General features: G+C 40.8%; 5 protein-coding genes, 3 long non-coding RNA genes and 1 pseudogene across 19 annotated transcripts; 3 read left to right on the top strand and 6 right to left on the bottom strand.

The window, feature by feature from the left end:
- Positions 1 to 25,515: 25,515 nt before the first annotated feature.
- Positions 25,516 to 26,519, bottom strand: LOC146273436 (zinc finger MYM-type protein 1-like; annotated as a pseudogene).
- A 22,652-nt stretch (positions 26,520 to 49,171) lies between these two features.
- On the bottom strand, positions 49,172 to 54,251 carry LOC146273435 (uncharacterized). Of its 3 annotated transcripts, XR_014766635.1 has the most exons (7): positions 51,974 to 54,251; positions 51,727 to 51,889; positions 50,510 to 50,631; positions 50,015 to 50,107; positions 49,634 to 49,684; positions 49,483 to 49,526; positions 49,172 to 49,326 (listed from the first exon to the last, which is right to left on the bottom strand). It is a non-coding gene; the product is annotated as an uncharacterized LOC146273435 (long non-coding RNA). The 3 variants fall into 3 exon arrangements; XR_014766634.1 differs by having other exon boundaries at positions 49,483 to 50,107; XR_014766633.1 differs by having other exon boundaries at positions 49,483 to 50,631.
- A 1,677-nt stretch (positions 54,252 to 55,928) lies between these two features.
- LOC146273434 (uncharacterized) lies at positions 55,929 to 58,928 on the bottom strand. The gene is made up of 3 exons (XR_014766674.1): positions 56,311 to 58,928; positions 56,121 to 56,203; positions 55,929 to 56,043 (listed from the first exon to the last, which is right to left on the bottom strand). It is a non-coding gene; the product is annotated as an uncharacterized LOC146273434 (long non-coding RNA).
- Positions 58,929 to 70,965: 12,037 nt separating this feature from the next.
- Positions 70,966 to 88,188, top strand: LOC146273432 (uncharacterized). Its single transcript, XR_014766578.1, has 3 exons — positions 70,966 to 71,174; positions 76,162 to 76,351; positions 88,083 to 88,188. It is a non-coding gene; the product is annotated as an uncharacterized LOC146273432 (long non-coding RNA).
- On the bottom strand, positions 72,940 to 87,568 carry LOC146273433 (rac GTPase-activating protein 1-like). 2 transcript variants are annotated; one of them, XM_084704990.1, is made up of 17 exons: positions 87,407 to 87,565; positions 86,940 to 87,024; positions 86,380 to 86,582; positions 86,140 to 86,294; positions 85,797 to 85,866; positions 85,652 to 85,705; positions 84,902 to 84,979; positions 84,620 to 84,725; positions 84,356 to 84,495; positions 84,023 to 84,187; positions 77,280 to 77,375; positions 76,859 to 77,057; positions 76,584 to 76,689; positions 76,212 to 76,344; positions 75,925 to 76,039; positions 74,746 to 74,851; positions 74,443 to 74,599 (listed from the first exon to the last, which is right to left on the bottom strand). In XM_084704990.1, exons 2-17 carry the CDS (start codon positions 87,019 to 87,021, stop codon positions 74,524 to 74,526), a joined length of 1,884 nt encoding a protein of 627 aa, XP_084561116.1. In that variant the 5' UTR covers positions 87,022 to 87,024; positions 87,407 to 87,565; the 3' UTR covers positions 74,443 to 74,523. The 2 variants fall into 2 exon arrangements, with proteins under 2 accessions (XP_084561117.1, XP_084561116.1); XM_084704991.1 differs by lacking the exons at positions 74,443 to 74,599; positions 74,746 to 74,851 and adding an exon at positions 72,940 to 73,699 and having other exon boundaries at positions 87,407 to 87,568.
- A 139-nt stretch (positions 88,189 to 88,327) lies between the features above and the next one.
- Positions 88,328 to 93,810, bottom strand: LOC146273431 (major intrinsically disordered Notch2-binding receptor 1-like). Its single transcript, XM_084704989.1, has 3 exons — positions 91,789 to 93,810; positions 91,237 to 91,428; positions 88,328 to 90,440 (listed from the first exon to the last, which is right to left on the bottom strand). The coding sequence occupies exons 1-3, from the start codon at positions 93,808 to 93,810 to the stop codon at positions 90,246 to 90,248; spliced, it is 2,409 nt and encodes an 802-aa protein (XP_084561115.1). The 3' UTR covers positions 88,328 to 90,245.
- A 1,674-nt stretch (positions 93,811 to 95,484) lies between these two features.
- Positions 95,485 to 109,917, bottom strand: evc (EvC ciliary complex subunit 1). Its single transcript, XM_084704761.1, has 20 exons — positions 109,553 to 109,917; positions 108,899 to 109,012; positions 108,608 to 108,694; positions 108,073 to 108,287; positions 107,808 to 107,892; positions 107,416 to 107,514; positions 107,132 to 107,272; positions 106,729 to 106,890; positions 106,191 to 106,407; positions 105,489 to 105,637; positions 105,189 to 105,287; positions 104,588 to 104,800; positions 104,340 to 104,449; positions 103,225 to 103,435; positions 102,847 to 103,071; positions 102,452 to 102,587; positions 102,274 to 102,376; positions 101,854 to 101,965; positions 95,996 to 96,086; positions 95,485 to 95,839 (listed from the first exon to the last, which is right to left on the bottom strand). The coding sequence occupies exons 1-20, from the start codon at positions 109,730 to 109,732 to the stop codon at positions 95,766 to 95,768; spliced, it is 2,823 nt and encodes a 940-aa protein (XP_084560887.1). The 5' UTR covers positions 109,733 to 109,917; the 3' UTR covers positions 95,485 to 95,765.
- Positions 109,918 to 110,006: 89 nt separating this feature from the next.
- On the top strand, positions 110,007 to 137,928 carry LOC146273429 (limbin-like). Of its 9 annotated transcripts, none has more exons than XM_084704754.1 (23): positions 110,010 to 110,301; positions 110,616 to 110,639; positions 110,831 to 111,015; positions 111,151 to 111,207; positions 111,333 to 111,519; positions 112,348 to 112,448; positions 112,618 to 112,683; positions 112,775 to 112,909; positions 114,048 to 114,187; positions 114,450 to 114,774; positions 114,938 to 115,177; positions 115,391 to 115,566; positions 118,714 to 118,873; positions 119,188 to 119,364; positions 119,881 to 120,170; positions 120,300 to 120,489; positions 120,587 to 120,730; positions 120,916 to 121,143; positions 130,343 to 130,572; positions 132,914 to 133,001; positions 134,366 to 134,541; positions 136,649 to 136,747; positions 136,990 to 137,928. In XM_084704754.1, exons 3-23 carry the CDS (start codon positions 110,842 to 110,844, stop codon positions 137,408 to 137,410), a joined length of 3,804 nt encoding a protein of 1,267 aa, XP_084560880.1. In that variant the 5' UTR covers positions 110,010 to 110,301; positions 110,616 to 110,639; positions 110,831 to 110,841; the 3' UTR covers positions 137,411 to 137,928. The 9 variants fall into 9 exon arrangements, 8 of the variants coding, with proteins under 8 accessions (XP_084560883.1, XP_084560886.1, XP_084560884.1 ...); XM_084704753.1 differs by having other exon boundaries at positions 110,550 to 110,639; XM_084704755.1 differs by having other exon boundaries at positions 110,009 to 110,639; positions 112,351 to 112,448.
- Positions 137,929 to 141,690: 3,762 nt separating this feature from the next.
- On the top strand, positions 141,691 to 143,616 carry LOC146273428 (cytokine-like protein 1). Its single transcript, XM_084705527.1, has 4 exons — positions 141,691 to 142,038; positions 142,137 to 142,181; positions 142,340 to 142,486; positions 142,579 to 143,616. The coding sequence occupies exons 1-4, from the start codon at positions 141,892 to 141,894 to the stop codon at positions 142,675 to 142,677; spliced, it is 438 nt and encodes a 145-aa protein (XP_084561653.1). The 5' UTR covers positions 141,691 to 141,891; the 3' UTR covers positions 142,678 to 143,616.
- Positions 143,617 to 144,179: the final 563 nt, after the last annotated feature.

The raw sequence follows: 144,179 nt of genomic DNA, 5'->3' as shown, positions 1-144,179 counted from the left end.
GTAAGAGTGCTCTTGGGTGTGCGTAAATTCTGTTCTTACCAAAGAACAGATCCCAAATAAGAAAACATTGGTGAATGCCAGAATCTTCGTGAAAACTGCGTAAGTGGGGTTTGAGAACAAATTTGTTTGTAAGAACATTTGGTGAATGAGGCCCATTGTCTGCTCCTCCTGCGTGAAATATTGTTTCGTCCATGTTTGCGATTGGACATACGGTGCAAACACCTCCCATTTATATGAACGCGCATGTTTCTAGGTTGGAAAGATCTGGGTTGAGTTTATTGATAACTGCTTATCGTGATTGCGATTGTTACAGAGCGTGTCCACTGCAGCGACGCGATGCGAGCGATAACATGTTTTCCATTCATTTTCTATGGAGCCAGGCGAATCGCTTGCGTGGTGTATTGTGGGTAGCGACGCGATTCAAGCGATTCAAGTTGACATTTTCTCAACTTTATGCTAATGAGGAGCGATTTTCGCTAGCGATGGCCAATCGGAGTGTTTTCTTGTTTCTCGTAACGTAGCAACCATGGTAAACATTTCTAGGTTTCAAGCTGGAGGAGAAATTTTTTTCGTGTGGCTGCTTACCCAGTCCTGTACGATACATATCTGTATTCGTACAGAGATGTTAATACAAAAAAACGATGCATGGCGCAAGGTTTGCCGAAGTTGTGGGTGCTTGTACTTTCAAATTCAGTTTAGTCACATTAGTAACTTTGTTCTGTCCTAACTAGCTAGCTAGCCGGGCTGGAACTCCAATCGTATCGGCAGATTAGCAGAGATTGAGGAATATAGGAAAACGTTTTTTTACACATGTCAACTTGTATGTCTATTGGGAGTCAGGTGGCTGAACGGTGAGGGAGTCGGGCTAGTAATCAGAAGTTCGCCAGTTCGATTCCCGGCTGTGCCACATGATGTTGTGTCCTTGGGCAAGGCACTTCACCCTACTTGCCTTACACTTCACCCTACTTGGGGAATGTCCCTGTACTTTCTGCTAAATGACTAAATGTGAATGTGTCTATTAAACAGTTTTATATTTTGTAAACAAGTTGTATTTTGATCGTAAACCCAAGTCTGCACACTTGGCCATGACAACTACAACAGTGACTTTAGAGAACTACATTCTACATTAATCTGTTTGAAACTTACAGTGCGTGTCCACTGCAGCGACGCGAATCGCTTGCCATCGCTTGCCTTCCCACAGTTCACCACGCTCGGGGGCGTTTCAAACAGATTAATGTAGAATGTAGTTCTCTAAAGTCACTGTTGTAGTTGTCATGGCCAAGTGTGCAGACTTGGGTTTACGTAGTTGCAACATCGATCAAAATACAACTTGTTTACAAAATATAAAACTGTTTAATACTGTAGACATACACGTTGACATATGTAAAAAAACGTTTTACTCTATATTCCTCAATCTCTGCTAATCTGCCGATACGATAGGGAGTTTCAGCCCGGCTAGCTAACTAGTTAGGACAGAACGAAGTTACGTAATGTGACTAAACTGAATTTGAAAGTACAAGCACCCACAACTTCGGCAAACCTTGCGCCATGCATCGTTTTTTTGTATTAACATCTCTGTACGAATACAGATATGTATCGTACAGGACTGGGTAAGCAGCCACACAAACAATTAGTTTCTCCTCCAGTTTGAAACCTAGAAAGCTAGAAATGTTTACCATGGTTTCTACGTTACGAGAAACAAGAAAACACTCCGATTGGCCATCGCTAGCGAAAATCGCTCCTCATTAGCATAAAGTTGAGAAAATCTCAACTCGAATCGCTTGAATCGCGTCGCGTCGCTACCCACAATGCACCACGCAAGCGATTCGCCTGACTCCATAGAAAATGAATGGAAAACTTGTTGTCGCTCGCATCGCGTCGCTGCAGTGGACACGCACTGTAAGGCTTCGCGTAGCCGGGTAACAAAGTAATCCAGAGCATGTTGACCTTGCTTCGTAGTACAGGCCCCTGGTAAGTTACCGACCATTGTCGTCAACACACCCGCTCGCTTGTCTGCCAGTGCAAGCAAGTAAAGTAGCCTCAGCCTGTGCTTGCTTTGACACTCTCCTGTGCGTGTAAGGTGTCAGATAACTCTCCCCCTTCGGGTTTTCAGATCAAATTACAGTGTTTCTTGTACTGTCGGGTCCTGGCCGTTGGAATCGATCCAAATTGCAGCACAAAGGAGTTCGCAAAAATATTGGTGGGGACAATTTTGTCATCTTAAAATATTGGTGGGGACTAGTACCTAGTGTCCCCCCCTAAACCTACGCCCATGACGGTGATAGTATATGTTACACAGGATATTGTTACAGCTAAACCGAGCTTCTGTAATCTTTCAACAAGGTTAGGACAGGAGTTGCTATCATGACATGCTAAGTTACCAAGTCACTGAATGTTAATCAGCCTACCTTAAGTTAGAATCTTGCAGTTACAATAAACAGTGGATCTGAGACATTTTTCGTTTCTATAATCTGTTCATGCAGTAGTGTATTTCTGAGTGTAGCCTACACAATGCAGATAAATAAAAAGGGAAACCACCGGATTCAAAGTTTAATGAAGGACCGTCATTGCATTGCTAGACACGTGCTGGAAAAACACTGTTAACACTGTTAGTTATTCAAATATATTAAATCATTATTTGATTAATTATATCCAAATAACACTGTATACAATATGGTAGGAGAGGGTGTTCAACTTGCTAGCCATAGGATAGGCTACAAAATGGATGAACCATTTTGTATGCAGGAAAGACAGCATCAAACCACAGATCTGGAGCAGGCTGAAAAACAGCATCAGGTCTTCAGGTGAGGTTCTAATTAATGTCAAATTGTCAATTAATTTTGAGTCATCAGCATTGCTGTTTTGTTTTACGATGCTCAACCTATCATCATAATTATTCAAGCATGGATGAATTTATTATTTATAGAAAACTCAGAAACCCAGTAAAGATGCTGTTAGGTTTAACTAGTTTAACTTTAGAGTACTATAAATGCAAGAGGCTATTGTCTAAACTAAACGCAAAAAGAATCACAATCTTCTAGTTAAGTAAGTAAAAGTAAAAGTTCTCAGCCTTGGGGTGGTGGGGGGGGGGGATGTCCCCACCAAATCTGACACCAAACCTATGCCGTTGTTCAAATCTAATCTAATTAATTTATTAAGCAAGTTGTTTAACTCAAACAACCATAACACAGTACATATGGTATACAGAAGCTCCAGTCTGATTTGGAGAAATTGTTAGCTTGGATGTTATCTTGCCATATACATGGGGTCTTGATGATGATGCGCACGCAGCTTCAAGGCAGAAAGACGTGTTCCATTTCAGGAGACTCCGAGACCTTAGCGCGTCACTAGCATCTCGTCATATCACGCAGTCAGAGCACAGCTAGATCATCAGCATCAGCGCTCTTGGGTACCCAGCATGCAGTGTGGCATGTAAAAACACGGCAAAACTTGTGGAAAATAGTTTGGTTACAACAGCTATGCAAGGGTTTTCAGTTGTTGCGTTCGTTCAGTTAGATGTTTTTTTAATATTGTTGTTTGTTAGTTAAAATAATCTTGTTGGTCACCCTGAGAATGCATGTTGTGTGGTTTAATCGGAAGTGAGAGTCGGCTATTGTACATCAATGTTCGCAAGAAGTTGATCATGGGCTTTGCCATAAACCTTTTGCCAATGAAGCTATTCTTGATCGTAAGTTGACTGTGGTTCTGGAAAGTGGTCTTCAAGCCATCTTTGAGAAATTCTGGAAACAGTGTTGTGAGCAATGTGTTTTGACTGTGAGAGGCAATTTGTAGTCGTCATCTAAACCTCATGCGTCCGCTACAGCATTTCTGCTTTGGCGTGACTTGCGCTGGGAGGGAGGTAAACGGCATGGATTGAGAAAGTGTAGGTGTATTTTTATATAGGGTGAAATGGAATGAGAAATGTAATACAAAATGTCTGAAATGGGTGTATTTATGTAAATGTCCACATTGCCTCAATATATTTGTGTCAATAAATCAAATATCATTTTTACTGATGGTTTTCAAACCTTATTGGGTTCAAGATGACATCACTCTGAAGTACCATCAACAATTTCACCTTGGTATGTCAAAATATGATTGAATTTGAGTAGTTTAAACTTTGGCTGAATCTAACAACTCTTACCACAGAAGAAACAGCGTACTTTTTTATACAGTAACTGAACATGACAATATTAAACACTGAGAATAGCTCGATGGACTGGGACAGTGACCTGCAAAGTATAAGGTTGCAGGTTTGAATCCAGCCGCAGTCTTTTAGCCTGTCTTAAATTTGAATATCTGTTTAGTTAAACAGGATGACATCATTATGAAATACCATGCGCAATTTCATGCAATTCCACTTTGAAATGTCAACCGCTTCTTAACCTTTGTCCCAAAGCTGACCAAAGCTAATTCTCTGCCCTTTCTACTCTTACATTTCTCAACAGTTGGTGTGTAGTAGAGGGGATAGAGAGGCTGCCTTGTAACCTATTTTCTTTGCTGTCAAAAGTAAAAACACTGAATGGTTTATATCAGTAAACACCAGCAGACTATGGGCAAATTGGGCAGCCACAAGCACACCCTCACAATATCCCCTGAAATTGTATGCTCTCTAGTTTTTTATATTTGCAAAAATTAAGAACGAAAATATTTCATGTACATAAGTATTCACAGCCTTTACTCAAAACTTTGTTGAAGCACATTTGGCAACAATTACAGCATCAAGTCTTTTTGAGTATAATGCTACAAGCTTGGCACACCTATTTTTGGGCAGTTTCTCCCAGTCTTCTTTGCAGGACCTCTCAAGGTCCATCAGGTTGAATGGGATGAATGGCATTTTTAGATCTCCAGAGTTGTCCCGAAGCCACTCCTTTTCTTATCTTGGCTGTGCTTCGGGGTTGTGGTCCTGTTGGAAGATAAACCCTCACCCCAGTCTGAGGTCCAGAGCACTCAAGAGCAGGTTGTCATCAAGGATGTGTCTGTACATTGCTGCATTCATCTTTCCTTGATCCCGACTTGTCTCCCAGTTCCTGCTGCTGAAAAACATCCTCACAGCATAATGCTGCCACCACCATGCCTCACTGTAGGGAAGGTATTGGCCAGGTGATGAGCGGTGCCTGGTTTCCTCCAGACATGACACTTGGTATTCAGGCCAAAGAGTTTAATCTCTGTTTCATCAGACCAAATACATTTGTTTCTCCTGGTCTGAGAGTCCTTCATGTGCCTTTTGGCAAATTACAGACGGGCTGTTATGAGCCTTTTACTGAGGATTGGCTGTAGACATGGTTGTCCTTCTGGAAGGTTCTCCTCTCTTCACAGAGCAACGCTGGAGCTCGGTCAGAGTGACCTTTGGGTCCTTGGTCACCTCCCTGACTAAGGCTTTTCTCCCCCAATCGCTCAGTTCGCTCAGTCAACTCTAGGAAGATTCCTGGTGGTTCCAAACTTCTTCCACTTATCGATGATGGAGGCCAGGGGCGGACTGGCCACGGGGGATAGCGGGGGAATCCCCGGTGGGCGGACAGGGTTGGGATGGACCAAAATACTGTCCCACTTCCATCACCAACTGGCCCCTCCCTCTGACATCGCCGGCACCTCCAACTATTTTCAATTTGACACAGCTTGAACACATATAATTTGCTCTAAGACCGTCTAAAATCACTGACTGACTTTTACACTGCTCCTCGCAATCTGTATGCACACTCATGGTGCCTATTTTTCAAAACATTTCTGAAGTGTCTTCTGAAATGTGTTCTGACGGACTTCGGACGTTCAACGTTATATCAATGTATATATATGATGTAATTTCTTTGTAATCATCCAAAATGAGTGGGCCGGTCTGACAGTAACTCCCAGGCCACTTTTTTCCCCAGTCCGCCCCTGATGGAGACCACTGTGCTCATTGGGACCTTCAATGCTGCAGACATTTTTCCGTACCCTTCCCCAGATCTGTGCCTCGATACAATCCTGTCTTGTAGGTCTAGAGACAATTCCTTGAGTCCAATCAAGTTGTAGAAACATCTCAAGGATGATCAGTGTTAACAGTGTAAGGCTAGGTGTCAACCTGCCCCCACTTCTCATATGCAAAATTTTGAGTTGGAGTTCCTGGACGGTCTCAACTTGATGGCTCTCACACCCCATTCAAGATTTGGTCTGATTGGTTGTCCTTGTGTATAAAGGGAATTGTAATGCATTGTTCAGGGGATTCTTTATCTCCTGAGACCTTCTCCTCAGTTCTCCCTTGTCCTTCTGTCCTACTCTTGCTTTCTCTCTGATTTACAATGATCATGGTAGAGTAGGTAAGATGTAAAGCTTTCTTATTGTAAGATGTTTGCCTTGTAATTGATTTCATTCATTTGCAAAGTTATTAAATGCGTATTTCATTTAACCGTACTTTGACCATTCTTGCTCCGATTTAACCCATAGAGTCAAATACCTGGAATTATATTGGTATTGGCATTATTTGGTTAATGTTAATACACTGTTCAGTTTCCCATCTTCCTTTAAACCCTAGGGGAATTAGTTTTGGTTGTTTCGCTAATATTTAACGCCCTATAACAGGATGGGTCTGAGCTCAATTTTGAGTGTCATGGCAAAGGCTGTGAATAGTTATGTGATGTGCCTTAAATGTGATTTTATTTTTTATAGATTTGCGCGTCAAGAAAGCAGGATCCTGTAATTTGATTGAGTGCGCAGATATATATATATTCTCTTCACTGCGGTGAAATGACCGGTGCTCAGTGCTTTTAAGGATTAACACAAAAACAATCACACCGTCTGAAGGCGTGAAAATGTCTAGAATCTTTCAAGGTGGATGCTCGGCTAGAGCATTCCAGGTTCACCAACATTCAAATATGCGTATTTTATCAGAGAATTTTCAAATTGGAATGTATGACACATCATTTAACAATCTGCACTTTCACAATCTGTAAAAAACAAAGAAATTACTTTGGCCGATAACGGCCCCTTTTCACCAGAATGTGTCAAATATTTTGAAAAATATTCCATGTTCCCCCTTTAACTACCACTGCGTCGACACACCCATTGAATTGACCCATGGCTAATGAATAATTTGTCACAGCATGTGCATGGGGGCTAGCCCAGTGGACACATAAGCTATCTCTTTGTTATATGGGCTAGCAGGCTAGCTGTTAGTGCATCCGAGGGCACAGTGCCGTTTCCAGTGCTGGGAGGGTAACTTTTAAAATGTATTCCACCAAAGATTACAATACATCCCCTAAAATGTAATTTGTAACCAATTCTAATAGATCAGTCTATGTGAGTAAAATATTCAAAATACTTCATTATTATTGATTATTTCAACATTGTTTTACATTTTATAAGTGGTGGATGTAACAATTTCATGTGCAATGGAATTAAGCAGTAGAGATTATGGGTGATTGAGGCTTTGTGTTCCAGTTACTTGTTCGATATAGTGATAGAGAGAATTGCTATCATTTCCCCGGCCTAGGCCAGACCGGGGTTTAGTCTGTTTCTTCCAGGTCCAGTCAACCATTCCATTTCTTCACTCCCTCCCGGTAACTCACCTCACCTGCGGCTCATTCCCTTATCAACACCACAGCTCTTAAACCCCGGATTGTCACCCACTACTCGCCAGTTTGTCGAATCACCGACCCCATGTCTGTATTCCTGGCTTTCCGTGTTCTGGACCAGTCTATGCCTGTTTTTGTGCTGACCTTTGTTCTTGTTCTACCACCAGATCACCGCTTCCAGTCCTCCAGTCCTACCGGTACCCCGCTCCACCATCCACCAGTTACCCTCAACCGTCCTCCCCATCTTTCTCTCAATAAAAGTCTGCGAACATCCAGAACCTTGTGTGTTGTGCGTTTGGGTCCTCAGTACAGCCGTGAAAATTGTCATGTATACATGCAACTGAGTGTGTTAAGGTGTTTGTGTGTGATGAAAGATTTACTGTCTTCATCGGTCTGCAGTAAGTGTGGATGCTCTTACCGGAGCAAAGGACATATCTCAGCAGTGGTAAGTGTGATTATCAGTCAGAAGGCCACTTAATTAAGTAGTAAAATAAGATATTGAGCCATCCATTCTTTAATTAACTACTCAGTCAACCAGACAGGAAGTCGGTCACTTGGTTGGACAGTGTTTCATTGAATCTAATAGAAAGCCTCTTGTGATAGGAAATTGGTGAAAAAGGAGGTTGGAAGATTGGAGGGCAACATATTTTAAAGGAGGAAACCTACATCCTGAAAAGCTAGCCGGCTTTTCGGAAAAGGATAGCCGGCATCCTGAGAAGGTACTGCACCACACAGTCCCTGTTTAAACCTTTCTCTCTCTGTCTCTCTCCCCAGGGTTTCCAGCAGCACTTTGCAGTTAAGGTGGCCTAAGCAACACACGCCTGCCGCCTTAACTACGTTGTCAAACTTTTTAATGAGCGATATCCGCCTTGTTATTCTGTCCTGTTTTCTCCCTTTCATTCCAAACCGTGACCAACGCCAGTCTCCCTTCTCTGCAGAACGCGTTTTTTGAGGAAACCCCCCCACACACACACCTGGTCCACCGGCAAACCCCACCTTACCACCTTAACTAACACATTTTCTGCGGGAAACTATGCTCCCCTATCCAAGGTGCCAAGGAGTAACAGAGCAAAGAGACAAGGATCCACACCCCGCTATACTAGTACAGTCCCTGTTGGAGACTAGTGCAAGATCCATGGCTCCATCAATTAGTGCATTTTATCATGACGGCGAACAAGTTGATATATTTATAGGCCCATGTAATTTTCGCAAAAGCAAAATGCTCATCCAAACAACTTCACTTCTGGGTCCTGACCAATACACTTGCCACATTTCAACTTCATACAATCCCAGGTTCATCAATCAAGCCACAGGCACACATACAGATTTCTGCCTTCGTAGTTAGATACAACTGAAAGTAATTTTGTTTTGGAGTGGAGTCACTAAATAGTATATGATATATAGCCAAAGCATTGAATAAAATCATTGAGCTTGTAGGAAAGTGTGTTATGTAACTGCTTTCTAATTTCAAATGTAAAAGTTGTTTTCATTTAGAAACAATATTTGTCTCCTGTCTAGTCTGGTAAAAATCACGAAAGCCCATTACAAGCTATATACCTATGTAGGTCTCCATTACTATTTCAATTGTAACACCTTCATAAACCTACAGTGATGAACCATGACTCCTGAAATGCCATTACCTATAGGAGGCAGAGAATGAACAATACTGTACATGAGTATGGCCTTCACACACACACATACTCATACAAGATATCTATCGGTGTGCATTTAAGTGTGAATGTGTGCAATTTCCTTGTGTGTATGTTGGCTTAAATGTATTCAGCTCTGCACCTTGGCCTGTGCTAGGCTGAATCGAAAATGCCTTATCAGATAAGTGGTGGCAGACAGGCTTGAATTCACAGAAGAGCTTCAAGTCAGCTCTTATTGATATTCATATAGACTGGCCTGGGAATGAACACACATTCTCTCTATCCCTCCTATTTCTATTCTTTCTATTCTCCATTTTCCCTCCTTACCATCTATTTCACCACTCTAACATCGGACTTGCTGATTTCTTTATCTTCTTTCTTTCCTCTCTTCTCTCTTTCTTTGCATCTTTCTCCAATGGCAGACTGCACAGGCAAGCCTTTCTCCCTGCCTCTCATCATTTTTTAAATTATATTGACAGTCTCTCACTTTTTATTTTTCACCGTTCTTATAATTGACAGTTTATAGGATGCTTTATCCCTTTTTCCCCACTTCCGTTATTCTCTCCTCTCCCATTAGACAGGTTTAAGGTTAAGCTTATTTTGACTACAGAGTCATAGCCTTGCTCACCTGGGTAATAGCCAATTGAATTTGCGCATCAGTCCTATTCTGTGGATAGGTGGAAGAAGGTTTCAATAGGGATGCTTTAGTTTGCAATGGTTTTCTTTTATAAAGCAATGCACCTAAGGTAGATTGGGGTGAATTAATTGCCATTTCAAATGTATTTTAATCTTGTTGTGTATTGTATTGAATGTAAGTTTAAATGGTTAGCTGGCATTCATTAAATATCTGCTTTGGTAGGAATAGGAACAGAGGAAAAAATGTCAGACTGTCTTTCTGCAAAATTGCTGAAATGTATGCATGCACGATTGTTCTCACACACACACACACAGACGATGTAATGTGACAAACAATTTTTCAAGTTTTCAGTGATGCGGTTCAATACTACTCATGCTGTTGCACCTAACGGTAACAAGATTGAGTGACCAAGGAGATAAAGTAAGGAAAACACAGATTCTTGCAACACTAACCCATAACAAAGTATAACTACATATCCATTTATTTGTAACTACAGTTTTGTTACCTTAGTATTGCTATACAGTTGCATGGTCATTTTTGTAACCTTAACATAAAGTTTCCTATGTGCTGTCCTTAACAAACTGCATTTGTGGTAATAGGTAAAAGGTCAAGATTTAGATTTTGGTTTAGAAACAAAGCTGGCAGAACAGGCAATGCTGACAAACCATTTTCTTTGCTATGTTTTGTCAATCTTCCGGCCAAACTGTGTTGTTTCTCACTCCTCTCTAAGATCAGAGAGAGCATTTCAGAGACAGGTTCTTCAGGTTCTCTTAAATGAGTGCCCCGGTAGCTCACCGGATAAGAGCGCATGTAGGGCAGGGTTCCCCAATTAGATTTCCAAAAGGGCCAAATTTGGTCAGGCATGCCAAGCCAAGGGCCAATGTTTTTTTGTTTGGCGACAGTTTTATGCGCTGATGTTACCTCTATTATGATTTTATAATTATTAGTGGTGGTGTTGGGAGTCACACGAGAACAATTTACTCTTGAAACAAAATTAGTCCAAAACCGACTATTTAATTATGAAATGCCCCTGGAGCATATTCTGTGCAAACAGTCAGCAAACAAAAAGTCAAGCAAACACAACAGACAGCTGTTCCATGTCGGTTCGGTCACAGGACGAGTCTATTGCTAGTGAGAATGCTTTTCCTCAAATCGGTGAGTAGACTGGAAAAACACTCCTCCGCTAAAACTTAGGCAGCCATGTCAAATGCACATTGTTTAATTAACTCGGCATCGGCAAATGGCTTCTTAGCACTTGCAAGCTTCCAAAAATCGAGGCAGCTGTTGCGCTCTCTTGTGCCGATGTTGTTTTGCACATAGTTAAAACCGAGTGCTTGTATGATGTTAACATGCTTGTAATTTGTTCAGATATTTCTGGGTAGTTTGCATAAAACTAGCAGCATGAATAGAGTTAAAGCTGTCAGCGAGGGCCAGACATTTGACTTTTGCGGGCCGGATCTGGCCCGCGGGCCGCTAATTGGGGTTGGTTGATGTAGGGTGAGGACTTACCGCAGTGACCTGATTTAGAAGCTGCCTCAAAATCCAGCCTTGGCCCCTTGCTGCATGTCTTCCCTCTCTCTCTCTCCCTGCCTTTCCTGTCACACTTCACTCAAAGACTGTCCAATATAGCATGCCAAAAATACATATCTTAAAATGATCCTTGTCATACACACACACACAAATGCTTAAGGCCTGTTCCAGAGCTGCATAACAGCATTACTCCCACTCCACTCTCACCAAATCCAACAGAAAATGAGTGGCACTTTGTCACGAAAAACCAGTGCCTTCCCAAGGTAGAAACACTCACGTTGGGTGAAAGGAGTTAGAGGTTGGGAAGGTTAAGTGCCTGAAATAAACTGGTAAGTGTTGCAGAGAGACTGTCACCTGCAGCTGATGGAGTTTTAAATGTCTCTGTGCATTTATCTTTCTTGCTCGGCACTGTTTAGCCTGAAGTAGTTTGAGAGCTGAGGAATTAAGTCATGTTTCTTAAATATGACTTTGGAGGTGGCTTAGAGAGGAGGTTGATTCATTTTGTAGTGCAGAAGTCCTCATATCAAGAGGAACATATCAGCTCTATTATGACAAGGTCCAACAACCCAATCCTCCAGCAAAGAAATCACCTACAATGAAGAGGGGAGGGACGCCAAACCTACTCTGCATGTTATGGCACAACAAACAACCAAATGGTTCGAAGTTCATCTGGCCTCCTCCACACCTACTATATTTTTGGTAGAGCTCCATAAAAAGGGAAAATAGGCTTAGTGAATTAGACAGCCGAAACCATAGTATACCCTATACAAGACTATTTAAGAGTATAACAATGATGGAGCTGTATATGTGATTATGTTTATTTGCTTTTTATGTTTTGTTTGTTTCATCTTCCTGCAAGCTAACCAACTCATTCTTGGTCATTCTAGAAATGGCTTGAATAACCCTTTAACTAGATTTGGGGAATTAACTAATCTTTTAACAACATGGACATTTTAATAACAATACCATTATATTGATGACATGTCAGTGAGAGACTAGAGAAAGTAGACCCCACCAGATACCCTTTTATTGGCCATTAGCCTTTGACCACTGACCAAGATTGCTCCCATATTCTGAATCTCATTAAATCAGACGAGGAGCTCACCTTGGAGTCCAATTCAACTAAGAAATGTTACCGCACATGCTGTCAGAATGGAATCCAAAATACAATTTCAAATACTAAAATTGACCTGTTGAGGATGCTTCATCATGTTATACTCTGATCTACGTTTAGTAAATAATTCATTGTTTTAGACTATTGTATTTTTACTTTAATATTAGTATTTCCCTTAACTGTCAAGACTCATAACAGGACTCAAAAGGGTGCTAAAGGGACTCAGGCAGAGGTTCAAGGGGCAGGCAAACAGAGGATCAAAACACAGCAGGGTCGATATCCAGGCTCTTTGACAAGGATTTCAAAAGGTTGGGACGAACTAGCAAACGGCATAGAACAGACTGGCATCAGAATGGCTTCCGAGAAGCCTTTCCATTCACTAAATCACAGTCCATTGTGGGTGTCAGATTTTCATGCTTTATTCATGTTTTATTAATGTTGTGTGCATGTTTCAGTTGAGTGTTGTGGTTCCATTTATGAGGTTTGTTAATTGATGTGTATGGGACACAGGCCATGAAGGCACTCTTCTCTGGCGTCTTGTCTATTAGTGTACATATTTTGTTAATTATTCATAGGTTCAGTTAGTTAGCTACATTGCTAAATTGGTGTCAGAAGTGGGATGGTGTACCCACATGGGATGGGTAAAGAGATTGCAGACCTTGAAGAAGACATTGAGCCGACTCGGTTACACCTAGAGAAACGGAGGCAGTGGCAATGGAGCATTCCGGCAGAAGACCGTTGTTTCACACTGACGGGTCCAGCATGCCATGGCTTCGTCACCCCCAAGAGGTTGGGAGTGGAACCACAGACCACACTGCCACAGCTTTAAGCATCCAACCAGAACTGTCTGGGGCATCTCCAAAGGCGAGTGTTAGGGCCAACCTGCCCTGTTCCACCACCATGCCTAGAACACCAGTGGAGGTACCCAAGTACAACGGAGACATTCCAGGAGCCATATCTCTACTAGTTCCAGCTGGAAGTGTGGTATGGTGGTTGGGGCAGCAAGAAAGCTGCCACTCATCTGGCCCTGGCGCTGCAGGGGAAGGCGCTGCAGATGCTCCTGGACTGACCCCTGCAGAACAGTAGAACCTCGAGACATTGACCGGGGCCCTGGAGAGACGGTCAGCTAGTCAGCTGTCGCCACCGGGAGGGAGAGAGTCTGGGTGCTTTCGCCCCGGACATCCAGCTTAACACCCGCCAAGGCTATCTGTCGTTCAACGCCGCCGCATGAGAGGAGCTGGCCCTCCATGCATTCCTGAAGGGGCTTATCCCAGAGCAACTATGCCACCATGCCCAGATCCCTTGATGGAGCTCTTCAAGAAGTTGTAGTGCAGAGGCATTGCTCTGCACTCAGGTCGCTCCACGGCAAGTCCCTTCCACATGTCTGGGTCGTTTACTCTGATGAGGAAGGTGAAGAGGCCAAGACAGCCTGTCAGGTGGAGTTTCAGCAATGGCCAGCCTCAGCTGGGCACCATCAACCTCGACCCACTAGCCGGTGCTATCGCTGCGACGATCCTGGTCACATTGCCTTTGACTACGTAGCACCAATCGCTAGAGGACCTCAGTAGACAGGAAAAAACGATGGGGTGGGGCGGAGAGGGGCCCACCATCCAATCGTTGCCCCCTCCCTTGAGCCAAGTCCCGGTGATTGGTTGATGCGCAGTGCGCATACTTGAGAACTATGCAGGCATCTTTGCAGCAAAGGATGAGGACTGTAGGCGGACAGGGTTGGTTCAGCATGCCATTGAGAACAGTACTACCCAACCCGTCTGCCTGCGGCCTCATCGGCCGGCCCTCATGAAACCTTGTGACAGGCCGCAGAGGACACTATTAGAGAGATGGCTGCTGCCGGGGTAATTGAGTCCTCTGTCAGCCATCCTGGTTTGGAAAAAGGATGACAGCTAGCAGTTCTGCGTAGACTATCGGCATCTCAATGCTGTGACTAAAAAAGACTCTTACCCACTGCCTCGTATAGATGATGCCCTTGACCACATTGCAGGCATTAGTTCCCTCGACCTCGATCTGCTCAGTGGCTATTGGTAAGGGGAGTTGGCCCCCAACGCAAGACCAAAGACTGCTATTACCATCGGACAGGGGCGGTGGCAGTTTTGTGTCATGCCGTTAGGACTTTGTAACGCACCGGTGATGTTTGAACGGCTGGTGCATACCAGCAACTTTGACCGGGCCCAGGGTAGCCTGCAAAAGGTATTCGAAGCCATTCGTTGGGCTCAGTTGAGGTTAAACCGTTAAACCATGAGGGAACACAGCTCCTGGCCCATGTCAGCGTCTGTGAACTGCGGAGCTTCTTGGGCCTGGCTTTCTACTACCTCCGTTTTGTCCAGGACTTCGCCACAATTGCCAAACCCCTCCATCAGTTGCCCGACAAGGGACAGCCTTTTGACTGGGACAATGTGTGTGCCGCAGCCTTCACCCAACTCAAGGCTGACCTCAGAGGCTTCCACCTGGGCCTACCCGGATGCTCAACAGCCCTTCATTGTGAACAGCAACGTAGGGGTTTGTGCTGTACTGTCCCAGAGTGTTGGGGCAGCAGTAGTCTACTTTAGCCGCACCCCGAGCGCCAATTCCAGCCGTATCTGCAAGGTAGCCATTTTGTTGTGTGAATGATCATGCTTCTCTTGCCTAACTGTTGAACTTTAAGAACCCTGAGGGCCAGCTAGCTCGCTGGCTGTAGGCCCTACAGGAATACGACTTTGAGATCCAGCATTGAGCAGGGCGGTTGCATGGTAATGCTGACGCACTCTCCAGCTGGCCCTGTGCAGCCTTGGACTGCCGGTATTGCCAACGACAGGAGGAGCGAGACCAGCCACCGAAGGTTGCAGCCATCCAGACCACTGGCAGCGAGGGGTGTTTCCCGTGGACCTCAAGTCAGCTGCAACAACTCCAGGAGGCCGATGCAACTCTGGCAGTGGTAAGAGTCTGGCTGGAGACAGGGTGACGTCCTGAATGGGCAGAATATATTCTTGTTCTTGTTTTATAATTATCCATTGTAAATAAGAGTTTGAACATAAGTTCTGACCTTGCCCACATAGGAGTTTGAGTTAGAGTTGATCCTGGATTGGATTCGACATTTGATGGCGAGCTACAACCCAACGGAGAAGAACTACAGAGAATTGCATGCAGAAGATTGAGAGACTTTGTACAACACACACACACCAGTCCATTCTGCAGTGTGGTAGGGTGTGCATACCGGTCCTAGGTATGCACTAGGTAACGTTAAGATTTGTGTGTTGACTACATTGTTATTTAGACCATTGACATTTTTTTTCTTTGGTTACCCGGGTAACATTTAAAAGGGATTCATTTAAAAGGTAATGTTTGAAAAGGTAACATTGCATAGGTATTATCCGAAAGAATAATACAACTGAATAAATACGTTGCGTTAATAGATAAATTAAATAAGAAAGTAATAGATAATAAATAGCCGTTAATACATAATATAATTAAGCAATAGTTAGATAATTAAATAGTAACAAATAATAATAGTAATAAATAGTAAATGGATAATAACAAATGGCTTAATAATTAATACATGAATTACATGCATGAATTGCATTACAAAAAAACCCAATTGCGATTCAAATGTAAATCGACTTTTCCCCCCACCCCTAGTTAATATACTGAAAATGTCAAATCGAGATGGTGCTGCTGTCTGTCCCATTGACATACCATTCAAACAGGTTGATAGCTGTGGGTTTTTTGGAACTATAGCGAGCGCTACGTGAACAAAGTGATCGCGTGTCGGCGAGATCAGTGTCGTAACTCTTTTTCTATGGCTCTGGTGTTGGCTAGCACTGAAGTGACAAAAACGTTGTATTCTCTTAAACCGTGCAAAAGAACGTAAATTCCAATACAAGTAACGTACTTGTGACCAAGACAAATATTTTGACACCGACTTTGAATATGTAGTGCAATACAGTATAGAGTTTTAGGGGTGGGAAAATAATTAATATATAAATATATGAGATAATAGTGTGCCTTACTGACACAAGCACACCCAATAAATATGTGAAATTACAATAGGTTGTGTTCAAGCACACCTAATTACACAACACAATTGCACACATCAATTACATTCCAAGAAGCAAAAGACAAGAGTGTTATCAGAGATGTGGAAAGAGGGGTTAAGGAGTTATCTTTCTATTCTGTTATAATGATCTAACATGTACACTCATACTCATTAACACACTATTCATTCACACATCCTTTTCACAGAACCCAATCTCAATATCCAGAATCACTTATTTGAACAGTTAAAAGGTGAAAGAAAAAATGAATGTAAAAATCCATAATTGGGGGGGGGGGGGGGGTTCTTTTCTTTTGTCTGGAAGTGTATTTGTTGTTCATGTTCAAATTGTTTGATTACTTATTATAATTTGATTGACCATCGATAAAATTATCACTTTGTAGAAATATTACCTGTTTGCTTATGTTATGTTGGCTAGCATCATAACAGTAAAAAGTGTGAAATAGTAGTGTGAAAAACTTCCAATCAAAATTTTCCCAAACACATTGCACAGTTGGCAACGTCAAAATAAGCCCTTCAAAAATGCCCATTAATTTGTCCATTTGACGAAAGTCAGAAAGTAGATAACTTGTTTCAGAAGTTTATAGATTCTGTAGAAATTGTTTTCATGAAGCAAGCATTGTCATTATTTTGTTAAGGATATGCCTTTGAGCTTTGGACAATAGTCAAGTATTCTTCTGTTCACCCAATAAATTTTACTCAGGCGCTGGGCTTTTATTTTTAGTGAAGCAGTACATATTACAGGCAAACATTAAACCAAATCTACCATTCCACAGTTGACCATGCACACACTAACGCTGACCACAGCAAAGCTACTAAACACACACCCTCTCACAGATCCACAAACATGTTTGATAGCCTCTTGGCAGTGAATACAAGGGGACAGACCTAAACAGTGGAGGGTCTGGACTCTGTTCTCTCGGTAGCACTATAGCACCTGCCTGCAAGTAAGGACAGGTAGACACCGTGGGCCTGGAGAGAGAGAGCTGCATAGGATAGAAATTACTAAAATAAGTTTTCAGTGGAAAAGGTTTTAGTCTTGGCTAGCACATCACTTCTCCCCATCTGGGTTTTGTATTGCTTTGCCTTTATGAAGTTTGACATTATTTTGTGAATAATCTTTGCAAAATCTATCAAGGTCTTGTGCAGTCTTTTTGAGGACTGTGTTTTAGTAGAAAAAGACAAAAACGTTAAACACAATTAAAAGGGTATCATTGTAATTGTTTAGGTAACTGCAATTGGACACAATATCAGGTTACTCTGAAAGCCATAGAGACAAATGTGCATTGACAAAGAAGCTTACTACTGAAGATTGGAACTGAATTTCAAATTCTGTCCTTTATCTCTTTCAAACACACACAGACACATACTGTACACAAAGACATGAACACACACACACACACAGGTATGGTAATCCTACATAAGGGTAATCCTTGAGTGCTCTGTTGCTTGCTATAATTTGCTGTTGTGACAAAACTCACTAGTGCTTTCCCAGGAGGGGAACATAGACACACACAAAAAATGCAAATTTTGTACCATATTACTATAGAGTTCCAAATTACTAATGTGTCAGACAAACACACAAACTTGGATACTCTATAGCACATAAGGATACACGGTGTCAGTACGTTTCCATGATGGTATCAATTTGAATCTAGCTTTATTCGGATAATGCTCATTTTTGGGGCAACTGCTATTATCCTAATATGGCAGTGAATAAACCGAATCATTGGCCAAAAGCATGTCATATCCCAGTACTCCTATACTCCTATTCGCAGTACTCCTATTGTCATCATACACGAAATGTAGAGGGATGTAGCTTCACCTTGCTCTCCGTTCACCGTCTTTCTCTAAATGTTGATGTTGTTGTTGGTAGTGGTGAAGAGGTAAAGCGGAAAGGGCTGTATCACCACTAGTTGTAATGAAAACAGCGCCACGTATCGTACTGGGATATGACATGCTTTCGGCCAATGATTTGGTTTATTCACTGCCATATATATTTGGATAATAGCAGTTGCTCCAAAAATTCGCATTATCCAAATGAAGCTAGATTTGAATTTATCCCACCATGTAAATGCAGTGACTAGTGCTGTGCTAAGAATATTCATGATCAGGAAAGTGACTAAAACCACGAGAGAGAAAGGGGCAAAAACCAAGGAGAAAAGAGTGAAGGAACAACAGTGATGTATGGAACGATGACAAATAACCCTTGCAGCCCACCATGGACAAACAGTAACCCTGGCAACTGTTCATCAAAGTTTTTTTTCCTCCCTACATTGCCTATGTACCATGTGACACCCTTTTTTGAAGCACATGTAGACAAGATGTTAATATTAGCGCTGTGTGATGCTTGGCAAAACAGCTTACAGGCTGGGATACAGACCATTGCAGCACATTATGAGTACCCTACCCCACATTTCCCTCCCTAAATTATACATCGTTATTGATGGACTCTTAATGGACCTTAGATTGGGAATAAATGGGAGTACTCAGCGAAAGCTACCCATGTTATATTAGGGGCCCGTGTGTCATTCTATTCAACATTCTTATGTTTAAGTGGTAACTGCACAGCACATGCTCTTATGTGTTAATTTGAGTCTTTAAAAATTTTATTGTGTACAGGGCGTCCAGATTTGAGGACGGTTGAATTGCTATTATTCTGTATCTAGTCACAATTTGCAGGAGCAGTTGTTAATGATATGATGAATGCTTTGTGCAGTGAACAAAGGAGCATCAAGAATATTTGTTGTTTGTGGTTTATAGGATAATAAGGCACTCTCTGGAAGGAGAAATACATTTTTCTTTTCAATATTTTATTTCTATAGGTTCATGTTATCGACAGGTATCATCTTTTTACCTGTCATATACAGTTATGAACGCAATGATCATGTTATGTCCTACTTATGAAGTCTTACATAATGGCATTCTAAAGTTGACATTATGTGGCAGATTAGAAACTCATAACTGTAAATTAAATACTTTCTTTGCAAACTCACAACTGACCGCATCTTTACAACCAAAAACTGTGAACTTAGGTGGTGTTTGTGTGGGGTTGAGGATTGTTGCAAAAGAGATATAGTCAGTTTGACTAATATACACAGAATTCTTTAGAAATTATTCAACAAGCATTTACCAATTGTGATTGAGAGAGGAACATTTGACAAGCGCCACATTTTATTGAAACAGGTGACATTGCGGTTCCAGGGTATGCCATTTGTCATAAAATGATGACTTCAAAAGACGCAATCTGCTGCTCTTTGGAGCCAGGCAGCTGTTGTGTCAGTGACTTTTGACAGACTTTCGCTACGACAATTTTCATTTTATATTCCAGAGGGGAGGGACATATCATCCCCTCTGAGGGGATATACCACCCTCTCTGCGTTACAAGGAGCCCCGCACTTTTCAGCGGTTGATGGGCCAAGTGCTCCTGCCCCACAGTGAGTATGCTGCTACATTTCTTAAAGTCTTTGTCATTAATTTTGAGTGTTGGGACTCTCATCTCTGCAGACTGCAGGCCTTCCTGGATGCACTGAAGGAAGTGAGCCTCACTGCCAACCCAAGGAAGTTCAGGCTGGGCTACAAGGAAGTGGAGTACCTCAGGTACCAGATCGGTCATGGTCCTGTGAAACCCCAGGAGAAGAATTTTGCCACTTTATCAGACTGGCCGCGGCTCTCATCCAAGAATTAGGTGAACTACTTTTTGGCTAGGCCAGCTATTACCAGCATTTCATTCCTAACTTTGATCCTATGGCAGCTGCCCTGACTAATCTGACCCGGGCCAAAATAAACACTGCTTTCACCCTGTCTTGGTCACACCAGACTTAACCATGGATAGGGTGGTTCATACAATATCATACTTGGGTAAGGTCCAGTCCTCTCCCTGGTGATGTATGGAGACGAACATTCCATTCTCTTCATTAGCAGGAAGTTTTTGGAAGTTACACTCAACCATTTTTCTGAATGGAAATGGGTATCATTGATGCTTTGGACTTCCTCATATCCACAACCAGCTCCCTTGTTGAGCTGCAGATGGTTCTGCTCACACCATATGACAACGTTACCCACTACAGCCTTGTACTCAGTCTCATCACCCTTGTTGATACTTCCAACTACAGCAGTCATCAGAAAACGTCTGAAGATGGCAGGACTCGGTGTGGTAGTTGAAGTATGTGGTGTAGATTGCGAAAAGGAAAAGAGAAAGGACAGTACCCTGCGGGCCCACAATATTACTGACCAGAATGTCCGACACAGTGTTGAGGACGCACATACTGTGGTCTCAGGAAGCCAACAATCCAGGACACAAGGGCGGCATCCACCTGTATCAACTGAAATGAAATGGTGGTGTCCTGAATAGTGGAGGCTGGTAGGTTAACAGGAGGGGTCCAAGAGAGGACTGACAATGGGCCGTAGCTGTTTCAGCAACAGTCTATCAAGGGTCTTCATTATGTAGGGAGGTCAATACCACCGGTCTGGAGTCCATGAAGTCACAGGGACGTGTCGTCTTTGGCACAGGAACAAGGCAAGATGTCTTCCACAGAATGGGAACCCTTTGAAGACTCAAGTTGACAACATGGTGGATTACTCCACATAGCTGGGGGGCCAGGAGACTTGTTAGAGTGAAGTCTCATCAGCTGTATTCCTATCTGGTCAACTGTAGGGGTGCAACAATTGAACCACGGTTTGTTTTTCATTGTGGTTTATGGGTCACAGTTTTGGTTTGTTTAGCACATCCTCTGCCAGGAACCTTGGGGTTACCATGGATGATGAGCTCTCCCTCACGGCCCACATTGCTGCGGTCTCCCAATCATGCAGATTCACCCTCTACAACATCCGGAAGATCAGGAGATACCTGTCTGAGCACTCCACCGAGCTGCTTGTCCAAGCACACGTCCTCTCCAAGGACTCGCTGCAACTCGCTGCTCGCCGGTCTCCCAGCATGCGCAACCCGCCCTCTTCAGAGGATTCAGAACGCAGCAGCCCGCCTGGTCTACAATCTACCCAGACGCTACCACGCTCCTCATCTCCCTCCACTGGCTACCCATCACGGCCCGTATCAGATTCAAGACCCTGGTACTGACCTTACGAGCAGTGAACGGGACTGCACCCGACTATATCAAGTCTCTCCAGCAGCCTTACACCCCCACCCGCCACCTACGGTCTTCTTCAGACAACCGCCTGGTGGTCCCACCGTTCAGGACCGCCCGGTCCCAACACAAGCTCTTCTTCTGCCTGGCCCCCCAGTGGTGGAATCAACTCCCCAACTTCATTAGAGACACTGACTGTCTCTCCACCTTCAAAAGAAGGCTCAAGACGCACTTGTTCCGGGAGTACAATGGTACAAGTTGCTAGTTTCCTCAAGGATGACAATGACTCTTGCTTAGAGACTTGTTGCTGTTGTTGGTTAGTGGTAACTGATTTTAACAGTTGTACTCGCTGCAAATTTTATTTTTTTACTGTTGCTTGCTTTTCTACAGGTATACTTGCACTTAGAGATTCATGTTGTTTTATTGTAACTTGCTTAACTACATGCTCTTATGGTTCTTTGGCACTTATTTTTTGGTTGTTCACAATATGTGCTTCATGTTTTGGCTACCCGCAATCCTTTGGGGCTATCTTGTTATTATTATCAGTGACCCATGCACTTTGTAAAGCTCTCTCTTGGAAGTCGCTTAGGATAAAAGAGTCTGCTAAATGAATAAATGTAAATGTAATGTAAATGCATTAGGGGGGAAGAAAAAACACACAACCATTTCAGTGTTTTTCAGTGTCTCTGTATTTTCTCTGTGTGAATAACAGAGGGTTTTCACCGATGTCACATTCTGGGCAGTAAGCCGGATGTGCGGCCATTGTGGAGGCACTCGGTTTAAATAACTGGACGGAGTTCAATGGAGTATTATGCGCTTTGGATACTTTAAGTGAATGTTGCCATGTCCAAACAACCGAAAAGCTCATCAAAATACGTCCAAGATGCAAAGGCATATAGGGAAGGACTTGGACCACAAGAAAATTTGCGATATTTCGAGAAATTACGATTTATTGGCGGTGTAGATCCCTATGAGTTAGCTCCCTTTTGGATCCTTGACGACCCGGTGATTCTTCCTTCAATTGCATATCCCAATATAGTCAACTACCTGGCGTACCTAACGTCTTTAACCAACCTAACCTTGACTGTATGATATCATTGCGAAACTCAAGGTGTAGCCAAGTGACTCTCAATCCAGTTTTTTCCCTGGTAGATCTTGGTTGAGCATTGCCAACCACAAGCGCTTCCTTTACATTGATAATCTCTGACATTCCTCTACCTGGTTTTTAATAACTTTTGGAAGTTGATAATATTGCATATGTTTTTCTCGATCTGTCCTATTCTGCCGTGCAAAGGCAAAAGACCGTAACTTCAATTTTGTCGAAAATTATATTTTTTCATTTTCGGAACAGTTAAGGTCTGCTTTATCATGTGGCCAAATATCTTAAATTAACTTGTCTGTTTTTCAGAGAAAATAGGTTTTTGTTTTAACCGTAACTTCCAAAAGCCTACTTTGGCATTAGAAAGCCAATGCAGAATGCCGTAACATCAGATAAGGTTCTTTGCCTTTGTTTTGCGGCACTCAAAAACGTTCAAATGGAGTTACGCGTTTCACTTTAACTAATACGTAACCTAGCAACAACAAACACATCTAGCATTACCCTAGCCTACTCGCTGGCATTCAACACATAACATCACAAACATGAGTTGTTTGTAAGTATCCTACCCTGGCAGTTCAATCAAAAACACTCTTGTCTTGTGACAGGTATCCACGTGTATGTTAAATTGGTTATAATATACAGAGTTTATATCGTGATAAGCAACTAAGTGAGCAAAGAAACGGAAGTTACTGTATTTTGCCTTGGCATGACCACTTACTATAGACTATAGTATACGACTGTAACTTAAAAATAGGGGTCAAAAGTGCAGTTTAAGATCAACATAAAAAAAAAAAATCTAATTTAGATGATGTGTAATCACTAAAACATCCCACTGCTAGATTTCCAGTGTCCCACCTAAAATACATTTGGCACGACAACTACTTGAAAGTGCAAAAACTTTGAAGTCGTTTTTCTCAGCTCTACTCTTCGGCGAGTTACGGTCTTTTGCCTTTGTAGGGCAGTATTGGTACAATCTGAAACACGGCAATAATTAACCATTTTCCTTGACGACATTCGGTATATACTTCAGTCCCTGTGCTTTGTTGTGATGCGGAGTGCCTCCAATATGGCGACTTCCGGTCTGATGACGCACCGTGAAAACCCTCTATTGTCTTACATCCAGAGATTTGATAACATATGAAATAAACTTTATTTCTAAAGCAAATCTTTCTCAGGCTATTTATGGCAAACATAAAAATTCTTCAATATCTGTTTTTCCATCCATTAAGGAGTAGCATTGCACATATGCAGTGGCGGTTCTAGACATATTTTACTGGGGGGGCCAAGGCGGGGCCAGTGTTTAATCACAGGTGCACAAGAAACGGAAACAAATGATATTTAAACATCAAATACTTTAAATTTGCTTTATTTCAACAAAACTCCACATCAGCTATTGTAGCTATCAGAGCCAATGCTGAAATGTGTAACATAAGTAACATTTGAAATAAAGTAAAATCACATATTTAAAAAAAACAGTATTTTGACCAAATAAAAGGGTACAACAATGTGTCATTTCTATTTATGGAAGCCAGTGCAGTGGTACTGTGAACAGTTGAGAGTGATTACTTTAGTATTTGAATAGGCGGAATTCTGGATCAATTACATTTTTATCAAATATAGATGCATAGATTGCTGTCATGCATAGATTGCTGTCATTTTTATCATAAATATTGCCATAGTGATATTTGATTTACTACTATTAAGATCGAGGGCCTTGGCCCTTCTGGACTCTATACTCAGGACACCAAGATCACTGAGTCTCTCATCAGTAGTGGTGGAGCGCAGGAAGGTTTTTATTAGTTTCAAAGTGGAGAAACTGCGTTCGCAAGAGGCAGAACTTACTGGAAGTGTAACGGCAATCTTGCACAGTCTAAAGAGTTCAAAGAAAACTTCTCTGTATGGCTCAATGAAACATATCAGCTCAACTGTGGCTTCTGGATTTCACCTCTCTGTATTTTTCGATCCAAAATGCTCTTAAATTGATGGAGCTGATGCCCTAAATCCTCAATGTTTGCATTATACAAACGGCCAAATGAAAATACAGCGCTGTCCTTTAGAAAGGCATCACTCTGGGGCCTGAGACACTGTATGCTTCTCATGAGCTCACAGTTGGTATTGGAGAAACGCCTATTCAACTCATTAAGCATGCTGTCAATGACGGGATAGAAAAATGAAGTGCGAAACATATCTTTATCACGTTCCAGCTCTCTCTGACCAACAGTGCTTAGTGTGCAGTAGCCACTGAGTCTAGAGCTCAGCTTTTTTGACGTTTTGCCACTGACTGTGTTGCAGCATCACATTGCTCACAGATATTCAGTGCTTCATCCATAGCTTCACCATATCAAAGAAAGACTCCTGCCTGTAGTCTTTCAAAGTCTGGACTAAAGCATTTATCAAGTCAACAGCATTTGACAGATCAACAGTTGGTAACTGTAACATGTCAAACAGCAGCTTTGTCTCCACAAACAACTTACGCAGCGTAACAAGATGCACAACACATTCAAAGTCAATCTGAGCCCGGGCCTCAACACTTCGCTCATCATGATGTTCTTTAGCCATCTCTTGAAGTAATCGTTTAAGGGCAGGTAGAGTGTCTGTAATATTACGTAGAGCTAGAAATCGGCATGCCAATCGTGTGCCGCTTAAAAGTTGGAGCTCTCTTGTACGGCTATACATTTCTCTTTGCAGAGACAGACATTTTGGGTGCACATATGAGCCAGATATAAAAATATAGAGCCTTGTAACAAACAAAAAAAATCCTCTGTTTCTGGGACATCTTTGACTACATCGACTAACACTAAGTTGAGTCAGTGTGCACTGCAATGGATGTAGAAGGCAAATTTAGCCTGTTCTTTGATCCTTGCCTGAACCCCTGAATGCTTACCACTCATAACAGCAGCACCATCATACGCTTGGCCTACAAAGTTATTTTTGTAGTCTAAACCTAGCGCTCGAGCTCCAGTGAGTGCACTATTTTTCCAGTAAGGCCTGCTGCATCTAGCCTCTCTGCAGATTCAAAATGGAGAAAACTCTCCTTGATAGCCCCATTGTAATAGCACCTGAGAATGAAAGAAATCTGTTCTTTTTTTTAAACATCCTTCGTTTCATCTGCCATGATGCTGAATACCACACTGTTTTTCACTTTGTCTATGATTTCAGACCGAACCATTTCTGCCAAACAACCCAAAACCTCAGTCTGGATGATGTTGCTTGTGTATTTTCCATTGTGTATGGAGGTTAATCTTTTCTTAACAACTGGGTTATGGTTAGCAACTGTGCTAACAATTTCCCTGAAGTTCCCTTTGTTATTGGACTTCTCAGATTCATCATGTCCTCTTTGCTCAAGTTTTGTGTAGCTGTAAGTAACAGCACTTCCCCAATTGTTTTAATGTATGCACGATTTTCTTTTACTTGTTTAGTGTGTTATTTGTTAAGGATATCTGCCAGTGTTGCATCAGTTGTAACAGACCTTTGATAATCCCTCCATGCTATCATTGCATACTTTTTCATGTACTGAAAAACCTGCATCTCATCTTTAAAACAGGCTGATACTGTTGATTACTTTACTGAGTTTGCTAAAATATTTAAACAAAGCAAGACCAGACATTTACATACTAGATTTTCTTATCGGAGTGAGGAACAACAGTAACACAGTTACGTGCAATAAAATCACTTTACGAGATGAAATCGTTTTGCTTACCTTAGTCTCTTGCAACAAGACATTAAGTAGCGTTAGGTGCTCTGTTGACTTGTTACTGCCGTTCTCATTCTCATCTCGCATGTGATGAGGCAAGGCAGTTTTTGGATGCATCGCCCTAATTAATCCGTGAAGAATGCTGAGTCATATTAGTTCCACTAGCGCATAAAATCGTAATAACTTTTTCAATTTTTTTCTTTTTCATTTTCAGTCAGCTCAGGGGGGGCCGGGACATTTCTACAGGGGCCCTGGCCCCTGTCGGCCCCCGTGTAAAACCGCCCCTGCACATATGTGATTGTTCGAATGCGGGTCTCACAGCATAACGTTGCATTTATGCAATTTCGAACATTCCAATTTAATGTTTTCCAATAGACAAAAACTACGTGACAAACGCCTTTGTATGGCTTCAAAATGTACTACTGAGAAGGCTAACAAGTAACACTAGCATTGTAGTAGCATTCCTATGAGTATTATGATAGGTAATTTATTCCGGAAGCTAACTAAAGCTAGCTAGCTAGACTACCGTTTCAGGTAAATTACTTGCACTGTGGGGACCGTCAGAAATATTTTGAACTCACCCATCTAAAGATGAGTTGCAAATTAACTTTCAAACATTAACAATAAAATAACATTATATAACAGATAATCTTTCTAAATACTTAACTTTCTTAGTATTCTCCGGGAAAGGGTACGGGAAACGACAAAGGGTGTTAGGTTGTGTTTTGTCATAGATCCGAAAAAACGCGGCTTACATGAAAAAACTAGGGCTGTCCCCCACTAAGATCTTGGACGACCAAGACTCGACAAAACACTTCTGAAAATCTACAAATCCAAATTCGAAACTTTTTTTTTCTTCTATAAATGTCACAATGTTTTTCATCAAACCATTTTGTGTGATGTTTTACCTCACTGTTTCACAAGATATAATCTGAAAGAAATACTTGGAGATTGATAACTAGACAAACATAAATGGACAAACATTTTCCCAATCTGATTCAATGTAGCTGCTGGACATTCCAGATTTAAGTCGCTATCAAATTTGATATTAGGCTACTAAGCCCAGGGGCCGTGCGTCCCATCTCAGGGGGGTCTCGCCATATTTGCAATGTATTATTTTTTATAATTAAAATAAATCACTTGTCATTGGAAACGAATGACAATTCAAATTAAGCATGAAAACAATTCTTTACAGCTAAATTTGATCTTAAATCCATCATGGAACATATGATTCAGTCATAACATTTCTGTCAGGAGAGTGTGGTGGACTGTGTATGATCACGGAAACAAGAAACAATTTCAAAGTAGCAGTGAAAAAAGAAATAAGAAAAGGAAGGAGAAGTTAAGGGAGAAATTACATAAGATAACGCAGTTTTTCCAATTAAAGAATGCGTCAGTGGAAGACGTTTCGGATAATATTTCAACTACCGTTTTTTACGGAAAATAAGCTGCGGCTTGTACTGGGGCTTTTTTACAGTTTTCTTGCGCAGCTTATATTTCGAAGTGGCTTATAGTCTGGTTTTAGAACAAAAAAGTGGCTTATTCACCGTCTCAAGATCTCTACAGACCGTACAGCTAATTTTTTAATCAACACTTGAACGGGGGCTTATTACATTTTTTTTTTGGTCAAGGTTTCTTTATTAGCATTTTTTCAAATTAAACATCAAACAACATCAACAGAATATATTGAACAAACCCCCCCAACCCGTGCCAGACAAATAACATAAATAGTACATATTATAAAAGCCAGACCATCATAGATAAAAAGACAGCAAAAAAAAAAAAATCAAATACAACAGTAATCAATGATCACATAACAATCCTGTCATCATCCATGTCTCTAACAAAGAACAGAAAAGGTTGCCAGATCCTGTAAAATTTCCCAGTTGCTCCCCTGACGGTGTATCTAATCTTTTCCAATTTAAGATGACACATGACTTCCCTAACCCAATGACTATACACCGGTGGAGCAGGATCCTTCCATCTAAATAGTATTAATCTTCTGGCCAGGAGAGTGCTGAAGGATATCATGCTGATCTCATACCATCTCAAATGAGTACTCTCCGGGGTCACCCCAAATATCGCAATAAGAGGGGACGGTTGTACTACCTTCCCCAATATCGTGGTGAAAGTTCCAAACACAGACTGCCAGAAGGGGAACAGCCAGAACATATGCAACAGCGTGGCCGGAGCCTGTCTGCATCGATCACATGTGGGGTCTACGTCGGAATTAATCTTCGAGAGTCTAGCTTTGGACCTATGCAAACGGTGAACAACTTTAAAATGGATAACTGCATGCCTGAGACACATGGAGGAGGAAAAAATCCCTGGATGACTTTGCACCAATCATTATCATAAATTGATTTGTCTAAATCCATCTCCCATTTATTCCAAAGGAGATCCAGGGACAAAAAATCATGCATGCCGAGTTGATCATAAATGACCCTTATTGTCTGCTTCCTGGTCAGTGTACGTTCAAAAATGGCATCCAACAGCGAAGTAGACGGGTACAATGGGAAGGTGTCCGAGTTTTAGGCCACAAAGCTTCTAAGCTGCAAATATCTGAAGAAATGCGATCTGGGAATGTCATATGTTTGCATTAGCTGCTTGAATGAGACAAAAACACCATCGACATGGAGATCAGACAAGATCTAACAAAAGCGTTGTCCAACAAAGATGGAATAAACAGATGATTATTTGCAGTTGGCCCCGTGAGTAATAGGTTCCCAAGAGAGAACGATCTCCTAAACTGATTGCAGATTTTAAGTGAGTGTAGAACAATCGTATTAGAGGCAAAGCTAGACAGAGGTTGTGTGCATGGCAATTTGGCACACAGTAGGGCCGCCGGGGAGGTGGACACAATGGTTGCCCCTTCCATAATTGTCCATTCAGCTGCCCAGTAATAGTACATTAAGTTCGGGAGTGCCCTCCCTCCTCGAGGTCTCTGTAGTACCTGCCTTTTTATCCTTGGTGGCTTTTTGCTCCAGATAAAAACTGATATCTGATCAGCACATTCATCTTTATAGTATTAATTCTGCCCCCCAGGGAGAGAGGCAGGGGGTGCCACCGCTCAATGTCTCGCTTCAGATTAGATAACAGGGGCTCATAATTAGCTAGGTGTAGATCCTTAAAACTACATGTAACCCACACTCCGAGGTACTTGAATTTCCTTGAGGGAAGGCAGATTGCAGCCGATCACCTTCTCAGCAGTGCGGATGATACGCTGTAGTCTGCTCTTGTCCTTGGCAGTGGCAGCAGCGTAGCAGATGGTGATAGAAGAAGTGAGGATGGACTTAATGATGGCTGTGTAGAAGTGCACCATCATTGTCTTTAGCAGGTTGAATTTCTTCAGCTGCTGTAGGAAGTACATCATCTGTTGTGCTTTATTGGTGAGGGAGCTGATGTTCAGTTCCCACTTGAGGTTCTGGGAGAGGATGGTGCCCAGGAAGCGGAAGGACTCCACAGTGCTGACTGGGGAGTCACTCAGGGTGATGGGGGTGAGTGGGGCTGTGTTCTTCCTGAAGTCCACACTGTCTTAAGAGCATTGAGCTCTAAGTTGTTCTGGCTACACCAGGTCACCAGGTTGTCAGCTTCCCACCTGTAGTCAGACTCGTCCCCATCAGAGATGAGCCCAATGAGGGTGGTGTCGTCCGCAAACTTCAAAAGTTTGACAGACGGATGACTCAAGGTGCAGCTGTTGGTGTACAGGGAGAAGAGCAGAGGAGAAAGGACGCAGCCCTGAGGAGATCCGGTGCTGATGGACCGGGAGTCAGAGACTTGTGTTCCCAGCTTAACACACTGCTTCCTGTCAGACAGGAAGTCTGTGATCCACCTGCAGGTGGAGTCGGGCACATTCAGCTGGGAGAGCTTGTCCTGTAGCAGGGCGGGGATGATGGTGTTGAAGGCAGAGCTGAAGTCCACAAACAGGATCCTGGCGTAGGATGCTGGGGAGTCCAGATACTGTAGGGTGAAGTGGAGGGCCATGTTAACGGCATCATCCACAGACCTGTTGGCTCTGTAGGCAAACTACAGTGGGTCCAGGAAGGGGTCTGTGATGGATTTGAGGTGTGCCAGCACAAGGCGCTCAAAATACTTCATTACCACAGAGGTCAGGGCAACGGGTCAGGAGTCATTAAGTCCTTTTGGCCTTGGCTTTTTGGGCACAGGGATGATGGTGGAGGACTTGAGACAGGTTGGCACATGGCATGGCTCCAGGGAGGTGTTGAAGATGTTTGTGGAGACAGCTGGTCAGCGCAGTGCTTGAGGGTGGCAGGGGAGACAGGGTCCGGCCCAGCTGCTTTGCGGGGGTTCTGCCTGTTGAAAAGTCTGTTAACTTCACCCTCCTAAATGGAGAGAGTCGTCACTGTAGAGGGGGGGAGGCCACATGGATGTGAAGGGGTAGTTCAGGATTGTCCAATTGTCTTTCAAATCTGCAGTAGAACTTGTTCAGGTTGTTGGCCAGGCGGAAGTCGTTGGTGGAGTGGGGGGCTCTGGGCTTGTAGTTGGTGATTTGCCTGAGCCCTCTCCAGACAGAAGCAGAGTTGTTAGCAGAGAACTGGCGCTTCAGCCTCTCTGAGTACAGTCGTTTAGCCTCTCTCACCGCCTTGCTAAACCTGTTCTTCGACTCCTTGAATCTGTCTCTATCCCCACTCCTAAAAGCTTCCTCCTTCTCTGACCTCAACCTTCTCAGCTCAGCTGAGAACCAGGGCTTGTTGTTGTTGAAGCTCACCCTGGTGTGTGTTGGTATACAGCAGTCCTCACAGAAGCTGATGTATGATGTCACAGCCTCAGTGAGTTCATCCAGACTATTGGTAGCAGTCGTGAACATATCCTCTTTTGGATCCTGTTAAATGTTCCCAAAAACACCTAAACAGCATACCCAAAGTAAATTGACTGCTGTTCTTGAACCATTTGGAGTACATGCATGTAAATGTACTGTAGGGGGGTAAATATTGTCCAAACAACCAAAACTAATTCCCCTATGGTTTAAAGGAAGATGGGAAACTGAACAGTGTATTAGCATGAACCAAATAATGCCAATACCAATAGAATTCCAGGTATTTGACTCTATGGGTTAAATCAGAGCAAGAATGGTCAAAGTACGGTTAAATGAAATACGCATTTAATAACTTTGCAAATGAATAAAATCAATTACAAGGCAAACATGTTACAATATGAAAGCTTTCAATCTTACCTACTCTACCATGATCATTGTAAATCAGAGAGAAAGCAAGAGGTGAGCAAGGAGTAGGACAGTAGGACAAGGGAGAACTGAGGAGAAGGTCTCAGGAGACAAAGAATCCAAAGAACAATGCATTACAATTCCCTTTATACACAAGAACAACCAATCAGACCACATCTTGAATGGGGTGTGAGAGCCATCAAGTTGAGACCGTCCAGAAACTCCAGACTTTAGCATATGAGAGGTGGGGGCAGGTTTGACACCCAGCCTTACAGTACTCTTTTGAAAGCTGACACTCTGAAGTTATGTTTCCTGTGTCAGGACCCCTGTCAGTCCTACTGGTGTTGAGTAATAGAGGCTTGAACACAAGGAAAGTGAAAGTTTCTATTTCCACCTAGATTTTGTGTTGAAAACAGAGGCCTGAAGAGGCCTAGAGGTGGTAGGTATTAGCTGGAAGACAGCATTGGACCACAGGTTGAAGCCTTACCCAATTCAAATCAAAAGTCAAACATAATACCACAATATATTCAGATTTGACAACTGTTTTTATAAGAGTACATCCAGGACGCACAGACCGAGTTGGCTCAAGCCCCCACCCCTCGACTCTCGGCTTGAGGCAACAGCCACGGTGGATGTAGTTGGTATTGCATTTCCAATTTTCTACCCGACTCATCCGGTCGTTTTTATTCTATTAACTCCAGTCAACATATCGAAAACTATCTCCCCCAATAATTTTTGTTAGATTCTCGAACCTGGCTCATACTACTAGCTTTTTCATAGAAGAATTTTTCCTGATTTTTGCAAAGATTGAAACCAATCCGAAATGGGTAAACTAGCAGCCCATTTATTTGCTTACGTCAAGAAAAGTTGCCTGGAAACGTGCTCGCAGACAAACAATGAACGAGCACAAGAGGGAGCATCAGCAAATTGCTGATTTACCTGAGCTGAATGAGAACAAAGAGAAAGGATTTGATAATCTACAGACAGCTGCCTGCCTTTTTTGAAGTTTTACAAATGGTTGCACATACATGACGGTTGTTTGTAGAGTTAATTTAAGTTATTTTAGCAGATTTAACCATTTTGTAATGAACGCTATTATGCACATGGCATGACAAACGTAATTATAGCCTAATCTAATTAGTTATAATATCGTGGCATGTTACGGCTTCATTATATATTGTTGATTTTCTATACGCAAATCTGCTCGCGACACCCGCGAAACCTGCCAAAATTAACGCGCTTCTCCACCCCAAGTGAAAAAAGCTGCCGAATGGCTCCTCCACTTCCGCTACATAGCCAAGATGGCGCCCGTTTAGGGCGAGTAGTGTCCATCGTTGTACACTGTTTTTTTGGACCGTTTGCAGTGCGCCATCCGGTTACTTTCAGTGCACTGAATTCTGCTGGTTTTGTGAGTGAAGCGCCCTAAGCACTGAAAGTCAGTGCTTGAAGTGCACAAGTTTGCGGTAGTAGACACAGCCACGGTCTCTTTTCATAACTTGTATTTTACCACTGCTCTTCTTGACATTGCCATTCGAACAGCCCTCACTGATTTCACGCAATGCTTTCAGCCATAGACATAATAAAGAGTAGACGCCGCATCGACCCCCTTTGCTTACTGGCGCTGACAAGCCATGGGGCTGCCATCTTGGAATGGGCAACCGCTCCACTCAGTGTTATCTCCTTGGCTGGGGCAATGAGCTGTCAGCGGTATTAATCATACCGGACTGAATACCAAACAAATTTTCACGCAGTTTGCTTTGCTGCAAAGGTCATACATGTAGCTATGATACAGGACATGGTTATTCTTTTCACAAAATACAACCAATAGTATGGTAATGTTAAATCTTACTTGTGAAAAGTAATCCCCTGAGCCCTGTTTGCGATTGTTCGCCGATTTGAGCAGGAATATGCTACACAGTGCTGGCACCTTGTTTATTCTGATGCTACGCAACTAGGAATCCTGTCCAAGATGGCAGCTGCATTTTTGCGCCCAGCAGCCAATGCGGCGTTTACTCTTTACTATGTCTATGGCTGTGTCTACTACCGCGCACTTTATGAAGTACACTGCAATACAGTGCACTGCAAAACAGTGCACTTACATATTTAGTGCACTCCGTCGCTGATAAGTGCTGTCTCAAATGGAACACTTACGTTAAACACTTGGTGGGAAGTGACGGACGCAAATTTGATTGTGACACCTGTGAAACTAAACCTGCTTGTGTTTCTGTATTGTCACTAATTTGCATGAACCTGCCTAAATGAACGCGTTTCTCGCCATGTTATTGTCCCTCGTCAACCCCTTTCTCCTCCCCATTTGGAAACTGCTACACCTCCACAATCGTGGCAGGAACCTCCGGCTTCTGGCTGCACTTGAGATGGTATGACTTGTGATTTTGCCTTACCCTCACTGCCTAGCCTCATGTAGGCTAGTAATTGCAATTACATTCTCAATTATCTTTGTCAGAAGTAGCCTACTTCTTTGCAGTCCACATACACACCATAAGGAAATAAAACATGCCAAATCTGTACATGTGTGTCCCTAGATTTCAATTAGTAATCATAAGCATCATCTGCTTGAATTCACACAGTAATAGGCCTACCTTGACTGACTGTACTTTTACACATCTCTGTTGTAGTCAAGTTTACCCTGATACAAGAATCAATTGGCAATGGAACACACAGGCATATTAATTATTGTTACAAACATTCATCAATTCTAATAAATCAGAAAAGGCAATAAAAGACTACTAAACCTCAATGACAAAATGTTATTGATTAAATGACTTGCATATTAATATATTAATGTAATCTTCCCTTCCCCTCTCCACACTCTACAGCAGCCACCCAGCCCCAGGCGGCGCTGCCAGATTAATGCCACTGCTGGCATTGTATTTTGATGGCCACAGTGACCTGAGGGTGGACTTCAGGCTCTCCAGGGAGTTCTTCAATGCCCTCATGGCTGTGCTGGGCACTGACTATGACCACGGTTAGGGCCCCCGAGATCTCCTGCCTAGTTTTTCTTTTCTGGCTTGCCAGCGCCACCTCCTATCGGGTGGTGGCCAGTGCCTTCGACATGCCCCGGGCCTCCGTTCACCAGGTGGTGCACAGGGTGAGTGCGCAGATCGCTGCGCTCTTGTCCACAGTTGTCCGGCATCCTACTGCAGAGGAACTCCCACGCTTAGGTGCCCGCTTTGCCCGTCTCGCTGGGTAAGCAGCCTTCAGCAGAGTGGTGGGGGCTATTGATGGCTGCCACGTCAAGGTGAAGCCCCCAGCGGAGGATGCTGCCTGTTATTTCAACAGAAAGCTGTTCCACTCCATCCAGCTGCAGGCCATCTGTGATGACCATTGCAAATTCATCAACGTTTTTGTGGGCTACACAGGGTCAGTGCACGATGCCAGGATCCTGAGAAACAGCCCCATCTACATTAAGCAGTCCTACGCTCCACCAGGTTACTGTATCCTCGGGGACGGTGGCTACCCCTGCCTGTCCCAACCCATCTGCCTCATGACCCCCTTCAGGCAGCCTGTCCGCAACCACCTCCAAGCACGCTACAACTGCTGCCTACCAGCACCAGCACCTCCAGGAAACGTCTCTGGGGCAGAGAACAGAAACACAATAGCCATGCAGTGCTACGCTCCAGACCACGATTACATTTACATGACCACATTAAATGCTTATAGGGGGTTCTGAACACCGGAATTCCCCTATAATTGGCAAACAATCTATGAGTTTGTAATAATTCTTAAACAATTGTTTTTGTCTTTTCAAAGTTTTTGGCCTAAAGACCACCCACAAAAACCTTGAACCCTTTACCTTTCAAATGTATGCAGTTTGACACTAAAATATAAATACGCATTGTATAAGAATAGAACTAACCCCTTGCACATTTCAGTCTTTGACTGAGGTTTGAGCTCCTAACAGCCCGCCCATTAGCAAATGACAGCTACTCATATGATAAGGGTATGGTAATTCAGTGATGGCAATCATTATTGACTTCCTAGAAAAGTCAAACAGGCCTCAGTCCCCTAAGGGTTAAGTGTTAATAAATAACTCTACACTCTGAAGTGACCAGGCTTTATTATTTTTTCTAAGCGGCAAACTTCTCCAAAAGGGCAAGGAGGCGCTCCTCTCTGGCGGCTGCCTCCCTCTCTCTCCGCTTCTCTCTGGCGGCTGCCTCTCTCTCTCAGGTGGCTGCCTCCCTCTCTCTCCTCTCCTCACTCTCTCTCAGCAGATTGAACCTCCTCTCTTTCCACCGTCTCTCTGTGGCGACTCTCTTCCCTCTCCAGGGCCTCTCTATAGCGCCTCTCCTTTTTGATAGTCGCCTCCCTTGCCTCTCTCTCCCTGGCCTCCTCTATCAGCCTCTGCTGCTCCTCGATCCCCTTCCATGCCTCAGAGAAGCTCCTGTCACTGCTTTTTATGAGCTCCACAACCTCCACAGTGTCTACCCCTCCGTCTTTTCAGGGTTGACACTGTGGAGGAAGCTTCACTCGATGTTGTGACCACGGGGGGGGGGGGGGGTCCCTGCCACTTCCCGGCTGGATGAGGCAAAGAGGACAGGCGGGGTCACAGACGGCCTGGCCCCTAGTGCCTCATCCATCAGGGAATACCATTTCCAGGAAGTGGCAGTGGCCCCACCCCCCTCTGTACTGACACCCGTCCGCGGTTCTTGAGCTCCTGCGGATCCACAACATCACCTTAATCATAATATATTGTATGCATGTAAATACTCACTAGCCATGCCATCTCTACATTGTGCAAGTGTGTTACTCTACAGGGGCAAAATTATGATAAAGAAAGATTTGTTGGACACCAGGCTTAAACCGAACTTGTATTTGTGGACAAGGCTTTCCCACCTCTTTTTAACAAGCTAGGGTCCAAACCCCAAAGCCCTTTGTCCTTTACGAAGACCCTGCTGAAAACATATGCTGCTTAACATCTCGCCTCAACCACATCCCTGACACAGTAATAACCACATTGATCATTGTAAGGTTAGCAACTAATGCAACCATTTTCAGTAAAGCCCTCATATCCCATCACGGAGGCGTTCCTCTTCCCCGTGAAGAGGGATTTGTTAGAGGAACGCCAAGGGATTAGCGCCCTTGTATCCTCGTCTGTCCCTAAACATGTGAAATGTTTAAAAAAAATACAACGAAGATTGAAAACTACATTTATTTCTAGAATGACAAATGGCGGATCCTAGCTTAGATAGCTATTGTAATGGTATTATTTATTGGACAGCGTGTGTTACTGGCAAATGTTTTGCGTTGTTATGTTAAACCATTATTTAACTGACATAGCTAGAAGTACGTTTGGTGGAGTGAATGATTTATACCGACAGTTAGCATTCACGTAAATATTAGCCAACTAGCTTAGCAGAACTGCCATGTACTGTAGCTCCAATGGCATCTAATGCTACCTAGCTAGGTATGCTAACTGTCGGTATACATCGTTAACTCCACCAAATACTCATGTCGCTGGCTTTAATATGAGAATGGCATGTTAGTAGAGCTAGTACATTAAATATCAGTACAGTTAATTACCGCTGATACTTACATTTACGGTCTGTTACCTCCACAGGTACTACTACTGCCACCGGCTCTGTCATTTTGCACACCATTATTTTTTTAATGAAATGAAAAGCTGCCGAAAGGGCTCCTCCTCTTCCGCTACGTAGCCAAGATGGCGCCCGTTTAGGGCGAGTAGTGTCCATCGTTCACTGCTTTTTTGGACTGTTTGCAGTGCGCCATCCGGGTACTTTCAGTGCACTGAATTCTGCTGGTTTTGTGAGTGAAGCGCCCTAAGGCACTGAAAGTGTGTGCTCGAAGTACACAAGTGCGCGGTAGTAGACACAGCCTATGCTTTCAGCATCAAGCCTACGGCAAATCGCGAGGGACAAAAGACCCATGTCCGTTTACATTTACATTTATTCATTTAGCAGACGCTTTTATCCAAAGCTACTTCCAAGAGAGAGCTTTACAAAAGTGCATAGGTCACTGATCATAACACTGAGATATCTCCAAACATTGCGGGTAGCCAAACATGAAGCATACATTGTGAAAAAAACAATAAGAGCCAAAGGGAAGAACTATAAGAGCATGTAGTTAAATAAGTTACAATTAAACAACATGAACCTCATAAAATTGCAAGAGTGTACCTGTAGCAATGCAAGCAACGGTGGGACCACCAGACAGTTGTCAGAAGAAGACCGTAGGTGGCGGGTGGGGGTGTGAGGCTGGAGGAGAGATTTGATGTAGTCGGGTGCAGTCCCGTTCACCGCTTGGAAGGTCAGTAGCAGGGTCTTGAATCTGGTACGGGCCGTGATGGGTAGCCAGTGAAGGGAGAACGGGGAGCGGGGTAACCTGGGAGCGTCTGGGTAGGTTGTTTGCTTAAAAGTGCGGCTTCTACTCCGATTTACAAAGAAAGTGCTTATTCTGGGGGGGTGCGGCTTATGGGGGGCCTCAAAATAGTTATTTGCCCAGGGCCTCCAATTAGCTAAAACCGCCCCTGACTAAGCCTTGTGTCACTAGTCCTGTTGTTAACGAATGCCAATATAATTAAAATAGCAGATTGGTTATTATTTATCTCTTACAATGTACTATACATTTAAAATATTGTTTAACATGCAAATCATCCAGTACTGTAAAGGAAACACATGAGGCTCCCTTGCAGAATAACCCTGATAGCCCCCCCCCCCGAACAGGACCCTGACACCATCAACTGAACTTTTTGGAATATTCTGAATAGCCGTATAATAAATACAAGATATCGAAACTCAAGCTTTTCTTTTGAGGGAAATGTATTCTATCAGAAAAAAACTGCTCAAACAGAGAACAAATGTATTCCAACAGAAAACATAGGCTAGGGCCTATCAAACAGCTCAAACAGAACATATGTTACAACAACATAACAGTATGCCTACATATAGTTGATACACAGGTAGGCTACTTTCTACAGGTTTGCAGGTGAATACACATGTGCGCGTCTTTTAGCAAATCTGTGTGCAAAGTCTTTAACCACGCTTTTTACATATAAGCTGCGCACACGTTTATTCTCTATGCTAAGGATGGCCAGACCACAGCCTCTCGTGACATGGAGCTTCTGAGATGTTTTGATCAGTTTTAGCTTGGAAAATGACCATGACGGACCAACAATAACACCAGTCCGCTTAGCAGGATCCAAGCTACACTACAGTTTGCTACCTATTTGCTGCTGGCTCGCTGGTCTGTGTGACCATCTGACCTATTTCGTCACGTGCCTTGCCTTGCTAACAAAGAAAGCACAATTAAATTTACTTTTCTTAATTTGTATATCAACTCTGGAAACACAGACAAGACAATAAGACCATAGTGTGCATCCCATGTAATTCAAATTGGATAAAAAAAATACAAAAACGCGAGGCCTCGCGTCCCTGCGAGGCCCCCTCCATGGTACGGGGGCTGCTGGGGTAATCTCTACGGGCCTGAAATCATCAGAGAGCGCTGATTACTGCCTGAAAAAGTGCAGCATGCAAACTTGCGTAGAAGCCGATCGGGGAATGGTGCAACAGACAAAGACTTTTGTTGTCTTGGCTGGAGAAGATAATGTCATTCGATTTGGATGTGATAAATTTAACCTAGATTATTCAAATTGTAAACTTCAATTTAGGGAAGAAACTTGCAATCTTGCTTCATGTCTTTGATTATACACACATAGGGGAGAGTGGGGTAAGTTGTGCCAGTGGGGAAGTTGTGCCACCCCCTGTTTCTAGGGAACCATAGAAGAAATTGGTCATGGGACCACACATTTTTGAGGAGTCTGTCATTTTACTCATCCTGCAAAGAAGAGAGCCTCATTGCATGAGAGGTAAACACATTTAAATTCAAAAAACTAAATTCATGTTTTTTGCCTTCCAAAGTAACATTTCTACGATCAAGGTTTTTTGATTGTTGTGTCTGCCCTTACGGAAGGAAAATATACTACTGTATATTGGAAAATATAATATGATATATTAGGCAATACATTTCCATATATGGGATTTAATATTTATATTTTACAATACATTGCAACATATTCAACATGAATATATAATGTGTTTATATATCCATCCAATATATGCAATTCTATGTTTATAAATACCACCATAATGTATTACGATTTATATGGGAAAATGTATTGATAATATATGTAAAGATACAGTGTCACATGTATGTTTAATATATGGTAGGATATATTTTAAATGTATGTAAAAAAAATATATAGCTGCAAGCAGCAATGGCGGATTCCTCCTTCAAAATGGCAAAATATTGTAAAATTGACATAATATATAGTTACACCGGGATTACCCAGAAGACTAGAAACTGTTTTGTAAAAAAATAATAATAATGCCTGTCTGGAGTTTAACCTGCAACCCTTCGTTTACCAGAACAATCTTATATATTCTATGTATAACATTATATGGAAAAATATTGGAAATATATACTGACAATGATCGCTTCCAGCAAAATTCGTTTGAATTAGCCAATTCCCCCAAAATAAATGTCAATCTTATTGAAGTTTTTGGGGGCACATTTTCAGTTAGCAGATCGTACTGTTTGAATCGGGATTCCATGATTGCTTTCTAGATGGCTGAGTGGTCAGGGAATAAGACCATTAATCAGAAAGTTGCTGGTTTGATTCCCGGCAGCGCAAAAATGAAGCTGTGTCCTTGGGCAAGGCAATTCACCCTACTTGCCTCGGGGTATGTCCCTGTACTTACTGTAAGTTGCAATGGATGAGATTGTCTGCTAAATGACTAAATATCACCATATATGTCTGTACATTGTATGGGCAGACTCTCATATATGTGCATTGCACAATATATATATGTACATATATTTCATGTATATCTTTACATATAATTTTACATATATTTAAAATATATTCTACCATATATGAAGCATATATGTGACACTATATCTTTACATATTACCCATTAATTTTCCCCTATACAGCGTTATGGTGGTAATTTATCAATCCATAATTGCATATATTTTTGGATAAATAACCACATTTATTATATATTCATGTTCCATATATTGAGTCAGGTGGCCGAGCAGTTAGGGAATCGGGCCAGTAATCTGAAGGTCGCTTGTTCGATTCCCGGCTGAGCCAAATGACGTTGTATCCTTGGGCAAGGCACTTCACCCTACTTGCCTTGGGGGAATGTCCCTGTACTTACTGTAAGTCGTTCTAGATAAGAGCGTCTGCTAAATGACTAAATGTAAATGTAATGTAATATTGCAGTATATGGATAAAAGGCAATCATATGTATATTATAGTGTATAATATATTTATCATCAATATATTATCCCATGAATTTCCATATATAATAAATTGGAATATGTAATAGGAAGTAATATATACAATATATTTCAAGTCATATATTGGTGAATATATTTTCTTTCCGTAAGGGTTGACTCCAGTCAACATATCCAAAACTATCTCCCCCAATAATTTTTGTTTGATTCTCGAACCTGGCTCATACTACTAGATTTTTCATAGAATAATTTTCCCTTTTTTTTTTTTTTGAATCCGAAATGGGTAAACTAGCACCCCATTTATTTGCATACGGGGCTAAAGCCCGAGAAGAAACAATATCTGTGAACCAATTTAGATAACACCCAAGCCAAGGACCTGACCAATTAACTGTTTTACCTGCCTCAAGACACTTCCTCTTTATTCAGAGTATAAATAATCACTCGCTGAGTCCCTTTGAACCACAAGTCCAGAAAACAGATAAGCATTCAAGAAGGATCTCACCAAGCTCCTGAGCAACATTTTCTGTATGTTTCTGCAAAAGTAACAAAAATATAATTGTGACGCTGAGAACTAAACTCAATGCGGATTGAAAGGAATACTTTCCCCGGTGAACATAAATGCAACTAGCTATATTTCTTACTTGTAACATTGGCAGGAAGTAATTGATATTGTGTGTGTTTTGATTAGACTACACGTAAAACTAACTCCTGTTAACTTACCACTAGACATTCCCGTTAATAGACAAAGGCCTTGATTCTTTCTCCTCCCCCTTCCCGCTCTTTCCATCTGACCCATTGTTTGTTTTGTTTTATTTGAGTTGAACTGTGGTCATCTACTCCCGTACTTTGGCTATGGAAGACTCCAGAAGAGGATTCCTTTATGTGGCACAAGTCATCTTTTCTCCCAGTCAAAATTAAACTCAACTCATACACATCTTATCATACCTCTATAGGTTAGGCTACTTACCGTAGGTGACTTAGCCTTAGTTGCTGCCTTGTCATACAGTACCACCATCTTGTAGTTCTCCAGATTTGGAAAGTAAGAGATAATAGAAATAGAAAGATAAGGGAGGTTTAGTGAGAACGAAGTGAAAAGTGGATCAAAACAATCGATGCATTTAACCAACCTAGGTGATGTGCTTGAGAATGTCAGCTAACTATTGTCATCTAAGTGCAACCTAATGCACTAATGCAAACTAATAATGTTTCTGTAAAATCTGTAAAAAAAAAAAATATAAAAAAAAACTTTGGGGTCACAGTTATCAATTTTCCGATCATTTAAACCAATTTTAACTATGGATGTCTTGCAAATCTAAGCAATACACCAGTAACATGTAAACCAATGTGTCTAATCACCATCTGAATAGACACATTCATTCAATCATCAACCTTTAAACCAAACTGTCATTAACAAACTGACAGTGGTCAGTGATCTCTGATGGTGTCCTGGTGGCGTTCCATAAAGTTTTATTCAGAGTGAAATAAAAATTCAGTTTAGGAGACAGTTCAGTTTAATGCCATATCAAAATGAAAGTAGTATTCTTAGTGTTAACGACAGAGTTTTCAAAGAGCCTAAGTATAACACTGGTTCGGAATGCAGTTCAAAATGAATCCTTGGTCTGGATGCTTTCAATGTTTTGTGACCTCTTTGAATAAGGGTTCTGTGCAGCCATGTCTGTTTAATTTATCTGCTTGTGATATTGTACTTCAAATTCCAAATCAAAATGCTGTTTTTTGTTGGGTTTTTTTAGCTCAAGACCGCAGCTTGCTAATCTTGTTTTATTTGAGTAGTAAATGGAGATGGGAAGAATCCATAGATTAATATAATTTGTTTACTGTGCATTTTCTGTTTTTATGACTTGTTTTAATCCGTTTCTCCAAAGACACGTATGCACATATGCACAGACATACACTCACTCCATGTAGTCATCATTATTTTAAACTAATAACCATGTCGCTAATAATCCTTATTATCAATCATATATTCCACTGGATATAGAGATAGCAAAGAGGCTAAATGAAGGAAAAGAGATGGGTTTGAACATGAACATTTTTCAGAAACCCACCTCTCTTATTTGTTTGGCACAGCTATTTTCATACATCTATATTTCACACCGATCCAAATGTCATATTCAGACAAAAATCATGCCCATCTTTGAAGCAATCCTACCTTAAGACAAGACATAAAGATATAATGCGTCTATCCCTCTGAGGAGATAAACTATTCTCCATCTATAGGTAAATGTAGTGCAAGCAAATAGTCTTCACAAAAATGCTAATGCCCATTTTCTACTGTAAACTTTTAATCAGAATCTCCATTAGACACAATTTATTTTATCACAAGTCAGGGTTACATTTTGTCCAGTGTCATATCTTAACCTTCACAGCACTGAAATACCACATGTCCCAGGGTTCTACATCCTTGCCAGGTTGGGGATTGTATTGTATTGTATTAATCAGTGAAGGATTAGGCCAGTGTTGTTGCGAAATCTCCCCACTGATGGTGCATCTGGACTGTGCTCAAATGTCACTCCTCCTGGGGGGCAAAGCCTTTGCACCCCTAAGGGGAAAAGAGGGAGTTATGATTACGTTTTTGTTTGTTTTATGGTTTCCATGATGGAGTTAGTGTGGTGCTGGCATTGTCAAACCATTGGAGGTTTTATTAAGGTGCTCCGCTGAAGTTTCTTAATAGATATAATATAATCTTGCAAACTTCCTATGGACATTATAATTGGAGTTAGCAAATGCTAACAAGTGGAAACTCAAATGAATTGTCTTGATGGACAAATGTAATTGGTGAAAAATGTTTGCCTTTGCTGTCAGGAACCTTTGCTTCAAACCTTCACTGGTATTCTCATCAAGAGATACAAAGGCAAATGAAAAAATAAGAATGACTAGATCCAGAAAAAGTGAGAGTTAGCCTCATGCTAATGCCGCCTCTGAGGGGATGAGCTAAGGCTTTGGTTGAAGCATGGCGCTAGCGACTTAACCTTTGCTGAACGCCAGGAGCTCAACCAATAGACTAAGTGGCGGGCATGAAAGGTAGTGGGAACCTTGTGGGATGACTGGTGAACGAGGCTACATGAAAGAAGACTCAGATCGGTTAATGCCGTAGGTCCCTTGGATTATAAGGCCCAGAGTCGGTACAGAAGAGACAAAAAAGGGGCAGCAGCTGGTTTAAAGGTGAACTGGACTTCCCAGTGGTTATGGTTGTCTGTCTGCCAAAGGTCTGCCCTTAAGGAAAGTTTGATGGAAGAGCTAGTGAATATGTGTTGGCATCGACGGAAAGGCAAAAGGGTTTACTGGAAGTCTGCTAATCTCACATCTGGCTAGCTAGTTCAACACATGGGCACCTCCACATACACAAATACAAAGGCCTCAACTCAATCTATTGGGATGGAAAGGTTTGAAAAGTAGAAATGTACAGTGTATATCGTTTTTACACCTATTTCTGTCTTATTATACACACAGTTTTGTCACCCCATTAGAGGGAATGGAAAGATTAAGAATGGAGATGTCAGAGGGGGTAGATGATACTGTTTGGTTTGGTGGTAATGCTGGTGTGTGTGTGTGTGAGTGTGTACACATGAATGAGGTAAGGAATTAGGCTACACATGACTGCTTCCTTAGTGAGCAACCCCTACAGAGTTACTCCAGGCTCCAAAGATGGCAGCGCTATTTTACACACACGCCAAGCTCTTCTCAACCATTCGCAACTGCGGTGACAAAAGAGAAACAGGCAGAGGGAAGAAGCATACCTATAACCCTCAATGGGAGAAAAGGGAGTAAAGGGGTTTACTCAAGGGATTCAAAATGGTTTGCTTGTGGTAGTGTGTGCGTATGGGGAATGGGATTCATGTGGCTTATGTCTCTACATGTGTGTGTGTGTGTCCCTTCCAACACATGGACTGAGATGGGTCGATGTCAAGACTCTATTCTATCATTATATCACAATTAGCTATTTCTGAAGTGAGAAAGCAGGTAAACAGACCTGTCAGCACACATATCAACACATTACATCTGCTTCCTTATGCTTGCTTATGTACGAGCACACACACACCCCAAACTCACAAGCATTGGGAAACAATTAGGGCTGAGCTATAAAAAATGTCATCCACGATAATGATAAGTTTATGTGATGTGTTTTTGCTCGTTATTTTTTAATCAGTTTTCTACCTACAACAACACTACATAAACAACCAATTATGTAGCAGAGAAACAAATGCATGTGCTTCATGCATGTTTCCATCCTCTCCCACTTACTATCAAATGCACATCACACACTAGCTAGTAAACACCCTTTACCTGACCACACACAGCTGGCTCAAGACACAATTATTATTAATTATTATTATTTTATTTTTTTACATCTTAAAACTAGCATCATAGCCTCTCGGGATCCGAGGGGGCGTAGGTGGGGATATTTCAGATTGCTTACAATTAAAAATTAAGGAATTTATTTTGTTTTTTGTGCCTCCCTCATTTAAAGATGGGACCCTCCCAAAAGATATGCCAAAGCACCTGCACTTCTTGAGTCGACAGGACTGGGCATTGCGTGAACACAGTTATTGTTGCAGCAGTGGCAAGCTAGATAGCAAGCTGGAAGTAGCCTACATATTTTTACACAAACACTATCATTTTTCATAAACAGCAACAGAACCTTTAACAAAACAATTAATGCAATCGGTAACAAGACACATATTTTGACACCTTTAATGTCTACCTGCCTGGGCTACTGCAAAAACGGTGGGAGGAGTAGTGATGGCTATAATAGTAGGCTTATACAATATATGTGAGATAAAGGTTGTGTACCTGGTAGCAAGCAGACTAATGATCCTTCTGGCTTCTTCAAAGTTCTGTCCTAAGGAAAATACTCTTAAAACTGTAAATTAAGCATTATCATAATACGCCCTATCCTGAGAATGATCTACATCAATCAATATAAAAACACATATTGTGATGACATATCGTCCATCCTTAGAAACAATAACACATTTGTGCTTAAATTGTGTCTGTTTTAATAGAAAAAGCATCAAACAGAAACCCCTTTTGTGGGTTGTCCAGCATCGTCGCTGTACCTTTCAGCTACAGCCACAAATAAAACACTGGATAAAAACAAAGCATGACACACCCACACACAAACTGTATACACAACATCTAAAGGCAGGGGTCTCCACAAACAGGACCTGGAGCCTTTGTGCAAACACACAGGCTCCTCTATCCCCTTTCATCCCTTTGGCAAACTGGACCAAAGTGTGTGTATGTCCACATCTGATGGGAGTAACCGAGTATGCACACAGTCAATCAAATGAACACACACACACTCCCAGACAACATATCACACTATCAGAAAGCCCAGATGTTAATCCAGAGTTAAATGTGGATTCAGGAAAATCACACAGCAATTAGCAGTAGATTCTCCCTCTAATCTGTGTGTGGTTCAGTTCTATTCTCTCAGCCTAAGTCAATCAAGATGTCAACGTCTGTTTGGGGCTGTTTGCACAGTCCAACTCTTTTATTTTATGAGCTCTCTAGTAGAGAATCAAGACTATCCAGTAGAGAAAAAACTGCCCAAGCTACAGTCTATGGAAAATGAGAGAAGAACCAGGGGCTGGGGTTTATTCTGAGATGCAGTTCAATACTAGTTTAAATCTTGTTTAGTTCCAGAATTCTAAATGCTAAATTGGAATTCAAACTCATTTGTGTGGTTGGTTTGAGATAATTATGGTGACATTTAAAATTAAACGAGCACTGTACACTGTGATAAGTGAGAATCATTTAGAAATGTTACAGCATATTAATCTATTATATATTATGGTCAAAAACAGATCAAAACACGACACATACAAGGTGCACTTATTTGAATAGTTTGGAATTATGTAAATTCTGACTTGGAAATGTACCCTAACTCTGAAATTCAATAATAAAAAATATATATTTGGCGAGTGTGTTTTAGCAGTGTGGACTGCAGTTTACAACTCTCAGAGGAGGGAACCAAGAAAGGTGCTAAGAAAAAAGTAACTTGGACACCGTTTGGTGGGACTGTTGGACAAGATCAAAAGATTAATGGAAGAACTAATAGAAAAGAGGTGACCAGTTGTAGTAGAAAATTAGATTGCCTCCCCTAATGCCATTTATACAGTAAATGGACACTCTCGCACACTCTCTTTTTCACCTCTCCTCTCTTCAGACATTTTCCTCATCCGCATGCAGGTCAGTTCTAAGAGAAGAAATGGGGGAGGGATAGCGACTGCAGCAAATGTGTAGAGAAGATAAAGCATCCTCCTCTCCCCTCCCAATCACTCTCTTCCGTCAAGCATGGCGGTGCGCAGTGCTTGACGTCCTGGGCTCCATTTAGCTTGGCTATGTAAAATGTTTTACTCAGACGCTTAAGGAAGCCGAGTGGTGGCTCCGATAAGAGCGCTAGCGCTTGATTGTCCCCCTGCCAATGCGGGGGGAGAGAGGGCGGGGAGGAAAGTAGCAACGAGTGTATTGAAACTGCAGTGTATTTGTGAGTTTACCGGTTTCCAATATTTCTGGACTATTTCTGGACTCCAGACGGGGTGCATGGCATGGATTCCACTAACAAGTCACCACACATTAGTATCTCTGTATTGAAAAGCAGCAATGTATTCACTTCTATTTGAATCTGTACGGAATGCATCTTTACTACCCCTATGACATTTGTCCCTTCAACAGTTTTTAATATCTTTACTCTCACCGATTTCTTGAAGTCCCTGTCTTCATTGCTTCCCTCAAAAGTACTTGTTTCACATTTAATTTCATGAAAAGTCCACAAGGTTATCAGCAAAGAGAGAGAGAGAAAGAAAGCAAAAGACAAAGAAACAGTAAATAATAAACAAGGAAAGTAACTGGAAATGTAGAATTCCCATGCAGCCAGTGTGTCACTGTACAGTTAGGGTTGCCAGCTTCAATACTGAAAAATAAGGGACGCCTGCCGCCGCGGGGGACACACCCCTCGGGGCCACGATGACCACAGGCTCGATGACCACAGCGGTGGTACATCACAACTAAAATCATGTTTTCATAAAAATATAAAAATTGATACATGGACATTATAAAGATATATGTGCTATTGAAATCAGTGTGAACAGATGCCCTCAGTCTCTATCTATCACAACTCAAGTGGTCGTATAGACAGCCGGCCTGGCAGACTTGAAGCAGTGAATGCCATTGGCTGGTCCGCACCGCTGGCGCTGCATGAAGTCGAACATTCCTTTTGTGTAGGCTAGGCCTACTTATATCATGGTGTATGGCAAAAGTTGGCATGGTGTGTAATTTAGCATAATTATACACATGTTATTAGAAACTATACGATTACTTCGTTTAACGATTGTTTGGAATCTCGTTTGTTTTAAAGAGCGACAGTTAGCCATCATTAGCTTTCAGCTAACTCAGGGTTCCGTTGGGATAAGCTACACAAATATTAGGTGACATTTCGGGTGAAGCGCCACCTTGTGGTTCGGTTTTTCGTGACATAGTATACGAAATCGAGGGACACAGAAAGAAGTACACTATGTTACCTATAGGCGTAACGATAAGCTACACACATTTTAGGTGATATTTCGGGTGAAGCGACACCTTGTGGTTCGGTTTTTCGTAACATAGTATACGAAATCGAGGGACACAGAAAGACGTACACTATGTTACAAATAGAGTGTGAGGTGCCAAATCACACGCAGAACTTCATCAACGCTCATCATTTTACGTCATCCTCCAAACTTGGATTTTACGGAGGTCACTAATAGATATAAACGTGTGTGTTAATTATTGAGATAGTTGTCTGGAGTTATATAGCGTTAAATCAGAATTTTTTCAAAAGAAATCTGTATAATTCAAGATAGCTACCAGACCGCCCTTCCAGAGCTGGCAAGAACCGGGCCTGTATATACAGCCTATATATTTGGCGTATATATGGCACGCAAAATAGATGTGTAAACCTGTGTCATAGATACGCAGAAGTATGGGAGACTGGGTTGGGGGGACAGAAATACGTCCACTATGTTGCGAATGGACTGTGAGGTCAGAGATCCTCGTCATATCAGACAGAGCCATGACCTTCAAAACAACAGCATTGACAGCGACACATACAGGTAGTCCGGACTAATAACATTCAGAACATATCACTCTCCTGTCCATCCTCGGTGAGAACTTGGACTGGGCTCCCGGCCGCCCTTATGTGTTGATCACTGCCTTTGTTTCTTCCTAAATGTTTCATCTTCCGTTAATGTAAATACAAGTCATATCAATTTTAAACACTGTTTAATGTTCACAGCTGTACTTCATTGTTTACATACTTTTAATGAACATGATTGTCAAATTACTGAAATACTGTCAACACAAAACCAAACCACGCACGCACATTAAAAAAAGCACATTTAATCTTTATTAATCACTTTTGGAAAATTGGCTGAAGGCTCCCAGGTGTCATCCCATTTTTCGCCGCTGTAAAACATATAAAAACATTTGAATAACTGTGAATTACGGCGGGTTAATGTCCCCTACTCAGATATGCCGGCATACTGTACAGATAAAATACAGTATACCGATAAACACACACAGCTGTTTAGACAGTTTACATACTTTACAGGAATTACTTACCAACCATAACAAGGTTGCCACCGCACGAGAACTTCTTCCCTGTCCTAAACATTTAACATAAAGAAATCACATGGAAGAAAGGTTTTGATCTGTTAAATGTATGAACATCCATTTATGTTTGAAGTATTTAAGACACCCCAAAACATTTTACCTACAACTTCTTGAAAGAGAAACACCTTATTCTTTGCATGTACACGGCAAACTGCAAAAAAAGGTAAACAAAATAAAATAAAGACTTGTCTTTGGTGGTGTTCTATTTTGTATTATGACACAATTGGGTAAATAATGTACATTTTGGTGATGATTATAGAGTAACGTGTCTTTAATTACTCCCTATCCCTAAACATGGCCTCTTGTCTAACACTAACTCTGAAATCTAAACAATGTCAGTCTGTCCACTGTGGGAGGTGGTGTCTTATTAGGTTCCAATTAGAGTACAAATCTACTTCAAATAATGCCTTCTGGTATCTTTGGGAGACAAAAAAATCAGTATAACCAAAAACATGTCTGCTTTTTGAAAAGCATGGTCAACCTTTCTTTTTGGGGGGGATGGTTGAACCACGTTTTATAGGCCGGCTTCTCTTCCCTGGATTGCATGTTTAAAATGAGCCGGAACAGTGGGCCCCTAAAGAGGAAGTATAAAGCCAAATGCATCCATTACAACAACAGTACTTCCTGTATTACAATGGTGTGTCTAGTGGATTTAGTCCACCTAACCAGCAGCAAGCTTCGCAATCAGCTGTTGTGTCATAAATCTTTAACAACTAAACTTTGCAGTGACTAGCATTTATACATGTCTCATGCAATGAACGTGGTCACTGTACAAACTGTAGATATTATATTATACTGAAGTGAGTGAGACCAACATATTTGAAATATGTGTATCTATGGGTAAATTCCTGCCAGCCAAAGTAAATTCCTTGTCTGTGCAAACTTTCATGGCGATTATAACCCCTTCTGATTCTATCTTGTACAGTGTCATATCTTTTTCTGTATTTCTCTGGAGAGAAGCATCTCTTATACATACAGGAGTGCGGGGGCTGATGTCCTCAGCTTCTGCAGGAGGGTGGGGACTGATGTCCTCAGCTTCTGCAGGAAGGTGGGGGCAAATGTCCCCAGCTTCTGCGATATCATTGTTTCCATAGAAAACTACAAAGAAAAATACATATAAATCCAAATGAGTATATGATAATTATGAGTTATGTACCTTGTTGTTTTAAGTGTCCACTTCCTAAGAACAAAATTCTAGTTTGTGTACACTGATCAGCCATAACATTATGACCACTGACAAGTGAAGTGAAAAACACAGATGATCTCATTATCATGACACCTGTCAATGGGTGGGATAGAGCCTGTTAGGCATGAAAGTGAAAGTTTTATGTTGTCAAAAAGTTTCATGTCTTCAAATTCCACAGATCTCAATACAATCGAGCATAAGTGGCATGTGCTGGACAAACAAGTCCGATCCATGGACTCGCAACTTACAGAACTTAAAGGATCTGCTGCTAATGTCTTGGTGCCAGATACCACACACACTTGTTCCGGGAGTACAATGGTACTTAGGAATGGTTTGCTGGACCCAATGTTAGTTTCCTCAAGGATCACAATGACTCTTGCTTAGAGACTTGTTGCTCTTGTTGGTTAGTGGCCACTGATTTAAATAGTTATACTCGCAGTGAAATATTTTCTTACTGTTGCTTGCTTTTCTCCAGGTACACTTGCACTTATAGCGATTCATGTTGTTTATTTGTAACTCGTTTAACTGCATGCTCTTATGGTTCTTCTTTTTGGCACTTCTTTTTGGTTGTTCACAATATGTGCCTCATGTTTTGGCAACCTGCATTGTTTTTGGGGCTATCTTGTTGTTATTATCAGTGACCTATGCACTTTGTAAAGCTCTCTCTTGGAAGTTGGTTTGGATAAAAGCGTCTGCTAAATTAATAAATGTAAATGTAGCACATATTCAGAGGTTTGTGGAGTCAAAGGGTCAGGGCTGTTCTGACAAGGAGGAGAAAAAGGGGGTCCTACATAATATTAGACAGGTGGTCATAATGTTATGGCTTTAGGGACTCTACAATTGATCTTATCCTGAACCTGATAAATTTATGAGGGGAAATTACAATTATTACATTGCCGACCCGAAGTATGCCTAACACATCTGTCTACATGTTTACATGACCATGCTCAACACATCTGTCTACAATATGTCGACACACATATATCAACACTGGGTCTGTCACCTACTTGTCAAAGCACTGTCAAAAATGTCCTTTATGGTTTTTATGGCTGTCCCATTCACATCCATAAATTCCTGAGGACACACCACCTCAGACCAGCCACAGGACATTTTGGACTTGCGTCCCAGGAAAAGCAAGGGGACGAACCCAAGCTTATCTAATTTGTGTACCTGAAACAATGAAAGGACAAAATGTATTGCCGTTCACTTAGTTCTTGGTGAAGAGACAGGGACTGAAGATTGTTGTTATCCTACCATTAAATTGGCAGAGTTAAGGACTTTGGGGATGTTATTTCCCTTAAAAGTCGTTGCTGCCCACTGGGTGTCTTAACGTTTCTTCTGTGACTCCAATTTACTTTTCATGGGCTGGACTGCTCCACACAAGGGACACTTTTTGCATGCAACCCTGATGTGGCCTTTGCAGGAGGTGCAGCTCTTTTTGGTAGAACCGGCCTTCCGAAAAGAAAGTTCATTTTACTTTTGTTATGCAGATGTGGTTTTGATTTTCATTTCCATCAGTTTATCTTTCCCCTTACAGGGGAAGGACAAGGGAGACATAAATAGATATTATTAGTATTTCATTTAAATTAAATAACTGCATGCCTCCATGAATGCTCCATAGAGTTAATATAACTAGAGTAAGTTACGTTTGTCTTCCAAGATGGGGTCCCCATTCATTTCTATGAAAAGTGCTCAGTGGCGCAGTGAGGCAAGCGAGAGCGCAAGACTGGACGCGGCCATCTTTCCACTTCCGTGTCTTCCGGTCTAGCTTTAAACAGTTGCTCTTTTTTTCCCTTGCTCCGAGACTTTGTGCACGCTTGCAACTAGCTGTACACGTCATACTTTGCGACAACCAGTTGCAAGCATAGATTTATATGGTTACGAGCGTGTGAGCTAAGGCATTGCAGTTGCAGAATCTATGGGCAGAATGGGGTACAAGTCCAATAAGAATCAGACACATGATGCAAACTTAACGGAAATGTATTCTGTCACTGTATAGTATTCCTTTCACATGTTTTTAGAAATAGGCTATAGGGCTAAATATAGGGCTATTCTACATGGAACTCATCACATGTTCCTTTTTTGTCTTTGTGATATGAATATGATTTTCAACGCATTGTATCGGATGAAATAAACTGTTAACATGAACAGCTCCGTCGTTGTTCTCGGCTGGCAAAGAAAGCTTAATAGTTATTTTGGTAACCAAAATCTCCCATAATGCAGACTTGCCATAGCTTACTGTCAACTTCATATTCAAAAGAAATGCCACAAAATTCACACTGCCTTTCATTTCACATCAGTGTCAAAATGTGACCTGTGTTTTATATGTTCAACCTAGAAAACAAACGTCTATTAATGGATATAACGTGATCTAACAAGACGTGTTAATAATGTAATAAATAAAAGCTTGAGAAGTGTGTCTAATATATATTTATTGAACATATATATGTTATTGAAAATATATTTTATTGAACATTTGCCTTTTAGCATATTAACATAACTATATACAAGACATAAGTGGGGATGAAAGTGTCACTCAGAATGGACCTTCATTCTCCCACAAAAGCAGTCTGGCTTAATGATACCATTTCAAAAAAGAAACAATAATGTGTGTGTTTGTAGCCTACATACATCAACAAAAGCTTCTGAGTGTTGTTCTGGTGATGTTCTGGTGATACCCAACCTAATGTAGCATAACTACAAAAATATTATTGTTATCAGTTAAAGTATTAATCTTCGTCTTTGCTGCAGATAGACATGTCAACGATCTATGCTCACGCTTAACAAATATAATATTTGCCATCATGTCATGAACGTAAAAAATCTGTTTATCTGTTTAAATAACGGGAATAAACTATATTAACCATATTTAATGTAATTGTGACAATCATTTGCTAAACTTGCTAGAACAGGGCAGGCAACTCAAGCCATTTCTCCCTGTGCTCATTCAATATAAGTCTATGGCTCATTCAGCTCCATGTAAATCGGCTATTGGCCAATGTGAACTTTTGTGCTCGTGCCCTGTTAGTATCTGCAAGCACATTTGCAGGAAACTTTTGACGTAAGAAAATAAATGGGGTGCTAATTTAAACATTTCGGATTGGTTTCAAACTTTGCAAAAATTGGGAGAAATTATTCTATGAAAAAGCTAGTAGTATAAGCCAGGTTCGAGAATAGAACAAAAAAAATTGGGGGAGATAGTTTTATGTTGACTGGAGTTAATAGAATAAAAACGTCCGGAAGAGTCGGAAACCAAACTGTAAATGCAATACCACCTCCATCCACCATTGCCATTGCTTCAAGCTGAGGGGCGAGGGGTGGGGGCTTGGAATGCTCAGACCAAGCTAGCTTACTAACGTTGCTCATGGCTAACATGCATTTATTACCATGCACTTTCACAAAATTAAGCTACAACTCCACTTTGGAGCATCCCTATGGTAACCTTGAGTTTACTTGCTTAACTATTACATAATTATCACACATTTTCTGCCTAAAAAGCAACATTTACAATTTTTTTCCAAAAATCTGAACATCTTTAGGTAGGTACTTACCACCAACTTCTAAAACAATGGACGTCACTTGTCCGCGCCGTAACCAACAATGTCACATTTTGATTGACAGGCGATTGATGAAGGTCAGGGCGTAATTCCATACTGAAAATACTGAAGATCTGTCCCGTTAAAATGCCACAAACGGGTGCCCGCAAAGCACCTCAGAATTGAACTTTAAAGCAGAGAGCAATATGTAAATATTGTACAGTAATATATAATTTATATTTGTATAATTGTTATTGTGGATATGAATGCAGTATTTGAGTATTAATTTACGATAAGCTACACACATTTTAGGTGAAGCGCCACCTTGTGGTTCGGTTTTTCGTAACACAGTATACGAAATCGAGGGACACAGAAAGACGTACACTATGTTACGAAATACTAATAAACTGAGGTCAGGTTGAAAGAGGAAGAAATAATACACAAATAAAACTGTTAAACATCACAAATAAATACAAATTATTGCAAGTATAATAAGTGTGTAAGCTATATGAAAATACACTTTTTTATTAATATCAAGATTTTTTGTTATTGCTGTGTATTGAGAGTGGAAATCAGAGAAGCGGCTAAAAAAGACGCGGCAAATTCAAACGGCTAGTTCTAGCAAAGAGTATAGAAGCACTGAAACAACTAGAAGTGCTATACTCTTTTGTTCTAATGCAAAGCTCAAGACAACATAGTGACTATAGTAAAACAAACAATTATGGCAAAGCGCCAGGGAGAAGAGAAAGATGTAGGCATATGCGCAACAACAAAAAACTAGGATTTATTTGTAGAGTTATCTTGAATTTGGTTTTATTGAAGCCATGGATAAAGTGAAAATCGAGTGTGTCACGTGTGGTGAGAAGCTAGCGAATGAAAGCATGAAGCCCTGCAAACTGAAGAGGCACCAGAGCACCAAACACCCACAGACAATCGGTAAACCCAGGGAATTTTTCCTTAGAAAAAAAAGAACTGGTTACATTAAACAGGACCCAGAACAACAAAGATGTTTTTACTAAAGCTGGAAATGAAAAGAAACAGGCAACTGTTGCGTCTTTTGAGTAAGCTCTCCTACTTGCCAAAACCAAAAAGCCGCGCACCATCGGGGAAACTCTGATTAAACCCGCTTGTGTAAAGATGGTAGAAATAATGTGCAGCGCACAGGTGGCTTCCAAACTTAAAACTGTACCTTTATGAAATAATACAATAAAAGAGAGAATCAACAGAATGGCAGATGATGTTGAGAAGACGTTAGTTGAAAAGTTAAAGACGTACCCATTTTCTATCCAACTTGATGAAACCTCTACTGTGGCAGATGAAGCGGTACTCATTGCATATGTACAGTACATTGAAGACGCAGAAATAAAACAGGACATTCTTCTGTCTACTAATTTGTCAACAACGACACGGGGAGAAGATATTTTCAATGCGATCGCCTACTTTAACAAGCAAAACATTCCCTATAATAATTTTGTTGCGTGCTGCACAGATGGAGCTGCTTCAATGTTGGGGAAAAATAAGGGCTTTAATGCACGAGTAAAGGAAAAGGCTCCTCACTGTCTTGTGTTTCACTGTATGATACACTGTCAAGCCCTGGCCAGCAAACACCTCTCTGTTGAACTGAATGAAGCACCCAATACCGTTGTTAAAATAGTCAACTTTATTGAAGCCCGTCCACTGAACAAACTAATCTTTGCAGAACTGTGTGAAGATGAGGCCCATCAGACACTCCTTCATACCGAAGTGCGGTGGCTATCAAGGGACCAAGTGTTGGTTTGTTTCATTCAACTGAAAGAAAAAATAAAGGAATTCCTGAAAACGAACAACCAGAAAATGTATGACCAAATGATCTGTGAATTTCTTACCTGGCTCAACGTCATACCTGGCTGATATATTCAGCCTATACAATGAAACAAACAAGCGCATGCAGGGCTCAGATGCAAACATCCTGGAATGCAAGGAAATCCATGATGCGTTCGTGCAAAAAGTGGAATTAAGAAAGAATAAACTGCTGAAACATGACCTACAACACTTTCCATCACTTCTCAAACATACTAATGGAAAGTTGCCGGAGTTCAGACGTCACATGGAACTGCTACAAGAGGAGATGAAGGCACGATTCTCAGATGTCAATGAACATGTCGCCAAGTGCGCATGGGTAATGGAACCATTCACCGCGGAAGAGGAGGACGTGGAGTATCTTGAAGCGGAGGATGAGCTTGTGGATGTCAAGACAATTTCTACAAACGGTTCTGGCTCGTGAAAGGACCCGACTTTGCGCCGAAGCTTGTACACCATGCCACCACCACAACGTATCTGTCGGAGACTGCTTTCAGCTCTTTGGTAACCATCAAAACGAAGGCACGCAACAAGTTAGAAGTGCACAATTACTTTAGTTTGGCTGTAACGAACATCGCACCTGACATCCAGGGGCGGACTTACCCATTAGGCAAAGTAGGCAACCGCCTGGGGCCCCCAGCTGCCAGGAGGCCCCTTGAAAAACTCCATAAAAATACCATATGATCAATAAGGACTATAATAATAATACAAATTGATTAAAAATCCTCAAAAGTATCAACAAAGCGTTTATTCGATTTGTGTCAACGCAGGTTTCCCCTCCCACCCGATACTACTGTGGACTATTCCATCAATTGCAGAAACTGCGCAGCAAAGCACGTCATATCAGTTGGTTAATATGAGACAGTAGAAAGTGAAGTGAATGCTAAAAACAATTTGCGAAATGAAATGCAACTCCCCGAGCGGAGCACAAAAGAGAAAGATAAAAGAGGAGAGTAATCTAACTGTAACTACAGAAGGAAACTTTTCTCTCCAATGATGCGGCAGCTAGCACAAGTGCTGCTCAGTGAAGTTTGGCTATCAACAGTAGCTATGCTAGCTTGCTTGTAGCACAATTTACCGGGGTCAGCTTCTCCACGCAGGGCTCTAGACTGAGACCAAATTTGGAATTGTTATTGACAATGATTGTATCCAGCAAACTTTTATATGCGATATGGTGCGATATGCACCTGTCTCTACCAGAATTGACCGTCGGACTGTCTCTCGCTCACTCTAAATACAAAATCCAAGATTTCCGGAAGATTGTATAGCATTTGCGGGCGTCAGGGAGCCGCTAATGAAATGTGGGAGACTCTAGCAACTTCCGGGAGACTTGGGATGTCTGAGATGGTACTGTTTGAATCTAGCCTGGCTGCCAGCCCAACTTCGCCCCGCCCACAAAAAAATTTGCTCGGGAAGTTGGGTCTGGAGGGTCTCGTATTGGGAACAACTATATAAAACCAGGATCTGGGCGGACCAATGAAATTGCCAGGGCGAGCTTGATACGATGATGGACAGATGATCAACAGTAACGTAATCAACAACGTCACGAAAGAGCCCTTGGGTTGAATTCGTTTTCAACAAACAACATATTACGTTGCTTTGATTGGTTGTAGGTCTATCCAATTGAGCGAAGAGGCATTTGTTTTACAAGTTCGGTTGAAACACGCCCATAGTAACAGCCCAACGGAGAGTTTTCAGACTCATATTCTGACTAGAATTATGAGTATGACAACGTCAGGCTAGTTTGAATCGCGATTCCATCTGAAATAGACTACTGCCGGTGACAAGTTGTTACAATAGCTTGTTTCAAAGGGGGTTCTTAATGAATTAATGCAATATGAGTAGGCTAAATGCTTGAAAATATCACTAGAAGCGATTAATTTAAGGTGACAGAGTCATTGAGGTTAGGACCGTTTTACACAGATTGGCCAATATCTTCGTTTGATCCAACTTTTTAACTGAGGCTGCTGTAGCTTATCAATATTCCCTCTTGCAAGGGAAATGAGAAGACAACCCTTTCATTCAACACTTCACTTTTTGTATTTTGAATTGTAAATTTTAAATCTATGCAATCTTCATAAATAGTAAGTACACGTTTTTATATAAAATATACAGAAATACCAGTTATAAATTATAGTTAATAAGCGAAACCCATCAGCAACCAGCGCTAGCAAGCACACCCTACAATTGTACCCTCTCCAGTTATTATTTTAATGATAATTATTATTATATGTATTGAAAAGAGTGAGAATAAGAGTTCAGGGGGCTCCATGCCTGTCTTCGCCTGGGGCCCCCAAATCACTAAATCCGCCACTGCTGACATTCAATCTCTAGCTCAAGAAATGCAGACCCAGAGCTCACATTAAATAGCCTTATTACACTTTTAAAGTAATTAAAGGAAAGGATAGGCTACAAGGAATTAAAGGAAAAAAATACAAGACATGACTAAATACTTTTTTTATAAATAGGCCTATGGATGAAAATTAAATTGCTATATTTGTTTTATAAGTGATTTATCTGATTAACTGAACATGAGTAGATTATGATTTGCTATTATTATTTTATCATTATGATTATTATGAGTGGAGTGGAGCCTGATGCTGCAAGAAAAAATATATAATTCTGAATTGTTGCGTCTTGTGTTCATTATGCTGCTGTTGTTGCATTTATTAAAAACTTGAGAACAGATGATGTAACTGTCTGATTAACTAATGGTAAAGGCACGGGTGGGGGGTTGTTGAGGATTTTGAATGTTAAATTAGGGGTCACCCGGGAAAATGTTTGGGAACCCCTGTCTTAAGTGATTAAGCCAGTTCAAGTTATACACTTCTGACCTGAATCCAATGATTAGTCATCTGAATAAAAACCACTCAAGAGTAGTACAGCTTCTTGGATGATTTGTGCTCCACTTCAGTTCATCTCACACATTTGCCTTTGTTTCCATGGGATTCATGGAATTGCTAGTTAAAAAATCTGATTCTGATTTAGAAAAAAATTGATTTGATTGGAACTCTCTTTTTTATACATTTATAATTGGATTTGACATTTAATTCATTAAGCAAGTTGTTTAACTCAAACAACCATAACACAGTACTTATGGTATCCAAAGCTGCAGTCAGATTTGGCAAAATTGTTAGCTTGGATGTTATCTTGACATATACATGGGTTCTTAATAGTGCTGTCAGTTTAACGGCGTCAATTATTTTATCGCGCGATTAACGCTCTTTTTGGCCTAGCAAACTTTGTAGTTTTTTTCACATGCTGTTGCAACAACTACCGACGTTAGAAAAACTACAACACCACACCGGATCTAGTCAGACCAGAAACAAAACAACAGGCACGCCAAACACTCGTTTGGCTTGCGAGCTGGCTAAAGAGTAGTAGCAGAGCCCGTTTACGGATATTAGACATTCTCTGGTAGTAGGCTATCGTTACGTTTTGAGTGGATGACGAGCGCGAGATGCCGAAATGGATGCCAATAAGATTCTGAATGGAAAGTTTGCTTTTAAAAAGTTGCCAAATGGTTCTATTGACAAGACCAGTGATCTGTGTGTTTTGTCGTTGTAAACTGAGCTATCATCGCAGCACGTCCAGTCTGAAATACCACTTGATGGCCAAGCACACAGCTGATGCGAATTCTCTGCCCCCTCGTCAAAGCCAGGCGATTGCAATGTTGTTTTCAATAAAAAAAATATTTGCACAAAGCAATCCGAACCACTTTTCTATGTTGATAAGAGCATTAAAATTAGAAAAAAGATTGGGACAAAAAGAAATCAGGGACATTTAGAATAGATAAAAATGTGCGATTAATTGTGATTAATCGCGAGTTAACTATGACATTAATGCGATTAATTGCGATTAAATGTTTTAATCGTTTGACAGCACTAGTTCTTAATGATGATGCGCACGCAACTTCAAGGCAGAAAGACGCGTTCCATTTCACTTTTACTGTACCCTACACTTTTACTGTTCCCGCTATCCCCCCCTTTCTGAATAATGTTCAACTGATGTGATTTGTTGATTTCTGTTGCTATGAAAACCAGGATAGCCAAGCTAATTAATATTGTTTTTAGCTAGCTTGCATTACCATTCAATCGCTAACGAAACATTAGTAAAAATAGCTTGCTAATCGCGCAGAACTTGTTAATGCAGGAGACCTTAGCGCATCACTAGCATCTTGTCATATCAGGCAGTCGGAGCCCAGCTGAGTAGGGGGTACCTGCAGAGCCGGAGACCCCGGAGAGCCGGAGAGCTGCAGTTTCAGGACCACGGTTTCAGGACCGCTGTTCTAGGACCCCTCGTTTTATCTGACAGCGCCATGTAGCGAATGGGATAAACATGGACCGGAACAAGATAATATTTTCCGGCAGAAGTGAATATTGTAGGATTACGGCTCAGAACAAGATGGACTAGAGTCAGAGTGTAAGTAGCTAATGTGAATCGCGTATGGTTATGTATAAAACAATTCTGGTGTCTTGAATTGGACAACGTTAGCTAGCCAACTTCAATTTTGCTGTAAAAATCATTTCAAGACACTGGAGTGGTTTTCAACATCAAACAAACTACTTGATTAGCTAGAGCTAACATTCAGTAGTTATAGCACTAGCTAGCTAGCTCTACACACATAGCTTCCTTAAAAACGAACTGTAAATTGTTACTCTGTCTATTTGTTTGATGAAACAGTAGCGCGACGTAGCCTATGTAAATCAAGTATTGTTCAACATATTTAAGTTAGCTAGTTAAATGTTCAAAACAATTCTGGTACAATTATCTGTTCACTTATGATAATTTCATGAAATACGAACTTTTAGATTATTTGTTTTGTTTTATTGAAACCATTTTGGCAAGCCCAACTACTGTAGGTGTCTTATGATAAAGCCAGCACATTAAAAAAAAACTGATAGGTTAAAAGCAAGTGGATTCGATCTGTCAGCTAAACGAAATCTGCAGCCTACTGTCTTAAAAATTAACCATATAACTTTTGTAGGCCATCATATCATATAGGCTACGGCCTGAGTATGCTGACGAATCTGTCCCTGCAGAAAAAGGTATTCATCTCTGGACCAGTTTATCATCGGAGGTAAGTAGGGAATGTACATTTTTTGCACAATGCCATAGAACTTTATAATCTACTATTAATACCTTTATTATCAACCACTTAGGTAATGCTAATTAATGTACACTACTTTGTTAGGGTAACTGATATTTATGATCACCTAGAAGTAATGTTGTCTGTACTATTTCAGTGAAGTGGAGGAGTTTGATAAGAGGATATCTAAACAATTGCGCACTGAAGGGGGACAATTCAACTAGTAAGTAGTGCTGTTACAGACTTCACAACGGTTTGAATATTGAAAGGTCAGGAAAAGTCAAATATCCATAATGTTTTTTTATATTTTTTCTTCTTGCTTCTATCTCTCATTGAAGTTGTATGGAGGTCGATATGGAGGTCTAGGTGGAGTGATATGGAGGGGAAGGAGTGATATGGAGGGGTGATTGTCATTGTTTGACAATTATTCAAAATAAACAATGTATATCTTGAATCTGCCCTGAGAGTCAACCTTGTGTCTTGCCTCTCTAACATTACACATTTGTGGTTGAGATTGAGTGACTGCAAAAGCCATAGCAAATAGAATAGAATATAACTTCACTTTTCCAGAACTTTGTGGTGTCAGACACATACAAAATGTAGCATGCACAGGCATGTGCAGTATTTACAGGTATATGAAAGATGATCTGATCCACTGATGTGGTCAATGTTTTGAGTCATGTCCGTCCAATACAAAACATCATCTAGCATGCCCATCCACACCAAAGGAAGCATTTTTTTTTGATGATATTAAATAAATTAAAGTATAACAGATTAGAGTTAAACTTGTATTTCCTCAGATAACTTTGATATTTATGTATAATAGAGCATAGGATAAAATAATAAAACGAATCACAGAATACGTACATTGCATAGTATTTTGACAGAACCCTGTGTGTGTCAGGGATGCAAACAGCGTGCTTTTAGGCGCCTCCCGCAGCCATGTTGCGGTACAGAATAAGTCAGAGGTACCTTAAGTTTTCTTCCTTACTTTGTTTGCTAAGGTATTTCGTGCAACGCTCCTTAAGGGATTCCTTAAGTATAAGACGAAGTTAAGGAGAAAACCTTAAATACTTAAGGTAACATTTAAGGAAACCTTAAGAAAAATACTTAAGGGTGCTTTGTGCAACCGATTATATTTTAAGGAAACCTTAACTCTGTCTTTAAGGAAAATCTTAACTTAAGGTGTTTTGTGCAACCGGCCAGGGGTCTCATTTATAAAACAGTGCTAGGATTCTTACTAAAAGTGTACGTACGCCCAAAAGCCTAAAATGGCGTACGCACACAAAAATTCAGATTTATAAAACCAACGCAATGTTCCCTTTATAAATCACTGATTACCCACAGGTGTGCGTACGTGAATCAGCATTGTACCCCGCCCTGAACACGCCCATTTTTAACCATAAATAGTCAATGCAAAGCACCTCATGAATGCTAATCTACTATCTCATCATGACCCTGGCATACGATTGTTCTTTACGGTGAATCATAGCGCATCACAACTTCTCAGACACTGTTAGCCTATTGGTGGAGCCCGAAAACTCAGAAAATGTGGTGGCCGGTAGATCACCAATAAAAAAAAACTGTGCGAGTGGCGTCAACTGTGGCAGTGATACTGCGAGTCGAGATACAATTTGAAAACAAAAGCGTTTTGTTATGAACAGTAATCTATTAAAGTCTGGACTGATATTATAACGAGGACGTAGAGTGTAGCGATTGCACGGGAGCTTGACGACTGTAGGCTATTTCCAGTTTTTGACATATGAGGATATTTGCACAGTATTAAATCAATATATTTAGTTATACACTGTGTTCTGCAGTTATCTAAAGGTAGGATATGTGATGTTATCCTGTATTCCATGCAGTCGGGGAATCTCCCCCTCCTTAACTCCCGTAGTGGACAATCTGATGGTGAGGAAGCGCTGAATTTTTTTTCAAAATTTGAGTTGGATTGTACAAGGTGTTTATGGAACAAGAATCACTCAGTACAAGCACAAATAACACTGCTGGATGTAATCTTCATGATAAACATGAAATTGAATGAAAAAAACGTGTGTGAGGAAAACAAAATATATAAATATTACGAGTAATGTTCTTCCCACATTCAATTTCTGCAGTCTGACTACAGTACGGTCATCTGCGTCGCCAATTCCAACGTCGTCGTCGTCATCTGCCGCTTGTCCGGGGATCGAGTCGCGGGGGCAACGACCGAAGCAGGGAGGCCCAGGCTTCCCTCTCCCCGGCCACTTCCACCACCTCTTCCTGGGGGACCCCGAGGCGTTCCCAGGCCAGCCGAGTGACATAGTCCCTCCAGCGTGTCCTGGGTCTTCCCCGGGGCCTCTTCCCAGTGGGACGTGCCCGGAACACCTCACCAGGGAGGCGTCCAGGAGGCATCCTAATCAGATGCCCGAGCCACCTCAGCTGGCTCCTCTCGACGCGGAGGAGCAGCGGTTCTACTCTGAGCCCCTCCCGGATGACCGAGCTTCTCACCCTATCTCTAAGGGAGAGCCCGGACACCCTGCGGATAAAGCTCATTTCGGCCGCTTGTATTCGCGATCTCGTTCTTTCGGTCACTACCCATAGTTCGTGACCATAGGTGAGGGTAGGAACGTAGATCGACTGGTAAATAGAGAGCTTCGCCTTTCGACTCAGCTCCTTCTTCACCACGACGGACCGATGCAGAGCCCGCATCACTGCGGACGCCGCACCGATCCGCCTGTCGACCTCGCGCTCCATTCTTCCCTCACTCGTGAACAAGACCCCGAGATACTTGAACTCCTCCACTTGGTTCAGGATCTCCTCCCCGACCCGGAGATGGCACTCCACCCTTTTCCGGTCGATAACCATGGCCTCAGATTTGGAGGTGCTGATTCGCATCCCAGCCGCTTCACATTCGGTTGGGAACCGCTCCAGTGAGAGCTGAAGGTCACGGCCCGATGAGGCCAACAGGACCACATCATCTGCAAAAAGCAGCGACCCGATCCTGAGGTCACCAAACCGGACCCCCTCAACACCCTGGCTGCGCCTAGAAATCCTGTCCATATAGGTAATGAACAGAATCGGTGACATAGGGAAGCCCTGGCGGAGTCCAACCCTCACCGGAAACAAGTTCGACTTACTACCGGCAATGCGGACCAAACTCTGGCACCGGTCGTACAGGGACCGGACAGCCCCGATCAGGGAATCCGGTACCCCGTACTCTCGGAGCACCCCCCACATGAGCCCCCGAGGGACACGGTCGAACGCCTTTTCCAAATCCACAAAACATGTGTAGACTGGTTGGGCGAACTCCCATGTACCCTCCAGGACTCCGCGGAGGGTATAGAGCTGGTCCACTGTTCCACGGCCAGGACGAAAACCACATTGCTCCTCCTGAATCTGAGGTTCGACAATCCGGCGGACCCTCCTCTCCAGGACCTCTCTGGCGTACGCACATTTATCTGCAAAGGTATGCAAATTGTATGTGATTTCAATTGCTTTAATTATCCAATATTTATTATTCGAACATGTTTTGAAATATTATACATTTCTATATTATTAGAAAATATTTTCAAATATTATACCTTTCTACATAATTGTATCATCAAACATCATCATATATGCCGGAGTTTTCCTTGTTTCTTGCCTCGCAAACCATTCAAATATATTCTTCCTATCTACTGACACTGCCTTTCAATTCGCTAGGTGGCGCTGCCAGGGTCCTGAAACTGCGGTCCTGAAACTGCAGCTCTCCGGTTCTCCGGCTCTGCAGGTTCATACTATTGGCCCAGCTAGATAATCAGTGTCAGCGCTCCTGGGTATCCAGCATGCAGTGCGGCATGTCAAAAAAACGCAAAGACTTGTGGAAAATAGTTCGGTTACAACAGCCATGCGAGGGGTTTCAGTTGTTGTTTTTGTTCAGTTAGATGTTTGCAATGTTATTGTTTATTAGTTAATATAATCTTGTGGGTCACCCTGATTGTGCATGTTGTGTAGTTCAATAGGGGAGTGAGTCGGCTCCTGTATAGGTAATGAACATCATTGAACATCATTTCCGCCCTAGCCCAATGACACACATGACTACTGTGAAGTGTGCATTGACTGACATTCCGGAAAGATATCAACTCAAGAAGAGTTTAAATGTCCACGGTATTCAAGCTGTTTTCAGGATCTCTGTGTCAATAAATCAAATATAATTTTGACAGATGGTTGTTCAAACTTATTGGCTTCAAGATGACATCATTCTGAAGTATCATGTGCAATTTTACCTTGAAATGTCAAACGTTTCTTAACCTTTGTCCCAAAGCTGACTAAAGCTAATACTCTGCCCTTTCTATTCATAAAATCCCAACAGTTGGTGTGTAGCAGAGAGGATAAAGAGACTGACTTGTACCTTATGCTCATGAGTTCAAATCCCCATTCAGCCTATTGTTGTTGGCCAAACATTAAGTAGTTTTGCTCTCTTGCAGTCTGTGGATCCCTACTGCTTTCAAAACATGAAACAAACTCCAATACTGTCATCTAGTGGTTCAAAGCTGAAAATTCACCTTTCATCCACAGTCATCTTCCCTTTTTTAACCCTGAAAAATCTTTATTGATAGCCTTCTGCAGAAATGTTATGTCATACGTGAATGAGTATATTATAGACTACTCACAACTACTGAAGCACCTGAGACACTTCTGTTTACTGTCTTAATTTCTTCCTGAAAAATACAAAAGTGTGTTTCTTTGTACTGCATACCTTGCTTTGTACAATAAACTCAAGGTAATAATGGTGGTATTTTGTACCATTGTACATAAAAAGCAAGCACCAGGTATCTACTCGCTGTTACTCGTAAAAACCTTTTCTTTTACAGGTACAGTCCTGCACTTTTGTGGTTCATGTTGTTTTATTTGTAACTTGTATAACTACATGCTCTTATGGGTCTTCCCTTTTGGCACTTGTTTAGCTTTTTCACAATGTATGCTTCATGTTTTGGCTGCTTGCAATGTTTGGGACTATCTCGTTGTTATGTTCAGTGACCTATGCTCTTTTGTAAAGCTCTCTCTTGGAAGTCGCTTTGGATAAAAGCGTCTGCTAAATGAATAAATGTAAATGTAAAAACCAATGTTTTGTAAAAGCCTTTATTGAAGTCATTCTCTACTAAGCCTACCTACATAGACTGCAGTCTACTACCCTCCTTTCTACTATTATAATCTACTCTCCTTTCTATTACTTTCTACAAAGGATGGTAGGCTGCTCTTATGTGTTCATTGACATCCTTAAGAGCTGTTAAAGTGTTATTTTATATATATATATATATTATTGATGTATTTTTGTTTTTTAAGAATGACAATTAAATCTATCTAGATAAACTATGCTGGGCCTGCTGAACCTATACTTCTTCCACAGATAGGCTACTGGTCAGGGAAGCATTACTTCTGTCTATGAAGACCCTTGGGGTTGGTGGGATAAACGCTTTTTGTATAATCTGAGCACCTTCATCAACCACAGGATTGTCAAAGAACGGATACGCAATAATTGATTGTAACCTGTCATGTATGGAGGACCAAACTTGCCATATTTACAAATGAATGAATGAATAAATAAATGTCCACATCCATGCATTTAGACAGAAATAAACGAATATATATATTAATTAATGCACAATTGTCAATCAATAGTTACATATATTTTACATTTATGTATTTAATTATTTTGTATTCATTTATGTATTGATTTATTGATGTATTCATTCATTCATTTATATATTCATTTATTTATTCATTTATTTATTCATTCATTCATTCATTCATTCATTCATTCATTCATTGTTCCCAATATGATAATGAGAGGAGGCCAGTAGGCGTGGAAACTGATGTTCAGACATTGCAATCAATCCAGAGCCATAGATTCAATCTAGCTAACGCCTGGGACACACTGGCTGCGAAGCGCCCTGGAGCGCCACAATATACTACGAATGGCGCGATGCTGTTCACACTAGACGCGCATTTCTCCACGCCGGTCACCAAGCCTTTCACCTTCTCTGAGATTTTCTTTTCTACATGTAAAGCTGACATGTACATAAACATGGCATAGGCTACAGGCTATTTAGGCAACTTGTTGCTCCAACAATAACCGTCGCAACGGCATCCCATTCCCAATATAACGTGGCAACGTTTGGCTTTTGTTGCCGTAGTCTTTGTAAAATATGTGCTATGAGGCATACAACTCCATTTAGGACCAAGCTACTTTTCATCTTCGATGATTAACTTGGTGTCGTCAATCTTCACAAATTTCTCTTCTGCTTGATTGGGGGCTATATGCCAGATTGTCTATCTCGCTCTTACACACAGGACAAATATGTTGGTTTGACAATCAACAATCAGGATTTGTTATTTTAAAATGTTTACGTTTTTATCGGGGTAAACACATGGTTGGCCGGTCAGCGTAGTGAAGTTGGGTGTTAAGTGATAGCCCACAACTAACGTATTAAAATCTTTATAACATGTTTGTTTATCCAAATATCATATATGGTGAATTAAATCTTTGTTTTCAACAAGGTCGGCCAGCCTGTCCATGTAGGCTATGTTGTCCATGACAGCAAGGATGGATGTAAGGCTACATAATCGAATACAAAGCGTGGAAAACGATTAGCCAATGGTGTGTCAAATACCGCCTACCTATTTTGATTGACACATCTCATTAACATATTGAGAAGAAGAAATACAGGAATGAATGAATGAATAAATGAATGAATAAATAAACACATGAATTAATAAATGAATGAATACATGAATGAATAAATAAATGAATAGAGAAATGAAAACACAAATAAATACATAAATACATGTAAATTATAAGGTAATATTGATTGACAATTGTGCATTAATTAGTACATGTATTCATTTATTTATGTCTAAATGCATGGATGTGGACATTTATTTATTCATTCATTCATTTTTAAATATGGCAGGTTTGGTCCTCCATAGTCATGACACTCTGCTTCGTTTCCAAGCAGAGCATGACATCGGCACCCGCCCACCCGCCAAATGCGGGTAGAATTCGGCTGTGGCGGGTAAAGCAGCCACTATTACTAGGCATGTTGAATGCTACATATATCTCTCGCTATACGATTTTTTATTGAAGTCTTCTCAAAACAAAATAATAAAGTAATTGCAGGTTTCTCAAGCCTCACGCATTGGCCGTGAGACACGCATTTCAACCAGCACGTATCGTTTGCCCGTGTTAAACAGTCTCGGCCACTGTACGTTCGTTGCTAAGCAACATAGACGCGCGAACACACGCGAAAGCTAGTCACGTGGGGCTTTTGATCAAACTTGAGGACCCTGCTCAGTGCAAGGCAAGGATGTGGCGGTAGGCTACATAACAAGTGTAGGAAAACCCGGAGGGCAGACAATAAAAGAGAAAAACTGGCGATGAAAGTGAAACCGAAAATAAAGAGTCAAAAATAATTGTGTTGTTTATAAATAAATAATGTATAATATAAAGATGTATTGAAAATATATTTTCAATATATCTTTACACCCCGTTATGCAATGAACTACTCTTTTTGTCTTTGTGTCTTTGTCTTAATCAGTTGTCTATTGTCTTTACACACCTATAAGAGCTGAAGATTTGGCGACACATTTACATTTATGCATTTAGCAGACGCTTTTATCCAAAGCGACTTCCAAGAGAGAGCTTTACAAAAGAGCATAGGTCACATAACAACGAGGTAGTCCCAAACATTGCAAGCAGCCAAAACATGAAGCATACATTGTGAAAAACAAGTGCCAAAGGGAAGACCCAAGTTACAAATTAAAACAACATGAACCACAAAAAATGCAAAATTGTACCTGTAGAAGAACAACCAACAGTAAAATATTTCACAGCGAGTAGACTACAAGACACATATTTTATGTTGTCTTGATTTGGGGTGTTTACCATGGTCATTTACATTTGTAAGGATTGTAAATCTAGTCTGGCTTTTGAAAACAGATAAAGTGACATTATTCCTTAACTTGTTAATTTAAATCAATATATGTTTTGGAGATGAAGTAGGCCTAAACAAGCGAATCATTCATGTCTGCACTTCAAAAAGTCTGAATTTACGTTTCCGAGCACTAAAGTGCTTTGCGCGCAGGAATTTACTCGACAGAACTGTCTTTTGAGATTCTGTTTCGCTGTTTGAAACTATTTGCAACACATCTTAGTTTAGCTTGACTTTTAGCCTGACACGGATCAGGCTAGTTCCGAACCTTGGTTACGTAGCTAGAACTAGAATAATCCACCTTAATGGAACGGAACTCTTGCTAAAGTAAGTGAGACTTGGCGAAATAAGTCTCGCTTTGCCTTAATCGACATTGATGGAACACCCCCCTGGTTTCTGCTATTGGCCATAAACTGCAAATGTATGAGTGACAATTACACAAATTGTGCTGTAATAATAAAAAGTAACAACTTTTTCATTGAGGGTCTTTGGTACAAGCTTTATGCAACGTGTTAAAAAGTACATGATTTATAGTGTGTGCACTAGTAATCTTCCCTCCTAATGACAATTAGAAAGACGCATCTATTAAATAATTTTATTGCGTTGTTTCAAAAACTTTACATTACATTTAGATGCACTGCAGCAGTTGTTTTGCTCACAGCCATGCCCATACATTTGGTTATAATCTTGTATCTACTAATATCATGAATTGAGAACACTAAAACATACTGTAATATAGCTAGTTTATCTCTTATTATGTTTAATTCAGCAACTTCAGCCAGGGACGCTGATCCTCAACTTTGGACCTCTTCTTTCCATGGTCAAAACAATGATAATACAGGGTCTGATTCCGTTTTCTGCAGCTGTTATGGCACCCACGAACTACAGAGTTAACGCTGGGCATCTCTAGACCCTTTTGGATCCTGTTAAATGTGCCCAAAAACGCCTAAATAGCATACCCAAAGTATATTGACTGCTGTTCTTGAACCATTTGGAGTACATGCATGTAAATGGACTCTTTTGAAAGCTGACTTTCTGAAGTTATTTTCCTTGTTGTCAGGACCCCTGTCAGTCCTACTGGTGTTGAGTAATAGAAGCTTGAACACAAGGAAAGTGAAAGTTTATATTTCCGCTTAGATTTTGTGTTGAAAACAGAGGCCTGAAGAGGCCTAGAGGTGGTAGGTATTAGCTGGAAGACAGCATTGGACCACAGGTTGAAGCCTTACCCAATTCAGATCAAAAGTCAAACATAATACCACAATATATTCATATTTGACACATGTTTTTATAAGAGTACATCCATGCGTTTTCTAAAAGGGCCTTTTGGAGACTCCAGAAAACCCTTGTAACCAAGGTCAAATTCTTAGGATAAAAAGGTATAATTGTTATCTCTAATGAAAGGTGGTACTTAGAACTATCATATATAACAGCTTAATCCCTCATTAGTATTACTGAAACACAAAAACTGAAGCATGAACACATTGGAGTGCTTTATCTGATTCCCAGGATTGGCGCACAAAGAACACTGACATATTGCGCAATCGACTTTTATTTTGAAGGCTCCACAAACCCTGGCATATGGGGTATCGCCATTTACAGCTAGCGCTAAGCTACAAGGATACCTAGCTCATTTCAGTGCCAGTCTAAGCCAGTTAGAAAAAAATCGTGTAGAGGGGGCGGGGGGGGCAGGACGCACAGACCTGGTTGGCTTTAGAGGTCTGTCACCGGGGCATGGAAGCTCCTATTGGCTCGACCAATAGGTGTCTATCAAAAGGTCAGAGTGTAGCGGCCATTTTAAAACTATTCCCGGGTTTCTAGTGTACTCACATGAGTAGCTATGAGCGATTATTTGTGACACAAATCAAAAACATTTTTTGACGATGGAACAATGAAGCAACAAGATCGTGGCTATGTGTGGATATAATTCATTGTTTGGACAACTACTCGACATGGTTTGATACTTTGGACCCCCCGGAATGTAAGCAGATGAGGTTTTGATGAGTTGTGTGCATACCTGGAATATTCCTAAGTAATCGTAGGTAAGTACAACTTTTTTCTCTGGCATTGTTGAATGAACGGTCACCGGACAAAGACGTTGATTGTACTTTCTGTTGCGAGTTGAGCTTGAATTGGTTTATTTCAATGGAAGCAAAAGAATCGTAGCTTTCCAACGATGTATAACATGTGTACAAGTCGAAAATAATTATTTTTTTGAATTGAGTGCGTTCTCACTGAGGGAGGGGGCGCAGCGTTTCTGGCTCGCCGGCGAGCCAAGGTTTGAGAAGCGGCTAGTAGCCTTAAATTAGTACCAGAGCCTGTTTAAGACAGTCTTTTAGTACCTTTATAAAGCGGAAAGTAGCCTATCTGAACCGGAAATTAGAATACGCGGATGGCCGCGCCTATCGTGATTTACGGACTAAGTTCAATAAAACAAGATTGGGTGTGTGTCAGGGTTGCCAGGTCTGTGTGACAAAACCAGCCCAATGGCCAATAAAACCAGCCCCAAAACCAGCCCAATATCAGAACTCAAAATATGCCCCTGCCTAACCATATACACTGCTTTCAAAGTCCAACAGCATTGCTATCATTGCCAAATGTATTGTCATATCTACAAAGTAACAAATTGTTTAGTATGCCAACATTAAAAGCAGTTTTCAGGAGGTTTTCTCAGGAGACTGAGAGCATTAGGCACGTGTGTACATGCTCAGTGCGTGTGTGTATGTGGGCGTGTCCTATGTCTATGTGTGTAGGCCTTCATGCTGATCTGTAGTCAGTTTGGTAGGATTTGGGTATAAATAAATTATTTCATTTAAAATATGGATTTTTATAGAAAGATATTCATGTAATTGGCATGCAATACGTCTACCCAAACCAGTGGACGTCTACCCAAACCAGCGGACAAATTCCACCTGCGGCAAAACCGAAAACCTGGCAACACTGGTGAGTGTGTACAGTTTCTAACCCTAACCTAGAAAATGTTTCTAGAAAATGCTCCTCATTTACATAAAGTTGATAAAAAAATTCAACACTCTGCTCGCCTTCCCAGTCATGCCCTACGCGAGCGTCAACACCTGGTTTCATTGAAAATGAATTGGAAGCCGACGCCCCACACCACCCGCTCCGCTGCAGTGTGAACGCACTGTTCGCCGCTCGGGATTGGTCATAGGCGCTCAGGAAAACGGCTTAGGCGCGCACCCACAGTGATAATTATAGGTTTTGAAATTTTTACCCGCCCCCCCCCCCGTTGAAATGAACGAATTACTCGAAAAAATATTTGTTTGTTTTGCTGAACGAGATTAAAAGAACCGAGTCAGTAAAATTATCCGAACTTCCCATCACTACTACAGATCTGTTGCTGCTGGTGAGTGCTTTCTGCACAGCTTTCTGTTTGAAAGCTGGAAGTGTAAGAACGTTTCTGCATGCTGCTTCAGATTTCTATACAATGTAGACACGCACGGCTTCACTTTTACACTAGGCTTTGTGTTATTCTTTGTTTGTCTATGGCCTCACTACAGCTACAATTCACTAAATCTCTCTTACTAATTAAACGTCACCCTCGAATAAACGCTGCACCAAAAATGTTCAGTGTAATAAACACCGCAGCGTGCAATCGAAGAAATATGGTAACTGTCATCACCAGTTGCATCACAGACATTTGAGATATTGAAAAGGACATTTGAATGAGGAACAGAAGGGGAAAAATTGCAGTGGTCTCAAATCTTACCCTTCTGTTCCTCACTAAAAACAGTCTTTCTCAAAGTTTTTTAAATACGTTTTTTTTATTAAAGAAAAAAGGTGCAGTTGTCAAAAGATTTTCCAGCACTGCATTCCAGACATCTGTGGGACACCAATATTATCACAGGCACTGTGCACCATGTATAGTTCAAGTAATCTGTATTTGTATTCCACTGACATCTTAAGCACCAACTGCATCACAGGCACTGTGCAATAGTTTAATTGATTACAGAATCTACCGGACTTTTACCGATTGCATTTTTATCAAAAGTGCCCAGGTGATAACGTTATGGCTTCAATTAATAGTTTTTTTGGCCAATAAGAGATTCTTAGCATGACTTTACTTTTTAAACTTGAAAAGGAAATTTAAACTTGCACATGCTGTACAGTAAATATCAATTATCTATATGAACTGTCACTATGAAATTACTCAAAATCATGGATCTCAAACAATGCCTAGCGGAACTATATGTATTATACAAACTGGGAATGTTTTGATTGATTAAAAAAAACATTTACACCTAGATTTAATTTTGTAAAAAAAAATACAAAAAAGTCTACGCAATAAATTAATTACATCCATAATTGTTCAGTAATAAATACATGCATAGTTGTCCAACTTGTAAATTTAGGATTAATTATTGGTTCTCAGTTGATTTATTAACATGACAATTACAGAATGTTTTTACAATATGGCTTCTTCCAGTATCAACTTAGTTTGTCAATGTATTCCTCAATGTAATTTTCTACATTTCAGACGCGGTAGCACATTACTTACTGATAACAACCACAGGTTTGGAGAATGCTACATCCATCTGTCGTCCATGTGCTGCATCAACATAAAAAGGCACAAACTAACTTCTGTAACTTAATATATATGTATTACATGTTGTACACTGACAGCACATTTTAAAATACATTTTACAGGATGCAATAGGTCATCCTGGTATTTTTTGTGAACTGTATCAGATGTTCTATGTAATGGGACCTACTATATAGGACTGTAGTACTAGTGCAACATTTTACACACAGGTACTATACTGTATATTGTCAGTGTAGGAATACAAGTACCAACAATACATTTTGAAAGTGGATAGCTACAATAGCATGATTAGTAGAGGTATGGGATGTAGGAAAACTTGTACAATGGTCTTGTACAATAAGCCTGTCTATTTTTATGTTCATAAGTACAGATTTACAAGGTTACATGTTTTCCGAGGTATTAGGCTGCACTGTTTTGGGAAGCTTTTTTGTGCTATATGTATGCCCAATCAATGTGTGACAAATAATTGAGGTAATGTCAAACCATCTGCAGTGTGCTTGCTTGATTTTAAGTCGGCAAATGTCCTAGCGTAAAACCCTGTGAGAGTAAATTCAGACCAAAGCAAACAGGAGGCAAAACAAATTTTCTATCAGATTAAGTGTTATTTACATTTACTCACACCACCTTAGTAGTTATAAGTTGTAAAAATACATCATTAAATTGACCAAAAGCTTGATAAAAGTGTCTAAGATATAAAAAGATCAGTAGTGTTTAGTACATCATGACATTAGTAATACAAATATAAAGTATAAAGTATAAAAGTATAATATATTTAAATTGCAGTAGTATCCACATGATTGCTTTAAGACTTGATACTTCTGTCTCTGAACCTATTTGGGTAAAGGAGAGGCAAAAAAGTTCACTTGGTGACTTGAGACTGACGCTGGTTTGATCTTGCTTCCAAATCTGTAAATAAATAAAAATAAAAGAGTTAACATACTGTATTTAACTGTACAAGGGGAAGGAGAAGAGGAAATAGCATTGTAAGATATTACAGTGGGAAAAAAATCACAAACATTAATAAATAAATGAAGGAGTATAAGTGTTCTTACATGGTGGTGCCAGACAAGGTCTGCCTCATGCGCTGGGACAAGGAGCTGGACGATGCCGTTTTAGTCATCTGGTGCTCTGGAGTGGTCACTGGTCCCAACATACTAACTGATTGTTGTATAGAATTCATACATAACCTGATATTAACATTGTTTCATATTAAACCATTACATATTTGACTCTATACTAGGGCTGTCAAGCGATTAAAATATGTAATTGCTAATCACATTATTTCATATGATTAATCGCTATTAATCAAAAAAATTAAAATCTATTTAATCTAAAAAAATGTACCCCAATAAATGATTTTTGTTGTTGAAATAACATTAAAAGGGTGTACTTAACTTCAAATAGGCCTAACTGGATGATAATGTCCATGTATCAAGTTCAGATGGAACACAATTTAAATTGTGAGGGTGTTTTATTCATTCATTTATACTGCTGTATAATAAACATCCACAAAATTAGACTTGTTCTGGAATATGAAATACATTTAAGACATGTTGTCTTATAGCCTACTACGATATCCTGCTCCATAATATTCAAATCTCACTCAAACATACTTCAGAAACCACAGATTGACCTTAATATTGAACAATACAGTTTATATTTTGTTGAACCCAGTCAGCTGCTCGACCTTAATATTGAACAATACAGTTTATATTTTGTTGAACCCAGTCAGCTGCTCGCTTCTTCGAGTGTTGTCTGCCATATATTACTGGAGCGAACGCTGCTGCTGCTTCTAACGCTGCTGCTGCTAAAGCTGCTGCTGCTAACGCTGCCGACGCTGCCGCTGCTAACGCTGCTGCAGCGTGCTTTGCTTACATGTGATAGTTTAGGCTGGATGTACTCCGGTGATAATTAAACTCAGCCGGACAATCAGTACACACAGCCTTAGTTTTGTCAACCAAACCGTCTTGCAACTTTTTGAAATGGAACTTCCCATCTAAAAGCGTTCTCTCCATCATTCAGCTACCATCGGCAGTCGAAGTCATGTGACAACAGGTGATTCTCAGGGTCAAAAAGAAACCCGTGTTAACGGCACTATTTTACGCATTATTAACGTTTACTTTGACAGCCCTACTCTATACACAAAAGATTTGGCATTTCCCCAGTCTAGTTGTTACTTAGCAAATGCATACAAAAAATAGAACATTCCATCAAAAAAGGATGACAATTACCTTTCTGTTCTCGAGTGTTGTGGTAATTTGCATTGTCCATGACAACTTTGTGTGCTTGGTCAAATGCGAACTGGTTCCAATATTTTGCTGGTATGCTTAGGAAACGCTCAATCACCTGCACACATAAAAAAAAATATATATATATATTTTAATTAATTAGAAACGTTAAGATTTGTTACTAAAGAATATTGAACTTTTCCATGAATTAATTAGGAATATAATTGTATTTTCTTCTAGATGACATGCTTGAAATACTACATATTGGGTACATCTACATAGTAACATACCCTTGGCTGCCTGTTGGTGTCCTGCAGGATGGTCATGGGATCTGGGTCAGGGACAGCATGGCCTACCAAGGTTGGTCCAAACACTCTGGCCAGGTTGGTGATGTTCATCTTGGTGTCCACACACTGGGCTACCCTGGGAGGTAAATGTTTTAGGAATAGACGTTCAAACACGTTTCTTTTTTGGTATTAAGCCTTGTAAAATCTGGAGTTCTCATGTGAATGCAATTAGGTACACCTGGGTGGTAACAGCAGGATTGTAAATGGATTGTGAATTGAAATCAACTGCTTAGGGCCATGCACACCAAATTTATTTTACAGCAATTTTACACAGTCCCCAAAGAACGACAATTTAGTAGTAACAAAGTGTGTAACCTCTGAAGATGGACCATCAAGAAGGCCAGAGTGTCTCTGTTGGGTTGAGGTAGCTCACTGATGGTCTGGTACATCAACGAAAGACTGTTACCATCATCTTGGATTTCTGTGGATAAACAGGGAAAAATTAAGAACAATAAGGATTACATTTACTTGAAAATAATCAATGTAACTAGTCTGCATGGATTCCGTTCATAATGACTTTTTTTTATTTATTCTTTGATACAACAAACCTATTGAAGAGAAAATTATAATTTAGCAAAGTTCTGAGTAACCTGCTGCCTCCATGAAGGCGCGGTTGAGGCAGAAGGTGAGCAGAGGTTCCGGGAGGCTCCTCAGAAAGTCCTTGAGGAGGCCTGTGATGGCGTTAATGTCCTCCACCTTGCCAAGCGGTGGCATAGTCTTTCCTTGCAGGAACAGCTTCTTAAGCTCCTTGACAGTGCGCTCAGAGCCTGAGACACGGTACAAGCCAACCTTAAAACATTAAAGATTTTAAGAAAAGTTACACAACTTCATTTTCAGACCTTACTGTGAATGGTTCAGGCCATGGTTGACTAACCCTAAAAAATATGAACCCTTTAAAATGTATTTTCATGAAGTCTGTCATGGAAAACAGATAAATGTATGTCAAATTAACAAATGACTTAATTCTCCCCAGGAGTAATTTGTGATTTTCATGATTAACTGGCACCTTACCTCATGCAGACCTCTTTGTTCAATCTCTTTGACACAGCAAATCACTAGGGGTGGGACCATGGGGAAGGTGGATGGAGCGTAGTCTGCCAGGGTGGCCTAACCACCGGTGATTGAAAACAAATCCAGATATTTTCCATTATGAATTGTGTGTTCCAAATATGCTTATTAATTTGGAAATACAATCTATGTATCTTAAAGAGAGGTAGTTTTAACTCTTGGATATTTAATTTATCTGTACATCACAACCTTGTGTTCTGATCCCCTACAGGCTCAGTTAGAGCCAGAGCATCCCCAAAATACCAAAATTGCGTTAAGAATTTTTTATGAGCTCACCAAACATACTTACATTTGAACTCGGGCTGAACGATTAATTGCATTCACGATTTGCTCTGCATTATATTTAGGGACCGCGGTATAAGAGGGTAGTACAGCTTCAATATCTTAAGTTACAGTAGTTTCTTCTATATCTTTGTCAAAAACGACCATACAAACTTCAAACTTGCTGCACATTCTTCTACTACTAACTGACCAAGTTGTCCAACCTTTGGTTTGGTGATAAAGTTGATTATTGATTACCAATAGCCAATAAATCAAAGAAAACGCCAACTTTCAGATATCAATATCCTCAATATCTTTGTCAAAACTGACCACAGAAACTTCAGACCTGTTGCACATTCATATAATACATTGTTTGACCTTTGACCTTTATTTGACCATGACCCCTTAACTCTTTATAGTTACTACTAGTTTTATACTTACTCTTTATGGGTTAATCTATTATCAACTTTATCACCAAACCAAAGGTTGGACAACCTAGTAGTAGAAGAATGTGCAACAAGTTTGAAGTTTGTATAGTCGATTTTGACAAAGATATCGAAGAAACATTCGGGCTGTACTACTCTTTTACCCCGGTCCTGAAGTATGACGCAGAGCCTGAACAGAAGTACAAATATGAATGTCTGTTGAATATCAAATAGTGCTGTGCTGTCACTTTGACGTGTTATTAACGGCGTTAACGCAAACCCATTTTAACGGCGTCAATTTTTTTCCGCGCGATTAATGTTGTTTTTGCCAAGCAAACTTTTTTCACATGCTGTTGCAGCAACTACTGATGTTAGAAAAACTACAACACCACACCGGATCTAGCTAGACCGGAAACAAAACAACAGACACGCCGCACACACTTGTTTGGGCTTGCAAGCCGGCTAAAGAGTAGTAGGTTAACGTTACGTTTTGAGTCGATGGCGAGCGTGAGACGCCAAAATGGATGCCAATTTGATAGGGCCGATAAATCTAATGTAGTTTGTAACAAAATACTTTATGGAGTAATTTTGTATTTAAAATACTCAAAAATACTTTTCTTGACAAATCAAGAAACAGTTCACAAGTTCAGTATTCAGATCAAAGCTGAGTTAGAGACCCTTCGTTTTCTGGAGGACACCAGAAAATACCTTTCTCTTCAGCAGTACCCACTTATCAAGCTCCTTTTTGTTCAATTTAACACAACCTTCCCCTCTTCAGCTCCGGTTGAGAGACTGACTGTTCTCGTTTGCAGGAATAATATTACATCTGCATAGGAGGCGGTTAACCCCAGAAATATTTGAAAAGTTAATGGTTCTTAAAGGTAACTAAATTGGCTACTCAGTGGTTGGAAAGTTGGAAAGTTTATTTTTTGTAAAGAAAGTTGAATAATATGATGCTTCAGTTTCCCCTGTACAGCTTATATTGATTTAGGTGAGTGAGTGAGAGAGTGCCTACTCATCCTCTGATGCCTCAGTGCGTGTGTGCCTACTCATCCTCTGATGCCTCAGTGTTTGTGTATGAATGTCCAAACTTTTGACTAGTGCTGTATATGTATTGATTATGTAACATAATCAATCAAGTTGTTGTCTTTTAATAGCTTGGCTTAGTTACACTGTCTGTAACTAAGCCAGTTCTTTGACCGTTCTTTCTTTTTGTTGGGTTCACCAGCTTTGTGTACATTATATTGACCTTATTCCGCCCCGCCCACTTTTTCCATATTTTTGCATTTCCGTTGTATTGGCCCTAGCGGTTTACCGGGGATATCATTCAATTCAATGGAGAACTGCCGAGAAGTCCCGCTGCTAAAATATTAAATAATTAGGTGGATGTGTGCCAGATGTGCTATGTTTGTGTGCTACAACAAGTCAACAATACACACTTTCACTTGATGGCTTGAAAACGACTTTTAAGTGTTTATATAATTTGTTTGCCGGTCAGATCGCTGCCCTGTGCTCTGCTGTGCTGCAATAAGCAGGTGTAGAATACATTAGCCACAAACATAAGATGTTCTAACGATTTCACTGCAGGGCATATGCATTTGCTATACCTTGTTTGAAAGCTTAGGTCCTCTAGAATTCAGTCGTGTGATTAATTTTACAGTCAAAACCGACCAGCTAACATTGTTAGCTAGCCTGACATCATAATTCTAGTCAGAATATGAGTCTGAAAACTCTCCGTTGGGCTGTGACTATGCGGCGTGTTTCAATCAAACTCATAAAACAAATGCCTGTTCGCTCAATTGGATAGACCAACAACCAATCAGAGCAACGTAATATGTTTGTTGAAAACAAATTCAACACAAGTGCTCTTTTGTGACGTTGTTGATTACGTTACTATTGATCATCTGTCCATCATCGTTTAAACCCCCCCCTGACAATTTTGTTGGTCCGCCCAGATCCTGGTTTTCTATAGTTGTTCCCAATACGAGACGCTCCAGACCCAACTTCCCGACCAAATTCTTTTGTGGGCGGGGCGAAGTTGGGCTGGCAACCAGGCTAATTGTTAGCAGTAGAACGTTAGCTTCTTGTTTATCCACTTGAGGCACTAGTTTTTACATCAGGTCTCTGCTATTAGCCATGAACTGCAAATGTATGTGTGACAAATTACACAAGTTGTGCTGTAATAATAAATAGTAACAACTTTTTCATCTAGGGTCTTAAATACAAGCTTTATGCAACATGTTAAAACTTACATGATAGGTAAGTAATCTATCTAATGGCAATTAGAAAGATGCATCTATTAAATGATTTGATTGGTGCGTTGTTTCAAAAGCTTTACATTACATTTAGATGCACTGCAGCAGTTGTTTTGCTCACAGCCATGCCCATACATTTGGTAAATCTTGTATCTACTAATATCATAAATTTAGAACACTAAAACATACTACAATATAGCAATGAGGTGGCCAGGCAGTCAAATTACCCAGAAAACATTTTAGACATCCTCAGAAGAGGATTACGCTACACGCAACAAGTTTGGTGTGAATCCATCAAAGATTTGCTGCCTTAACAGCACATTTTGATACCGGGCAAACGGTTTTGAAAATCCCAAAAACATGTGATGGCTTTTGTGAGGCTTGGTCTGAAGATAATTCCTGTCAAACTTGGTGAAGATTGGAAAACATTTGTAGGAGGAGTAAAGAAAAAACTTTTTTTCAGTAATTCAAAATGGCGGCCGCATCAATTTGGCTGTTATCACAAGTTATCATGTGACACACAGGATGTCCCAAGATATCATGAGACAAAGGAATCACTTAATAAAGGCAAACAAATCAACAGTTATTGGCCAAAACACATTTTTGCATTCTGCGGCCACGCCTAGTGATCACATGACACCAAATTGTTTGGACATCCTCAGATGAGGGTTCAAAGTCATACCAAGTTTGGTGTTGATTTCTAGAGAGCTCCAATGGGAGACATGAAACTTGGTGAAAAGAAAGAAGGGACTGTCCTGAAAGAGTGTGCCACTTTTTACCATACAGTTCTAGGGGCTGCCATAGACTTCAATGGGAGAGGAAGATGATTAATAAGAAGAAGAATAAGAAGAAAAGGTAGAAACACTTAAGTGGCTTTGCGGCTTGGCCACCAAATATAGCTAGTTTATCTCTTATTACACACGTATGTTGCAAGTGATACGAGCAGACAAAAGGAAACTTCAGTGTTTAAAATGTTTTTGTATTCAGCGCCTTCAGCCAGGGACGCAGATCCTCAACTTTGGTTGGCCGTCGGTGCAAACTAAATGTCGGCCCACAACACTCGGACCTCTTCTTTCCATGGTCAAAACAACATCGCGACTTACAGTAAGTACAGGGACCTTCCCCCCGGGGCAAGTAGGGTGAAGTGCCTTGCCCAAGGACACAACGTCATTTGGCACAGCGGGGAATCGATCCGGCAACCTTCTGATTACTAGCCCTACTCCCTCACCGCTCAGCCATCTGATTCCCTATATTTCCTATATTTTAAATACAGAATACATGTATTTTATTTTGTTACATTTTCTGGCACAAGTATTTTGTAGTTTATTTTAATACATTTATTTGAGGGGTCTTGTGTCAAAATATATTTTGATGTATTTTGCCCATCTCTGGGTATGTTGAGACCAACCAATAGCGTGGAAGCATAGATGGTGTACACAGCCGCTTTGAATGTCTGTACACAAACGTTAAATTACACGTTTTGGCCCTAACGGCCTGCCATACACTTTACTTTGACCTGTACGATGGCCTTAGCCTTGACAGAACCTGACACTACAGACACTTTGCCAATTCTGCCTTTAAAAAAAGATGCTGCGCAGTGTCAAGTATTGTGCAAAACCTGCCTGGCTAACGTTGCTACTTTACGGGTTAACACCACCAACCTAATTTGGTCCTAAAAACACCACAAAGCCATGTACGATGCATAACTAAAATGCTGAACACCAGTGTGTCAAATAAGCTAAATAACACCCGATAGGATCACTGATCTAAATGTTTCAAATTCAAAACGGTAAGTACCAGTAGGGAATACTTGCACATATTTTAAGGCCAACAAGTACAAGGCTGAATAGCCTGAATTAGTCCCTTTTGTAGGTTATTGTATAGCAAAAAAAGGCCTATAGAACAATGAAATTGCTTGCAGCCAACAGGAAGAAAAAATAGGCAACTGGGGGGGAGGGGCTCCTCCACAGGACTTCATCCTGCCGAGGAGCTGGCCCTCTCCAGTTATAAGGGTCCCCCCATGATGGAAGGGGGCATTTCTTCAGACCCTGGTGGCAGCAGGTTGAAAGCCCAGGCATATGCATGTTTCAAGTTATCTATGTGACCATGTTCATTCAACAATTATTTATGAATATTGTAGGAGTGAAATGTATTACTGTTCTCTGCAGTGATAGGAAATACAGTGGTGTTGCTGCCACCACCCACTGTCGCCCCACTGTGCCATACAGAGGTAGCAGTGAAACTAATAGTCATACGCCAGTATGTATGCCATATGTGGTTGCTGAAAATTGATCAAATATACCATTTACTTTCTCAAGTGGAGGTCCTAGATGATCAGAAAACTGTGTCTGCCTGCTCATTTTGGGGGTACACTTTTGAGTTTTATGTACCACTTGCAACACAGATGGTGAGAGTGTGTGAACGTGTGGCTGTGATTGAAGTGTCTGTAATGTATTACTAATGGTGGTGGTCTCAACATAAGACACAAGTCCTTAAAGTGCTCATTTCAAATATGACTCAATTGATTAAATTGCTATGGTGTTAAACTCAGCAGGAAGAGGAACTTCTTCCTCCCCCTGAGCCTAGGGCCTCCACTTCAAGGCCAAGACAAAGACAAGGTATAAGCAATGTACCTTGAAACACAGTAGCCAAATGGACACCTTCAACTTTCTCCAAGTGTGCGTGGCAAAGGGACAATGGGCCTCATTCTCAAACATTTTCTTAAGTTTCTTCTGAAATGTTTCTTACGGGCTTTGGAAAAACAATGTAAGAAAAAGACATCCGCCAAATTCATGAACGCTTGAAAATGTGTTCCTACGCAGCAAATTTCTCAGCAATTCTCCTGAAATCAGTAAAGCGATGCTCAAACTACGAAAGTTTACTCAATGTCTATCCTACTGTATGTATACTACGTCTCTACGTCATGTAAACAAATTGAAAATGTATATATATTTAAAATATTTATTTTATTATATTTAAAATTGTCTTAGTTAATCCCCATGCTTGATGGAGTAACAGGAATGAATCTAAAACCACCTGATGATCACGATAATCCTTGTTCATACAACTAGCCCAGGAACACTGCGCCTAAATAATAATCTCACCTACAAAGAAGGAATCAGATATATTTGCGAAAAGATTGCACACAACTATATGGAAAAACAAAATTTTTGGCAACGTTTTGTTGCCAAAGAGAAATTATGAAAAGAGAAAAACTAAATCATAGATCGTGGGGCCCCCTCGGGTGGGGGGCCCGGGATTTACTGCGCCCCCACCCCCTCTCCGCTACTGGGTGATACACATACAGAAGGATCACTATGGCTGTCAGTGCCATACTGTTTTTGTTAGGCTACTGACTGGATCAGAAATTTTCAGACAGCGTTTCTTTTTCTTTTAAGAATTAACCTTTAGATTCGTGAGTTCTAAATATTTCCGACGGTCCCCACAGCGCATGTTATTTTTGCAAAGCATGTTATTAGCCTACGTTTAGCTTTGATTTACCTAAATATTTTCTAAGAGGTACAGGCAGTATGTTTTCCTTAATTTTTCTGAACTTTGTGTTAAGTTGCTGACTGGAGATCAGTGGTATATATCTATATTTATTAATAATAAATCATATAATAATCACATTAAATTGCAATTGCAATATTAGTCAAATTAATCGCAATTAGCTTATTTTCCTAAATCGTTCAGCCCTAATTTGAACACACCAAACCCTTGCATGTTAACCCTGTATTTTCATTACCTCTACAGCCCTGACAGGGGTGCCACCTGTGGAGGGGTTACATGGCAGGGGACATCTGTCACGACACTCTGGATGTGTCACCATCCTGCAGTCCTGGCATTTTAGGTAGAGCTTCCCAAATTTGGTCTTCCTACCACATGGCACGCAGAATTCTGACTTGATAACCTGTGCAAGACAGCAAGGTATAAGCAAGGTATAATCTTTTTGCTACATTGAGGTATCGACTTGAGTTTGTCAGTACCCCTTAAGCATATAGCACCAATAAATACATATTTTGACCTGGAACCAAATGGAACTGAAAATCATTGAAAGACAAGGCAGTATAAAACATACTGTTTTGGGCATGAATTCATGTTTTGGTCCTGCTCTGATGACTTTGGGTCTTCTTTGTGATGGAGGATCACTAATTGGTGTGCTGGGAGCCTCACTAACACATTCTGATTGGTCAGTGGTAGAACCTTCCCAGACTTGAGCTGGTAGAGAAGAGAACATGTTACATCAAAGTAGAGCCATATAACAAGACTTACAGGTCACCACGCACACATTTTCAGACTGTGTTGGATCACAGTAGTGGTTTGTTAGATAACCAGTTCTAACCAGTCTTTGTCCGGTTTCTTGTCCAGTAGGGCATTGTCTCAATGGTGGAAACAGCTTCAACAGGGCCTCCATTGCCAGGTATTTTGACCACTAGCGGCTCATTCCCCTGCAACAATACAATGAAAGAGTAAATCCTATTTATTAGGATTATTTAGGTTATTCTGACATCAAAATTACAGTTTTTGCTTAAATACAGAAACTTTGAAATCCTAATATAGTCATCATATGAATGTTTCATGCTGCAGGAGGACATTTTTGTTTGTTGAAAAAGTAATTAAGTACCTTTTCTGATGTGTGCCCAGTAGATCGAGGCTTCTTTATCACCTGAGGAGGACCATCGGTTTGGTTTCTTAAAGAACGCTGTGGATTTATAAAGTTAACAGAACTATCAGAAGGGTATGACTGTACACTTCAACTGTCAGCTACGTACCCTCCTCAGTTCCTGACTATACTGCTGTAGTTTTTGTAAATTCATTTTTTGCTTCAACATGAAATGAAGAATGAATAGTTTTTTTTTGAGTGGTGCGTTTGTTGGGTCTATTTATAGATCAAATTAAAATAACACAGCTAACATTACACACAGAATGCAAGTTATAAACTCGCCCTGAGCGCACAATGTGCCAGAACCGCCACTTTGGAACACAATTTCCACACCCAATTTAGTGAGAACTTTCTCTTTAACTGACCCTATATACTGTAATATAAAATACAGGCATATTTTGTGTTTACTTTATAAATGAAGTGATGCTTAGAGCCTCCCTAAACTTCTACCTCCACTGCCAAATTTAATTCTGCCACTCTTCCTTTAAAAAACGCATAACAAGAAACTCTTCCCTCTAGTGAAAGACCTGAGGAATTTGAGCTCCATCTGGCCTCTTTCAAACATTTCATCATCCTGTCATGTTTTACAGTCATGTTAAACGGTGCAGTTAGTGAACGCAGCCAAGATACCCCAAAAAGTGTGAGAAATAAGGCATTTCAGGTCATTTTTGTACGGTATTATGCAGACAATAGCCACTATACTATACTCACCCGCCTCTGACGTTTCCTCAGTCTCACAGTCCTCATAACAGAGGAGTCCCAGTCCTGCGTCAAGAAAAAAGCAGTAATATAACACATGCTAAAAAGTAATACCCCTATAATTGCACAGACAATAATGCTGTATAAGTAATTTTACCATGGAGTCATCGGTTTTGTCATAGCTGATATCTGACAGTATTGATGTGGATTCATCAATAGTGGTTAACCTGAAAAGATATGGAGGCCTTGTTTAGGAATAACAGCAGTTAGACAGTTCTAGTGTTTTATCTATGGGTATGAGCCTAGAAGCTTTTCTAGATCTATAGTCAGGAAACAATAACTGACAATAATCAACCAGGACTCCATCTTGTCCCTTAATTGGCTTGGCGAAAAACAGCAATACTTTTATATAGATTTTACATAGCCTCTGTTGTTTACTTAAACTGGCTAGGTACTGTGGAATTGATTGGTGTTGCTAAGCAGCCTTGTGGGAAGCACACCTTCGGCTGTTGTTTAGGTTGGCCTTGACTGCCTGGGCTGCCTGAGAGTGGGCACTGAGAAAGGCCAAAGCAGAGCGCTGCTCTTCACTGAGGTGGACACTGCTGCTGGTGCTCTCCAAGATTAGCAGCTCTCGGATCAACTGGATCTGGCGCTCCTACACACAGCCACAAACATGTATATGGGCACTCGTGCTCTGAAAATTGTATAATCTTATGAAAAAATTAACCATTGATACCAACCAATTTTTCGTAGTCAGCTTCTGCCTTCTGACGCCGTCGAATTTCTACGTCCACTTGGTTTCGGGCATGTTTTAGTTTGACCTCCAAGGTTCCTCTCTCAGTCTCTGTTTTGGACAGAACCTCTTTGCATGCCCCTAGTTCCTCGTCTACCTGCAACCACTTCCGACGACTGTCTTCAAAGTTCAAAGCCATCTGGAGGAACTCTTAAATAAGAAGGAACAGTATGAGATAGTAAGCTCACAAACCTGTCCCCCCAATTGTATATGGTTTATTTTCAAGCATTGCTTAGAGCCAGTTCAAATAATTTTTGAAGTAAAGAAAAAAAACTCCAAAGCAGAAAGAAAAAAGAATGAATCAACAATTTGCAACTTGTGGAGTGGGTTTCTACATCATAGCCTTCCGCCAAGACTGCTTTTAATTTCTCTGGGACCGTGTGGATGGGTAACAAGGAATCACTAAATTACACTAATCAGTTATTTTTATCGCGTCAATGCAAGTCATTATTTTTATTGTGAGTATGGTGTGCCTGATAGCTACATGTTAGCTTGATATTAACTTACGTGGTTCAATTCCTTTATTCAGGACTTCTACATGTGCACGCAGACTCTGGAACTGGTTTTGCAGGTTCAGCGCAGACGACATGTCCTGGTGAAATTAGATCAGTTTAAGGGCACAGTTGAAACTACATTAAAGCGTTAATCACCTAGAATAGTAGTTAGACCGAAACCTAACTAAGATTGTCCTGCATGTAGCTAGCAAGTTAACTGACATCAGCTAACAATTATGTTGTTGAACGCTATAACTTGCTGAAAGTAAGTCTGCTTCCAAAACTAACGTTTGCAAGCTGTCATGCTATATAGCTGACAGAAATAGGTGACACTGACAGGAATTCTTACAGGATTTTTTTAATCCTATAGTACTCTATTAGAAATTGATATTTTGACTGGGATTGCTAGCAAGCAGACGAGATAGTGGAAACTTAAGAGCTAGCTCGGCAATTATAAACAATAGAATAGTACACACTTACTGTTTTCGGTGTATTTTCAGGTCAGAATGCCACGACCAGATTTTCAGCAGCTATCAAATGATATTCGATCACAGCACGACAGGATCACCAAGACATCCAGTGTCCCTGTCACTCCGTGCTGTGCCACTCCCGCATCTTCCGAATCTACTCCGTTTCAAACTTCAAAATCAGCGCCTTCTCCTTCCCGATTGTATGGCATGCGGCAAAGTAGACCTATTGCTTTATCGCCGCCTACAGTGCTGGAGTGTGTCTGTTCTGAGATGTACCCTGTGAATGTGCGGCAACCTACGTTTGTTTAACATCGACATCGTTTTCAAATGTTGTTTTCATTGTTTCCAAGGCAGGTTTACATACTTGGAATATTTATTTTACTTTAACTACTTGTTATTACTAGATCGTAACTAGATTACTACATTAGCTAGACTTGGTCATTTTGCTGTTACGGCCACGGCCTGGTTCCTGTCCCTTTTACACCCCCTGCTGGTTCACCTGGATTATCCTGCCAAGACTCTATACACCTGCTGCCCATTACCTCATCATCCTGCCTACTTCAACCCGGCTTTCCAACCACTCCTCGTCAGATCGTTGTCACAGCTACTGTGGTAGTATGCGCTTTTGACCCGCAAGCATCGCTTGATTCACTTGCCTTCTGTAAACCTGTTTTCTTTGTGCCCAGGATCGTCATCCGAGAACCCAATCCCTGTCTGCCTGCCGACCCGCTGATTCACCAAACAAGACCACAACTCAGGACTACACCGAATAAATTAACTAAATCGTATCTGTACTGCGTTTGGGTCCACTCTGTACCACACCGTAACATTTGCAACATATCTTTTCTAATTGACAGTTAGGTCACCTGTGCCACACAATTTACAATTAACTAACCGTTTCTAAAATAAGGCAAATCTCTTATCTGAAAATCAAAGGCAGAGTGTAAAAAAAACATGCATTTTGTAGCCTATACACCGATATCAACAAACAGTAGGGGACAATGATTTGGTTTTAGGCTACTTCATGCTACCAAACGTGATTTAAGCTTGGACCATTGATTGGAATTTACTTGGACTCTTATGATTCTGCACATAACCATACGCTCCTAAAAGCAGATGCTTGCTCTTGCTTGCATATAGGCTACTACAGCAGGATCTGTCCTTTTGTTACAATAAACGTCTAAACTACAGTTGAGTGGAGCTTTGCATGAGAGCGAGATAAATGTAAGTACAAAACCCAAACATTTCTTAACAATATTTTGGGCTTTATGTTAATATAAAAAATATATATTAAATGTATAAAATGCCAACCCTAAGATTTTTTCACATTCCAAATGTATTCTGGCTAATTACATTCAAGAATCATTTATTGAAATGTTTTTGGAAAGTGAAGAAATATAATTCCCATATATAATTGTGTATATTTATTTATTACATGGTGTATTGTAGCCTTTACAAAAGTGCTGAAGAAACTGCTACAAAGAAGTATAACATCTGAAATAACTTCTGTTGTTTAGAGAGAGGGAAAGGGAATCCCGACATGGAAATCTTTTGGGGGCATTAGCTTTTATAAGTTGTGCTGACTGCAAGGCTGGGGGCTTCCAGGAGCACCATTATAACGGTAATGGATCTAGACACAAGGGAGCCACTGCAGACATATCCACTTTAGACAAAGCAGTGCTTTAGACCTGCACATCCTGTTTGTCTTAGTGCACAAAAGCAGGCTAAATACATCACATGCTTGTTTCTCATTTACTCAATACAAAATATATCCTTGGCACTAAGTTCATTACTTTGTAGTTCAACCAAGTTTATATGTAAATATCCAGATGGTTTTCACCATTTCCTATGACCACATGACACAAATTAAAAGAAAAGAAAACTCTGCCCCTCCATTAACCGTGTTCAGTGTAAGTTAGTCATGCTGCATTGGACAGGAATGTGGTACCACCGGAAAGACCGTCAACCATCACCTCAAGAATGTCAACTCTACATGTTGTAGGATCATGTGTATCATGGCCAAATGTGGATACATGCAAAACAATGCTAAAAGGGTTGGGTTTGTGTGCAAGCCAAACATCAATTTGTCTAAAATCTCTGGTTCAATGAGTGCTTCATGGAAGAAGCCCCACCTCTATTCCACAAGTCCCAAAAAATGTACAACAGCACAGAGGTGGTGTAGTAATATTCTGAAAATACATGATCATTCCATAACACTTCACCTGCCCAAATATACATTATTTATTCAAGATCAAATATTTTATTCAAGCACTTGCTTTAAGTGTTGCTTGGATGAGCCATTCAAGGTCAAACAGTGCACGCATTTTAGGTTTTGCAGAACTGCATCTGTATACCAAAAAAATAACATTAAAATAATGATGAAACCATTCCTGTTTCCGATTTGCATAATTTGATGTTTGATCCCCTTAAGAAAATAAATACAAGAACAATGGATGATGTTTACACAAGTGCAAAGTCAGACACAATCTAGACCCAAGTTTGTGCTCTCAGGGCTTTGTAAACAAAAAATTCATAGATAAGCCATATTTTGCTATCTATGAATGTATTTCTACATATCTGACTAACTTGGTGTTTCGAGAACATAAAATCTAAATTACTGTCACAAGAAAAACTCAAATCTGTACCCATTGAACTTGGACTCTTCTCACCTAAAGATGTTGGTGACTTACAAGTACAGGTATAATACAATTTCATATTTAGACCCCATTTCATGTTGAATATGCACACATTAAAAATCACACTTGCCTTTACAAGATGATGGGGTACATGGACAAACGTCTGCATCAATTTATCATTATCAAGTCTGTGTTTCTTGATCAGTCAACATCTCATGACTTCATAGTACAGAGAGGGATGACAATGACTAAGATGATAGTGACGGCCGTGGCGATAAGTGCCCCCACCTTGCAGACTTTTGCTCTGCGAAGGTCAGCCTCCTGGCGTCTGAGCAGTGCGTCGTAGCCTGGGGTGTAAATGTCTTCCATCCAAAAATCCATATTGTTGGGGTTCAAAGACTCCCGGGCCTGTATGAGAAACAAAAACATGGCAACAAATAAATACATAAATACATTTTAAAATAAAAGATTTCTTAGTATTTGTTCACTGACTAAAAAGGATACAGTGTCTGATGTGCGTGAGAAGTGTGTTTCAGAGGTTAGTTTCAGCAAATGCCTTAGCACCAGTGGTGAGGTTACTGTCTGAGAATGATCAGATGAAGAGTGAGGTGGCACAGCCTTGGGCGTCAGAGATATGTAAGGGACCAGGGCCAGTTATACAGAGCTTTGTGGGTGAGCAGGAAGCTTTTGTGTTGACAATGTGCAGTGCACAAGATGCAGTGAGAGGATATCTAAGGGAACCCAAAGGGAGCCAAACATATGATATTTTGCTAGTTCACTGTTGAAGAAATAACAACAGGATACATACTGTAGACCACTCGGATTAGAAACGAACATCAGTTGATTCTTTACACCAGCAGTCACCAGTCTAAGCTATATTACTCAGCAGCCCAGTGTCTAGAAAACACAGCTACAGAAGCTTCACAGACTTCCATGGTCATAGTCATACCCATTGTTTCACAAACATACTATAGCAATGCATACCCAGCTCAGTTGCGATGTGATGACTATTTCACGTCAAGATGCATCTCACTTTAGATTTCTGTGAATCTATTTTACATTCAACTCAAAGTGATAATGTTTGACATCAGAATGACTATGTATGTAGAAATGCTTTTCACTAAAAACTTTTAGGACACACCTTTTAGCACGCCTAGATGCAAGCTAAGACAGAGCATGTTTGATTTAAACAGGTATACTCCACCTGCAGGTCTAGAGGTGATATCCTCTCCCCCACAGTCCATACTGGTCCTCCTTCAGCCAGTCGAGGGTCATTGATGAAACCAGAGGTTAAGCCACCCCCCTTCTGGCGAAAGAGGGCAGAGTTGAATACCTGTTCCACCAAGTGGGAGGATTTTGAGGGCAGCAGGTTGGAGGTACTGGTTGTTTGTTCCATCTATATCGTGGGACAGTTCAGGGTTAGGAGGGGTTTGTTTGATTTTACTCAAAAGCATCCTCACTCCTTCCTCTCTAAGGAAATCGATAACATGAGCTTTACCACTTCAATCAAATTATTTTCAACAGAAAACAGGAGGCAAAGCTATTGTATTTCAGGAAAATCTAAATGTAGTAGACTGTGGGGTAAAGAGAAAAATTGCTGTGAGTTAAAATTATAAAGTTCTATCTACTATACTAGATATACATCTATATATACTATACTATACTATACATTATTTTAAATAAGAGAAAACCATTGAATATACATTAAGACATATGACAAATACAATTTCAGACCAAAGTAAAGAGAAAACAGTACCTGTCCAGTTTTTCCATGAATTGCCTTTCCATCTTTATTCTTTGAAAATGACACTGCCCAATCCCTTGCAGAGTTTGACACGCTTGGCCGTTTGGAATCCACAACGCTTTTCTCTTCAGACTGAGATTTGGAGGCACGGCGTAAAAGTATTCCCTTTTTACCTCCTTTTCCACCTTTAATGTCATTTTGACCCCCACTATCTTCCTTCTGTTCACCACTCACATTCCACTTGTTCAAATCCAGACTTCCACTGCTAGTTCCTGGAAATAGATGTCCAGAGACTGAGAGAGGCTGAGGCTCCGAAGACTCTGTATCAGGGGATACCAGGGGGCTACCCATGGAGGATAGTCCAGCACTAAGTGGTCCCAGCCACCGGCCCCTGACTCCAGCTCCGGCTATCATATTAGGGTCTTGGATTTTCTCATCAAGACGGCGAAGCGCGGAGAGTACCTGGGATATTTCGGCCTTGACCTCGGACAGAGATTCCAACTGACGTTCGATCTGGCTCATGCGAAGAAGCAACTTACACACGCTGGCTTTCACGCCATCGTCGCTGCTTTCCAAGGAGTGGAAAAGCCTCTGCAGCTGGCCAAGCCGCCCACGCCTCGCCTCATGAGTGTCCTGGCTGGCGGGCCCCCCTCCTCCATCGTGGGGATGCAGGACCCCTGTAGAACCACACACACTCATATCATCCAAGAAGCGGAAGATTGCGCTGATGTCATCTTCGCACATCATGTCAGGGTCATCGAGAGAGGTCATGAAGGAGAGGCGGTCAGCATGGACCAAGCTACGAAGTCTGCGAGGGTCTGGAGGGTCTGTTTGGGTTCCTTTACATGTAACCACCTCATCTTCCCCATATTTCCCACGCCTCACTCGACCAGAAGATGCCCCTGGGTTGAGGGTTGGGGTGGACCGACTGGGATGGGACTGATTGGAATCCAACATGGCTCGCCTTGAACCAACATTACTATCCACACTCATACTCTTTTCAGTCCATATTGTCTTTTGGCTTCTGGGGGGTTGAAGATGGACAGTAGACCACTCTGGGGTGCCTGCTGGGCCAAAGTAGGTGGAGTCTTGTAGGTCATCGAAGCTTTCATGCTTGGCACGACGCTCTGGTGAAGGACGATCGGCTGTGGGTGACGGATATGGGTTGGTGAGCACCTCAAAGCTGTGGTTGGTAAACATTTTTTCATCGCCTCCTCTTGGACTTGGAGAATCGCTACTGATAGTCACTTGGGGAATAAGTGGTGACTGGTTATGGAAGTCCTTCTTGAAGATGTCTCTTCTCTTCACACAGGACTCCTCCGGTCCTGTTTCAAAGACATCCTTGGGGGCAGAGTCCCCACTGAGCGAATCCTGGGTGGAAGATTCACTGTCTGTCTCCAGTGGAAGATAGATACTCTGCATGGCTTGCCCTGGAACCCTTCCACTGGAAAATAGTGGGGTATTGTGAGGCCAGTCAAACGAAACAGCCCTAGCTCGGGCTGGAGGGGAAGACACCAGAGATATAGGATCGGGAGGTAGACTACCACGCTTGCGGACTGAGTAATTGAATTTAGGAAAGAGCATGCGCTGGTCAATAGTCCTACTCCCCGAGTCTGAGTGGGCATGTGTCCAATACTGTCCTGCAAATCTTAGATCATCAGCACGAGGCAAAAATGGCCCTGGTGATTGGTCGACAGGAAGGATGAGATGTGATCTCATTGGATGGGTCTCATCGCCAGCACTGCCCGTCATTTGGATGAGGTTGAAAATAGTGACGATGTCGGCAGCCACGCCTATGGGGGAAAGCCCCAACCCTCTTGTTGTGACCCTGTCTCTGAAGAGGGTGGCGGGGAAGCAGGAATCACGACAAGCTGCAGAGAAGAGCAGACTCCTGAGTTCAACAAGATGCTCCAAGTCAAAGCGAGTGCTGACCATCCGACACAAGTCCTGGAAGGACAGCCAGTGGCGCATGTTGGCCAGTTCCTCCAGAATTCCCAACAAAACCAGTGGGTACTCCTGTTGCAAGTTGGCCATTGTTGACCTAAAACAGAGACCAAAACCATCTCAGAACACTAAGGACCGTGCATACGTTTAGAAAATTAGTCATATTCTTCAATTGTTAATTGCCAAAACAACTGAAAATGTTAAATAATAATAATAAACATTTAGCATGTCAATGTTTGATTTTTGTTATTGAAAATGTAATCAACATTTGTGTGTAGCCTTAGTAGATTTTAAGCACCAGAGTAAAATGTGTATTTCGTATCTTCTTGAACTTAAATTAGACAAACATAATCACAAAGTATAGGCGCTCGTTAATGGGGGTACCTTAAGCGACCTTATTTTAAGCCTTAAAATAACTGACCATGATGTGACGGAGAAGCACCGGGCACGTCATGCGCAAGCCTAACCTATCCAACAGAACGTGTCTCGGTCAGAACCAAATCAAATCAAACGGAGAGACTTAGCCTAAATTGAACTTTTATTAGCCAACCGTTTATTAACGTTTCAACCCCATGTTCAAACAAGTGGAGGCATATTAAATTCAGGGGATTGCTTAATAATAGACGCACTTCACTGAGCTAAACTAGGCTACTCACAAAAGCGTCACTCTTCAGCGCTCAAAAAACACTAGGCACATGGGTGGACGATAGTCTGAAATTATATTATTGATATTTGATTTATTACACTGCATACAACACCAAACTCACCTTCCAGCTTTCCTCTAAGAGTCGAACTAAAACAGCTGCGTTTGTGTCTGTCTCACTAATGAACAAGAAAATTGTATTCCTGTGGATCATAACGAGACAATCTTCCATCAAAGAAATCTAATCATCCGCATCTGAATTGTTTCTTACGGTGTAAGTTGAAACCAGCAGCTAGCCTACAGCCCATGCAGAGAAGAGAAAATTAGAATCCAGGTCATCTTCTCACATAAGTCCCTGCAGTCCCATAAGGGACTTGCAAACAGCATCCATTGATAGAAAAAAAAGAAAAACATGAAGAACAAATAATTTGACTACTCTGTACAGCATGATCATATTTATAAGACAAGAATGGAGTACGGCCACACGCTTGGCTAGAGAAAAGTACGGGAAGGGGACTTTTTCAAGGTGATGGATGACAAGATGTTTTTGTATGTTAAAACAGATTAAAAATGGATGTATTGCTAATTGAAGTTTCTAGCTTGACAGGAAACCAGAAGGCCAGAATGACTTGATATTGTACCAGTCAATCCTCTTGGACCTGTCACCATTAGCTGACATTATCAGCCATAAAAGCCCATACTTAAAACTCCATTAGACCAAAGGGAAGCAATGCTTTTATCCCTGAGTAGTTGCTCTCAGACAGTCAACATCTCCCGTTCACCTTTCAGAGTAATTGATCGATCAAACTGTATTGGAAATGTTTTGAAAATCAATGGAATGAAGGAGGAAATAAGAAAGAACATGAAAACTGAGGGCAATACTTTACAGTCTGTTGATGCTGGGAGGTTATTAAGGGAGGAGGGATTCAAACATTAACTAAAAAAATTTGCTTAGACGTAACAAAGTTTGTGGGAGCAAATCTAAAAGTGACATTTACTTCAGAAAATGTCAAAATACCATTGGAACATATATTGTATTAGATTATAGATCATCAGTCAAACTCACATGCTACTGAACAGACCAATTAACAAATAGGACAAGGCTTAGGGTAAGACTACACTTTTCAATATATGTTTTATTTTTAACCCTGCATGAACAATTTAACTACACAACACAAAAACAAAACATACATGTAGCATAAGATTACTTTCAGGTTCACGTACATTCTGTGTGTTATTTTATGTAAAGTGAGGGTTGAACTGGAATCATATTACAGACACATTACATGCACACAAGGACACTAGAAATAACAAGTTTAAGATACACCTAATAAATATGTGAATATTAGTGCAAGAATTTCAATTTAGCACAGATTCACAAGCCTTGGATTTCATGTTGGATTCAAGCCAACATTGGATTCAGTGCTGGATCCAACATTGGATTTAGCAACGGATTAAATGTTGGACACTCCTCCCCTTCAACAAAGAAACCTCAATCAATATTTACACACATGCTTTCATTATTTCATAACTACAGACATATTGAATAAGGTTAAGTTAATCAACACAGTGGTCTGAAATACAGACATGTAATGAATGAAAATAGCGTATGTGATATTTATGAATCCATACCTGTATTATCATCTGCAGTGTTGAGCTCATTGCTGGATAGATGCACCCTGGCGTGGGCAGCAAGTTTAGCAATGAAAGCCTCTTCTGCCTCCTGTTGGAGCAAAAGTAACATGCAAAAAAGTGCAAATGAGTATGGCAGTATGTACACTGTAACCATTCCATATGTTAGCTGAAACTATGCATGGCTATGCACTCTGAATTTGAAATAAGACTGAGGTGCTGACTGCCATCTTTACTTTCTTACATATCAAATACAACTGTTTCACTCTTTTTGTACATAGTCCTCATTTTTTTTGCACATATAATCGATTGACAGTTTAATATTAAAGGGGTCATTTATTTCAGAACCAAATTTACCTTGTCACAGTTGAATAACGATATTTCAGTGGGTAAAATGGACAGACAGTGAACCCCAAAGTCCATTGACACCTTTTTACTATGCAAATCTCATAATTAAAGCCTTTTTTGGCTCTGGTCTGTACCTTTGTCACGCCCCAAAATTTGCTGTGCACTGCTCTGTGTACTTCCACGGAATTACAAAGAATAACTTTTTTCAAGGATACTGAAAATGGACTACAGTCTGACACTTTTCAGAGTTTTCCCAAGGAACCAAACACTCTACGGGCCGTGATGTTGTCTATGAGAAGATCCCTGTGCAGTTCGACCCTCAAGGACAGTTCTTCACCAAGGACAGTTTTGAAAACATGTGACAATGTAAAGCAGGATTTGCTATAAAGCTGTTGCTGAAAAGAGGCGCTGTTCCGACCTTATGTTCATCACAACTACAAGCTGTAGTATGATGTTGTCGTTAACAGTTATGAGCAAGGCTAACGTATCCTGCCTGTATCTAGCAACGGTAGAATAGAGCTAACTGAAGCTGAGTTGAATCAGTGCTTACGTTAGCTACCACCACCTAAGTCGATCCTGTTTGCTTTGACAACAGAAGTGGAAACAACTAACGTAATAATTTCATTTGATATCTAGTGATGAAAACAGTGTTGTGTAGACTCAATAGATTTATTTGTATGTTTTTATTTCAAGTCTCCACTTTCGATGTTTCAGTGAGTGCCATGTAAACCAACCAATCAGCGTGCAGCTCATCTATATATTCATGAACATACCATAAAAGGAGAAAACCCAGCGTTTCATTCTGGGGCTATTTCACAGGATGCATCAGGGCCCAACCAAGGTCACATGCCCTATTCAGAGACCTTATGGAACAGTGGGAAAAACTCAGTCGATCACCCCTTTAAGTACAATGAAGGATGACACTAAATACTAGTATTTTCCATGCAATAAATGCCTAATGTCTGTAACCCACAGACATCTCCGAGACCTGGGTTTTTTTTGGGGGGGGAACAGAAATAATATAAAAATATGTTTTCTTGGTATCCCTCAATCAAATAGTTGGGCTTGATAAACCACAATTTAGATTCAAGGTCTACTATGTACGGCAGCGTATTGCTGCCACACCAGAAAAAAAACTAAACAGATCAGTATCACGTTATAACATGATATGTTTCTTAAACAAGATGTTTATAATATCGTTATAACAAGTTATTTTCACGTTATAACGTGATGCAAACGTATCACGTTATAACAAGAAACATATTTATCACGTTATAACATGAAACTTATCATGTTATAGCGTGAAACTTATCACGTTATAACATGAAACTTATCACGTTCAGTGGCGGAACCAGACTTTTATATATGGGGTGGCCAAGGGGTAGACAGGGCTACTTCAGGGGGTCCACAGACCAAGAGTGAAAATGTGTGTGTAACCTTAACCTGGCATCCAAGCAGTGTAAATGATCCATATACTAATGCTTATGAGAAATATAAATAAATAAAATTCACTTAAGCCTGTGTTCTTAAGTGTGGCCTAGTATGATCCACTAGGGTTACTTTAATCAAAATCTACATTTACTATGAATAGACACGTTTCTCTACAGCCTACTCACAAACTGGAGAGACTTTGGTCACTCTGTTTTCATGAATATACTGTATAATCTGGGTCTAACCAGGTTAGATCATTCTTTTCCATTAAAACATAACTATTAGTGTACACTCACACAAAAAAATGCCACAGCCATCAAAACAAAAACATTCATGAATCAACAACCAACATTTTAAAGTGAGGCTTAATCTGAAAAAAACTTGTGTAGGCTTACATGTGTGGCCTACAAACACAAGCTAAACTTGGCAGGAGACTGACTGCCTAGTATGCTCTGACCTGGTGCCTGTAGCTTTGGGGAGGGAGCTGCTCTGACGTCTTGGGATGGTGCAAGGACTGGGGTCTATTTCCACCTGATCCTGTTTGCTCAGCTTTTTGAAGAAATCTGTTATCTCACCCTTTCTTTTAATGTTTGAAGTGAACCCTAAGCAAAAATAACATGTAGGCCTACACATCCAACTACCCACATTTTAGTCCAATCTTAAACATATTCCCATTATTATCTTCAATCAACTACTAGATCATGGCTAGCCCTACTCTGAAATACGTTGTTTCAAACAGGCATTATACAATAGCAAACAGGGTCTATCGGACTGCAGTGTTAATCTTTTGTAATGTTAATAGATTGATAAGGCATCTCATCAAGGAATGTTAACAGTTAAAGAGAAAAAATAGTGTAACGACCCACACCGAAAGACGAGTGTTGGTTGTTTACCAGTAATGTTCGCGGGGTCCGACATGCCAATCAACCTGCTGTCTGCTAATCACGGGAATGCCCAGAATGGATTGATTTATGCCGGGCATCCTGGTGGTTGGCAAAGGGGCACGGAGGGTGATTGGGCAGGGGGGAAGGAGCATTTAAGACCAGGTTTAGCGTCTGTTCTTTCTGTTACGACTGGGTGTCACAAGAGACGGTATTGTTTGTTTGGTAGGGCCAAACATTGTACTGTGTACTGGGAGTCAGGTGGCTGAACGGTGAGGGAATCAGGCTGGTAATGTAAAGGTTGGCAGTTCGATTCCCGGCCGAGTCAAATGACGTTGGGCAAGGCACTTCACCCTACTTGCCTCGGGGGAATGAACGGTGAGGGAATCAGGCTGGTAATGTAAAGGTTGGCAGTTCGATTCCCGGCCGAGTCAAATGACGTTGGGCAAGGCACTTCACCCTACTTGCCTCGGGGGAATGTCCCTGTACTTACTGTAAGTTGCTCTGGATAAGAGTGTCTAGTAAATGTAATGTGTACTGTGTACTCTGTGGTTAATAAATGTCAATTCGGGAATTTATCTTATGCCTGGACGATTGTTGCTTTTTGACCTAGTCAGGTCATTACAATAGATTTCAAATGGCTAAATACTGTTGTTGTTTTAAACTACACCAAGTAGGAACTGCACTGTTAACTAGGCCTACTATAGTGCTAAGTGCTAAACAAAAACGTATATATATTTCTCTTATCTGAATCTTTTATGTAACCAAATTGCCAATATGCATCTTTTTCTATGGCTCTGCGGCCCAGCAACTCAACTTTCATAACATTTCGTTCAGGAAGCCTCAACAACATTGCTAAACCTTAAAACGATAACTGCAGGGACGGATCTAGAAAAATATTCATCAATATTCAAGAGGGTGGCAGGAGATTTTGAGGGATGGCACCCCCGTGGCAGAAGTATATATGCTGATTTAATCGCAGTCATATTAATCAATGTTTATTTGGAATCAATGTTTATTTGTAATGCCCCCAAATTAAGACATTTTAACTAAAAAACATAAGACTACATTATCATGGCACATTTTTAAAGCCTGAAATCAAAGATATTGAGGAAATATCACTGAACAAAAATTTCAAAAGTGTTTTCATTGATTTATTGGCTGATCCATAATAAACTGTATCATCAAACCAAAGTTTGGACAACTTGGCCAGCTAGTAGTAGAAGAATGTGCCACAATTTTGAAGTTTGTATGGTCCCACTGAACACTGAAAATGGTGTGTATTCAAATGACTGCTAGATTTTTTTCGGCATTCAGGCTGTCTACTCTTTTACCCCGGTTCCTAAATATGACACGGAGCCTGAACAAAGGTACAAGTCTGAATGTCTGTTGAATCTCGAATATAAAACTGATTTCACCTCGGTCTCAGTCGCAGTGGGGAGGGTGGTTGGAGTCGTCTAGTGCTGAATTCACTTGCAGTGGAATATTAGCAGGCAAAATTTGCGAGCGAATTACGTTCTACGAAAACCCGCAGAATTTCAAATAGAATGCATTGGTCTGAGGCAAAATTTAAATATTGTCCTCTCATATTATGCCTGTATTCTTTTCGAAATGTTTAACCTGTAAACAGAGACCATTTCCACCAGTGTAGGTATAGCCTAGGTCTGTGAAAGCAATCAAAGGAGGTCTGTCAACCCTGAAACTGATACAGTAACGTTTACGTTAGACTATTGCCAATATTAAAATGTTTAAAAAAAATGCTCAGATTCAGCCATGAAGAATTGACACGGAACACTTATCAACCAAAATTACAGGAATAGACAGGGACAGTGAGCGTTCAGGTGATCTTTATGAGGATGGATCAATACTTTTCTGCAAAGTCTGTCAACATTCAATCGACCATAGACTATTCCGCTTCAAACTGTTGTGGAACATCTTCGGTCGCTCCGACAAAAGAACAGGAAGGCTATCATAATTCCGCAGTTTTTTAGTCTGAATAACAGCAGAAAATGTACTTGTATAGAAATTCGCTCTCGCAAATGTACAGTGGGTAGGGGGGTTTGAGTTGTGCAGTGCTGCATTCACTTGCAGTGGGATATTAGAAATTCGCTGTGGCAAATGTCCAACTCAGCGGAGTAGGGAGGGGGGGGTGGAGTCGTCTCTTGCTGCATTCGCTTGCAGTCGGATATTAGAAATTCGCTCTCGCAAATGTCAGATGAGCCACAACTTTTCTTTGTTTTCAAAGCTGCCAACTGGGGTGGCAGCTGGGGCGGCAAGGCTATTTTTAGGGTGGCAGTTGCCACCCCATGCCACCCTGGTAGATCCGCCCCTGGATAACTGTAATATGATGCTCTTGTTTTCCGTCGCTGGCGCTGTATCACACGCTGGCGTAGTGATTTGTGACTGACTGGTGAACTGTGGAAATATCCTCAATTGAAAAAATGCGCTGCCAGATGTCAAAAGAAACACTTCTTTTAACAAGATAAATTAAATGGCAATCAGCATCCAATTGCCAGGGATAGCGAATGACATTTTGGGGTGGCACCTGGGGTGGCCAGTCCGATATCAGGGGGGTCCAGTGCCACCCCAGCCACTTCTCTTGCTCTGCGCTTCACGTTATAACATGAAACTTATCATGTTATAACGTGAAACAAACTTATCACGTTATTTCAATAGTTCATATACTATCCGGTGTGCAGAGAAGGGATCATTAAGGAACATGGCTCATTTACAAGACTTTGTTAAGTTTTACTTCATGCTTGGGCTGAGACATGGCGAGATTCTGCTTTTATTGAGCATGGTGGATGATATTGCGTTAAGTATGCGTACATAAAGAACAATTTTCAAATGCATCGGGCTGTACAGAAGGAAAAATGTTTTGGGCTATGGTACTGGTAGTTCATTGCAAAAGAGTCAAGACCATAAGTGCCAATAAGTGCACATGCAGTTCACAATCGGATACTGGGGGAAGGGGCGTACTCCGCACTTTGTTTCGCGTTATATGTTTCACGTTATAACAAGATAGCTTATCTTGTTACAACATAAAAGGTTTCACGTTATAACATGGTAGTTTCACGTTATAACTTGTTATAACATGATAAATATCTTGTTATAAAAAGAAACCTATCACGTTATGATATGATACTGATCCGTAAAAAAAAAAAAAACAATACGCTGCCGTAACTATGAGATGCTTACTTGTAATTGCTCTTTTACTTTCTCCAGGGTTTGATCCTGGAACAGTTTCTTCCTCCATTGAGTTCCATCCAAGTTGTACATTTCCAACATCTTCCGCTTATGGAGTTCAACCCTTAAATTCAAACAATTCCGAGCAGTTAGTCACTTGCTTGTAGTAACTTTAGTTGTACAAAGGCATGCATACACCAGTCATGGATATTTGCTTAATCTTGGGGGACACTGGGGGTTGGTTTCTAATTGTTTGATCTATTTCTTTTTTCTTTTTCGTACAAATCAAATCTAAGTATCAAATAGGCTACTTAAATTTGCAGACATCACACACAATTTTGTTTCAGCTTTTGTGAGTGTATGTGAGTGAGTGTGTGTGAGAGAGATTAAGGAGTAAACCAGTGGCACAGCTCTCAATATGCTGTTCAATACCTTTGTTTAAACTCATACGATGTGGGCTTCTTCCCCCAGTTGGCCAGCTCCTTTAGCAGAGTCTTGTTCAGATTAGAGCTGCTCTCATGTCTCTCACACATCTCTGTAAAAAAACAGCAACTTTAGAACAATAATTTAAAATAACTTCACACATTAGTTTTTTTCTGAGTGAACATACCTGCAGTACTGGCACTATGGTCCTTTTCTAGGTCCTTAGTTATCTCTTGTATCTGGGAGTAGTATTCCTGGACCAGAGAGCTTAGGGAATCTTTGGTTAAGTAGACACTCTCCAAGGCCAACTCTATTAAATGACACTAAATGGAAAGAGTGAAATATGTTTACTATTGAGTACAGAACTGATGGTGCACTGATGTGCGTTCATGACAATTTTCTCACAAGTCTAAACCCACATTAAGCCAATTTAACATCTGCTCTAAGATTGGAGAGGATCGTACAGGACTAAGAAGTAACATAAACAAAGTAAACTTTCCAAGTCCTTTTGGTTGTCAATAGTTGAATTTGATCTTAAGACCAGTGTAAAAGTAGTAAAATACATATTAATCCAAAGGTTACCTTTCTGCCTTTGTCAGTTTGCGGAATGGGTTGAATGTTAGTCTGACTGGCCTCCATCATCTTCCAGATGTGATGGCTAAGGGCGTAACCCACTAGCAGTTGAGCGTTGCTCTGCAGAAGCTCTGCCCCCGTCTCCAGCTCTGATAGGAACTCCTGCTGGAAGCTCTGACCGATAAGATGGGCCTCAGAGCCCAGGTGTCTCTCCACTAAACTGGTATAGATGTCCTGTGCAGGAGAATCACAAATGAGGTGATTTAACAATTGCAGTTAAACTGGCACTAACCACTCTTTTCAGATCTCTGTAGCACTGCCTTAAGAGCCACTTAACATTTAGGAGTTTTATTTGGTGTAAAGTGTGTACTTTTTGTGTTTTCATACCTTGTGTTGAGTTTTGGCTGGTGGGCCCATAGTAGACTGGATTCTTTGGTCTTCCAATACCAATGTTTTAAAGTCACTATGCGAGAGGACTTTGAGCTTGGACAGCCTCATCTCCTTCAGGATTCCCAAACCAAATTGTCTTGCCACAAAGTGCCTCTGTACGGCTGCCAGTAGGATGTGCTGTTTCTCTTCTATCATCAAGCCAGTTTGGCTGGGAAATAAAAACATGTTACGTTAAAATCTTAAATTTGTAGAATTTAAGTAATTATATATAATACCAATAATTAATATATAAGACCAATTTTAATGGTTACCTCAAGAACAAGAAAATTGATATGATCTCATTTCTGTAAATATCAATAGGCCAAAATATGCATTTTGCAGCGCTTATAATTTATTTCCAAAAACACAATTTGAATATACTGTAGGACATCATTCAGTCAACCAAGAACTAATTTATTTATAGAGCTATAAGCCATGTCAAATCGCAACGGTTTCCTGTGCGTAAATGTTTAGGTTGTTTGCCATGCAAGAAGTTAAGTTATTCTTATCTACTGTATTCCCTTGGCTCAGCACAAGAGTCTTTTATATTACAACGTTTGTAACTAACCAGAGCTGAGCTCTGTACGGGTTGCTGATAAGAGGGTGATACATTTAAGACCTTTCTCATCATGCCATCCTGTACATAGTCCCCCTTCAAGACAATATGCATTAAATCAATGCTATCAATGTCCCAAGTTGCAGAAGAAATAATTGGCTGCATGAAAATGTCTTTCCGATTCCATCTCAGCCTTGTGAATTTAGGATGTCTTGTCCCTACATAGTTAGCCTCACACATCTTTTCAAACAGACCCTCATTTTGTAGCGTCAGACAACTGATTAGTTAAAGGTACAAGCCACTAACTCAATCATGCAATTATTCCATTCACATGGTGTAGCCAGTCTCGCAACATCCAGATTAATTGCCTTAAAATTTTGCGGCACACCAATGCCTTACCTCTTATCCCAGAGCCTTAACTGGTACCGCGGTGCCTTTTCGGCCCTTGATGCACCCAGTCTGTTTTTTTGTGTGATATATTTCTACCTACAAGCTACTAGATGTCTCCCGATCTCACCTGCTGAGCACAGAGTACTGTCTCACCACCATTCCTTTGAGGATCTTCATCTGCTGTTCTCCCAGATGTTTGACACACGCTAGAGCCAGGGTGGCTTCTTCACACCACAGCTGGTCAGAATAACAAAACACAAAATAAGTGCTGTAATGTTCTCAACAGAATCAGACATTTATTGAACACAAACACACCACACAATAACTTCAGTTAAGTTTATGGTTGTCATTAGATTATAGTCACTATGTAATTACCTGTCCATCTTGTGCCAGTTGAGCTCTCAGGCCCTCCAGTTGCAGTTTGGTATTGGATCTGGCAAGCTGTTTCTGTGAAATCAGGTCATGATCTAGATCTTGCCATAGCTTCTCACACTGGTCTGTAGAGAGCTGTGACTGAGCGATAAGAGCAGTGAGGATGATCTCCTTGGCTAGTTCCTCCAGCTTCTTTGACCAAGTGGAGTGGAGTCGCTGGAAAAGCAAATAATATTAATAAAATGATGCTATATGAGAAGCATATTATGAGAATGCATACTGTCCCAGGAACTCATTTGGATGTGCTCACTTTAAGAGCTACATTATGTGTATCAAGTTGGTCAGCGCTGGTCAGCGCGACTACATCTGGTTGAATCTAATAGTAATTTTGTGTACCTATACAAATTCATACTTATGTCAAACCCCAAATTCTTTAATTTAATGGGTAACTCTATTTAACAAACCATGTATTGAAACTTGGCACTTTAAACTCATAGAAATCCTCACCCATTCAGTGGTCTCATCATTTATGGTAACATTATTCAAAAAAAAAAATCCTGAAAAGGAAACACATCTCTACTCTGAATTACTGATTATGACTTACCCTCCAAAGTTCACATGCTACCTCAGCCACCCTCCCATCCTGCTGAAGTTCTAGGTCACTGCTCTGTTTCCCCTGTTTCACAAGCAGCTCTTCATATGCCTAGATTGGAGGTCATGGATGACAGCTTGAGGTTACAACTAGGATGAAATCAGACGATTTTATCCTTAGACAAACAGGACTGTTTCTTTTGGTAATATGTGTAGCAAACATCAAACATAACTACAGTCATGTGTACATCCACTACACTTATGTGAGGGAAGAAAAAAAAAATCTTCCATAATGTACATGTAAAAAGACAACCTTCACAAACTGCTGCGGGTTGCTGTAGGTCAAAGCAGAATCCAGGACACTGCTTTTTTCCCTTGCATGAGTTCTTTGCAGTTTCTTCTTCTTCAAGTCAAACCTTCTGCACTTCTCACTGACAAGCTCTTTAGTCTGCCTCCCACACTCTGTTCCAAAAAGGGTTAATCTGTGACTGTCAGTGGTTGGGTATAGCATTCAAATAGTTTTAGATAATACTGCTTGCCTGTGCCTTCACAAAACAATCCACAGAACATGAATATGTTATCAATACATCAATCCTATTTGACTTTAACCATAACACTATGATAGGGTATATTTTGGTAATAATTCCAGAGATGTGGTAACATTTACTGCTGTTGAGGTTTGATTTGGATCTTTTTAGTAATGAAAAGAGGGATCCTGGAAAATTGTCTATTTTTAGAAAGCAGTTCATTTTAAGTTTGGATCTAGGCCACTTAATGTCCCTTTGAAAGTTTAGAGACGACAGACCATCACCAATTAGAATATGAGCCTCCATACCTTGACACCCACTCTCACTGGTGGACGTTTTTGTGATAATGTTTACATAATATAGTACATATACGTAATACTAAACATACAAAAGGACCACTTAAGTGAATGTGTCCTGTTTTCAGAATAAAATCAAGTGCAAGGAAGTTGTACTCAGTATGAAGTCTATTAAACACAAAAAAAGGTCACCTTCACTGCACTGTTGTAGCCCCTCTGTTAGAGCACACTGCAGGTCAGAAAGAGTCTTTTCCATGAGGGAAAAGGTCAGGTGTCCATCACTGGTCAGCTGTTCCAGGCTTCTGGCCACCAGGATCTGCCTCAGGGCTACTTCCTGTCTGAGCAAGGCAGGCTGGGATTGCAGCAGGCCTGTAAGCTCCTCCCACCATAGCAGTTTTTCCTGAATTTTCTGAGAAGCAGGAGCATTAAAAGGAAATGCAATTGATAGAAGTTGCTACTTAATACAAATCATTACAAATGTAACTTTTTACATAAAGTCCTATATTGTTAATGTAAAGAGTACACAAAACTGGACCCAGACTGAACCCCGCAGAATTTAATTAGTCACATTTTATGTACACTGCAGGGTTCTCATGAATCAAACTCCATGACAGAAAACATGTTTTAACCATTTGAAAGATATTATTAGGGTGCTGAGAACTTATACTATTGTTTACAGAATGAAAACCTTAAAAGGCCCTCAACACATTCATCATATCATTCATCTCACCTCAATGTTTGAAGCCTGAGTCTCGGTAAGACTATTTTCAACCATTTTGAGACACTGAATGAGGGTCTGGATGGTCTCATTGGCATTGTCTTCTGGAAGTACACTTGTTCTTCCCAGCAAATTCTGGCACAGACTCACTATCTGCTTACTGAAGCCCTTTGCCTAGGTAAAACGTCAGAAAATCTCCTTTAAATGGTTAACGTTGAAAGCACAACAGACACATTTTAAATAGGTAAAATTAAACTAAGCAAAAGCTGTATCTTCTAAATATGATGTATAACATGGTACAGTGCATATACACAATATTGGTCATTGCTGACATAGTTGCATAAGTACACAGTTGTTTTCCTCAACTGACAAAGTTATTTGCCGTATCACCACAGCAGAAAGTTCTTAAAGTTACCATTTGAAGCCCATGTTCCAATATGTATTTCTGGGTTCTTTCCATCTCTTCCAAGGTACAAGGAGCTGCTGAGCTTATTTCTTTGTGTCTCTCGCAGACAAACACTCTTGAAAATTGCTGCTTCTTCAGTTCTTCAAGTTCCTGCAGTTATATACCGTTACCAAAAAATAAACTCCTGTTACCAAACTTATATGATCCTTATGGCAGTTTTAAAAGATAGCTCAAGATGAAGAGTGCAAGTGAATAGTGACTACTATTTTATAAAGATATACAAAACATTTCACCTTTTCCTGTCTGAGAAGAACATTGGTGAAGAAATCTCTGTCCTTTTTATCGCTGGGGAAATGACGACTGAATATAATTTTGAGAGTTTGGAGAAATATCTATGATCATAAACAGAGATAAGAGCTCATGTTTATAATTCTATCAACACATAGTAATAAGATTGTATATATTGCAATGACAATTAAATCTTAAATCAAAGAATTATCAAATAAAGTATTCTCAACAATTCACACAAACAATTACATTGTGCATTTACATTTTGACATTTTGAAAAAGTTATAATTTCTAATTTATTCAGTCTTGACATAATCCTAAACTAATAATAAAGTAAATCCTGAAGCTAATGCAATTGCATGTGAAATTGTTATTTTGTCATAAATAGTTAACCCACCAAATGTTTATCTTCTTGGACCTGGGAGCACTTTTGTTGGATGTCTTGAAGGGCCAAACAATAGAGACTGATTCTGGCTTCAAAACTGCAACAGGCATACATTTGTATTAAATTCGTGGTCATACTGTACTTGTCATTAAGCCAAGCCAAAAATGTAAAATGTTAGAGCTGGCCTAGACCAAAACTACAACTCTCAATGGCTAAGGACAAAACTTAATCAACAGGGGTGAAAAATCATGTGGACATCAGTCATCTTACAACTCACCCAGTCTGAAAAAGTGTGTTGGGGTAGTGGGTAACCCTGGTAAAGTTCTCATTCTGTAGGCTCTTGGGAAAGAGGGAGGAGATGAACTGACTGTCGTTCTCCTGATCCTGGCTCAGTGATTCGCCACTGGACGAGGAAGATGACTCCCCGTTTGGGAAGTTTGGCACCTTGGAATGCTCATGTAGTGAGGGATTGGAGGCTCCGTCTGCTAAGGGCTGTCATTTAATCCATGTTAATGTGTTTTGGACCAAAGCAAAAGTGACCTATTAAGGTACGGGACCTGTAACTGATCCTTATGCAAATTGGGCATTCTGTTAATTAATGAGCTAGTAGTTGGTAGATGTGAACAGGTGGATGAAAACATGTAACTGGTGGACATTTATGTCATTTCGACAATAACTACTGTTACAATATATACCATTTAGCATGCAATTTAATTTTATGGTGGCTAATGTTATAAATAATGTGAAAATAAAGCTCCAACTGCAATGCTGTACAATCAAGAAGAAAATGTACAATATTTTAGTAGTCTTACTCTATATTTCTGGTTGATGGGGTACACCACCTTCGCTCTTGATGCAAAAGCAGCCACATCACTATTCATGGGTGGTTGCTTCTTCTCCTAGAAAATGTAGTAGCCATATAAATGTTTACTTGACCACATAATTTTGCACATGTATATTCCCATGGCTCAAGTCTATTTGTAGTGTAGCAGACACTCAGGTGGTAACTGGAAGATTGCAACTGACAGAATACTTAAATCATCATTATCATTAATAAATACCCAAAACACTGGAATAATGCATTTCACAATAAAATTACTTACTTTGTCACTGATAGTGCCACTCTGAATTCCTATTTTACCGGTGCTGACACACTCACTTTGATTGTTGTCACAGGCCAAGTCATCTGTCTCAAACAATCTCCTGGCATCATAACTCTAAAAGTAAAGGATTTGTGTGTCAACTGTGGCCCATTTGACGTATAACATGATGATTTGTTTCAATTAATAGAAAAAAATACTTTGAATACATGCCTATGACACCTATGTTAGTATCTGCTTGAACACATCTGTCCTTGGGGAATTGCCCCAAATAGCCAATTGATAAACATTTAACCAAATCAATACAGGGTTTACGGTCTGGTAGTCATGAGACCTAATCTAAACCTGGTGATGACTTCAATATCGCTGTTCAGCAACTAGACAAAATGTAAACTAATGCAAAAATCTATGTTGGTAAACCCCCATATGCTTTCACATGTTTTGCATGGTGTTTTATAAACGATAAACTCCGGGGAATGTGCAGTGCTATTATATTATCGATATCGATATTGTTTCGTATTTTGTATTAAAACGAATGCCTTGGATAACTTAAAAGCTATAAGATTCGATCCTAAATGTGAAGTCCGATTCCAGTTTGTTGTCCAGTTGAGGTAGCTTGAGGTAGGTAGTAGGCTATTCATCCGCTTTATTACTTACTTGTCGAGTTATATGTATTGGCTTCAGGCAAAACACATAGAGAAGGGCTGCAGCGACAATTCCTAAAAATCCGCCACATACAGTTGCAACTGTTAATAGTCCGGTGAAGATGTGCAATGATTCCGAAAAATAAACCAGAACATCACTGGGACATTCCGTATACGACTCCGGTACGGTCATTGTTTAATAACTCCCAAGCGATAAGTGAGAAGAGAACATTAAGTATTAAGGTTCCTTTACTGCAGAAAGGAAAACAAAAACAATTCCAGCAAAAAGTGTTCAAGATGTTTCCGCTTGTAGAGCATATGCCTACCTGAGACCAATGATCATAACTGTGGCCTAAATCAAAATACAGCGGACAAGGACAATAACTTTACATCGTTCGTCAGACTGCGAGTTCAACCAATCGACTAAGAGTTTTCAGAATGCGCACGCCATGACCGTGGGTGGAGCTACTCCTTTCTCCCAAAAGTTTTGTGAACGTCCCCCTAAGGAAGTCTATCATTCTCTGAGTCTATTTTCCATTAGGCTACTGTTTTGCAGTACTTGTAAATACAACTTTATTGGTTATCTAAGATTTTGGTTTGTTCTTCAAGATCCATTGATGTGCGCTCCATTAAAGCGTATTTTTGTCAAAGGGAAAGGCTATATAATGTGTCTCACGCAAGTTAGTAGGGGACAGTTGAATATAGAGATGTTTATAGCTAACGGTTGGCTATAAACTTACAGCAGCCTAACGAATGCTTCAGGTAAACGTTGTTTTTAGACTAACCAGCATTTTTTCAGAAGTTCCTATACTTTTGTTAATTTCACGGTGTCGCAAACATTTCATTTGAATTCTATTACGATAATTTGGAAGACAACATGAATGGAAATTATTGTAATGCTTTTCTGTTGGCATATCATGCTACTCCTCACGAAGGGTTCTGACCTAACTATCCAGATTCTGTAACTGTGGTTTATGAAATTAATGTGCACTTGTGCGACGTTTGTCCAGTCCAACGTGCTCAAATGTTCAGGAGATGAGTCGGTCTAAAATGATTGGCATATGTCTTGTATGAAGAGCCAAGTTTTCAAAGGATTCACGGTTTGTAAATTCTATGTATCTATTTTATTGTGTGACGTGTAGGCCTATTATAAAAGTAGAACTCTTGACTAATAATGTACAAGTCAGTTGTCTGTTGTTTAATGATATAATTGACACACTTTATCTATAATGTGTTTTTACAACCCATATTGTAGTTGGTCAGCCACTGAAGTTTGAATTTTATTTTACAGAATGACCTGGAATGTTTGGATCTTTGGTATTCCCTTGTGAGGCAGAGTCCATCTCTTCTCTTGCCCCAGCTGGCCCATGGGAACACTCTCTCTATGGTTCTATAAGTCACCTATCTAACATTATGCAACATAGAGGACCCAGGAGTACCCTCACAAGATACGACACTGGACATACACTGCCTCAGGTAGGGCTACTTTTAAGTTATGTGAATACATTATGGTTTTTGTGATGGTCACTGCTGACATCGATTTGAGATGGTCACTGTTTAATATATTATTCACTCAGAAACAAATTGCAGATTTTTCTTTGTTTTTTGTAGGTTCAAAGTGTGACAGGGCCATCAGCATTTGGAGTAAAATTTCATAAATGGGCCCAGGTATGTCACGTGAACTTCAAGTCTTAACCCTTTGGCTTCACCAAGAATTACTAACTTGACTAATGTGATTATATAACCAACATATGTATCTTAGCATAATTGATTGTTTCTTATGAACACTTTAGGTTCAAGCAGGTACCGAGTTCCCTCATCTGATGTTTTTCCTGCTGATCCACAACATTGGGCCTGTGGGTGGCACCAACCTGTCTCAGCTGGCCATCAGGGACTCTGTCTCTGGGATTGCACCCCTAGAGAGTGGAGGAAGGGTAGTAGAGAAGGGCTACCAGACATTCGCCATTGACTCACTACCAGGTAAAAGAAAAGTATGCATGTAATCACTTGTAATTGTAACAACAATTTATCCCCTCATTAATTGTATTTTAGAGTTTTCAAATTACCAGGCCTGATGTGACTTCTCTTCTTTGGTAATGGTACATAGTGATTAGTGTTGTCACGGTACCAACATTTCAGTAGTCGGTACCTATACCAGTGAGATTTCATGGTACTCAATACCATTTTCGATACCAAGGAAAAAAACTAAAACAGCTTACTGAACAACACTAATTTGTTGACAGTAACAGTCGCCTACAATATCTAAGGCTGTACTTATGGAAACAGAACTTTAACAATCACAATGCATGTAGGCCTGAAGGCGTACAAATTTCCGAACTAACAAAATGTTTTTGTGAGTACCAACTTGGTACCGGAGTACCGTTTTTTGTGAGAACACTAATAGTGATACAAATATAAAACTAATGGTGGTAGGGCTTCTGACTGCAGATCAGGAGTATCCCTCCCTGTATGTCACTGCAGAGAAAAGCTTCTGCTAAAATGATTGCATTATGCAAAATTGTATTTGAAGTGTTTGATAAAAATATTCGATTTTTTTATTTAAAGATATGGAAATTGAGGTAACCTTAATATTATAAAATATTTTGATAATGATCTGTTTCTAGGAACCAGCATATTGACCAGTATCAGACTCATAATTCAATGGCTGAATCGACTAGATTATAATACAATATTACAACATGAATGTGTAAATAATGGCATTAATAAAAAGTGTTTAGCTGAGTTTTAGTAACCACACATACAAAACACGTGGACCAGATGTGTTATCATTGTGTATGTTTATTGTAGCAGGATCATATCATGTTGTAAAATATACTGCTCTCATCAAGAACCACAAGAGTGAGATAATTGAATTGCCAGCTTTTCTCACCTTCTCCAATGCCTCTCAGGTATTGTATGCATTTCTCCTTATGCTTCTCAAAAAGGTTTAAACGTGGGCTTAATCTTAACCAAATGTTAAGATGTAAATTTGTTGATCACTATTGATTTGTATTTTTTGTATACATACAAAGTTTATTTCTTGAGTCACTATGGTAATTTAGTTTTCCCCGCCCACAGAATGATGTCAATATGTTTGGTCCCCTGGTGGCAAATTTTACATTGAGGGTGAACTCCACTGACAAGGTACATTTCCAATATAGGTGTGTGTATATATACATATAATCAGAATACAATATATACTTATAGTTATTAAAATGTTTTCTTTCATTTTCAGATTTATCCAAACCATGGTGTCCACTTTGCTGGATTTGTTGGTGGGTTCTTCCTGTCATTAGTACTGTTGTCACTTGGTTTTCTAGCCATGAACCTGCTATATACCAAAGCCAGGATGAACTCTCTACAGCAAAGGGTAGGTCATTGGTCTCTCTGGTTCTTGGCTGTCCTCATTATTGAACATGCTATCATAATGAGTCAAGCATTATCAATGTGGATTCAGTACAAATATAATAATGTCTCATAAACATAAAATATTATTACTTGACCATGACCATTTACACTTAAAGGCAGGGTAGGCAATGTTGTTGAAAAGTACTATTTGTCGTTATGTGCTTAAATAAACTTCACATCCTGATAACAACCAATAAATAGAAAGGTTTGACAGTAACATTTAATCAATCTGATACTTATATTAAGTGAAGCACAACACTAATTCAATCGGTCTCAGATATGGGGTAAAAAAGACAAGCTCCTGACTGGCTGGAACTGGAACATCTTATTATCTATTTAGGAATGACAACATAAATGCCCCCATCAAACAGGTTGAGACCTGTGATCACTAGCTCATGATGTGTCAAGTACTTATCTAAGGTAATTCAGTCATTGCAGAGACAATAATGGTGTCAGCTGAAATGATGTAAAGGTGTATGGAATAAGGGGTGTAAGGCAAAATTAAGGGTTTCAAGGTTTGCATGTGTGGCTTGGAATGTGAATTCAGAATTTCATTCTGGAGTCTTGTTGGTATGAGGAAATGCTTTGAAGTGTGAGACCGGGTGAGAGGCTTTTTGAGGCAATTTGGCTTCAAAAATGACTCCAAGATTGCTGGCGTTACCATGGTAGCAACTGCCTCAGGAAGAGCCTAAGCTCTGAATTCAGTGTCCAGTATCAAACCTTCTCACGAAGAGCCTGTCTCTTCTATCTCACTCTACTTTGCTCCAGTTTTAATTAAACCTCTGTTTTAACAAAGGATACAAAATGAGTTCAAATGAGTTGCAGAATCTATAGTGGGATGCCATAATTTATTAAGGGTTCATGAACATGGTAATTGTTTTTGACAACCAATCTATATCTGTCTCCCAAAGTACATTTCTTGTCTGTGCAAACTTTCATGGAGATTAAACCCATTCTGATTCTGAAGTTGAGCCCAAATCCTTTACAGTGAGGATTTTTGTAAATGAGAATGTAATGTTCATGTTTAATCAACATTTTCACATTTCTGAGTGTTTCCCTTTAATCATTTTTCCTTTTTCCTCCAAATGTCTTTTTCACAGAAAAGAAGAGGTGATTCAGACCCAGAGTATGCAGTTTGCGACATGAGCGAGGCAGCTAAAGAGGAAGCAGCATTTGAGGACAAAATGGTGGACATCATGGTGTTGGAAGACCCCCAGAACATGTATCAAGCTCTAGAGAAGTCAGTCCACTCTAAATAACGATATGTGTAAAAAGGTTTGGCAGTGATTTTATATGAACCACACAAACTAAATACTTTAAACCACACTCCACATGGACTTGCTCCCTCAAACTAAACTGCTTTAAGATAAAAAAAATATTTATCCTGGTAAGAATTAGGTCATTTGGGTATTTTGTCAGTTTATTTTCCCCAGTTAATTTGTCAGGACTTGTTCCGATCATAACTAACACCACCTTATTGTGCATTCATCCATCCATGTCAGCTTGGAGATGTCAAGCCTACTGCGTGCCACCTCGAGCTTGGAGACCGCCCGCGTCCAAATCTACAAGGACGTGATTGCCTTGCTCCTTGGTGGCCTCCATTCCAAAGGCCAGACAAGCAGCCAGTCCCAGCAGCGCCTTTTGAGCGTGCTTCATGGCCAACTGATGGGAATGGAGGGGAAGCTGAAGGAGGAGCATGTAGCACGCATGGCCGCCCTGGCTGACCAGTGTAACCTAGAGACCAGGGAGGAGATGGAGGTGGAGCATAGGCTGGAAGCAGCGGAGAAGGCTGAGGCAGAGTTGCTGTGTCGGCATGCAGAAAATAAGGTAACCTTAACTCTTATATAATTATGTTGGTTAAACAAATCATACTTTCATACACTTTATTTGATGCATGGAATTTTGTATGACATTTGTATCTTCAGTTATCATGTTTCCCCACTTTGTTGCATATGTTATGATTTATTTTGCTACTTGTTTGCTTTCCAAGGATGTCCTCCAATGCAGTGTGCTTCTAGAGGAACTCCACAAGCTGAAACAGAGTCACTTACAGCACACTCTTCTGGTTAGACACGAAGAGGCGTCTGCGAAGGTCCAGAGGCAGGTTGTTGAATGGCGGAGAGTAGAACTCCACAAGATCTTCTCTGAGGAACTGGAGGAGGCAACCCGAATGGGCGAGATGGAGAAAAGTGCTGCCAAAAGTCTACTGCATGACTATTATACCTGTCAGGTGATTTCCAAGCATGTTACTGATGATTCCAAGGTTTTCATGAGAAGGTGGGATTTTCTTATAGAGGGTTGCTTAGATTGTGAACAACAGTATTATTTTGCAAGACAGTGTGTTGTCATGAAAGACGTCCACTTTTAATTTTAGAGATAATATGCAGTGATTCATAAATCCAGTTGTTTCCATGTTCTCTTGTTTACCCTGTTTGCTCACCAGGATCAGCTGGAAAAGGTGTTGGACGTGGTCACGGCCAACCAGCGAGCCATGCTGGGTGAGCGCCACGCCCAGAGGAAATTCCTGGTGCATAGCCTTCACAGCCTAAAGGGCCTCATCTCAGATACCTTTGCAAATACCTCCAGCCAAATGGACTGTTGGTTCAATGACATCGGGAGGTAAGTCCCCATTATGGTACAAAGCCTGGAAATGAACTTATGTAGATTTAGCAAAAGCCGTATATAAAATAACTACAAGTGTGTGTAACTGAGTTCACTTGGTTAAACACACTTTACCGTATATATTCTCCCCACCCAGCCCTTTGAATAGCTTTTTGGTGGGGTAGCTTGCTAAAGCGATGTTCATGAAAGGTGTCAGTTGTAGGAGTCAGAGGATCTATGACCTAGGATGAATAGGAGGGAATTTATTTTGTAAAAATAAATTATCCAGAGAACCAGGTATTGTATAAAGTTGAAAATCTGACAGTATCTTGCTCTGCACATGGGTGTTGGGTAATTTATTTCAATTTCTTTACTTGGCATCAACAAATTATGACTTGCTGGAAAACAATTCAACTGGCAATTCAAAAATATTTTGGGGGGTATGCTGTCTCTTAGAAAGAAAATGTGGCAGGTGTATTGCTCAGGACCCAAGGATGTGCAATATCACATAAATGTTGTGATGTTTATTGAATGGGCAGTTTGCCAGTTGAGCTGCATTACACGATGAAGTCACGAATCTCGCGAAGAATGTATACAAACACCCAGTGGCGGCTTGTGACTGAAAATTTGGGAGGACAGGAGAAAAAGCAACCTATAGCGTATTGTTTGTAGCAATAACCCAACTAACAACCTAATGCAAATGTTCTCTTTAACTAGGTTAACGTAATGCATCTAAAGTTGATCCCTGTCTTCCATAGCTCTAAGTAGCAAATGATATATAATCATACTCCCTAGCCTATCGATTGTTTTACAACACAAAGGATAAAAAAAGATGCATCTAATCACTGAGGGCATGGGAATGAAGTGAACAACAAATTTTACACTACAACACCCTGTGTTTAAAAGGACAAACAGGATACTGATAATAACCCTTTATTAATCACCAGGTAAGCAAATTTGGTTAATGCAGTTTTTCCTCAGAAGCTTGAATCTTATGTCTGCAATTATTATATGCTCCCTGATTTTGTGATGCCGATGTTCCTACAGTACCCGTCAAACCTTTGGACTTAAAACACAAAAATACATTTCTAAAACCAAGAAAACGATTTATATAGAGCACCCCAGAGCTGTTGAAGAGTATTTTCCCTCCAATAATGCTCTCTGGATAAAATGTTATGATTGGATGCACAGCATGTCAGTTCATAATGCAAAAGCTTTGATTGGTGGGAGGACGTCCTCCGGAAGTAGTATTAAATACCATGAGTGTCCATGGACGGCTCTATGGTTTGACCCACCAGCCGCTAGGTTTTGTATTGAAGTCAACTAGTACACAGTGCCCATGATGCAGTCTGTGACTAAGATGTCGCTGAAACACGCAAATATAAATACATTGAACTATAGATTTACATTTATGCATTTAGCAGAGGCTTTTATCCAAAGCGACTTCCAAGAGAGAGCTTTACAAAAATGCATATGTCACTGATCATAACAACAAGATAGCCCCAAACATTGCGAGCAGCCAAGACACTAAGCATACTTATTTAAGTGCCAAAGGGAAGAAATATAAGAGCATGCAGTTAAACAAGTTACAATTGAACAACATGAAACTCAAAAAGTGCAAGTGTACCTGTATCAACAGTAAAAAATATTTCAGTAAGTACAATAATTTTAGTCGGTTACAAATAACCAACAAGAGCAACAAGTCTCTCAATAAGAGTCATTGTGATCCTGAAGGAAACTGACATCAGGCCCAGCCAAGCATTCCTAAGTGCCGTTGTACTCCCAGAACAAGTGCGTCTTGAGCCTTTTCTTGAAGGTGGGCAGACAGTCAGTGTCCCTGATGGAGGTGGGCAGTTGATTCCACCATTGGGGGGCCAGACAGGAGAAGAGCTTGTGTTGGGACCAGGCACTCTTGAGCGGTGGGACCACCAGACGGTTGTCAGAAGAAGACCGTAGGTGGCGGGTGGGGGTGTAAGGCTGGAAGAGAGACTTGATGTAGTCAGGTGCAGTCCCGTTCACCGCTCGGAAGGTCAGTACCAGAGTCTTGAATCTGATATGGGCCATGATAGAAAGCCAGTGTAGGGAGATGAGGAGCAGGGTTAAATGGGAGTGTCTGGGTAGATTGAAGACCAGACGGGCCGCTGCGTTCTGAATCCTCTGGAGAGGGCGGATTGCGCATGCTGGAAGACCGGCGAGCAGCGAGTTGCAGTAGTTCAACTTTGAGAGGACAAGTGCTTGGACTAGCAGCTGGGTGGAATGCTCAGACAAGTACACAGTGCCCATGATAAAATTGGTGGCACACACACATAGATTCCCGGAATTATAGATAGGGTGCCAGCAATGATGTCGGTGACACACAGTGGTTTTCAAATTCTCTGTCATCTCTGAAGTACTTTTTCAACCTCCACATCTAGTCCAAATGCCAATGCTGTGGTAGCCTACATACATCCAAATGATTATGTAGCCTTCATTTGTCTGATGTTTCCTACGTTATGAATAGCTCATGTTATGTTGATCAAAATGTACAATATTGGTTCTCTGTTAAATTGTCTTACCACCACAAACATCTAATAGTTAGGTTCATAACAGAAGTCAATACATGCACAATAGTTAAGCCAGTTGTCATAATTGTAGGCCTAATTCACCATACAGCGCTTGTACATTTGCAATGTGCAGGCAGTTTTGACATCAGTAAAGCCATAAATGTACGTTACAAAATGTTATGTATGTAACAAATAATGTTTATCCAAACAATGTCAGGCACTGCACCCCGTTGGATTATGAAGAGGACATATGCAGAATATGAGCTTTGTAGACTGTCTGGTTCTTTCTGTGATTGTGGAAAACTAAACCCATTCTAATTTGTACAAACAGAGAGAGACAGAGAGATTCTCATAAGCACCCTGTCATCTCGTCTTCTATTGGATTGCATTTGGGAACATTACAGTCTAGTGTAATCAAATCAGTGCAGCACATTGCTATTGCAAACCCTTAAAATAGGTCATATCACATCAAACGACTTGTCAACAACAGAAATATTTGTAGACCTTTTATTTAAATGTTTTACTGTTGACGTCGATAACGGCGACAAATCGTTTTAGCCATAATTGGGTCACTGTCATCTGTACAAATGCAGCCACAACATTTCTTATTTTTCTCCACTAGGGGGGGTGCTGTGTCTGAGGAAGAGATAACCCGAGTCCAAGATAAGGCCCAGAAGGATCTGATGCTGGTCAGGCAGGGTCTGGATGAAGCACTGACCCAGGAACGGAGAGCCATGCATTGTGGTCTGGTCAAGAAGAGAAGAGACCTTATCTCTGAGACAGTAAGTTGGGTGTTGTTGTGTGATGTGCAAGTAAAAGCTTTATTATTCAGAAACAACAAATTGTTTTATTCAAGTAATTACTAGGTCCTTTAACTTTTTATAAAAATTGTGTAAAGTATCTCCTTGTGTGATTTATAAATATCTAACTGAAAGGAAGGGAGACTGGCAACGCTCACATATTTTCCACATCTCTTTTACCAACCTAACTTGAACTTGACTTGAAAATAAATATAGTAACAATTATTATTCTAACAACCGCTATGTAGTTTTAAGACATATCCCTTTAGGTTGTAATGGAACCAATTTCTCTGTAGCTTCAGGGTCACAAGCAAAGGCAGAAGGAGCTATCGTGTGTCTGCAGAGGGCTACAGGAGAGGGTAGAGCCAAGCCAGCATCTGCTGTACTGGCAGAGCCTCCTGACGGCCCAGTGTCTGGAGCTGGGAGAGCTCATCAACAACTTGGACGAAGGAGCTGCTGCCGACATCCGCAAAGTGAAACCTGAACTGTTCTACTTTAGCCGATCAGGCATTGGCCTTTAAATGCCATCTATCCACATTATTGATTATTAAGATGTGTTAGGAGTTAAACCTTTGGTATTTCACAATAAAATTGTGATATAGCTGTATTCGTGAGATCACAACCACTTGAGAATCCATATTGCAAAGCTCCAAGTTATTTGTTTGGACCAGTCAGCGTCCTGTGAGGAACTACTGGCAGCTACAGGCATGGTTGATGTTAGCACATGATAGATGGTGATAGACAGATGGTTCCTCCAATCACCTGCCAAGTGTTCTTTCCAAGGATGACTTCCCAGATGTGTAACAATCCATCTGGCGAGTCGAGTTTAGAGTTCAGTTTAAGTACACAGTTCTCTCTGAAAATAGTTTAACAGAATTTCTGAGCAATTTAAATGTGATTGTCTCTTATTGTTGTCTCTCTCAACACCGTCTGGGTGTTAGGGTCTGGTTATTTCCTAACATTCACCTCCACATTCTCTTGTACGACAGGTCACCATGCGTCTGATCAACAGTGCCCTGGTGGAGGTCAAGAACATCCAGCCTGCAGCAGCCCTGGCTCTCTGGCCCTCAGGGGCACCCCGCTCCTTCCTCCAACCAGACCCATGCTCAGGTCCAGGGCTGGGGGCCAGTGCTCTGGCTGAGGCCCAGGAGAGGCTGCACCAGGAAGGCAAGATGGCTGTGCGTACCTTGAGGAGCACTAGAGAGGCCTTACAGGAGGGGATGGAAAAAGAGCTGCAGGAGCAGCAGGAGCTGAGGGCCCGGAGACATACATTTTTTAGGTACTCTGCCTCTTATTAGATTTTTTGAATGATTTTAGTTGAATGAAATCACTTTTGTGTTAAATCATTATGTTTGTGATCCATTCTATCAATATTATTTCTCTATATTACTTCTTGTATTCCTCTCAGGACTCTCTGCTCATCCCAGCTCAGCTTATCCGATGAAGATTTGCTACGCATGAAACTCGAGTTCCAGAAGTGTCTGTCTAAGATGGACCGCTGCTTGGTTCTGCCCCACTCCCTCTTTAGATCTAAACTCCAGACTTCTCTGTCCAATTGGAGGAAGATTGAAGACCAGACCAAGTGTAAACAGCCAGAGGTAAGAACATAAATGAACTCCAAAAACACATTAATTGCATCCTGTACAGTTTTTTTTCTCACCAACAAGACATTTTTTATTGTATTTTTCCCCCCAGAGAAAGACGAGGTCTAAAGAAAAATATACCGTGACCATACAGAGACCAGACTACCCTGAACTACTTCTATTCCAGAAAAGACTTGAGGACAGTATCCATCTTTTTGAAAAAGAGAAGGAAATAGAGAGAAGTGCAATGGAGATGGTGAGGGTGTAGACAGGTTGACTGCCTTTGTCATCTTAAAAAATGGTTACAACAGTTAACATTTGCCATGGGTTAATGCCTGGACAGACCCATGAAACAATGTTAAAACCTTTTCATCCAGAATATGGAAAAACGTGCATTATTCAATGCTTTTTTTTGTTTATTTGTGTCCCTATGGGGTTCAGATCCTGGAAGAGATGCGGATAGAAAGGGAGGAGGAGCTCTGGACCCAAGCAGACAGCCTAGCCATCCAGATGGCCAAGCTCCAGTATCAGAAGGCAGAGAGGAGGACCAAGGTCCTAGAGACCTCCAGAGCCATGCTCACCTTGCAGAGCCTCCTGATTGAGGAGCTGCGAGCCAGAAGGAGTCTGGGAGGAGTGGAGATGCTCCAGAACATACAGAGCCACTACCTGGTAAGTCGGGATGCACCGTTCCGACTTTTTCTGTCCCGATACCGATGCCTGGGCTTTGTTTATCTGTCGATACCCGATACCGATCCGATTCCATTGTTGAATTAATAATAAACTGTATATCTTCCTTCCACCATGTGGAAGAGACTAAAGGCACCAGACCAGGTATTACATTTTGTTCAAGCTTTGTCCAAAAAGTTTGAAAATAAATGCATGAATGTATTTATTTTCCTCCCCATATTATAAACAACGACAGGCTCGGTCAGCGAGTCAGGTATTTTGCGAAATGCATGGTTAGGTGGTGTCGCCCTCCACATGTTGCGGCAAAATGGGGAAATGTAAATTTGCGGACTCCTGGTTGGAGAAGGACGAGTTTATACAATGGCTAAAGCCTGTCACTGAAAACAACCTTGAGGCTTACTGTACATATTGTAAAAAGAAGATTTGCCTAGCCTCGATGGGCATCAATGCTGTCAAGTCCCACATGCACGGTGCAAGCCACAAGGCTGCAGAGAGCAGCCTCAGCTGTCATTCGCCAGTTTCTGTGACCAGCAACACCACTACCCAACACAACAGCTGAACTTGTCAAAACAGCTACGACAACGACCTCTGCCACATCGTCTGCCGACATCATCGTGGCTATGGGCGGCACATCAAAGATGGGCGCGGAGGATAATCTGGTGTCTCAATACTGCGGTGAATCACCACCCACTGAACTCAAACATTCAAATATTTTCATAAAACTTGCATTTGCTTTTATTTATTTATTCGAGCTTTGTTTCTTCCAAGCTTATTATATCTGAGTTCTGTTGTATGGTTGTGCTCTATAGATTTATTTGCAAACTACAAGGTTTGTTGCAGATTAGAACTGGTAACCCTTCCTTCCTTAAGTACTAAGTATTTACGTAGAAAGGGTATGTTTTGTGTATTATTGGGTATTACCAATTGGTAACAAGGTGGTAAATACAGGGATAATTCGAAGTATTTACCCATTAACTAAATACTAACGTGCTGGTTATTACTGGGTCATTTTCACTGGTAATAATTAGGTAAAGACAGAAAACAAAACTTAGTATTTACCTGGAAACTTATAAATATTACTATTTAAATACCACTGGTAGTAAGTTGGTAACTACAGGAGAGACATATGGTAAATTATAATGTGTTATTGGGTAAATACCACTGCTACTAAGTAGGTCAAGCTCCGGCCAAGCTCCAGCAGAATTACTAAGAAAAAGCTCTACTATTACCCTGCAGTTACCTAAGGTTCATGTTGTTAATAGTCTAATTAGAATTAGTTAATTAATTAATTAGAATATAAGATAGTACTTTCCAATAAAATACCTTTTCAGATACATTTATCGATGATGGCCATACTCATTTACTTGGCTGGTAACAACCTGTGCGGGAAGAGTTTTCCTCTACTATCATGGTAAATCTTCTTGGATACTGGGTAAGTTTACTGTAAAAGGAAGCTGTGTTTGTTTCTGTGGTGTTACCAGGCTCTTACCATATCCTTTTCAACTGTTCATTCCCTTTTCCATGCATTCAACACCAACTTGGATTATGTTACTAAGAAAAACATGACACTTCACTCTGTAAATTGTAACATTATTTTAAATTAAAGCTTTGTTTCTATGGCATGACATTAACAAATACAAAGGTTAAATCACAATTTCCCCAATGATGGCAGTCATCTATTGCATGACATGAACAAATACAAAGGTTAAATCACAATTTCCCCAATGATGGCAGTCTCGGAGAGCCCCGGAGAGCTTGACGTGCACCTCCTGAATTTTTTAACTATCCATCGCAATTTTGCACCCGATACAGTATGAATCTGACGATTTATTTGCAGAAAATCACAAAACAATCACCCATCTGAATCAAGTAGTAGGTCACCTCCTGGCCTACTAGTAGTTTAGAAGGTTGGAATTCCTCGATTTGTCTAATGATATGCTAAGCCGGGTGTGTTATGAGCAGGCCCAAACGGAATACGCGGGCGCAGAATTCTGCCAAAAACCCGCACATTTTCAAGTAGAACGCATTGGTCTGAGGCAAAATGTAAATACACTTTTTAACTCATATTATGTCTATTATTAAAACGTTAACCAAAAAAGAAGATTGAAAATGGAGGCCCCGTCTCTGCAATTCTCTCTTCTCTCGCGATTGGTTGTCAGATTAAACCAATCACAAATGTTTCTGCCCTCAGGACAACGTTGAGTAAAGAAAATTCCCACGAGCATTCCGCTTGGGCCTGGTTATGAGCCACCCTGGACCTTAAACAAGCAGAATGGCAGTAGTTTACAATCGGCCCTTCATATAGTGATCCCAGAGCATATAAAAACCTGTTTTCATTCCCAACTCGTCAAATACCGACGCTTTGTCACTGCCTTAGGCGTTGGATGCGGGTGCACAGGTTACCCTTTGCCGTCAGTATGAGATGTCTTGGGGTTTCAACTAACTCCAATAAAAATCCATCCGCGGCAATTTTGTACGCTTTGAACACCATTCCCATTGGATAAAGGAATGGTGGGATGTCGTATACGGAAGATTTTTCTTATCCTCAAATATTTTTCAACCCCAAAACACAAAAGCCTCCTTGATAATTCCACAATAATATGGGTTAATGTTATGTCCATCCAGTTTTAGAAATTCTGCATCGATTCTGGAAAAAAAAGAAAAGTTTTGGATATAGCAGAAAATCTTCAGTCACCATTGCTAGACGATCTAGGATTTATGTATTTATTAAATAGGATTTCCTTTTTATTCCATCTCAATTTGCAGATCCAGGCTAGGTTTTACCTCCCAATCCAATACTACTGTATCTTACTCCCGGAAATGGGTTAGAGAGAGAGAAAGAGAGAGAGAGAGATTAATTCATGGAGTCAAGCAGTAGCAACTTGCATGAATGTGAATATAAGCGGACTACAAATATGGTGCATGTCTGTTGTCAAAACGCTCTGGTGGAATTCTGGGAATTGTAGCTCATTTTGTACTTTCTTCGTCCTAATGTAGTAGCAGATTTGCTTATTATGTCATATTTACTTACATAAGTCTCTTTGAAAAGTTATAATTGATCAGTTATCAATTAGTCCAAATGTAGCTGTCTTAATATGTTACTTTTACTTAACCTTATAACATTATTATTTTGCAACTTTTTACCGTGGTTCAACATTATACTTAAAGAAAGCCCTTTTGAGTCTGAATACAAAATCTCAGGCAGATTATAGTTTAAGATTAAATTAAAAATCACATTTAATTTGAATAAATTAGCTATTGTAGGTGGCGCTGTTGATCCTGTGTTGGGACTAGGGTCATGATATTGAACGATTGTGTTTAACTAACCCCAATTCACTGTACTAAGCCATGACTATGTTCCATAAAAGGAACTCAAAACCCTAACCCTAATTTTCGATGTCTCATACTGACGCCAAAGGATACCCTGTGCGTTTGCATCCAACGCCTACGGCCATGACAAAGCGTCGGTATTTGACGTCTTGGGAATGAGAACGGGTGAGCCTGATGCAACACTCCACATTGCAAATGTGCACAAACTCCAAATAAACAAACACCAAATTAACTAACCAACATGATATTTACTAGCTGCATCACAGAATCAGGCACTGCCTCATCTAGGCCAAATTCAATAAATCTCGCCTACAATAATCCTTCAGCTACAGATGCGTCTCTTTCATGTTTTACTTCACCACGCATTGTGACACGTGTGTTTGAATGTCAATTAGGCATTGAATTGTATAATTAAGTCATTTATTTAAGCATTGTATGATATAATTATATATTTACTCATGTTTTTAACTATTCATTTATTGGCTGCCCTAAAATCTCATTATAAAAACACAGACAAACTGATTCTTGGCATTAATAGATAATCTCGTCTCGTCATCTACCGCTTATCCGGGTGTTGGGTCACGGGGCAGCAACCTAAGCAAGGAGGCCCAGACTTCCCTCTCCCCGGCCACTTCCACCAGCTCTTCCTGGGGGACCCCGAGGCGTTCCCAGGCCAGCCAAGAGACATAGTCCCTCCAGCGTGTCCTGGGTCTTCCCCGAGGCCTCTTCCCAGTGGGGCGTGCCCAGAACCTCACCAGAGAGGCGTCCAGGAGGCATCCTGATCAGATGCCTGAGCCACCTCAGCTGGCTCCTCTCGACGCGGAGGAGCAGCGGTTCTACTCTGAGCCCCTCCCGGATGACCGAGCTTCTCACCCTATCTCTAAGGGAGAGCTCGGACACCCTGCGGAGAAAGCTCATTTCGTCCGCTTGTATTTGCCATCTCGTTATTCGGTCACTACCCGTAGTTTGTGACCAAAGGTGAAGGTAGGAACGTAGATCGACTGGTAAATAGAGAGCTTCGCCTTTCGACTCAGCTCCTTGTTCACCACGACGGACCGATGCAGAGCCCGAATCACTGCGGACGCTGCACCGATCCGCTTGTCGATCTCGCTCTCACTTCCCTCACTCGTGAACAAGACCCTGAGATACTTGAACTCCTCCGCTTGGGTCAAGATCTCCTCCCCGACCCGGAGATGGCACTCCACCCATTTTTGGTCGATGGCCTCAGATTTGGAGGTACTGATTCGCATCCCAGCCGCTTCACATTCGGTTGCGAACCGCTCCAGTGAGAGCTGAAGGTCGTGGCCCGATGAAGCCAACAGGACCACATCATCTGCAAAAAGCAGCGACCCAATCCTGAGGTCACCAACCGGACCCCCTCAATGCCCTGGCTGCGCCTAGAAATTCTGTCCATATAAGTAATGAACAGAATCGGTGACAAAGGGCAGCCCTGGCGGAGTCCAACCCTCACCGGAAACAAGTTTGACTTACTACCGGAAATGCGGACCAAACTCTGGCACCGGTCGTACAGGGACCGGACAGCCCCGATCCGGGAATCTGGTACCCCGTACTCTCGGAGCACCCCCCACATGAGCCCCTTGAGGGACACAGTCGAACGCCTTTTCCAAATCCACAAAACATGTGTAGACTGGTTAGGCGAACTCCCCTGTACCCTCCAGGACTCTGTGGAGGGTATACAGCTGGTCCACTGTTCCACGGCCAGGACGAAAACCACATTGCTCTTCTTGAATCCTAGGTTCGACAATCCGACGGACCCTCCTCTCTACGCCGAACTCCTTCCATGCCCGGGTTTTTGCCTCTGCGACCGCCAAAGCCGCGTTCCTTCCGGCCTGCCGGTACACATCAGCTGCCTCTGGAGTCCTACCAGCCAATAAAGTCCGATAGGCCTCCTTCTTCAGCTTGACGGCATCCCTCGCCTCCGGAGTCCACCACCGGGTTCAAGGGTTACCGCTGCGACATGCACCGACCGCCTTACGGCCGCAGCTCCGGTCAGCCGCTTCAACAATGGAGGCCCGGAACATGGCCCATTGGGCTCAATGTCCCCGGCCCCCCCCCCCCCCCGAGACATGATCGAAGCTCTCCCGGAGGTGGAGATGAAGCTCCTTCTGACTGAGGGTTCTGCCAGCCGTTCCCAGTAGACCCTCACATTAAGTTCGGGCCTGCCAGGCCTGACCGGCGTCCTCCCCTACCATTGAAGCCAACTCACCACCAGGTGGTGATCAGTTGACAGCTCCGCCCCTCTCCTCACCCGAGTGTCCAAGACATGCGGCCCCAAGTCCGACGACACAACTACTAAGTCGATCATCGAACTGAGACCTTGGGTGTCCTGGTGCCAGGTGCACATATGGACACCCTTATGCTTGAACATGGTGTTTGTTATGGACAAGACGTGTCTAGCACAGAAGTCCAACAACAAAGCACCGCTCGGGTTCAGATCGGGGGGGCAGTTCCTCCCAATCACGCCCCTCCAGGTCTCACTGTCATTGCCCACATGAGCATTGAAGTCCCCCAGGAGGACGAGGGAATCTCCGGGAGGAGCAATTTGCATCGCTGCAGTGGACACGCACTGAAATGCAGCCCTCCCATATGATATCCAATAGAAGAAAACAGCGGTAAACATTTTAGGGTGTAAACGGGCCTGAAAAAGTATTGTGTGGGAAAGTTTCACCAAAGATCCAACTAGAAATACTGTAATATGTCATGTGTGCAAGGCGGAACTTGTTTTCCATGGTAGCACAACATGTATACATGAACATTTAAAACGAAAACATCCCCGCAGGAGAGGAGATGGAAACGGCAGGAGGTGAATGTGCTCAAGCTGGATGGCTAGTTAGCTACACCAGTTGATAACGAATTACGCATTATTTCACCGATACTAACACCGTAGCCACATGTCCACAGACAGCAGTTAGACAGTTCAGTGTATACGACCATTGTAATGAGACAAACAAAAAGTCAGTCCAGAAATTATACTGTTACTCACTGTTTTTCATTGAACAGAACCCTGTTGTCTTACAAGAGATTTGTTTACATTCCTACTTTTTTTTGTCTCTAATACAACTGACTTGTTTTTGTTTATTTATCTTTTACATACTTTAAAGGAACATGATTGAAACAATGCTTAGAGAGCATTTTTGATTTAGGTTGGACACAATTGGACAAAAAAATATGTAATAGCAGTTGGCTCAAAGTGCAATACATATATATATATATATTTTTTTTTTTTCAAAAGCTGAAGTGATTTCTTGGTTTTATTTATAAGTTAATATTATTTATTTAGATGTTAATACTTTGTACAACCCCCTTTTGCCAACAAGACAGCACTTAATCTCCTTCTATAATATTTCACAAGATTGGAGAACACAGAGAGAGGGATATTTGACCATTCTTCTTTGCACAATCTTTCTAGATCATCCAGTGTCCTGGGTCCTCTCTTATGCCCTCTCCTCTTTAACTCGCCCCACAGGTTTTCGATTGGGTTGAGATCTGGGGACTGAGATGGCCATGGGAGGACCTCGAGTTTGTGACTGCTGAAACATTTTTGTGTAGATTTTGCCACATATTTTGATCATTGTCCTGCTGAAAGACCCAATAACCCATCTTGAGATTTCTGGCAGATGCCATCAGGTTTTTATTTAAAATGTCCCGGTAGTTCAGAGCGTTCATAATGCCATGCACCCTAACAAGGTTTCCAGGGCCTTTGGAAGAGAAACATGCCCACAGCATCACAGATCCTCCACCATACTTCACGGTGGGCATGAGGTGCTTTTCGGCATACTCTCTTTTGTTTTATGCCAGACCCACTTAGACTGTTTGTTGCCAAACAGCTAAATTTTAGTCTCATCTGACCAAAGCACACGATCTCAGTTGAAGTCCCAGTGCCGCTTAGCAAACTCCAGACGTTTATGTTTGTGAGTGTTAGTGAGAAAAGGCTTTTTCCTTGCATGCCTCCCAAACAGCTTGTTGGCATGTAGAGAGCGTCTGATGGTTGTTTTGGAGACTTTGTGACCCCAGGATGCCGCTCTTTGATGCAATTCTGTGACAGTGAGCTTAGGACTTTTTTTTTTACTACTCTTACCATCCTCCTCACTGTGCGTTGTGGCAAGATAAACTTGGGACCTCTTCCAGCCTTGTTTGTCACTGTTCCAGCTGTTTTAAACTTCTTAATGATACCTCTGACTGTAGATATGGGCAAGTCTACACAAAAATGTTTCAGCAGTCACAAACTAAAGTTCCTCCCATGGCCATCTCAGTCCCCAGACCTCAATCCATTCTAAAACCTGTGGGGCGAGCTAAAGAGGAGAGGGCATAAGAGAGGACCCAGGACACTGGATGATCTAGAAAGAAGAATGGTCAAATATCCCTCTCTCTGTGTTCTCCAATCTTGTGAAATGTTATAGGAGGAGATTAAGTGCTGTCTTGTTGGCAAAAGAGGGTTGTACAAAGTATTAACATCAGGGGTGCCAATAATTGTGGGACACACGATTTCAAGTTGTTGTTTTTTTACCACCAAAGTAATGTATTTAAATGAAAGGTTGGATTTTTCTCTCTTTTAGCGTTCGGGTTCTATGATTTTTTGGGGGGGAGAATTTTTTGAAATCCACGACCACATCTTAAACAGTGGTGCCAATAATTGTTGAGGGCACTGTAACTTACTTGTCCAAGGTTTGTAGCTGAGTTAGTACTGATCCAGAATTCTATTTCAGCAAGGCCAGCTTTGTATTAGCTCAAGTTGAGGAAACAGACATACAAAACTTTGGGAAGCTGTGTCGGCGCATTTCCAGAGAAAATAACATTAATACACTGGGTCTTCACTGTAAAAATACTTTTGTGTTGGGATCATATCAAGATCATTATAATATCAAGTAATGCACAGTCGTTGGATACAAAGCAAGTACAATGGTTTAATGCCTGATCGCAAGTCTGATCGCAATACAAAATAGTTTGTCTGGTTCACGAATTGTCATGTAAGACCATTAATTGGTGAGAAGTCCTCTCCTCTGCATATCAGCTGTCAATATGATCAATCCCAGAGGTAGAGTGCGCGTGCTCTGGCCCTAGGCTTGATCATATGATTCACTCAACACAGATAAGGTTAACACATTTATTGCACCTCTAGTATGCTAATGGTCAACCTAGGTCAGTTTGTTTACATAAGCCTAGTGTCATCTATAGTTCATTTGAGGTTTTTTGAGGTCATATTGACGTTTTGTTTTCCTTTGTACATCCAAACTGAGCAAATTTAATGCTTTGTTCGTTTGCAAGCCATGATGTCTCTCAAGGATAAAAACACTTGCACGGTCATAGCTCAGTTTTTCATGGGCGGCCTAGATTATCTGGGCGGTCAAAGCAGAGAGATGGGAGGTAACCTTCCTCCTTGTGATGTCACAAGGAGGATATTTTCAAACCGTTTGAGCTTTCATGTTCTCAAAGGCGGAGAAGAATACCCTGGGCTAGGTTTACACATATAAAAATTTCTAGCCACTGGGGGACCAAAGGCAGGCTAGGGGGATTGTATATTAATGTTAAATAACCTCCTAGAGTGAAGTTTTCATGTCATGTCAAGTGTGTGTGGTGTGCCTGTTGTTTTGTTTCCGGTCTAGCTACATCCGGTGTGGTGTTCTAGTTTTTTTTATATCAGTAGTTGTTGCAACAGCATGTGAAAAAAACGAAAAGAAGAGAACGTTAATGTGTGATAAAAAAAATTTGAAACCGTTAATTTGGGTTTGCGTTAATGCCGTTAATAACGCGTTAAACTGACAGCTCTAATTATAATGTGTTACCAGGTATTTAAATAAATACAGATATATATTTTTGACTCTTGCGGCAGGGTTTGGAAAACGCCGAAAAACAGCTACAAGAAGAGAGGGCAGAGTTTGAAGTACTGAAATCTGGACATGCCCGCCACAGGCCATTTCAAGACCCCAAAGACAGTGAGAGAGAAGAGGACGATGTGGAGGCAAGGACACTGTACTACGTGCAGCATCAGTGCAGGATGGCCACCATCCTACAGGAGGCGCTCTACAAGGGTGAACAAGTCAGTAGGTTGATGACTCAAAGGTAACATTTCATTGCATTTTCACAAAAGGTATTCATTGGCAAAGTCTTGAGGGGTTGTATAATATTCAAGTTTTTAAAAGCTGTTGTAGATCAGCAGTTCATCATCAGTGCTTGGATTAATCAAATAAGAACTTAAAATATACGCTTTCAAAAGTGTACAACAATATTAAACCATGGTAAATTTTTTAGCATAGTACATTGGCAGTTGCCTTGAACAATTAATGCAATGGCCATCTCAGTCCCCCGACGTAAACCCCATTGAATACCCGTGGGCTGAGCTGAAGAGGCGACCTAGGACCCTGTATGATCTGGAAAGATTCTGTAAGAGCAGTGGTCTCAGATTCCTTGCTCTGTATCCTCCGACTTTAATAGACTACTAGTGCACAGTGCCCATGATGCAGTCGGTGATTAAGGTGCAAGTGAAACACACAAATACAGATGACTTGAACTATAGATTATGCACAGTTCCCATAATAAAATTGGTGGCACACAGATTCATGGAATTATAGATGGGGCACAGTGCCCGCGATGATTGTCGGTGACACACAGATTTCTGGAATTATAGATATATAAAGTGATGTAGCTGGTGATGACAGTTCTTCTCAGTGGCTTTGGTAGGCTACCTATATCTCTCAGATTGCAATTGAAATTCTCTGTCATCTCTGAAGTACTTGTTCAACCTCTACATCATTCTAGGCTATTCTAGTCACTTATGCACGTTATGTTTACATTAACGTTTGTATTTTTTCCTATGTGCTTTACCATGCTGTAAAATAGTCTTGTGTTTTCTGTATCGCATTCTCATAAATAATACACGACAACTGACCGAGAAGACTAAATTCGTACAAACATTGTTCCTGTCGCTATTTCCATGCCTTAAAAAAACGACCAAGGAGGCTTAAGTGGTAGGAATAGTGCCCAAGTCTGTGATATGAGCTGGTGATTATAATGTAATAGTTGATTTAGTGTTAATCATTTTTTTCACATTTACATTCTGCAGGTAGTTTTGACATCAGTAAACACATTAATTTATATAACAAAATCCCTGATATATGGGTGACTGAAATTATCCACTTTATATGGTGGTTCTCTTAAAGGCAGGGTAGGCAATGTAGTTGAGTAGCAATTTTTTCATATTTGCCGAAAATAACTTCACGTCTTGATAACAACCAATATATCTAAAGGTTTGATAGTAATATGAAATCATTCCCACATCTGTAGCCATCGCAATACTGTAATAAACATGACCAATCATTAAGGAGTACCCTATTGATTAGGCTACCTGTCCGTCTACCTACCCACGTGCACACACTGTGCCCCTGCACTCAATGCGTGTTTCGGTCGTTTTGTGGGAGTGGTTTTGAAGGGAAAGGGTGGGGTATTTTGGTTTGAACTGTGTTAAACGGAAGATAAAATAACTAGCTTTGCAAAGCTTGCCTGAAAGCAGCTGGTTCAATGTTATGCTAGCAGTCAGCACTGCCAACTAATTGTAGCTAGTAACCTTCCAGCTATATATACTGAAATAGACCATCCATTCTAAATATTGACTTTTTCTTAGTTAGCTGGAGCTAGTCATGCACTTTCAACTATGGTACCTTTAGACAGGTGTGTGCCTTTCCAAATCATGTCCAATCAACTGAATTTACCACAGATGGACTCCAATCAAGTTGTAGAAACATCTCAAGGAGATTAGAGAATTAGAGAATGCCAGGAGCAGCTAACAGTTTCAGTCGTAATAGAATGAGATCCCCACCGGTCAAGTGTGGACTAGTGCAGCAATTTAACAAAGCTAAGAGGGTATTTGATGCAGCCCCACACACCAAGACAGCGACAGCCCCCCTTGGTTGGAACATGAAATCTGTTCCGGGGGAAACAACTCTAAAATAGGTTATATTTATACGAATAAGGATGAAAACAACCAGCCCCCCGTTGTCTCCAACTAGTAAACTATAACAATAAAAATATACAGCAACGGAACTATTACAGTAACAATATACAATAACAGGTTTACTTTATTTGTAACATTTAAATGGGCAGTGTGAAGGTCAAAAAAGATACTTCGCCAAACTGGCGGCAAATTATTTTTGGGAAATTTCTAAATGCATATCCAAACAATGTCAAACGTGGCACTGAGCTCCATTGTATTATAAAAAGGATAGGAGATAATGCTCAAGATAATTGTGGTAAACTTGCTGCCCTAAAATCCCATTCTAAAAAATACACACACAGATTCCTGGCATTATTAGAGAGGTTAAGGAGATGACTCAGTGCTGTTTTATTGGCAATGGGAGTGTGTACATTGTTACACACCACTTAGGGCATCTTAATGTCTGTCTTTCAGGTTACAAGAGTCAAGTGCCAGGAGTCAAGCCATGGAGGATCTAAAGGAACAGCTGGAGCTAAAGTGGCTGTATGCTAACTGTGATCAGGTGACCTGTCCCTCAACCAGTATATAACCCCTACCCCAAATTTTACCATCTAGAAATATTTCCTAATTGGCAAAACATTTGTTGTATTCATGAAGGGTTAATTGACTGATTTTATAGACCAATTTTCACCCTACGTCACACGGCTGTCACAGGCTCAACTGCGCATGTCGGTTGCAAAAGACGAACTTCTCCCCGGTATAATACACTTGAAAGAGTCTATCAGGTCATCATATATCTCTGGCCACTGGATTGCAGGGCTTGACATTAACTTTTTTAGACACTTGTCCTTTGGACAAGTACATTTACGTTTCACTTGTCCATGTACAAAAGTCACTTGACCCCAATACCTTTAAATAGCCTGACCAAGTGATCGTGCAAAACTAGCCTGGCTACTGGAGGTCGCTTTCTCAGGTAAATGACGAATGAAACAGGCTCGCTTAAAGAAATCCGACATGCTGGCTATCTTCAGCAGGCTTGTAACTACTGAAGGCAGTTCTCCCTGATGTTTTTGGTGTAAAATGGAGACACAACATTGTGCCATTGAGCGACCCGACTCTGAGGCTAACGTCAGCACAGTATAATGCCGTGAGACGCAGTCTCACTCAGATTGCCAGTTTTACACAAATCACAAAAATAATCGAACCAGCTGGCTAAAAACAGAATTCCCATATCTCTAGCTACATAACTGTTAGCTACATAATCATACTTACAGCTTGCGGTTGTGATGAGCCTACGGTCGGAAAAGCACCTATTTTCAGCAACAGCGGTCCAAAATTGTCCAAAGTTTTTAAAACTTTGGTGAAATGGTTCGAGCAAATTAATAATTGAGTGTCGAACTTCACAGAGGTCTTCTCATCGACAAACATCAGCCATGCCCGTCGTGTGTTTGGTTCCTTGGGAAGATTATGAAAAGTGTCAGCATTCCCTGCACTGCCTGGAACATTGCATTTACGACAGTGGTCCCTTTTTCAATATCCTTGAAAAACTTCCAAACTTCTTTGTATTTCCTGTGGAAGTACACAGAGCAGCGCGCAGCTAAACTAGTGTCTGAGATCTACGCTAATTCTGAGATTGGGATGTGACAAAGGTACAGACCAGAGCCAAAAAACGGCTTTTCGGAAACCGACTGTTTTACAGCTAAATGTTTTAATTCTGAGATTTGTATAGGAAAGAGGTGTCAATGGGATTTTGAGGTTCACTGCATGTCCATTTTACCCACCAAACTGTCGTTATTTCAACTATGACAAGGTAAACTCAGTTTTGCAGTCAATGACCTTTTAAAGGCTGTTGCAAGTGAGAATCATTCATCAAGTAGCATCCCAGAGGCAAACCCTTAAAATTGGGATCACATTTTTTTTCCCCAGGATCTAGAGTTTGCAGCGCTCCTGGTGAAGCAAAGTCAAGTGTCTATTGAGGTTCTCTTGAAAGCCTTGCGCCTCCTCCTCCCCACTCTGCCAGAGTCTGAGCTCCTCTCCATCATAAATGCCCTCTGTCCCAAACAAGCCCTCGTCTCGCCCAACATGGAGCAAGAAAACACAGTGTAAGAACTTCCACAAAACAGATGAAAAATGCTGTGCTTCCAATGTGTCAAGTCACAGTTTACAGTGACTTGACAGTTACATACCTTGTCAATGGTTATTACTGGATGTCTGGTTATTGAGTATCTTGTGAGACAGTTGGTATTTAAACTTGTCTTGACGGGCAATTTTCTTTGCCTTGGAGCTGGAGCTTTTGGATTCAAAATTACCTAGCAAAATAGGTTATTGGTTAATTTACTCCAATCAAGATGTTATGTCAGCATTACAACCTTGTGTAATGCAGACATCATAGCGGGGTGTGGGTGTTAAGAATAAGAGAAATTTATTTAGAATATAGTATCGCTTTTAGTGTAGAACAGATCATTTCAATGATAAACACACACACACATCAAATAATATTTACAAAGGATTTATTTAAGAATTTAAAAACAAATTAAATGGTTTAATTTAGAGAAAGACAGAAAATATAATTGGGTCAAGACAATGGAGTTGAGGCTAGTATTGGAATGTAAATTCAGATTATATATTTATGCAATAAATGTTTAATTTCCTTTCACAATTACAAATCAGAAAGATAGCTCACGCCAGTGTTATGGGAAGAAGAGCGTGTTAGAATGTATTTATGATTGATCAGGGCTGATCAATGTGAGCCCTCTGAGTCTGAGGGCTCATTTGAAGAAGATATTGGATGAATATCCAAGTATTTTGCCCCAAAGATTGTGAGACTGAGTCTGCATTATTTTGATCAGAGTTTGCAATGAGAATTGCGTTTTTGAATTCCTCTGTAAATAGTCCTGATGACGCTTGCACTCATCCATCCTTCCTGTTGTTTGGGAAACTCAGGTTAGAAGTATGAGTTGGTGTGATCCTTTGTAATGCTAATCCTGACAACGCTTACCGTGCCATTATAGTGGCATAGGTGGACTCCAAGATTGATTGTCATTTTAGAATTCAGATTACAGGAGGAGTCCTGTGTCTGAGGTCAGAAGGTGATCGGTAAAAAGGGGAAAGTTGGGTCATCCCATCTCCCCCTTTTCCATCCCTACTCACTGTAGGTGTGAACTGGTTTTAGGCTGGTTAACAAGAATGTTCAAATTTTTGTTCTGCATGTCTTTGTACAGTTACAAAATATAGTACAATGATTGTTTTATAACTTTAGGTTTATGTGAACTGGTTTTAGGCTGGTTAACAAGAATGTTCAAATTTTTGTTCTGCATGTCTTTGTACAGTTACAAAATATAGTAGAATGATTGTTTTATAACTTTAGGTTTATATACCAAGGATGACTGATGTGGTCGTATGAGACTGCTACATCTATAAGTCTATAGACTCTGAGATCATAAATCATTGTCATACTATTGCAAAACCACATTTATTCATGCTTTTGGATCATGTTTTTGGATCCTTGTGAACACCAGTCTCCACGACTACAAGGTAGACTCACCGACATTTTCCACATCTGGAAAATATTTTGATTGTCAACAAAAATACTAATTGTATTAATATACTATGGCAGGCATTAACGGCTCCCAGTAAGAGTTAACCTAAATCACAAACAAACTTTTGGGACAGAAAATAACTTCAACGTACTCAGTCTAAGACGTGTTACGTCCTATGCCTTCTCATTCTGATTGCACAGCCAAAGCCGCAGACACTCCAAAGCAGTTTTTACAGAAAAAAGTAAAGAATCATTGTTTTGCCCATTGTACATCCATTATATATCTGCTGGCTGATGCATTGGCCAAGCCTTGTGGAATGCTTACTGTCAACTTCTGGCTGATGTGGGTTTGGACCCTGTACTTGAATAATGCTCCATGTATGAGGTCACCTGGGACCATGGTTGTCTAGCCAGAGAAGAGGAAAAACCTTAAGTGGAACAAAATGCTTCTTCGTTGGGTCTCCATCAGCTCATTTTATTTTCCTTTGATTTTGAGTTGGCAGCATAACCTTTTAAAATGTTTTTATTATTATTATTTACCAGGTGAATTAACCCTTGTCGTATTGACATTAAGAACTGGAAGCGAATATGATATACAGAATATTTTTCTAACTTGCCCGGTTTATGCAGCTTGGCTGAATGAGTGATCCTCTATCAATTTCTTCCACCAGGTGGCTAGAGGAAGCGAGCAGATCGATTATAGTCCAGCTATGGGAGGGTATGGTGTGCAGTAATGCATTACACCCTATTGCCGACAAAGACAAAATCAGGTGAGCGTAAGCAAACTAATTAGCGAATGAGACTGTTACATGTATTAGCATAGTTCCCTCCACATATGCATTAGCCAAGGGAGAGTATTAGACTACTGTACACATGTGGTCTTGTCATGTTAGACCATGAACATGCTAACAAATACCATGTTCTTATTACAATATTAATTTTCACTTGCCAGTTTACCTACAAATGTATGAGGAAACCAATTTGACGCAAACAACAACTCCTTTGTCCTCAGGTTCAAGGAGAAGAGGCAGTGCCTGCTGGAGAAGCTGTTCCCCAATCCACAAGGAGAAGCCTTGCAAGATTTTATGCCAGTACTCGTCCAGGAAAAGAGAGAGAAAGGGGCTGTACCCAACACACAGCAACCCTCTTATAAACCAGTCCTGACCGGAATGATTGCCTCAGAGCAGCTCAAAGACTCTGTTGTCATTTCAGCTGGAGGAGCAGTTGATGAGACTCTGTTTAGCCCATGTGAGTTACCTGGTACATCACGCTCTTCCAACGCTCTAATGGACATTCCCACTACTGGCGAAAGAGTGTTTGTGTTTCGCATCCCACCAGAGCCGCAAGGCAATATGGCCATCGCCAACAGGAAGCGGAAGAGGAACTTTCTCAATCTTAAAAAATGTTCTGTTGCTCCCACTGACCAACTTTGACTTAATGTCATAATGCTGTTTCTAATGCGTTGTTCAAAAATGTATTGTCCTATCAGTCGTTCACCTTTTATGGTAATTTCCCACAAAGTTTGACTAATGCCCAAATATTCTATATAGTGGATATTGTACTTGAGAATATTATGAAGTAGAAAATGATTTGTACAAATACAGTTTTGTTTTAGTTGATACGTGTAAAATTGATTTGTTGACTGATTTCTTTGAGAGCAGCTGTTTCCTTGTTCTGTATAATCTCTCTAATAATGCCAGGAATATCTGTGTGTGTGTCTCTGTTAGTGATGGGAAGTTTGTATCATTTTACTGACTAGGTTCTTTGAATCTCGTTCAGTGAAACAAACAAAGATTTATCATATTCTAAAGGAATAAATCTTAATGCATCAATACCAGCCAAGATATTCAAGAGGCTATAGGAAAGGGAAATTCTACATTTGTGTGGCAGATCATATTTGAAAAGAAAAACTCCTGCATTAAATACCGTAGGCCTACGCCATGACAGTTTGTATGGTTTGAATTGGTAATTTATTATCACACTAGCATTTAAATGTCAAGGCAAATAATTACACTGCATTGAACTGTAAGTAAAGTGAAAATAACAAAACCTGTAATTATCACTTGTGAACGAACCACTCATGTCTTCAATGCTAAACCTAACAGTCACGTAAGATTTTACGAAAGCTCAAAGACAGTTGACTCAAAACATGAACAAATCCTTTCTGTTCTTCGACTGAGCCTAAGCAACAGTCACATGAAAAAGGACCAAAAGAGTTGTACCTGAAAACACAATCGAGAGGTGAACGAACCTGAAGACATGACTCTTTGGTTCCTTTTTTACATGACTGATGCATAGGCTGGCTCAATAGCGGAAGCAGAAAGGATTTGTTTACCTCTCGACTGTGTCATCTGTATGACTCTGAAAGAGTCGTATCCAAAGACAGTCGGAGGTTAACGGATCATTTCTGTTTCCTCTACTGAGCCTATGCAACAGTCCTGAATCCCGATGCACGGCCACGAGAAAATTAACAAATCATTCTCTGAGACTACTCATTACTCCCGGGTCATACTAAAGATTTGTAGATTTTCAACGATTGCTTAAGCACAATTTTGAGAACAGGGCTCACTTTGTCAAAACACAACACACGATTCACAGAACCAGACACACAAGTAGCAGAACACCTCCAATATTTTGCAAAATCAACACTTTGTTCAAAACTATACAATCATTTATAAAAAATTAAAAAAAACAATTCTGTCACTATGTCACTCACATGGTTCATACAATTTGACTCTGTGTGAATCAGCAGTTACACACTGTCACATGCTCAATTTAAAACACTATTTAAAAAACTACGATTTTGTCAGAGATATTGTTACAGTACAGTACACAAGGCAGAAGACCAGTACTGCACACTGATGATATTTACTGATGTAATGCATCTAGTAAGCTACATTGTATTGTACTGTAGACAGTAGAGAAAAGTAGTTGTCGCCTGTGCTCTTGTCCAAATTAATGTTGCAACAGTATATCTGCTGAGGTTGGGCTGAACTCTCTGTCCAGCCTCTCTCAATGTTGCCCCATGGTTCACTGCATGGTCAACCAATGTTGTTAGAATTTCATTCGATAAGTTTGGCCCTAATATTCCACGGCCTCCAGGTCTACCTCTCCCTACCACTCTTCCTCCACGGGCTTCCCCTCCCATCCTCACTGTCCTTCCCGTAACATTGACTTTCATTTTTGATGAAGACAGGGACACGGTTGCCTTTTTATAGTGCTTACGCCTGATTTGCTAAACACTGTGTATAGTATTTCGCAAATAGCGGGAGAATGTGCTTATAGTTGTGCAGATTTGGGCTGCTGTTTTGCTCCTTGAGTGTCAGGTTTCACTAACTGTGTTATTTGAAATGTTTGTGTCTAAGCAATCAGAAAAAACTGAAAATTGTCTTACCACCACAAACATCTAGATTCTAGACATTTAGTTCATAACAGAAATCATTATATTCACAATGGTTGAGTCTGTTGTCATAATTGTTTGTAATGTGCAATTGTTTGTAATTTTCAATGTGCAAGGCTGACAGCAAACGCTGTTATTTATCAAATTCACTGATCTATACTGAACGGATGCACTTTATATTGTTGTTCTGTTAGCTAGCCAGCATTTAATCCATAAAGAAACTCCTTTGAGAGCAGCTGATTATATGTTATGCCAGCAGTCAGCACTGGTAACCTGGCCATATTGGTTGTAAAAGCAAATTTGTTTCTAATAGTGCTGTCAAACGATTAAAATATTTAATCGCGATTAATCGCATTAATGTCATAGTTAACTCGCGATTAATCACAATTAATCGCACATTTTTATCTATTCTAAATGTCCCTGATTTCTTTTTGTCCCAATCTTTTTTCTAATTTTAATGCTCTTATCAACATAGAAAAGTGGTTCGGATTGCTTTGTGCAAATATTTTTTTTATTGAAAACAACATTGCAATCGCCTGGCTTTGACGAGGGGGCAGAGAATTCGCATCAGCTGTGTGCTTGGCCATCAAGTGGTATTTCAGACTGGACGTGCTGCGATGATAGCTCAGTTTACTACGACAAAACACACAGATCACTGGTCTTGTCAATAGAACCATTTGGCAACTTTTTAAAAGCAAACTTTCCATTCAGAATCTTATTGGCATCCATTTCGGCATCTCGCGCTCGTCATCCACTCAAAACGTAACGTTAGCCTACTACCAGAGAATGTCTAATATCCGTAAACGGGCTCTGCTACTACTCTTTAGCCAGCTCGCAAGCCAAACGAGTGTTTGGCGTGCCTGTTGTTTTGTTTCCGGTCTAGCTAGATCCGGTGTGGTGTTGTAGTTTTTCTAACGTCGGTAGTTGTTGCAACAGCATGTGAAAAAAACTACAAAGTTTGCTAGGCCAAAAAGAGCGTTAATCGCGCGATAAAATAATTGACGCCGTTAATTTGGGTTTGCGTTAACGCTGTTAATAACGCGTTAAACTGACAGTACTAGTTTCTAAATAACAGTAGGCTAAAGGGTATCTAAAAACTTAAATATGAACTTTGCAGAGTGCCCGGTTGTTAAGATAATTGTGGGAAACTCGCTGCCCTAAAATCCCATTCAAAAAAATACACAGACAGACAGAGATTCCTGGCATTACTAGAGAAATTGGATTTTAGAGCAGTGAGTTTCCCACGATTATCTTGAGATCTGGCACTCTGCAAAGTTTGAATTTCCTGTGAACTTTTTATAATACAATTGGCATTGTCAATTTATTCAAAATAATGAGAAATTGCTTTTATGATGTGCATAAGTGACTAGAATAGATGTGGAATTGAACATGTACTTCAGAGATGCCACAGAATTTTAGTTATGATTTGTGACATATAGGAACCAAAGCAACTGAGAACTGTCATCACCAGCTGCATCACGGGCACTATCTATAATTCCAGAAATCTATGTATGTCACCGACATCTTGCGGGCACTGTGTCCTAATCTATCGAATCTATAATTCCAGCAATCTGTATGTTTTCCAGCAATTGTATCACGGGAACTGTGCACAATCTATGGTTCAAGTCATCTGCATTCGTATGTTTCACTAACATTTTAATTACAGACTGCATCAGTGCCCTGTGCATTTGTTAATTACTACTCACAGTAGGCCTATTCCATGTAGGCCTACACCTGTGGGAGAATCGAAAGAGAAGGTAGAACTAAGTATGTGTAAATGTTGTGTAGTTGTTAAGATAGGCTGCTTCACTTGCTTACAACTGACTGTTTCTCGATTTAAAAATGGTATCACTTTGCTTAGAACTGACTTTTGCAACTTGCACTAATTGGCCGTTTGGGTTTCTCGTTACTCCCAGATCAGTTACACACCACAAAACACCATTTACATTATCAAACAACTTATCACTGATAAGTTGTTTGATAATGTAAATGTTATCAGTTAATCTTTGTTTACCTGATAAGTTATCAGGTAAACAAAGACAAGTTGAAGAAGGTCTAAATTGAAGGTGTCACATGCAGCGGGTTTGACAATCTTACATTTTTGTCTAATTCAAATGTATTATCATAGTGCCTCTGTTCTCTCATATTTACACGTTAACATTTGATTTGAAAACTTTTTTGTTATGCATTTGCCGTCAGTAGCCTAATTTGCAGGTAGGCTACAAATGCAGGGAATACATCAATGATCTATAGTAACTCGTGATCTGCTTTCAAAATAACTTCGATGTTTTATAACTGCTTAATCTGTGCGTTCAAGGATTAAAAAGTCTGGTCAAGTCCCTCGCGCGTTCTTGAAATGCTTTGAAGCTCGTTCCCAGTTGCGTAGGCTATATCACGTCGTCACCTTTTATTTTTTGCTTAAATCTCATTTAAAAAAAGGCATATAGCCTATCTACCAGCAATTGGAAAGGGCTTCGTATCTCCTGACTGGCTGTCCACCGATCTGTTGCGACCATGAAACTGGGAACTGCCACTTTTATTTGTTTCTTTAGTTTAATGTGGTTGACAGAATGTGCGCCGCTAACTTGCTACTCCAGAGTGCTCGGATTGAGCAAAGAAATAATGGACCTACTGGATAAAGTACACAATTACCATCGCACGGTAGGCTAATTGGGCGAATCGATAGGTTTTGTTGCAGTAGTCCTATTATTACAATTTACAACTTGAATTTATTATTATTATATATCTTGGATTTGCAGAAAACCTGCGTTGAGATTCTACCCAAGATGTTCATTGATGTGCACGTAAGTTACCTTACAGACTACAATTAGTTGGCAAGGTCTGATTGATAAAAAACAACTTATTAATATGCAGACGCGTCACGCGGGGTTCAAAATTGTTCATATTCATCTTCCACAACGCAAATAATTGACCGTTGTGGTGGCACTACTGATTTCCACAGAATTCCTGCCTCATGCCCAGGCTCCGAGATTTCCTCTATGTTGTGGAAAACCTTCCTACCCAGTACTGCAAAGAACGCCCCAGAATTGTCCTATTAAAGCGCAAAGTTCGGAACTTGTACGCTATCATCAACAAAGTCTGTCATCGGGTAGGCCTATGTGTTACTATGTGTCCTCTTTAGCTTAATATTCTGTTTACTTTGAAAAATAATTATGGGTTGATATTTGATTTCCCCCGTAGGACCTTGTGTACTTTACAGATGACTGTGAGGCAATCGATACTGGACACAGTGTCCCACGCTATGGAGAAGACAGGCTGCAGCTTCTGGAAGAGAGATGAGCAAATGGCACGAATACTGCACATAAACATACAAATGTCAGTGTAGCTTATGTAGGCTATACCCCTTCATGGAAATATGCTACTATGTTAAGAAGTACCAAGCGACCACAAGAAATATGTCATGCTCTATCTACCTAAAAGCTACAGTACACCGCTTGTGTTACTGGCCAAGTTACAACGTATGTAGACGGTAATGTGGTTATTCAGCCGAGTTGAGAAACTCCACAGGAAATTACCTGAATACCAACCATTCCGATGAAAGGCTTACAATAATAAACCAATAACAAATGTTTGTGAAACTCACTTATGGGTCAATTTTTCACCACAAGTCTGCATGCCTCATTTATGTTTCTGTAACCTTTGGCACGACTGAACAGGTTTTAAAGAAAAGTTTGGTAATACATTTGGGTAAACTATGCAAAAAGGCCCACTTTTGAACCCCCCCCTCTTCCTTCCCCCTTCCAGTAGGCTGGCTACAGGCCTGCATTAGTTATATGGAATGCTGTGCTTGGGCAAAGTAAACATGCATGTAGGCCATGTCCGTCAAAGACTTATGTTTTACAATATTAATAGATACGGAACTATCTAGTCTGCACAATGTTCACTGTATATTCATTGTTGATTACATTTATGCTTAATCACATAGACCTAAATGACTAAATGTAGATTATAATAGGCTATATTTTATATTAGCCTACAATGTTTTAATCTTCAGTGAGGCTAGCTTGTTTCGTAAAGAATACTTTGATCATATTAGCAGGGACGGTTCTACGCGGGGGCCTACAGGGGCCAGTGCCCCTGTAAAAATGTCTCTGGCCCCCCCTCTGGCCCCCCTGAGCGGACTGTTTTTTTTCCTTCCTCTAGTAGTCATCATGAACCGAGGAAGGGACATTGCAGACTTTTTTGCCCCAGTGAATAAACAAGTGACAGAAACGTATATTTTTGTCTCGCTGTGCTTTTTAATAATTAAGTTATTTCCACTGTACTATCCTGTGCAGTTTTGAATGTATCTGTTTTCCAGTTCTTGGTGCAGAACAAATTCCCCTCGGGGCAATAAAGGTTTTCATTCATTCAAGGTATTGAGAGAGCTGAGGAGCTGGAAGCCAGAACCGTTTGTATGATTTTAATGTAAAGCAAAATTAAGGTATTGAGGGCCTCATTTACTAAGAGGATTGCGCCCATTTCAGTCATGAAACAGCAGGTAAAGACATAACACCGTATTTACAAAGGCAGCGCACTTTAAAGTAAAAACGCAGATTACCGCTGCTGGGAGGGTATAAGGGAAAGTCGGTGTAGCTCCTGTTCACTAATTTCTTTTCCTCGAATTACCCATCTTGATTTTTCCCGTCTTTTAACGGCGTGCTAATCAACACTAATGGGCACTTATTGCCCGACGAGGATCTGGTTTGATAAATACCACGCAAAATGTGGAAATACACCGTCCGCTATTTGCGGTTGGGCAAAGGCGCAGATTAAGCTGCGGTCGCAATGTTAGTAAATGA

The sequence above is a fragment of the Hypomesus nipponensis genome, chromosome 9 (genome assembly GCF_054491055.1).
Source record: "Hypomesus nipponensis isolate SF chromosome 9, ASM5449105v1, whole genome shotgun sequence".
Taxonomy (NCBI): domain Eukaryota; kingdom Metazoa; phylum Chordata; class Actinopteri; order Osmeriformes; family Osmeridae; genus Hypomesus; species Hypomesus nipponensis.
This window is presented reverse-complemented; position numbering and strand designations above follow the sequence as displayed.

Excerpts from the sequence above, each read along its gene's own strand:
- LOC146273429 (XM_084704754.1), top strand. The coding sequence starts at position 110,842 with ATGTTTGGATCTTTGGTATTCCCTTGTGAGGCAGAGTCCATCTCTTCT. Across the intron at positions 111,520-112,347 it reads CGCCATTGACTCACTACCAG|CAGGATCATATCATGTTGTA; the intron begins GTAAAAGAAAAG and ends TGTTTATTGTAG. Across the intron at positions 115,567-118,713 it reads TGGTTCAATGACATCGGGAG|GGGGGGTGCTGTGTCTGAGG; the intron begins GTAAGTCCCCAT and ends TTTCTCCACTAG.
- LOC146273431 (XM_084704989.1), bottom strand. The coding sequence starts at position 93,810 with ATGGCCAACTTGCAACAGGAGTACCCACTGGTTTTGTTGGGAATTCTG. Across the intron at positions 91,429-91,788 it reads TTCATGGAAAAACTGGACAG|ATGGAACAAACAACCAGTAC; the intron begins GTACTGTTTTCT and ends CCCACGATATAG. Across the intron at positions 90,441-91,236 it reads TATCACCTCTAGACCTGCAG|GCCCGGGAGTCTTTGAACCC; the intron begins GTGGAGTATACC and ends TTTCTCATACAG.
- LOC146273433 (XM_084704990.1), bottom strand. The coding sequence starts at position 87,021 with ATGTCGTCTGCGCTGAACCTGCAAAACCAGTTCCAGAGTCTGCGTGCA. Across the intron at positions 86,295-86,379 it reads AAGCTGACTACGAAAAATTG|GAGCGCCAGATCCAGTTGAT; the intron begins GTTGGTATCAAT and ends GGCTGTGTGTAG. Across the intron at positions 76,690-76,858 it reads CGCCTTCATGGAGGCAGCAG|AAATCCAAGATGATGGTAAC; the intron begins GTTACTCAGAAC and ends GTTTATCCACAG.
- LOC146273428 (XM_084705527.1), top strand. The coding sequence starts at position 141,892 with ATGAAACTGGGAACTGCCACTTTTATTTGTTTCTTTAGTTTAATGTGG. Across the intron at positions 142,039-142,136 it reads TACACAATTACCATCGCACG|AAAACCTGCGTTGAGATTCT; the intron begins GTAGGCTAATTG and ends TTGGATTTGCAG. Across the intron at positions 142,182-142,339 it reads AGATGTTCATTGATGTGCAC|AATTCCTGCCTCATGCCCAG; the intron begins GTAAGTTACCTT and ends TGATTTCCACAG.
- evc (XM_084704761.1), bottom strand. The coding sequence starts at position 109,732 with ATGACCGTACCGGAGTCGTATACGGAATGTCCCAGTGATGTTCTGGTT. Across the intron at positions 103,072-103,224 it reads CAGCCAAAACTCAACACAAG|GACATCTATACCAGTTTAGT; the intron begins GTATGAAAACAC and ends TCTCCTGCACAG. Across the intron at positions 102,377-102,451 it reads CCATAGTGCCAGTACTGCAG|AGATGTGTGAGAGACATGAG; the intron begins GTATGTTCACTC and ends GTTTTTTTACAG.